At 34.3% G+C, this 144,179-nt stretch overlaps 8 protein-coding genes, 1 non-coding gene and 2 pseudogenes across 10 annotated transcripts; 6 read left to right on the top strand and 5 right to left on the bottom strand.

The window, feature by feature from the left end:
- Window positions 1–35,041: 35,041 nt before the first annotated feature.
- LOC148573113 (small nucleolar RNA R71) lies at window positions 35,042–35,149 on the bottom strand. Its single transcript, XR_015905834.1, has one exon. It is a non-coding gene; the product is annotated as a small nucleolar RNA R71 (small nucleolar RNA).
- An 8,603-nt stretch (window positions 35,150–43,752) lies between these two features.
- Window positions 43,753–44,851, bottom strand: LOC107626891 (uncharacterized). Its single transcript, XM_016329785.1, has 2 exons — window positions 44,027–44,851; window positions 43,753–43,776 (listed from the first exon to the last, which is right to left on the bottom strand). The coding sequence occupies exons 1-2, from the start codon at window positions 44,849–44,851 to the stop codon at window positions 43,753–43,755; spliced, it is 849 nt and encodes a 282-aa protein (XP_016185271.1).
- Window positions 44,852–49,403: 4,552 nt separating this feature from the next.
- Window positions 49,404–54,837, bottom strand: LOC110268727 (uncharacterized). Its single transcript, XM_088505677.1, has 11 exons — window positions 54,832–54,837; window positions 54,030–54,362; window positions 52,927–53,022; window positions 52,690–52,811; window positions 52,019–52,081; window positions 51,599–51,765; window positions 51,238–51,306; window positions 50,715–50,797; window positions 50,454–50,521; window positions 50,263–50,344; window positions 49,404–49,853 (listed from the first exon to the last, which is right to left on the bottom strand). The coding sequence occupies exons 1-7, from the start codon at window positions 54,835–54,837 to the stop codon at window positions 51,302–51,304; spliced, it is 792 nt and encodes a 263-aa protein (XP_088361803.1). The 3' UTR covers window positions 49,404–49,853; window positions 50,263–50,344; window positions 50,454–50,521; window positions 50,715–50,797; window positions 51,238–51,301.
- A 23,204-nt stretch (window positions 54,838–78,041) lies between these two features.
- Window positions 78,042–89,947, bottom strand: LOC107628201 (uncharacterized). Its single transcript, XM_016330980.3, has 2 exons — window positions 89,837–89,947; window positions 78,042–79,598 (listed from the first exon to the last, which is right to left on the bottom strand). The coding sequence occupies exon 2, from the start codon at window positions 79,593–79,595 to the stop codon at window positions 78,138–78,140; it is 1,458 nt and encodes a 485-aa protein (XP_016186466.2). The 5' UTR covers window positions 79,596–79,598; window positions 89,837–89,947; the 3' UTR covers window positions 78,042–78,137.
- Window positions 89,948–95,640: 5,693 nt separating this feature from the next.
- Window positions 95,641–97,091, top strand: LOC107626892 (uncharacterized). The gene is made up of 2 exons (XM_021115546.2): window positions 95,641–95,904; window positions 96,456–97,091. The coding sequence occupies exons 1-2, from the start codon at window positions 95,650–95,652 to the stop codon at window positions 97,089–97,091; spliced, it is 891 nt and encodes a 296-aa protein (XP_020971205.1). The 5' UTR covers window positions 95,641–95,649.
- Window positions 97,092–108,095: 11,004 nt separating this feature from the next.
- Window positions 108,096–109,579, bottom strand: LOC148573112 (UPF0481 protein At3g47200-like; annotated as a pseudogene).
- A 16,334-nt stretch (window positions 109,580–125,913) lies between these two features.
- LOC148573111 (uncharacterized) lies at window positions 125,914–126,810 on the top strand (annotated as a pseudogene).
- A 4,287-nt stretch (window positions 126,811–131,097) lies between these two features.
- On the top strand, window positions 131,098–135,833 carry INDH (INDH1(iron-sulfur protein required for NADH dehydrogenase)). 2 transcript variants are annotated; one of them, XM_016327493.3, is made up of 9 exons: window positions 131,098–131,548; window positions 131,708–131,925; window positions 132,018–132,126; window positions 132,455–132,577; window positions 133,181–133,278; window positions 133,491–133,617; window positions 134,041–134,126; window positions 134,741–134,866; window positions 135,291–135,833. In XM_016327493.3, the coding sequence occupies exons 2-9, from the start codon at window positions 131,899–131,901 to the stop codon at window positions 135,447–135,449; spliced, it is 855 nt and encodes a 284-aa protein (XP_016182979.1). In that variant the 5' UTR covers window positions 131,098–131,548; window positions 131,708–131,898; the 3' UTR covers window positions 135,450–135,833. The 2 variants fall into 2 exon arrangements, with proteins under 2 accessions (XP_016182979.1, XP_016182978.1); XM_016327492.3 differs by having other exon boundaries at window positions 131,121–131,544.
- Window positions 135,834–137,703: 1,870 nt separating this feature from the next.
- LOC148573110 (uncharacterized) lies at window positions 137,704–138,741 on the top strand. Its single transcript, XM_088504624.1, has one exon. The coding sequence runs from the start codon at window positions 137,704–137,706 to the stop codon at window positions 138,739–138,741; it is 1,038 nt and encodes a 345-aa protein (XP_088360750.1).
- A 154-nt stretch (window positions 138,742–138,895) lies between these two features.
- Window positions 138,896–140,444, top strand: LOC148573109 (uncharacterized). The gene is made up of 3 exons (XM_088505676.1): window positions 138,896–139,355; window positions 139,575–139,684; window positions 140,118–140,444. The coding sequence occupies exons 1-3, from the start codon at window positions 138,896–138,898 to the stop codon at window positions 140,442–140,444; spliced, it is 897 nt and encodes a 298-aa protein (XP_088361802.1).
- LOC148573108 (uncharacterized) lies at window positions 140,443–141,432 on the top strand (the record flags this gene model as incomplete). The annotated part of the gene is made up of 3 exons (XM_088505675.1): window positions 140,443–141,018; window positions 141,117–141,314; window positions 141,397–141,432. Coding segments are annotated over 3 exons (810 nt in total), but the record flags the coding sequence as incomplete, so codon positions are not given.
- Window positions 141,433–144,179: the final 2,747 nt, after the last annotated feature.

Genomic DNA, 144,179 nt, shown 5'->3' with positions numbered 1-144,179 from the left:
CCACGCGTATGCGTGGGTCACGCGTACACGTGGATGTACGTTTTTTCAAAAATGGCAGATTGTCCAGAAAGCTGCTAAACCAGACTTTGAGTGACTTGTAAACATACTTTTCACGCCAAACTTCCGTCATCCATAACTTTCTCTACAAAAATTTTTTTTTTTCACAAACTTTATATCAATCTCAAGCTTATTAAACACTCTTTAATTTAAAACAAACCTCATTTGCATTCAAAATTTGAGGAGCAAGTTATGGATCTCCAAAGTTCATCAAAAACCACTTTTACCAAATTACACCCAAACCTCATTTTTGCCAAACCCACATTTTCCTTTTATACCTCATCCCCACTCAACTTAGCATCCCACAACCATCAATATAATCAGCCCTTAACCATAGCATAACAATTCTAGCAACCTTAGCTCAATAACATTATATTCTACCCAATTTTACAAGGTTAGCCACAAACTACATATTACTATACATATTCATGTTACCATCTTCATGAAATTCTTCAATCCTCATTACAACATTAATCATCAAATCAATACCAACAAGTCCAAATAATACCATTCACTATCTCAACCATACTATTACTTTGCCACAATCATCAACCCTTCATTCATCACCATCATACAAGCATATATACATACATACATTTAACTTCCATTATCAATTACTCAACACAATACGACATCAATTTATTCATCAACATCACAAACACTCATCATTTAACATATTTATCCATTTTAACTTATCCTATAGTGCTCTAGCCTAAGTTTTCACAAAACCTTATATGTTAAACGCGCGAAACCTAAATCATACCTTGGGTGATCACTATATTTAGTCCAAGGCAGCCACCCAAGTCACAAAATAGCCCTTCAAGCTCAAAGAAATCAGCCACAATCTTAGCCTCAATCACCACCAAGCATCCAAATACTTACTTTTCAATTCCAATGCTTACATATAAACTTAATTCACACCTAATTCACATACATATTCCAAATTTATATTTTACATAGTGAAATCAAAATTGGATTAGGGTTTGAGTAATCCTTACCGTACCCACACGCGTAGCAACTCAAGCCCAATAAGCTCCGTAAGCTAAATCGAACCTAGATCACCAAAATTGAACAATTTTTCAACATAATTGTTCATGAATTTTCGAAATTGGGAGAAGCTGACTGAGAAGAAAATAGTGAGTTACCTACCAAATTATTTCATGGGTTTCGTAGAGCTCGTCATGCTGAACGCGTAATCGCAAACGGATCATTAATCGGAGCTCCGGATCAAAAGTTATTGAGAAATGAAAATTCAATGAGGGTTTGGAAGCTTTGGTGTTCTTCCTCCCAACAATGGCAGTGTGGATGCAGAAATAAAGGGAAAGGTTGCTGTGTTCTTTTTAAATGATGGGTCCGGTTGAACCCACAGGCCCAATTTGGGCATGGTTTAACCGGTTCGGTCCGTCCGGTCTAATTTTGGGCCAAATTTTTCGAAATTGGTATCAAAATTCTCGTTTTAAAGAGCTCTACCCCATTTTGATATTAGTTTTGCATTTTTAATTTTCCTAATTAAAATTCAATTTATTGACAAATTATTCGCTAATTTTACGGGGTTTACACTTGGACTCCAAAGACACATTTCTCAGGATTTAATCTCATGTTGTATTTTCGGATTTGTGCGAAAATCTCCATAAGGTTGTTCAGGTGAGAATTGCCAACTTTGGTTTTTGTAACCATGTCATCAACATAAACTTCGATGTTTTGACCAATTTGCTTGGCGAACATTTTGTCCATAAGTCTCTGATAAGTAGCCTCTGTATTCTTAAGGCCAAAAGGCATAACTTTATAGCAAAAATTACTATATTCAGTTATGAAAGTAGTTTTATCTTGGTCTAATGGATGCATAGGATCTGGTTATAACCAGAATATGCATCCATAAAACTTAAACTTCCAAAGTCAGATGAGTTATCAACTAAAGCATCAATAGATGGTAAAGGATATGCATCTTTAGGACAAGCTTTGTTTAAATCAGTGAAGTCGACGCACATGCGTCATTTACCATTATGTTTCTTTACCATGACAACATTGGCTAACCATATTGTGAACCTGATTTCTCGAATGAAATTGACATTGATGAGCTTTTTAGTCTCCTCCAAGGATGCTTGTTTCTTTTCTAAGCCGAGGTTACGCTTTTTCTGTGCTATAAGTCGGATTGATGAGTTAATTGCCAGCTTATGAGATATTACAGAAAGATCGATGCCGGGTATGTCAGCAGGAATCCAAGCAAAGAGGTCAGCATTTTGTTGAAGAAATCAGATGAGCTTCTCTTTCTCGTCTTCTTGCATTGTTGGTCCTACAAAAGTGAACTTGTTAGGATCGTTAGTTAAAGGGAATTTTTGTAACTCCTCTATTGGGGTATTAGGGTAGGTCGATCTTGAAACTCGGCGCGTGGGTCTAATTCAGCTAAAGAAGGAAGCTTGAGTCAGTTGTGGATGACATTTATTTGTGCATCTATAGCTTGGTGAGATATAGGCATTTTGAGACTGATGTTATAGCAGTGTCGAGCTTCACGGTGGTCACTATAAATTGTTGCAACCAGGTTGTCCTGCACATAAAACTTAACACAGAGATGAATTGTAGAGACAACTGTACCGAACTTATTCAAAAAGGTCGGCCAAGGATTAGGTTATAAGGACTAAAACAATAAACCACAAGGTATTGAAGATCTAGAGTTTTGGTTAGAGGGCTCTCACCAAGTGTGGTTTGTAACCACACTAATCCTAATACAAGTACTCGTTCACCTGAAAATCTGACTAGGTCTCCAGTGGATGGTTGCAATATGTTATTACTCAACTTCATTTTCTGAAATGTGGAATAGAATAAAACATCGGCATTGTTGCTTGGGTCCAACAAGACTTGGCGAACTACTAGGTCTCCCAGTGGAATGGAGATGACAACGGGGTCATCTTAGTTGGTTCAGTTGAATTAAAATCGGACTGTTGGAATGTCATTTTAGGCAAGTTGGGCAAAGTCTGATGATTGTTGATGGCGCTCTCTATAGCGAACATAGCTCGGTAAGTGCATTTGCGAGTGGAGCTTGATGCTCCACCACCAGCGAAGCCCCCAATTATGAAATTAATCACACATCGGGGTTGATTGGGCTGAGCTGTATGTACTTTGTCCTTGTCCCGAGAAGATTGACCTGCAGAAAATAAGTCAAATGGAAGTGTGTTCCGCTTTTGGATATGGCCACCGATGTATTTGTCTAGATGTTCTTGACGAGCTATGCGCTCGAGCAAGTCTTTGGCTACAACACACTCATCAATAGTGTGGTCGTGTTTCTGATGAAAAGCACGTACTTTGTCTTGTCTACATTCTTCATATCTTGGTAGGTTCCAACTTTCTGAGGAGGTTTGATTAGCTTCAAATTTAGTATTTTCTTGATAATTTCCTCCCTTTTAGTGTTGAACTGGGTGTGAAAATCGTAATGCGGTGTCAACCGAAAAGGTTTCTTCTCATCCCGAGCTTTATCGTCCTCTTTATTGGTTTGATTCTTCTAGGATTTTCGAGCTTGGCGTAGCTCTTCAATCTCCATTTGACCCTTGGATTTCTCTCGAAACTCGGCCAAGGTTTTGGGTTTGGCCACTGTGATGGCTTGTTGGAACTTCTCAGGGCGGAGTCTGCTTTTTATAGCATACAGGTGTACTTCAGGGTGAAGGTTTGGGATGCTCATCACTACTTTTGTGAAGTGGGTGACATACTCCTTTAAACTTTTGTGATGTCCTTGCTTGATAGTGTTCAGATAGTCGGAATCATGTAGATAGATGGAAGATGCAGCGAACTGATCTTTGATTTGCTTAGCGAGCTCCTGAAAGCATGAAATTGAACCTGCGGGCAAAGATGAAAACCAATCAAGTGCAGGACTGTCTAAAAAGGTAGGAAAACAATGACATAAAATAGGATCAGAAGCATCGTTTGCTATCATCATAGATCAGAATTTCTTGACGTGTTTTTTCGGATCTCCCATGCTATCGTAGGGAGTCAAAGTGATTGGTAATGCGAAGTTCCTAGGCAGTTTGAAATTCACGACGTCGGCCGTAAATGTTCCAACAGCTTTGTCCAATCCGTCATCATCATCGTTTTGTTGGTCTCTCTTCGGTTGTTGAGTTTCAGAGATGTGTGTTGGATAAGAACTTTCTTCATCGTCCTCTGGTTGCTCATTGTGATTATCATTATTTTCAATCCGAGCATTAGTTAACTCTGCTATTTGATTTGACATTCGTTGATTTTCTTCTGCTATATGCTAATTAGCTTGTTGTAGCTCTGTTACCATCTGAAGAAGCTCGGATGGTGTGGGAGGAGGCTGGTCAACCATGAACAGTATGGGAGTTTTGGGACCTAAACGAAAGAAGGGTTTTTGTTTCTAGGTCCCACAGTGGGCGCCAATTGTTCTTGTGGAGGTTGGTCGCTGTATAGATTGTTTGTTGATGAGTATCTGTAAGCTTTCCGTCAGCATAAATTATACATCAGCAATGAGAGAACAAAGGGGTGGGTACCTGCAAAAGACACTCTGATACTTAAGTCAGTAAGTGAATAATAGGCTTTGCAAATTGCAATAATCTGAACAATCTTCTTACCATTTCCTTTATATCTGAAATGAAGAGTAACGGTTTTGTCTCTGAGTAATGATGCTTTAAACGGAGAGTAATAACTTATCTGAGTGTTTTGGTGCTTATTTGAATGACTGTTATCGATAGCCGATCTATAACATTTATAGCCGAGTTATAGCGTATAACCGATGTATAACGATCATATCACTTTCTATTAATTTTTATTTCACTTTCATATTTATTTAAAGTTCATTTATCTTTTGTATGTCCATTCATTATAATTATTTACACTATTTGTTAGTGTAATTTTATTAATATTTCATATATTTTTTATACAAGTGATTTTTTAATACACACTAAGTAAATTCTGAGTCGAGTTTCTTCTTTTAAGAGAGGTCTTATCTACTCCTCAAATTGAGATAATGATATAAGTTTGATAGACACCCTGTTGAGATTAACAAAAATCAAGCAAAACACATTCACTTGCTGATTCTTGGCTTCTCAGAGACTAGGGAGTGTCCGAAGCTACGCAAGGCACCTTCACATTCACGGAGTCCAAGATACCATAGTCGTCGCCTCTGATAAAGGCGGTGTCAGAAAGTCTACTACGGCTGGTATAAGCCACAAACCTTGACAATCCCCTTTTCTGCTTTCTATTTACGACAAGTACCCCATTGTTTGTTGACCAAAAAATTCTATTGACAAATTACTCTCTTAAGATTTGAATATACATTATAAAGGCCATTATTTCTATGCGGAGGAACTAGTGTTCCGCATGGTGGCAGTGACAGTGTGTTAAAACTGTCCTTTTTAACTAATAAACCCAATTAGATAGTAGGAGCATGAGGGGTTATGATATGAGTAAACACTAGGAATAGTGCAACAACAGATTTCTTTTGAATATCATGAGCCATCTAGAGATTTTGGATGCTAGTTTAGTCACTCCAAGTTTAAATAGAAATCACTATAGTGCTTCAACCTGTATTTGGATGTTATTTTAGTCTTTAAATAGATAATTATTGTGTTCTACTTACGGCTGACTAGTACCCTGAGAGCATGCTTAAGGATAAAATGAGTAAACTTTCAAATTTTTTCTTTGTCCAATGCATTGAAAACTTAAATGTTTCACATCGCCAAGACAATCCTTTTTTATTTTCTTCTAATTCTTAACTTAGGCAAACCCTTATTTTATATTATGAAGGATACTGTTGATGTAAAAAATCCCAGAATGACTAATTTAATGAGGGTGTATGTTTTGGGACTAATTTGAATATTTATTCAATGTAATATTCTCATAAGAGCTCTCTGGAATTAAAACTTGTGAGCTGAGTCCTTGTTCCAATGAGTCGGGATCATTTATTATAATGTGTTTTGTCGATTTTTAGCAAATCAAAGGTGGTTCGATATCTAATGGTCTGGGAACGAAACCTACTCCTCTTTGTGAGTACTAATTTTCTTAAAGTGCATCAAATGACCTTTCGATTTGAACAAAACTTAAGAAAATATGAAAATAGACAAAAGACTTTGAAAATAAAATGACTAAATTTGAAATTAATTGCATTTAATTAAAATAAAATAGTAAAATGCCTTTGATCAGATCAAAGGACTTTTAAAATTAAAAATAAAGTACTTGGAATGTAAAATTGAACAAAGAAGTTAAATGTTGCTTGAAAAATAAAATGGCAAGAACAGTAAAGTATGCAGAAAATGTAAATGAAAATGTAAAAACAGTGGAAGGAACCCTACAGAAAAGTAACTCGAATGCAGACTCAGTAAGTCGCTAGGATATGAGCGTGCTTGAGTATTTTCTAAAGCAAAGTTTCGACCCCTGTTCCTTCGATCCTTCTCCTATTTAGATTGAAATATAACCTCTATGTCCATTAATCCATCAGTAACCGTTCCCGCTCCTTTTGCTTGAAAAAAGTAACCACTAAGAATAATCTTCAAAACTTGGATCTTTCGACTTCACATTTCGAACAATTTGTTGACCAAACGTGGCAGTTCTAACTCTTGCCCCATTTTCCCTGCTATAAACTTCCTCGATGCAGACCTTTCCTTTTAGGACACACGCTTGTTAAATCTCGAATCCAACCTTTCTTCAAAATTAATTATTTTTGACTAACAAATTTTTCCTAGGATTAATGTGCTTTCTCGATATCATCCCAAAATAAAAACACTTAATCCTAACTATTCTTACTTTGCCGTCATCATAAATTAATTAATCATAAATAAAATTTATTACCTTTCATTTATTCGCGCCTTTTCCTACATGTTCCCCCACTACTCTCAATTTCTCTTTCCACCACTTCACCTTCTCAAAGAAGTTACCCAATTTCAAATTTTGAACTCCAACATATGAAACAGCAGAACACTTCCTTCTTTTCGCTAAATTAAATTTCTATTATTATTCTCTACTTACTTTCTATCTTCCAATCTTCATCTTCCTTTTCAAAAATCAAATTTTTACCTTTCCTCTCTGAACTTTCTACACGACTTCACTTTCTGCAATCAACTCAACTGTCAACGAACCTCCATCAATGGCTTCTTCTTCTGTTCAGAAAACCCTCACTGCCCAAGATAAGGACAAAGGACCTACAACTCAAGCCTATGAACAACCAAATTTGCAGGTAGTGAACCAATTTAATGACGAGATTGTTGAGGATCCTCAACATTTGTCCACTGGTAAGAGGATCCTTATCCCCTTCCTGTTGACGATGAGATATGCTGCTTTATTGGTCCCATTCGGACCCTTGAGCATGCCAAGAAGAAATCTGATTTCTTTCCTAGCACCGAGGGGGAAGATTTACTCATCAAGAAAGACCTTTTCATTGCCCCCTTTATTGACCCCAAAAAACCCTTCAGGAATAATCCTAAAGTCACCCCATGAGGAGCTGATTTTCGAGCTTGGTATCAACGTCTTGAAACAGCAAAGAGAGACGCCTGGAAGGCACAAGGCATTCACGATCTTCTTCGTCTCTCTCATTTCACCCCTACCACATACCACTGGATGATTGGGGCAGCTATATGTTTTTGGAACAAAACAACTAATAATTTTCACCTTCCCTGTGGAATGGTAGGGCCCACATTATTCGATGTGGCTGCCATCACTGGCCTTCCAGTAAACCTTCTCGAACTCAAATTCGATGCATAGCCAAAAATCAAACTTATAAGATAGCCTCAAAGAACTCTTATAATGATTTCATTAATCACCATATGGGACATGGCGAGGACCCTGTGACTGATGAAGAGAGTGTTGCCTTCTTCTACTACTGGTTGAATGCTATTGTTTTCTGTTCGAGGAGTGTTCAGATGCAAAAACTATTTGACAAACAGGATTTTTGCTAGTAAAGAATTTCATAAAAACAGTCGCGTTGTAGATATAGTCTCTAAACCGACAGAAATCCCTTCGTACAAACGTTTTGGTTGTCACAAGTAACAAACCCTTAAAAATTGTTAACCGAGTATTCAAACCTCGGGTTGTCTTCTCAAGGAACTGCAGGGAAGTATGTTCTTATTATTGGTTATGGAAATTGTAAAATCGGGGTTGAGAGTGAAGAATAGATATGACAAATAATTTAAATGGCAATTAAAACAAATAAATACTGTAAAGCAACTTTTGGCAAGGTAAGAGAAATTAGAAGTCCAACTTAGTTATTCCTCTCAACAATAGTGAAAGTTGAATCTTAATTCCACTTAGTTAACCCTTACTAAAGCAAAGGAAAGTCAAGGGACTAATTAGTTTGACCTTCCAATCCTATTTATTTCCTAAGAAAAAGTTGGGATTATTGAAGTTCAGTTCAATTAGCAAGATAACGATTATCAATTATGCTGAGTTTAATAACTGTTGAGTTACTGATTTCTTAACCAAGACCAAGAGGGAAAAAGTAAATCTACTGGAATAAAAATGCCTTCAGATGGGAAGCAATAATCATGTAAATAAAAGAAAGCAATAATAACTGAAATACCTCAAATAATATTAATTCAAAGAAAATCATAACATGAATGTAACATAAGCCAAATAGGCAACATAACTAATATAAGCATTAAAGTATCTGAAAGTAAGAGATAAATATAAAGTAAAAGAACATTGAACCTGGGATTGAGAGTCACTCCTAAAACTAAGAGAAGTCCTAAATCCTAATCCTAAGAGAGAGGAGAGAACCTCTCTCTCTAAAAACTACATCTACTCCTAAAATTGTGAATATGAAAGCTTCCCTATGAATGAATGGATTCCCCACTTTATAGCCTCTAATCTGTATTTTTTGGGCCGCAAACTGGGTCGAAAACAGCCCAGAAATCGCTGGAGAAGAATTCAAACACGCTGATTCCCGTCACTGCGACGCGGCCGCATGGGTCACGCGATCGCGTCGCCTAGCGTCAGGGAAACTATAGCATATTATATATCAAATCGAAGCCCCAGACGTTAGCTTTCCAACGCAACTGAAACCGCGTCGTTTGGACCTCTGTAGCTAAAGTTATAGCCGTTTGAGTGCGAAGAGGTCAGGCTGGACAGCTTAGCATTTCTCCAACTTCTTGTATTCCTTCCACTTTTGCATGCTTCCTTTCCATCCTCTGAGCCATTCCTGCCCTATAATCTCTGAAAACACTTAACACACATATCAAGGCATCTAATGGTGATAAGAGAGGATTTAATATTAGCAATTATAAGTCCAAAGAAGCATGTTTTCAATCAAAGTACATAATTAGGAAGGTAAATATGAAACCATGCAAATAGTATGAATAAGTGGGTAAAGAGTTGATAAAAACCACTCAATTGAGCACAAGATAAATCATGAAATAGTGATTTATCACTATTCCTTTCGTTAGCTACTCTATTACATGAGGGTCATAGATTCAACTTGGCCAAACTGATTCTTGGGTGTTTGTATGAAGAATTGGGACATTTAGTGGACTGTCTCCGAAATAATTCAACAATCAGTGTGGGTGCCCTCTTTGGCTTTTACAACTCTGGTTGAATGCTGTTTTTGAGAAGCACATGAAGCAAGATGGGGGCAATGCTTCAGAAAAACAATACCTTGAAGGCTTTTGATTGGCCCCTTTTCAACCAAATTTCAAAAACACCAATACAACTGAAGACCTTATTTGGGCCGTCTTCTTACTCTTCCACTCCTGTAAGAGTTTTCACAATGATACTTTATCATTTACTCCTTTTCTGCATCGAAATTGTGGACCAGCATGGTTCGAACGTCTCATCTTTCCTTCTGATGGTGAAAAGAATGAAATGGCCAACACAAAATGGGATAACTTCCTTGCTGTTCAAGTATTTCCGATTGGATTACCTCAATATAAGAAAGAACAGTTCAAGGTAACCCTTTATGCCCCCCATTATGTTGCTAAGCAAATGGGCTTTTCTCAAGCCATTCCTTCACCTGTTCCTCGAAATGATCATGCTCTTTGTCATGTTGAATTCAATTCGAAAAGAAGCATCGAGAACTACCTCGCCATCAATCAATAACATCGAGACAAATACTCCCATCCTCTTTACATACGTAGCTCATTCGTTACTAAATCTTTTGTTGAATGGTGGACTAAGTATTACTCTCAATGCAGCTACACCTTAGATGAGATTAAGAATTCTTCCATAAAAATTCTTCCAGTTGCTGAAGGTTCACCTAAGGAGGTCCTAAAAAGAAAAATCGAAGCCACAGAACAACACAAGCGACCACAAAAGAAAATTTGAAAGGTTTCAACCAAGGCTTCTAAAAAAGTAAGCTCCTAATCTAATTCTTTTTCTGAACTTTCGTTATCACATTTATTTGAACATACCTTGTACTAACCTTTTCGACCTACAATTAGATACAATCATTAAGTGAAAGCTCCTCTGATGAAAGTGAACAATCACCTCAAACAGACATTTTTGTTTCAACTAATGAATCAGATTCGGAGGGTTCATCAGAAACCGCTTCATTCCCACACCTTATTCGCAAGAAACCTACTTAGGTACAATTTTATCGATCTAACATTTTCTCCATTAAACTTGAATTATTCCACCTGCAATCATTTCTTTAATATCTCAGGCTGAGAAGGTTACTCAATCCATTCCTTCTTCTTCTACTACATTCGAACCAAACAAACAAGGAAACCAGTCTGGACCAGAACAACAAGAGTCCCATTCCTCTGCTCAATCTGCTATTTCAGTGGAACCCATTCAAGTCATCCTTCCATCAACTGCTGAAACACAAAACTTAGTTGATCTGACTCAAGAGCAACCACCATCACCCCAAGGGGTAAACATATCTAATCCTCCTTCTCCTATCAATACCGATTCACTTCTCAAGTCTCCTATTGCACAATCCCTCAATTCTCCTGTTCGAGAGGCTAGAGAAATCACACCTCCTCATCAAAAGATGCCAAGTCCAATGAAGACAATTGACCCTTCTTCTTCACAAGGACCTAAGCTCACGAAAGAAACTCCTTTTATAGCCCTTGACCCTCAAGATGTCGAGTTGGCTAAATTGGTGGCCATTTTAGCAAAAATCACTCGAGAAGAAGAGATTCCTGAGATTCCTACCCCTGGGCCAGTTACTGAAGATTTGCCCAAATTGAACCTTCCTTCAAGCCTCAACCCCAATACTCTTAAGCAATTAACTTCTCTCTTAGAGTTATTAACCTATAATGCTGATGACTAGTTTGCACAATCTGACTTAAACAGCCTTTTGTCCAAATTTTTGAGTTCTTCCCTTGAATTCCAGGTTCCCCCTCAATTCTCTTCCATAGTTAAGAGGTTTTCAAGGCTTTCGAACAACTGTGCTATTTCTCAAGATAAGTGAAAAGAAGCTCAAGAGAGAGTAGCCAAAATCAAAACAAAATCACAAGCAGTTGGTGCTGTCCTTCAGTCAATACAAACATCATACAAAGAATATGAACTGAGAATTGCTCAAGCTGCAAGCAAGGATTCGAGCATGAAGAAATGAGTTAGCAGAGCCCTATACTGTAGCGAAACAAAAGATACAAGAGCTCTTCAAAGAACTCTGCAAAGTGGAAACTAAGCAAGGAGATATTGGAAGGAGATATGCCAGAGCTCAATATGAAGACCATGAAGAATCTAAAGCATATTCTGCTCTCAATGATGAAAGGGCACAACTCCAAATGGAACTTGAAGAGCTTTTAACACCTTTCTTTCGGAAGATTTAATTCTGATAAACTCTTAATGCCCGTACCCCCTTTTTTTTTTATAGATATTTAGACTTGATTTTCTATGCATCAATATTGTTTTAGGTACTTTCCATTTATCGATTTAATCACACTTCTCGAATTGATATCTTTTATTCGATATGCATTTTCAGAATACAAGCCAATTACTTGAAAATGGCCTTCCCAATTATGGGACCATTTACCAAGAAATTTCGATTTTCTTTCTGTTGGCAATATAACTTTTAACACTAACTCTCCTATACTGAAACACTTCTCTTTGATTCGACGATTATAACTTCGGGCGATACTATTTTTCTGATGGATCATATGTTCGAGGGTAATGATGCATTCTTGACTTAGATCATTCAATTCGTCATACATTGCATTCCAATAATATTCAATTGGCAGATCATCTTGCCTCATTACTCTTCACGTATTAAGATTAATTTCCAATGGCAACATTGCGTCATGACCATACACCAATTTATAAGGAGAAGTACTCATCGAACCTCTGGGTGAATTTCAATAAGCGCATAATACTTGGCTTAAAGTCTCATGCCAAGTTCAAGGTTTACGACCAATTTGGTTTTTAATCAAATTGATCAATTTTTTATTTGCTGCCTCAACTTGACCATTCGCTTGAGCATAATATGGAGTTGAAGTTACCATAGTAATACTTCTCGAAGCTGCAAAATTTTTAAAGCGTTGACCAATAAACATAGTTCCCTGATTAGTGCTTAAAGTTTGAGGAATCCCAAATCGATGAATTATATATTCCTCAATGAAGTCTATAATTTCATTTTGCCCTGCCTCAATTAGAGGAACGGCTTCAACCCATTTTGTGAAATAATCAATTGCCACCAGAATAAACTTATGATTTTTCGACGAAGGTGGGTGTATTATTCCGATCAAATCCAAAGCCCAACCTCGAAAAGGCCATGGCTTAATAATCGAATGTAATTTGGAAGCTGGGATCTGTTGTATTACTCCATGCTGTTGACATTCCTGATATGCTCTTGCATAATCGATACAATCTTTAATCATGGAAGGCTAATAAACAAGATCTAGTCGAAGAACCCACTTTATTTTTATTCCAGCCTGATGGACACCACATATACCCCTATGAACTTCTCCTAAAGCAAAATCTTTATCTGACTGACTCAAACACTTGGAAGGACTTCCATTAAGATCTTTTCTATACAACTCATCAGCCATCAAGACAAAATTCATTACTTTTAACTTTATTTTTTGATCAACCTGAATATTAGAATTTTTTAAATATTCAGCAATTGATTTTCTCCAATCATCATCATCCCATTCATCTAAGGCCAAATCCTCTCTTTCTTCAATGGGTACAAGAATCTGACAAACTCTTGCTAATTTCTCTAATGTTTCAGGGAATACTTTATATCTCGATGCGATTTAGGCTAACTCGTTGGCAATCTCATTTCGAATCTTTGGAATATGAACCAATGAAATTTTTCGAAATGATACTAGTAATTCTCATGCTATCGATTGATATTTTTGTAACTTCTCATTATTACATTTGAATTCTTTAGATAACTGTTTCAAAACCAATTGGGAATCTCCGAAGATCTTAATATTCAACGCTCCTTTATCAACCAAAATTTTGAGACCTAATATCAAAGCCTCATACTCGGCCACATTATTCGAACAAGGATATTTTAATTCGAAAAGAAATTCCGATGGGACACCTTCTGGAGAAATAATTAAAATTCTAACTCTGGCATCATCCTTGTGTTTTGAACCATCAAACTATAACTTTCAACAATTGGACACTACATCTATTACGTTTGCCACCTGGTCATTGAGATTATTCGAATGGTCCACTAGAAAATCTGCAATGACCTAACCTTTTATAGCCTTAGCCGGTATGTATTGCAAATCGAATTCTATTAACGCAAGCATCCATTTTCCTAATCGACCTCTTAGCATAGGATAGGATAACATGTATTTGACTAAATCAGTCTGTGCAATGACCTTCACAGTTTTTGCAACCATGTAACACTTCAACTTCGTGCAAGCATAATAGAGAGATAGACATAATTTTTTGATGGGAGAATACCTCATCTCGATTTTAGTTAGCACCCTACTGAGATAATAAATAGCCCGTTCGTGTCCTTCTTCATCATCTTGAGCCAACATACATCCAATAGTATTCATAGATGCTGCGATATACAATTTTAAAGGCTCACGAGGACGAATAGTTGCCATTATTAGGGCTTTATTCAAGTAAGCCTTGATTGATTCAAATGCCTTTTGATGCTCTCTTGTCTACTCATACTGTGTTTCATTTTTTAGTTTTAAAAAAGGTGTGAATATTCAAGTTTGACCTGAAAGGTTTGATATGAACCTTCTAAGATAATTGACCTTTCTAAGAAAAGATTGCACTTCTTTTTTTGATTTAAGAGGAGGCAACTCCAAGATTTCATTAGCTTTATTTTTGTCAATAGCAATTCCCTTTTTATGAACCACAAATTCTAAGAAGTTTCCTGCAGACACACCAAACGCACACTTCAAGGGATTCATCTTTAACCCTTTTCGTCGCATTGTTTCAAATGCCTGCCTCAAATTATCGAGATGTTGATTCACTGAATTTGACTTAACCATAACATCATCGATATAAACTTCCATAAATCTTCCAATAAACTCATGGAAAATAGTATTCATGGCACGTTGATACGTTGCACCAGCATTTTTTAAATCGAATGGCATCACCACCCATTTGTATGTTCCCAATGCCCCAGGGCATTGAAAAGCGATTTTTGACACATCATCTTCTACAATAAAAATATGGTTGTATCCTGAATAACCGTCCATAAAACTCAAAATTTTATTTCCTGCTGCAGAATCAGTTAACATATCTGCTATGGGCATAAAATATTCATTTTTTGGAGTAGCATTGTTTAAATCTCGAAAATCAATACATACTCGCAACTTTCCATTCTTTTTCATTATGGGAACAATGTTCGAAACCCATTCCACATAACATGCAGTTCAAATGAATTTAGCTTTAATCAAACGTTCAATTTCTTCTTTAATCTTTTGATTAATCTCAGGAGCAAAACATCGAGGCGTTTGCTTCACTGGTCGAGCAAATGGTTTTATTGCTAATCGATGTTCCACTAGAGAACGATCGAGACCAGGCATCTCATGATAATCCCAAGCGAAATAATCTTTGAATTCATGTAAAAGACCGATTAATTTTGTTTGAAAGGGTTCCACAAGGTTGTTACATACATAAGTAATTCAAACATCATTAACAGATCCCAAATTAACTCCTTTTAATGGATCTTATGACTTGAACCCTTTCATAACTTCATCGTCTTTTACTGAATATTTCTCAAAACCCAAAGGCTCTAAATCATAGATGAAATCAAAAGATAAATCAACAGATTCATTGGAATTGAAACATACTTTATTACCAACCAAGTCAACAACTGAGTTGCTTTCAATACAATGGACTTCTGCTATATTAATAGCAGTTTGATTGATAACATCATTAAACCATGACTAAATTTGATTGAAGAAATTGAATCTGTATTGCAAACTGGAAAAGCTGAAACTAAATTCCTAGATTATTTGACTTCATCAGAAGAATCACTTTTATTCAACAGAAGAAAAACTACTTAAATAATCATTTAAAATTACCAGGTAGTTCGAAACATCTTGTTCATCATCCATGGGAGACGTCTTCAAATCGCCTTTTATATTGAACAATCCCAACCAGTTGGGGGAGCAGAAAGCTAAGGATGACAAAGCTTCACATTCAAACCCTCGAAAGTCAAGAAACAACCTTCACAATTGAAGGAAGTGAGCACCCTGTCGACATTCAAAGGCTTCAGCTTGGAATTATATACCCTGAAGTCAACATGCAGATGTTTTACATACAAATTCGAATCAGCCTTAACCACTTTAGGTTTTCCTTCATTCGTCCATAAAAGGACACTCTAATGCACGGTAGATGGTACAGCTCCAACACCATAGATCCAATCACACCCCAACAATGCGTTATAACTGGCCTTTGATGATACAACCACAAAAACAGTATTTTGATTAGAGGATCCAACTTGCACTCCAAGGGTTACCAATTCTTTTGCAGGAGTAGAAACTCCACTATAGTCAGTTACAGATATATTAGTGGGAATTAAATCATCAGAATACTTTTCTACCTTCATTAACATCCTTTTTGGCAATAGACTAATTGCTGCTCCTCCATCGATCAAAACCTTATTCACTTTGATCCCACTCATCACAGCTGTGATATGCAAGGGGTGAAGATGAGACTTTTGCTTTTCAGAAGGCCTTTGAAAGTAGTCTGGTTCATCCTCATATCAAATAAATGAGAAAACCTCTTCGTCGTCCACATCATAATTTTCACCTAGGTTACTGTTCATACCCTAGGTCGAGCTAGGCGATCCGGTTTGAGCGAAGACAAAAACGACCTACCTCTTATAAAGGTTGGTCGACACCGACCTCTTCTCAAAGAGCTCGGGCAAATTGCTATAAGGGCAAATAGGCCTAAAAGTAGAAGATAATAGCCCACCTAAAGGCGGCTGGCCAAAGATAAGGGGACTCACCCACAAAAGATAAGATAAGATAACCAACTTATCTCAAGGGAAGTCACTCCACACTACTATAAATAAACTGGAGCACCCAGGTATAACTCACATTCTGATTCTACACAAAAACCTGCCTAAAGCACATGCTAACTTAAGCATCAGATTCTCTTGCAGGTACCACCACCCTCCGGTGATCAAGGATCGGTAGCACTACCAGACCAGCAAGTCGGACACGACAGCTCTGGCCACAACAGCAGATCTCATCCGAGATCGACCTTCAGTTTCAGGCAACCCTCAGAACATTAGCGCCATTGCCGGGGACCCCTTCCCCAAAGTTTTACTTGACAAATTTTGGGCGGCCATCGCTTTCTTGGCTTTCCGAAAAGACTTCATAGAATCCGAAGATTTCACCATCTCTGAAAAGAAGCCAGAAAAACAATTACACAGTAGAAAAAAAGGACAAATACCATGAATAGCAAGAGCAAACCACTTCTGCAAAGAAAAAAGTCGGACACCACTTAGCTCAGCACGGAGGAGAGAAGGATCTCCTAGAAATCTCTTTGTGTCCAGATGAGGAGGTTCCCCCCATTGCTCCTCTAGAACACCCACAAAGGCTTGTTCTACTTCATCTAAACTCTTCCAAGAGTACTTGGGAGCTACTATATCTTTTTGCCACCATAAAGGAAAGGTTGGCTCGTCATTCTCATCTAAAAAGAAAGGGCAGACATCCTCGACAGCTCGGACCTGAAAGTAATAGTTCTTAAAATCCCGAAAGGACTCATTAAACATAGAAAACACCTTTTTCCCTTGGGTAGCTCAAAAAGATATCCAAGAATCCTTTTTCTTGGCTACTCTAGGCTTGGTTAACACAAACAGGTAAAGGAAGAGAGATATGGTAGGTCGAATACCCAGCTCCTGGCACAACAGCTGAAAAATCTTAATGAAGGCCCAAGAGTTCGGATGAAGCTGGGAAGGGGCCACATTACAAGTCCACAAGAGGTCGGTCTCAAAAGCAGTAAAAGGGATGGTGATATTCAGCTGGCTAAAGAAATAGTCATAAGCATAGAAGAATGGGCGTTCTCCCTGAGTTAAGGGAGGGAAACTAACCCTCTCCTCAGGGTCGGGCGACAACAATTCGTAATTCTTTTCACCATCCCTATTGCTACAGATCCTATAGAACCTCCTAAGCCTCTCACAGTACTCCGAATTGGCCACAATAACACACATCAGGACTATAAAGTCTAGCCAGTCGGCCATGCCAGCAGGAATTTTGGTGGACATCTTGACAATATTCTTATGGGAAAACATATAGCAACTACACCTACAGTAAGAAGAAAGAAAAGGGGTCACTACCGAACAACTCGGACAGAAATAGAAAGAGAAAAAACAACCAACAAATAAGAGGTATGCAACAAAAGGGCACCCCAGGATCTACAAAAACAAGAGATTATCAGCAAAAATCCAAGGGCACCCTTTGGAGGCAACAACAGAGCAGAACGCAGAAAAAAGAAACGACGCAAAAGTCAGAGCCCTAACCCTCTCAAACAAAAGAAAATACAAGGAGACAAACAGAAACCTAGATACCAACATTTTTCACATAGACAGCAAGGTAAAAAAAAAGATCGCAACTTTGAAGGAAAATAAAGACATGCAGAAAGCTTCGATCTTTTCAAAAGAAAGTCCAGCAAAGATAAAAGCCTTTTCCAAAAAGATAGCATGCAGCAGTTATTAAAAAGCATAAAAAGAAAAGGTATGAAGTAAAATACCAACCTGAAAGGAGGAACAAGAAGATAACAACGGATGCGCAGCAAAGAACACGAATGATCCAAACAGACTCTTTGGAACTCCAAAGAAAGAAGAAAGCTGGGGCAAACCGAAAGCAAAGAAGAAGGAGCCAGACGAACAAAAGTCTCTCGCAAACAAGAAAGCAGAAGGAAGAAAGAAAACTTCTCTAAATTCAAAATTGAAGGGAGGGAAGGAAACGACAAAAGAAAAAATTAAAAACCCTATTAATAGGCTTTTAAAGCGCTCACACATTCCAAGGAAGCTAAACGCATCTCAAAAAGCACGCTGCAATTAAAGGACTAGAAATGCTTCGTATTAAAGCAGAAGCAAACGCTAGATTTGCCCAAAGAAGAGCTACTCACGACCAACTAAAGCAATGCTCGAGCATGACTTCCTCAAAGGGGTCGAAGTCTAAATATACGACCTCAAGGGGAAGATCGAGCTCAAGCAGGGGCACTGTTCATACCCTAGGTCGAGCTAGGTGATCCGGTTTGAGCGAAGACAAAAACGACCGACCTCTTATAAAGGTTGGTCGACACCAACCTCTTCTCAAAGAGCTCGGAAAATTGCTATAAAGGCCCAAATAGGCCCAAAAGCAGAAGATAACAGCCCACCTAAAGGCGGCTGGCCAAAGATAAGGGGGACTCACCCACAAAAGATAAGATAAGATAACCAACTTATCTCAAGGGAGGTCACTCCATACTACTATAAATACACTGCAGCATCCAGGTATAACTCACATTCTGATTCTACACAAAAACCTGCCTAAAGCACGTGCAGGTACCACCACCCTCCGGTGATCAAGGATCGGCAGCACTACCAGACCCAGCAAGTCGGACACGACAGCTCCGGCCACAACAGCAGATCTCATCCGAGATCGACCTTCAGTTTCAGTAGAATTCCTCTGAGGGCCTCCAGAACTTTGCCCCTCTCCCCATTGAGTTGGGTGCTTTTGTCAAGCTTGCTCTTCCTTATGAGCCAATTCCTTTTTCATTCTCTCCTTTTCAAAAATTGCTGCAGCTTTAGCATCGAAAAATGCATCATATCGAGGATATAGAGATACATCTCGATCTTTCAACTTTTGTTGCATCAAAAATTCCAACAGCCCGTCTCCTACTCTAGGATAGACTGATCGAACAGTAGACTCGAAATCTCCCAAAGCAGTATCGAAATCATAAGAAAATCCAACCATATTTACGCCGAAATATGGTTCAGCGAAGCTGGCCCCAGCATTGAAAGGGTCAGAATCAACCTTCATCTCTTTTTTTCCATCATCAAATTTCAATCACCCTTCCATGATTGCTTCTTGTATCAAATCCTTGAAACGGACACAATTATTAGTCGAATGGCTAGTTGTTTGATGAAACTTACAATAAGGTTTCCCTTTTAAATCTTTTATCGAAAGTAAAGTTTTGCCTTCATGTAAAACTAACTATTTATCTTTAAGCAACACATCGAATATTTGATCTGATTTCAAAATATCAAAACTATATTTCTTCCCACTCTTATGTTTTAAATCACTCAATTTATCACTACTCGAGATCTTCCTAAGTAAAGAACAAACATAAGGTGATCCTTTTTTTAGCTCAGCCAAATCGACTGCTTCTTCCTCTAAATCAGATTCCTCACTTGAGGATTCCATTGCCACATATGACACTTTTTCTTTCCGAGAAAAGATTTACTTTTCAACTTTCTTTCATCACTCTTATATTTTTCTTTTTCTTTCCAAAGAATTTCAACCTGACGTACCCTTTCAGCTAAATGAGTCAAATCAGGTATATGAACATTAAGCAACTTTCGATGCATGTAAAAACCCAGCCCCATAGTTGCTATTTTCACTACTTCACTTTCAGAAAAAGACACATAGCATCGACTTCTAGAGTTTTTGAAATGGAACATATAATCATCAATGGTTTCATCATCCTCACGTTTCAAAGCCATCAAGTCAGTAATTGCTACATTCAATTCTCCCCGATAAAACTGAGCATGAAAAGCATTTTCTAACTGTGCCCAAGTTATTATCGAATTTGGTCTAAGATTCGAAAACCAAGTAAATGCATTCTTCGTTAACGAAGAAGGAAAAATCTTCATTTTCAAATTTTCATCATTAGCCAGATTTCCAATCTCAACCAAATATCGAGCAACATGTTCAGTGGTTGATTCCCCAACTTCTCCAGCAAACTTTGTGACTATCTTAAGATTTTTTATTCCCCTTGGCACTTCTGTCATTTGAATAACAGGAGGAAAAGCTGACACAAAATGGGGTTGATTCATGAAACCTACATTGAATCCAACCCTATTGATGAGCGGATAATTTATACGCTTTTTGGCATTGTTTTTAGATAGTTTTTATTATATTTTTATTAATTTTTATGTAAAAATCACATTTCTGGACTTTACTATGAGTTTGTGTATTTTTCTGTAATTTTAGGTATTTTCTGGTTGAAATTGAGGGACCTGAGCAAAAGTCTGATTCAGAGGCTGAGAAAGGACTGCAGATGCTGTTGGATTCTGACCCTCCTGCACTCGAAGTAGATTTTCTGGAGCTACAGAAGCCCAATTAGGGCACTCTCAATTGTGTTGGAAAGTAGACATCTTGGGCTTTCCAGAAATATATAATAGTCCATACTTTTTTCGAGATTTGATGGCCCAAACTGGCGTTCAACGCCAGCCAGAGACCCTTTTCTAGCGTAAAACGCTGGAACTGGCACCAGAACTGGAGTTAAACACCCAAACTGGCATCCAAACTGGCGTTTAACTCCAGAAAAGGCCTATGCATGTATAAAGCTCAATGCTCAGCCCAAGCACACACCAAGTGGGCCCCGGAAGTGGATTTCTGCACTATCTGTACTTAGTTACTCTATTTCTGTAATCTTTAGTAACTAGTTTAGTATAAATACTAGTCTTTCCTACTATATTGGGATCTTTTTGGACTTAAGGCTTATGCCATTTTTCACATTTGGAGGCTGGCCACACGGCCATGCCTAGGCTATTTTCTCTTATGTATTTTCCAACGGTGGAGTTTCTACACCTCATAGATTAAGGTGCGGAGCTCTGCTATTCTTCATGAATTAATGCAAGTACGATTGTTTTTCTTTCAATTCACACTTACTTCTTCTCCAAGATATACTCTCATACTTAATTCAGTTAAGTCAGAATGAAGGGGTGACCCGTGACAATCACCCACTATCTTCGTTACTCGCTTAGCTAAGATCCGCGTGCCTGACAACCACAAGCGGTCTATATGATGTTTGATAAACCACTATTTTATGGTTTATCTTGTGCTCAATTGAGTGGTTTTTATCAAGTCTTTGCACACTTATTCATACTAATTGCATGATTTTACATTTTCCTTCCTAATCTTGTGCTATGATTGAAAACATGTTTCCTGTGCCTTTAAATTGCTAATTTTAATCCTCTCTTATTACCATTCGATGCCTTGATATGTGTGTTAAGTGATTTCATGATTTATAAGGCAGGAATGGTTTAGAAGATGGAAAGGAAGCATGCAAAAGTGGAAGGAATATAAGAAGTTGAAGAAATTGCTAAGCTGTCCAGCCTGACCTCTTCGCATTCAATCGATCATAACTTGCGCTACAAATGTCCAAATAAGGCGGTTTCAGTTGCGTTGGAAAGCTAACATTCGGGGCTTCGAAATGATAGGTAATTTGCCATATTGGCCGTACAGATAGGCGATGCACATGCGTGCTTCACGCGCACGCGTCGTATGTACGAAAATTCAGCGTGGCAGATTTTGTCCCCAGCGATTTCTGGGCTATTTCTGACCCAGTTCTCGACCCAGAAAACACGAATTAGAGGCTATAAAGTGGGGAAATCCATTCATTCATTAACAAAACTTTTATATACATAATTTTAGGTTTTTAGATGTAGCTTTTAGAGAGAGAGGCTCTCTCCTCTCTCTTAGGATTTAGGATTAGGAATTCTATTAATTTTAGGATTTCTTCTTCTTCTCAATTGCAGGTTCAATATTCTTTTAATTTAGTTCTCTTCTATTTTTATTTATTCTATTACTTTAGAATTAATGCAAAAGATACTTTTCTATTTAATTTCTTTATCCGTTGGTTATTCTCACTTCCATTCCAATTAATTTGATTATCATGTCTTCTTCCTACTTCCTTTATATATATGCGAAATTGGCATCCATGTCAATGGAGTAGGCTTCCAACTTGATTTTGGAGTTGATTAATATTTGGAGACCCTTGAGTTGGAAGACTCATGAGTTAATTTTTAATTGGTTCTCTGGCCACACATGCTAATCCTTCCCAAGGGAGAGGATTAGGATTTGTGAATAGAAGTTAGCTCCCTATTTAACTTTCCTTTATTCCGTAAAGGATAACCAAGTAGAAACAACAATCCATTACTATTAATCTTGAGAAATCGAACAAGGATAGTGGTGCACGAAATTGTGATTCACACTTTTCACAACTCTGCACAACTAACCAGCAAATGTACTGGGTCGTCCAAGTAATACCTTACGTGAGTAAGGGTCGATCCCACAGAGATTGTCGGCTTGAAGCAGCTATGGTTATTTTGTAAATCTTAGTCAGGAGATTAATGATAAGAGTGGTTATATTTATGAAAAATAAATAATATAAGTTAAACAATACTTGTGATGCAGTAATGAGAAACAGGTTAAGGTTTTGGAGATGCTCTGTCTTCTGGATCTCTGCTTTCCTACTGTCTTCTTCTTCACGCGCACAAGGCTCTTTCCATGGCAAGCTGTATGTTGGTGGATCACCGTTGTCAATGGCTACCATCCGTTCTCTCAGTGAAAATGGTCCAAATGCGCTGTCACCGCACGGCTAATCATCTGTTGGTTCTCACTCATGTTGGAATATGATCCATTGATCCTTTTGCGTCTGTCACTACGCCCAACACTCGTGAGTTTGAAGCTCGTCACAGTCATCCCATCCCAGATCCTACTCGGAATACCACAGACAAGGTTTAGACTTTCCGGATCTCCAGAATGCTGCCAATTGATTCTAGCTTATACCACGAAGACTCTGGTCTCACAGATTTGAATGCTCTATTGTCAGGAGAGGCGATCAAACCCATGGACCAGGAACCAAAGAGATACACACTCAATCTAAGATAGAACGGAAGTGGTTTTCAGGCACGCGTTCATAGGTTGAGAATGGTGATGAGTGTCACGGATCATCACATTCACCATGTTTAAGTACGAGTGAATATCTTGGAACAGAAATAAGCGTGATTGAATAGAAAACAGTAGTAATTACATTAATCCATTGAAACACAGCAGAGCTCCTCACCCCCAACCATGGGGTTTAGAGACTCATGCCGTCAGAAATACAATATGAAAGGTGAAAAATGTCATGAGGTGCAAAATAAATCTCTAAAAGTAGTTTTTATACTAAGCTAGTGACCTAGGTTTACAGAAAATGAGTAAACTAAGATAGATAGTGCAGAAATCCACTTTCGGAGCCCACTTGGTGTGTGCTTGGACTGGGCATTGAAGCTTCCATGTGTAGAGACTTTTCTTGGAGTTAAACGCCAGCTTTGGTGCCAGTTTGGGCATTTAACTCCAGCTTGTAACTCAGTTCTGGCGTTTAACCCCAAGACAAACAGAGAGTTGTGCGCGCGCAAGGATGCCTTCGCGCGAGTAGCACAAACACGGTCACGCGTACGCGTGACCGATGCCCACGCGTCACCTTCCAATTTTTGCGACCCACGCGTACGCGTGGAGTACGCATGCGCGTCACTAGCGCAACACCACCAGATCCATGCACCGCCACTTTTCTTATCTTTTCTTTTCTAATCCTTATTTCTTTCTTCTTTATTATCCATTCTTTTTCTCCTTCTTCTTCCTTTACTTTTTCTTCATCTTCCCCCTTCCATCATATCTTCTTCACCTCATATTCTCCATTATCTCTCTTTGTCACCTTCTTCGCAAAGTTTTTTTTCTTTCTATTTTCTTTCTTCTCTTCTTATTATTTATTTATTTTTGCATTATTTTACTTAGTGTTAGAAATCTAATTGGGTGATTGTTTTTTTCTATAATTGCTTGTGGATTATTAAGGAGTTGTTTGACAATTATCACTAATTATTTTTGGATTGTTTGCATGTTCAAATTTAATACTTTCCTTAACATATTTTACATGCATACCAAGTGTTTGTGAAAAGCCCGTATAGCATTATGAATTCTTAATTATTCTATCATTTCGCTCTAATGCCTTTTTTCACAAAATTCTTCCAAAATTTTATTAATTAAATATAATTGTCAATACAAATGTTATTGTTAGTTTGTTACGACTAATAATACATTTTGGCTTTTAATGCTTGATCTATGCTACTCATGCCTTTGCCAGCATGCCAATAAACATCTTGCATTTAATTGCCTCAATTTATCATGCTATATTTCCATTGATGTCCTAATTGCATGGAGTCGCGACCATGTGTTAATGACATTCTTCTTTACCTTGGCATGATTATCACTTATACTGTCCTCTTCCTTACTCTATCCCTTTGAACTCATGTCCCTTTCTCTTCTCCCTTTTCAGGATGACCACCAGGAAGGGTACAGAGAGAGCCTCTAACAAGTCACCGGCAAGGAAAAGAACAAAAAGCACAAGCACCTTCAACAAATCAGCTACTCCTACAGATACTTCAGAGGTTGGACCGGCTTGACCGGCAGGCAAGGCGAATAGAGCGCCGTAACAAGCGCCAATTTACATATCTCAAGGAGCTAATTGTTGGAAACCACCCACCTGAAGAAGAACCAGACACTCTGGACTCTACCTCACCTACCAGCACCGGGAGCCATGACAATCCCGACTGTGGAGATGCTGCTACCAGCCCCCCTTTATTCCTGACAGATGGCACCGAGGACGGTGCCAAGCTTTAAGTGTGGGGAGGTTGGTCAGTACCTGACTTCCAGAGATAATCTCTTTTTCTTAACACCAATATTTTAGTTTTTCTTTTGTTAAATAGAATAGATTGCATGATAATACTTGTTTGCATGTATGTTTGCTTGGTTAAAGAAATAAAATTCGTTTCAAGACTCTATTTTATAATATTTCACTAATTTAAATTAAAACCTTTTAAATAAGCTTGTTTGAAGATTGTAATTTGGAACATGGTTTAAAGCTAGAACACACAACCTGTGAGATTTGAGCTTAATTACATGGTTACATTATTTAACCATAATATTTTATTCTTGTGTGTTTTCTTCTCTATGATTGCAATCTTTACTTTGTTCCATTCTATATGTCCATTGTTTAGTGTATTTACATGCTTGCATATGATTGAGGCCATTACTTATTTTTGCTCACTTATCCCAAATAGCCTACCCTTCCATTTACCTTTGTTAGCTACTTTGAGCCTTTTAATCCCCATTTGTTCTATATTTTACCACATCACTAGCCTTAAGCGAAAAAATAAGTAATCACCCCAATTGAATCTTTGGTTAGCTTAAGATAGAGATTGTGTATCAACTAAGTGTGAGAAAATTGTGGGAACATGGGTTAACAAGGGAATGTGTTATGTTTTTACAATTGATAAAATATTGGAAATTTGGGTGCCTACTCATGTGAAACAGAAAAATTAAAAATCCATATGCATTGATAAGTTATGTTTGCTTTTATATTTAAAAAAAAAAAACAAAAAATATTCAATAAATAAATAAATAAATAAGGGGACAAAATTACCCCAATGCAAATTTAAGTTAATAAAAAAATCAATGCATATGTAATAAAATTAAAAGAAAAATTGATGCATGAGTATGAAATGAAAAGTGAGAATTATGGGTAGCTAGGCATGAATTTAGAGTTACATAGAGTGTGTGTATGTTAGGTGATAGCTTAGGTTACTCAAAGATTCATATTATAGCTCACTTAGCCATACATATATCCTCACCCTTACCTTAGCCCCATTACAACCCTGAAAAGACCTCATGATATTTGCATTGGTATACTAAATGTTTGTTGATTGGTTAGATGAAGAACAAAGTTTAGAAAGCATGATTAGAGAAGAGTATAGTGGAATAGACCCTAGACACTTGAGAGAGTTAGAGTGATATACACTACCAGTGAGGGTTCAATGCTTGATTCTATGTTCCCTGCTTTTATGAGCTATCTTCTTACAAGTTTTCTTGTCTTCTATTGTATGATTTAAATTAGTGGAATCTGATTTATGTTTATCTTGAAGAGCTTATTTACTTTTAACCAAGTAGATAGAAACATTTTTGCATATAGTTGCATTCATATATAGGTTGCATTTCATAAGTTTTACCATTCCTCTTCAGTCCTTTATAGCTTCTGTTGAGCTTAGCATGAGGACATGCTAATGTTTAAGTGTGGGGAGGTTGATAAACCACTATTTTATGGTTTATCTTGTGCTCAATTGAGTGGTTTTTATCAAGTCTTTGCACACTTATTCATACTAATTGCATGGTTTTACATTTTTCTTCCTAATCTTGTGCTATGATTGAAAACATGTTTCCTGGGCCTTTAAATTACTAATTTTAATCCTCTCTTATTACCATTCGATGCCTTTATATGTGTGTTAAGTGATTTCAGGATTTATAAGGGAGGAATGGCTTAGAGTATGGAAAGGAAGCATGCAAAAGTGGAAGGAATACAAGAAGTTGAAGAAATTGCTAAGCTGTCCAGCCTGACCTCTTCACATTCAATTGATAATAACTTGAGCTACAGAGGTCCAAATGAGGCGGTTCCAGTTGCGTTGGAAAGCTAACATCCGGGGCTTCGAAATGATATATAATTTCCATAGTGTCCATACATATAGGCGACGCGCACGCATCGCATGTATGAAAATTCAGCGTGGCAGATTTCGTCCCCAGCGATTTCTAGGTTGTTTCTGACCCAGTTTTCGGCCCAGAAAACACAGATTAGAGGCTATAAAGTGGGAAAATCCATTCATTCTTTAACACAACTTTTATATACATAATTTTAGGTTTTTAGATGTAGCTTTTAGAGAGAGAGGCTCTCTACTCTCTCTTAGGATTTAGGATTAGGATTTCTATTAATTTTAGGATTTCTTCTTCTTCTCAATTCCAGGTTCAATGTTCCTTTAATTTAGTTCTCTTCTATTTTTATTTATTCTATTAATTTAGAATTAATGCAAAAAGATACTTTTCTATTTAATTTCTTTATCCGTTGGTTATCCTTACTTCCATTCCAATTAATTTGATTATCATGTCTTCTTCCTACTTCCTTTACATGTATGCAAAATTGGCATCCATGTCAATGGAGTAGGCTTCCAACTTGATTTTGGAGTTGATTAATATTTGGAGACCCTTGAGTTGGAAGACTCATGAGTTAATTTGTAATTGGTTCTCTGGCTACACACGCTAATCCTTTCCAAGGGAGAGGATTAGGATTTGTGAATAGAAGTTGGCTCCCTACTTAACTTTCCTTTATTCCATAAAGGATAACCAAGTAGAAACAACAACCCATTACTATTAATCTTGAGAAATCCAACAAGGATAGAACTTCCAATTAATCTTCTCTGGGTCAAGGCTTTTATTTTATTTACATAAAACCTCTTTTTAATTTTCATTACTTTAAATTATAATTATTTATTTTCCCATTCCCCAACTCTAAAAATTCTCAGAAAACCCAAAACCAATAAGAAGAACACCTCCCTATAATTCCTTTAGAGATGACCCGAGGTTTAAATACTTCGGTTATAAATTTTATTGGGTTTTGTTACTTGTAACAACCAAACTTTTGTACGAAAGGATTCCTTGCTGGTTTAGAAACTATACTAGCAACGAGAGTTTATTTGTGAAAATCTTTACTAGCAGAAATCCGTTCGTCAATGTTCAACGTAGTCATTGGACAACAGCCGGAGTATAGTCTCTTGGGTCTCTGATCCACGGATTTAGCTTGCCTCTCTTGACAACAGAGCATTCCAATCCGTGAGATTAGAACCTTCATGGTAGAGGCTAGAACCAATTGGCAGCATTCCTGAGATCCGAAAAGTCTAAACCTTGTCTGTGGTATTCCGAGTAGGATCTGGGATGGGATGACTGTGACGAGCTTCAAACTCACGAATGTTGGGCACAGTGACAGTGTGCAAAAGGATAGAGAGATCCTATTCCGACACAAGTGAGAACCGACAGATGATTAGCTGTGCGGTAACTGTGCCTAGTATTTTTCATCCGAGACAAAAAATCCAACAGTTGATTAGCCGTACAGAAACCGTACCTGGACCATTTTCACTGAGAGGACGGATGGTAGCCATTGACAACGGTGATCCACCAACATACAGCTTGCCATGGAAGGGAGCACGCATGATTGGATGAAGACAATAGGAAAGCAGAGGTTCAGAAGCAACAAAGCATCTCCAAACACTTATCTGAAATTCCTACCAATGAATTACATAAGTATCTTTATTTTAATTTACGTTTTATTTATCTTTCAATTATCAAAACTTATAACCAATTGAATTTTCCTGACTAAGATCTACAGGATGACCATAGCTTGCTTCAAGCCGGCAATCTCCGTGGGATCGACCCTTACTCGCGTAAGGTTTATTACTTGGACGACCTAGTGCACTTGTTGGTTAGTTGTGCGGAGTTGCAAAGGTGTGATTGCAATTCCGTGCACCAAGTTTTTGGCGCCGTTGCCGGGGATTGTTCGAGTTTGAACAACTGACGGTTCATCTTGTTGCTTAGATTGGGTAATTTTATTTTATGTTTAAGTTTTTTTTTTCAAAAAAAAATTTAATAAAATCATAAAACCAAAAAAATTTCGTGTTTCTTGTTTGAGTCTAGTGTCAAATTTTAAGTTTGGTGTCAACTGCATGTTTTTTATTTTTTAGATTTTCGGAAATTCATGCATTGTGTTCTTCTTTGATCTTCAAGTTGTTCTTGATGATTTTCCTTGTTTGATCTTTAATTTTTCTTGTTTCGTGTCTTTTCTTGTTTTTCATATGTATTTTTGAATTATTAGTGTCTAAAGTTTAAAAATTTTTAAGTTTGGTGTCTTGCATGTCTTTCTTTTCTTAAAAATTTTCAAAAATATGTTCTTGATGTTCATCTTGATCTTCAAAGTGTTCTTGGCATTACAAGAAAATGGAACATTTGTAACAAAAAATTTGTATCAAATTTAAAATTGTTACAAATTATAGTTTTTTTGTAACAATAATTAGTTATTGTTACAAAATAAGAATATTTTGTAACAATAAAAAAATTTGTTACAAAACATTTCAATATTTTGTAACAACTTGATTTATTTTGTTACAAATTATGTTAGCTTTCGTATCGAATTGTTGTTTTGTTATAAAATGTTATAATATTTTGTAACAAAAGATTATATTGTTGCAAAAATTCAAAATATTTTGTAACAAAATATCTATTTATTTCAAAAGTTCTAAATATTTTGTAACAAAATATCTATTTGTCACAAAATACAATATTTTTGTAACAAGTTATTTATTTGTCACAAAATTTAAAGATTCTTTGTAACTAATAAAAAATTTTGTTTCAACATACTAAATGTAAGACTTTGTGTAAGATCTAGAAATTTTAGAAGATCTTATTAAGAGCTAATTTAGATTTATTTATCATTAAGTATTTTAATGCCTGAAATTATTTTATTAAAGATAATTAAATCAAATTTTGATTAATTGAGTTTAAAATAATTTAAAGTTTTATCTGATTTTATAATTTTTGAATTATTTTCTATATTTAAATTATAAAATTTAGCAAATGTAAAATAATAAGCAGAATTTTATACGATTCGGTTTAAATAATTGAGATTTCAAAATTTAATACTAATATTTTTATAAATAAAAATAATTAATTATATTATCTTATAATTTTAATTAGTATATTTGATTTCAAATCAATTAATAGTTTGATACAATAAATAATATTTTAGAATAATTTTAGAAATTTAATTAGTTCTCAGATAAATCCAAAAACTAATTTACCGAAAATTCCTAATTTCACTTTTTGTCCCAAATAAAACTCTAATTCCTAAATTAAATTCAAACCTTAAATTTAACTAAATTAAACTCTAACCCCACTCATTTAACCCTAGCTCTCGTTACTCACTCACCCACTGCCAGCCCCTCTCCCCCATATACACACAAGACACAACACAGCCTTAGCAAACCAAAAAGGAAAGAAAAGAAAACGGGGATTAAGGGAGACGAGAGAAAGAAGGTTGCGATTGGAGAGGAGAGAGTGCTGCGAGCTAGGGACGATGCGAGGAAGGAGAGGAGCCATCGCGCTCGGCCGCTGCCAGCTCCGTCGCATCCTGCGCCGCGCCATCGCCGCCCAGACCGCGTTCATTCTGTTCAGCCACCGCCGCTGCTATCGTGTGGGTGAGAGAAAGAAGCTAAGAAAGGCTCAGCCGCAAGAACCAGAGGCGCGTGAGAGAGGGAAGACGCGATCGACAAAGGGAAGGAAAAAGGGTTTCACCGCTGCGGTGTCCTGCCACCACTGCTGCCTCCGATCGGAGCCCTAGCCACCGGAGCCCCTACCGTCACCATTGCATGTGGAAGGAGGAGATGACGTTGCCGATTCTGATTCTGCCCAAGTCCCTCATCGTCATTGGAATCACGAACCAGAGGCAGAAGGAGGCGTTCCTCCATCGCCAGCCAGCCACCAAGCTATGACCAAATTGGAGACGTTGTTTCTATTACCTTCCGTTTTGGTAAGCTTATGAAGAAATTGCTCTGTTTCTGCCCTGTATTACCTTGCTCTACAATTGTTTCTGATTCATTTAGTTTTTCAGAGTCATTATTGTCATTGTTCGGTGTTGCCGCCCTTGTCTAGAGCTATTGAATGTTTCTGCTGCGAGAATATTACTAGAATCGTTGTTGCTGCCACGAATTGGGAATATAGAGATTCCTGCGTCAAATCCTGCTATTGCGACATCGAGGTAGGGGTTCGTTTGTAAAATGAAAGCTTTTAAATTAAGAATGCCCAAAGATTTTATTGAGTAATGCAAATAACTATAAATGTTATGTATGGCTAATTGATGAAAGTCAGAATTGTTGGTAATAGCAAATATGATTGATTGTGATAAGATTGATTTGTTGCTGTGTTTGAGGATGGTTTTTATTGGTTATGTGATTTGATGATGATAAGGATATGCTTGAAAACTTGGTTGGTAGCTGATGAACTATTATGAACATGTGATTGATTTCTTAAATGTTTGAGAATGCTGGAAAATTCTGTGTTTAGCTAGTTGTGATAAAGGGGATGTCACTGCCGTTGTTGTCGGTAGCACTGTTCCCGTTCTGGTTCTAATTCCTTCGTTTATGAGACCTGTAACATTTTCTTCCTTGCTTTGTTACCATTTTGTTTCTTTGTCATATTTCCGCCTTAATTATGTTAGCATATTTTATTCTAGTGTTGCTAATTTATCTCCTAAACAATTATGGTTGGTGCTGAGATCATTGTTGGTGCTGCTCCAAGAGAAAAGTTGTTGCTACTAGGAATTAAAAACAAACGAATGGTTTGTTGCGTTTAATTACCGAGTTTTGGCTCATTGAGGTAGGAGATTTTATTTTGAAATTAACTGTTTTAATTTATGAATGCCATGGAAGTTTAGGATTTAATTTATTAGAAATTCTGATTAGGAATATTGTTTTTGATTATCAGAACTTGTGAATATTAGAGCTGTTGTTTATTGTTCTGTGTAGTTTTTTTCTGATTTGTTACTTTTTTTTACTTGTTCTGATTAGTAATTTAGTATTATTGGAACTTCAAATTATTACTTGTAATTTAGTAATTTAGCATTAATGGATATGAAACTTCAATGGAAACTGGTGTTTGCTTCTTTTGATGAATTACAATAGCTTAACTTTTTTAGATTTATCTTTTGGTGGGAGTACATTTGATTACTTTTGTTGAAGATTCTTTGTATCTCTCATGAATTGAAAACATTGGGAGAAAAGTGTTAGTTCTGTTATATATTGAAGTTTTATATGAGAGAAAAATTAAAAAGAAAAGGAAGAAGGATTAGTTGATGCAATGAATAATGATCATGTAGTGTGAACAGGAATCAAAGTGTTTTAATTATAATTGATATGAATCAATTCTATTTTTATGAAATTGGGTGCTTCTTCCAAGCTTGATTCAGAAATTCCTTTTGAATATGCAGAATGTTCCTTACTTGGGATGCAGTGCCTTGTATACTTGTAAGTTCATTGACTGTTAGTCATTATATTATATTGAGCTACTTTTTTTTATTGCATTTCAAATCATGATTGTATTGAATTCTGTGGTGGTTGCAGCCTAGTAGTTATTGGATGGATTTTAGTTTCATGTACCTTCATACTTTGTGCTGGATTTCTATTTCTTCATGCATGCAGTTCGGTTTCAATACTTGACACTATATCTAAACTCATATTTGCAATACAATGTATTGGTTCCCTTTCTGAATACTAAGTTCTTAATTACTTCTTAGAGTGAGTCTGCATTATTTAAGATTTTCCTGTTCTTGTATGGCACTTCAATTTATTTAAGATTTTCTTAGACAATTTATATTATTATTTTTTTATTTAAGATTTTCAGGTGTGTGGCACTTATCAGAACTTCTCCATGAGAAATGAGAAAGGAGCTATATGAACATAATGAAATTTGTAATTTGTAGTTTATATTTTGGAGATTTATAATTCCTTATTTTTCTTGTCCTATGTATCTATCTAGTTCATTAGGGTTCTTTAATGTGTCTTGTTAGTTTGTACTTTAAAGTTTATATGTTGAAGATTTATAAAACAATCTTAGTTAATGAAAGATATTTGAACTATCTATGTTATTATATATTATATAAATGTTGACTTGTTGAGTAAATTAGTTAATATATTTTTAATTAAAAAATAATATAATCTGATAAATTATGTGTGTAATTTGTATTAAAAAAATTATTACAAAATAAATACTGTTTTGTAACTAAAGAAAAAAAATGTTACAAAATCAAGTTACATTTTGTAACAAAATTTTTTGATAGGAAAAAATAGATTGTCACGAAAAATACCTTGAAGATCAAAATTTGTTACCACTTTTATAACGGCTTCTGGTTTTTTGTATCAGAAAAAATTGTTACAAAACATCATATTGAATTGTAACAGTTCTATTTTTCATTACAAAAATTTTTTGTAACGGGACTTACTGCAATGGCCCTTTTTTTGTTACAAAAAAATTTTGTTTCAAAATTTCGACGTTTTGTAACAATTTTTTTTGTTACAAATACGCCTTTTTCTTGTAGTGTGGTGTTCATCTCGACATTCAAAGTGTTCTTGCATGTTTTCTTTTGTTTGATCTTAAATTTTTATGTATTGTGTCATTTTGTTGTTTTTCTCTTTATTTATTAATCCAAAAAAAATAAAAAAATATTTTTTCCTTATTTTTCTCATAATTTTCGAAATTTTGAGTTGACTTGGTCAAAAATTTTTAAAATTTAGTTGTTTCTTGTTAGTCAAGTCAAAATTTCAATTTAAAAAATTTTTTATCTTTTCAAATCTTTTTCAAAAATCAAATCTTTTTCATTTTTTTTCTTAATATTTTTGAATTTCTTAAATAAATTTTCAAAATCGTTTTCTTATTTTTATTTCATATTTTTGAAAACTTTACTAACAATTAATGTTTTGATTCAAAAATTTCAAGTTTGTTACTTTCTTGTTAAGAAAGGTTCAATCTTTAAATTCTAGAATCATATCTTTTAGTTTTTTGTTAGTCAAGTCATCAACTTTAATTTTAAAAATCAAATCTTTTTAATTTCTTTTTCAATTCTTTTTCAAAATAAATTTCAATCTTATCTTTTTAAAATTTTAATTTCAAAATCTTTTTCTAACTTCTTATCTTTTCAAAATTTATTTTCAAATCTTTTTCAACTAACTACTTGCCTTGCTTGTTTTAATTTTAAAAAAAAGTTTACTATTTTTTATCTTTTTCAAAACCACCTAACTACTTTTCTCTCTCATTAATTTCGAAAACTAACTAACAAATTTTTCAAAAAACTTTTTAATTAATTAATTTATTTAATTTTCAATTTGCTTTTATTTCTTTTCTTAAATTTCGAATTCTAACTTATAATTAAAATAAAAACAAAAACATTTTTCTTTTCTTTTAATTAATATTCGAATACTCGCTCTCTCTCATCTCTTTCTATTTATTTTATTTATTTACTAACACTTCTCTTCTACTCATCTTATAATTCGAATACTCTTTCTCTCTCTCTCTCTCTCTCTCTCTCTATTTCTCTCTCTCTCTCTTTCTCTCTCTGTGTGTGTGTGTGTTCGAATTTCTTCTTCTTCCTTCTTTATTCTATTCTTCTTTTCTTCTGACACATAAAGAAATCTCTATACTGTGACATAGAGGATTCCTCTTCTTTTCTATTCTCTTCTTTTTCATATGAGCAAGAACAGGGATAAAGACATTCTTGTTGAAGCTGATACTAAACCTAAAAAGACTCTGAAGAGGAAGCTAAGAGAAGCTAAAGCACAACACTCTGGAGAGGATCTAACAGAGAATTTTGAAAAAGAAGCAGACATGGCAGCCGAACCCAACAACAATGTTAGAGATGCAAGGAAGATGCTTAGTGACTTTACTGCACCAACTTCCAACTTCTATAGAAGAAGCATCTCAATTTCTGCCATTGGAGCAAACAACTTTGAGCTTAAGCCTCAATTAGTTTCTCTAATGCAGCAGAATTGCAAGTTTCATGGACTTCCATTGGAAGATCCTCATCAGTTCTTAGCTGAATTCTTACAAATCTGTGACACTGTTAAGACCAATGGGGTTGATCCCGAGGTCTACAGACTTATGATTTTTCCCTTTGATGTAAGAGACAGAGCTAGGATATGGTTAGACTCACGACCTAGAGAAAGCCTGAACTCTTAGAAAAAGTTAGTCAATACTTTCTTGGCCAAATTTTTTCACCTCAGAAGATGAGTAAGCTTAGAGTGGAAGTCCAAACCTTCAGACAGAAGGAAGATGAATCCCTCTATGAAGCTTGGGAAAGATACAAGCAATTAATCAGAAAGTGTCCTTCTGACATGCTTTCAGAATGGAGCATCTTATGTATATTCTATGATGGTCTGTTTGAATTGTCCAAGATGTCATTGGACCACTCTGCTGGTGGATCTCTTCATCTGAAGAAAACCCCTGCAGAAGCCCAGGAACTCATTGAGATGGTTATAAATAACCAGTTCATGTATACTTCTGAAAGAAATCCTGTGAATAATGGGATGACTCAGAAGAAAGGAGTTCTTAAGATTGACACTCTGAATGCCATATTGGCTCAGAACAAAATATTGACTCAGAAAGTCAATATGATTTCTCAGAACCTGACTGGATTACAAGCTGCATCCGGTAGTACTAAAGAAGCCTCCTCTGAAGGAGAAGCTTATGACCCTGAGAATCCTGCAATAGAAGAAGTGAATTACATGGGAGAATCCTATGGAAACACTTACAATCCTTCATGGAGGAATCATCCTAATTTCTCATGGAAGGATCAGCAGAAGCCTAATCAAGGCTTCAATAATAATAATGGTGGGAGAAATAGGTTTGGCAATAGCAAGCCTTTTCCATCATCTTCTCAGCAACAGACAGAGAATTCTAAGTAGAGCCTCTCTAACTTAGCAACCATAGTCTCTGATCTATCAAAGACCACTCTCAGTTTTATGACTAAAATAAGGTCCTCCATCAGAAATTTGGAGGCACAAGTGGGTCAGCTGAGTAAATGAGTTATTGAAACTCCTCCTAGTACTCTCCCAAGCAATACAGAAGAGAATCCAAAGAGAGAGTGTAAGGCCATCAATATATCCAAAGTGGCCGAACCTATAGAGGAGGAGGAGGCAGTGATTTCTAGTGAGGAAGACCTCAATGGACGTCCACTGACCACTAAGGAGTTCCCTAATGAGGAACCAAAGGAATCTGAGACTCATACAGAGACCATAGAGATTCCACTGAACTTACTGTTGCCATTCATGAGCTCTGATGAGTATTCTTCCTCTGAAGAGGATGAAGATATTATTGAAGAGCAAGTTGCTCGGTATCTAGGAACAATCATGAAACTGAATGCCTTGGTTCAGCAGAAATTACCTCAGAAGAAACCGGATCCCAGAAGGTTCTTAATACCTTGTACCATAGGTACCATGACCTTTGAGAAGGCTTTGTGTGACCTGGGGTCAGGTATAAACTTCATGCCACTCTCTGTAATGGAATAACTGGGGATCTTTGAGGCACAAGCTGTAAGAATCTCACTAGAGATGCCAGACAAATCAATAAAACAGGCTTATAGACTTGTAGAGGATGTCTTAGTGAAGGTTGAAGGCCTTTACATCCCTGCTGACTTCATAATCCTAGACACTGGGATGGATGAGGATGAATGCATCATCCTTGGAAGGCCCTTCCTAGCCACAGCAAGAGCTGTGATTGATGTGGACAGAGGAGAGTTAGTCCTGCAACTGAATGAGGACTACCTTGTGTTTAAGGCTCAAGGATCTTCCTCTGTAACCATGGAGAGGAAGCATGAAAAGCTTCTCTCAATACAGAGTCTAGCAGAGCTCTCACATTCAAACTCTAAGTTTGGTGTTGGGAGGCCACCATTAAGCTCTGAGTCTCTGTGAAGCTCACTAAGAGCTCGCTGTCAAGCTATTGACATTAAAGAAGCGCTTATTGGGAGGCAAACCAATGTTATTTAATTATATTTATTTTTTTATAGACATTTATTTTCCATTGCCATGTTATGTTTTCTTTAGGTTGATGATCATATGGAGTCATAAAAATAGCTACAGAATTAAAGCGGAATCAAAAATAGCATCAAAAACAGCACACCCTGTAAGACCGTAAGGATAGCAGAATGGGCGTTTAACGCCAGAAATGGCAGCATTCTGGGCGTTCAGAAAAACGCCCAGTAAAGAAGAATTCCTAGCATTTAACGCCAGCCATGGTATCTGGCTGGGCGTTAAATGCCCAAAGAGGCAGTCAAGTGGGCGTTAAACGCCAGAATGGATAGCATTTTGGGCGTTTAACACCATGATGACACAAGGGAGGTAATTTTGTTTCCAATTCGATTTTTTTTTCAATTTTTCATGTTTTAATTCATAATTTTTTGCATTAAACATATTTTAAACGTTCATCTTTCAATTTCTATTTTCAAATATTAATAATCTTTCCAATTCTTTTTTCAATTATTTTCAATTCCTTCCAAAACATTTTCAAAACGTACATATCTTTTCAAATTCTTTTCAACTCTTTTTAATTTTTCTTGTATACAGTAATAAGTTTTCAAAATTAATTGCATCATTTTTCTTCTACTCCCTTCTATCTTAGTTTGCTCGAGGACAAGCAAAACCTTTTAAGTTTGGTATGAAAAAAAGCTTTGCTTTTTGTTTTTCCATAACCATTAATGGCACCTAAGACTGGAGAAACCTCTAGAAAGAGGAAAGAGAAGGCAGTTGCTTCCACCTCCGAGTCATGGGAGATGGAGAGATTCATCTCAAAAGCCCATCACTAGAAAGAGGATGGAGCAAATAAGAGAGCCCACTCATGGACCTCAACAAGAGTATGAGGAAGTCCCTCATCAAGAAATTCCTGAGATGCCTCAAGGGATGCATTTCCCTCCACACAACTATTGGGAGCAACTCAACACCTCTTTAGGAGAATTGAGTTCCAACATGGAGCAACTAAGAGTGGAGCACCAAGAGCACTCCATCATCCTCCATGAAATCAGAGAGGAGCAACAAAGGCAAGGAAGATACATAGAGGAGCTCAAGAACTCCATTGGTTCTTCAAGAGGAAGAAGAAGCCACCATCACTAAGGTGGACCCGTTCTTTAATCTCCTTGTTTATTTTCTTTTCTGTTTTTGGTTTTTATGCTTTATGTTTTGACTATGTTTGTGTCTTCATTACATGATCATTAGTGTTTAATGTCTATGTCTTAAAGCTATGAATGTTCCATGAATCTTTCACCTTTCTTAAATAAAAAAATATTTTCTGAAAAAGAAAAAAGAAGTACATGAATTTCGAATTCTATCTTGAAAATAGTTTAATTATTTTGATGTGGTGGCAATACTTTTTGTTTTCTGAATGAATGCTTGAACAATGCATATTTTTTATAGTGAAGTTTATGAATGTTAAAATTGTTGGCTCTTGAAAGAATAATGAAAAAAGAGAAATGTTATTGATAATCTGAAAAATCATAAAATTGATTCTTGAAGCAAGAAAAAGCAGTGAAAAACACAAAGCTTGCGGAAAAAAAATGGCGAAAAATAAAGAAAAAGAAAGAAAAAGAAAAAGCAAGCAGAAAAAGCCAATAGCTCTTTAAACCAAAAGGCAAGAGCAAAAAGCTAATAACCCTTTAAACTAAAAGGCAAGGGTAAAAAGGATCCAAGGCTTTGAGCATTAATGGATAGGAGGGCCCAAAAGGAATAAAATCCTGGCCTAAGTGGCTAAATCAAGTTGTCCCTAACCATGTGCTTGTGTCATGAAGGTCCAAGTGAAAAGCTTGAGACTAAGTGGTTAAAGTCGTGATCTAAAGCAAAAAGAGTGTGTTTAAGAACTCTGGGCACCTCTAACTGGGGACTCTAGCAAAGCTGAGTCACAATCTGAAAAGGTTCACCCAGTTATGTGTCCGTGGCATTTATGTATCCGGTGGTAATACTGGAAAACAAAATGCTTAGGGTCACGGCCAAGACTCATAAAGTAGCTGTGTTCAAGAATCAACATACTAAACTAGGAGAATCAATAACACTATCTGAATTTTGAGTTCCTATGGATGCCAATCATTCTGAACTTCAAAGGATAAAGTGAGATGCCAAAACTGTTCAGAAGCAAAAAGCTACTAGTCCCGCTCATCTAATTAGAACTAAGCTTCATTGATATTTTGAAATTTATTGTATTTTCTCTTCTTTTTATCCTATTTTGTTTTTAGTTGCTTGGGGACAAGCAATAATTTAAGTTTGGCATTGTGATGAGCGGATAATTTATATGCTTTTTGGCATTGTTTTTAGATAGTTTTTAGCATGTTTTAGTTACTTTTTATTATATTTTTATTAGTTTTTATGCAAAAATCACATTTCTGGACTTTACTATGAGTTTGTGTATTTTTCTATAATTTCAGGTATTTTCTGACTGAAATTGAGGGACTTGAGCAAAAGTCTGATTCAGAGGCTGAGAAAGGACTCCAGATGCTGTTGGATTCTGACCCTCCTGCACTCAAAGTAAATTTTCTGGAGCTACAGAAGCCCAATTGATGCGATCTCAATTGCGTTGGAAAGTAGACATCTTGGGCTTTCCAGCAATATATAATAGTCCATACTTTTCACGAGATTTAATGGCCTAAACTGGCGTTCAACGCCAGTCAGAGAACCTTTTCTGGCGTAAAACGCTGGAACTAGCACCAGAACTGGAGTTAAACGCCCAAACTGGCATCCAAGCTGGCATTTAACTCCAGAAAAGGCCTATGTACGTGTAAAGCTCAATACTCAGCCCAAGCACACACCAAGTGGGCCCCAGAAGTGGATTTCTGCACTATCTGCACTTTAGTTACTCAATTTTTGTAATCCTTAGTAACTAGTTTAGTATAAATACTAGTCTTTCCTACTATATTGGGATCTTTTTGGACTTAAAGCTTATGCCATTTTCACATTTGGAGGCTGGCCACACGGCCATGCCTAGGCTATTTTCTCTTATGTATTTTCCAACGGTGGAGTTTCTACACCTCATAGATTAAGGTACGGAGCTCTGCTGTTCTTCATGAATTAATGCAAGTACTATTGTTTCTCTTTCAATTCACGCTTACTTCTTCTCCAAGATATACTCTCGTACTTAATTCAGTTAAGTCAGAATGAAGGGGTGACCCGTGACAATCACCCACTATCTTCGTTACTCGCTTAGCCAAGATTCGCATGCCTGACAACTACAAGCGGTTTACATGATGTTCAACGTAGTCATTGGACGACAGCCGGAGTATAGTCTCTTGGGTCTCTGATCCACGGATTTGACTTGCCTCTCCTGACAACAGAGCATTCTAATCCGTGAGATTAGAACCTTCATGGTAGAGGCTAGAACCAATTGGCAGCATTCCTGAGATCTGGAAAGTCTAAACCTTGTCTGTGGTATTCTGAGTAGGATCTGGGACGGGATGACTGTGACGAGCTTCAAACTCATGAATGTTGGGTGCAGTGACAGTGTGCAAAAGGATAGAGAGATCCTATTCCGACACAAGTGAGAACTGACAGATGATTAGCCGTGCGGTAGCTGTGCCTGGTATTTTTCATCCGAGACGAGAAATTCGACAGTTGATTAGCCGTACAGAAACCGTACCTGGACCATTTTTACTGAGAGGACGGATGGTAGCCATTGACAACGGTGATCCACCAACATACAGCTTGCCATGGAAGGGAGCACGCATGATTGGATGAAGACAATAGGAAAGCAGAGGTTCAGAAGCAACAAAGCATCTCCAAACGCTTATCTGATATTCCCACCAATGAATTACATAAGTATCTTTATTTTAATTTACGTTTTATTTATCTTTCAATTATCAAAACTTATAACCAATTGAATCCGCCTAACTAAGATTTACAGAATGACCATAGCTTGCTTCAAGCCGGCAATCTCCGTGGGATCGACCCTTACTCGCGTAAGGTTTATTACTTGAACGACCCAGTGCACTTGCTGGTTAGTTGTACGGAGTTGCAAAGGTGTGATTGCAATTTCGTGCACCACCTATTAAGTACATCCTCCACAATTTTCGTAACCTGATAACGCTCACCAACTTGATTAGCACGTAATCGAGCCAATGAGTCATCAGCATTTCGGCCACGATGAATTATTTGAGGATTCTCCCTGGCCCTAAGAGCATCATTTTCATTTTGAAACAAAATTTCAATATCCTCCTGGTTTCCTCTCATATCTTACCGTTCACCTTCATCATAGTCAACAATTCGAACAATCCGCTCTACTTGCCTTGCGAGATGTTCAAACTTCGTCTCGTGATCTGCCATCATAGGATTCAGGATTGTGGTCATTTGTTGGGTTAACAAATTAACCAAATCATGATGACTTTCTTCTACATGTTGTCGAAATACTGCCATTGAATTGAAAGCATTCGATGTAGAACCCACATTATAATCTCGAGAATACTCGGGATATTACTGTGGCATTTGAACACTATTCATCCCAACTGTGCCTCCAAATCTAATCAGAGAGGAAAAACCACTTACTGGTGGTGTATAACCTGGAGGAAGGCCGTAAGAAGGCCAACCAGCGGTTACTTGGGGTTGTGTCGGTATTATGTTACCACGTGGGTGTGTATTATACCCACTATTCCCAGTCTGGACACTGGTAACCACCACACTTTCACTTACAATAATCCCCTCCGAACGTGAAGTAACGTTCGAGGGTTGTGCAACTACTGGTGCATTATCATTTATAGATGAACCACCATTAATATTAGAAACCTCATCCGCCATATGTAGAATCCTTTCACTTAATTGCATACACTATGGCCACATAAAATCATTTGACACACTTAACTTCTCAAATTGTCCCATTGGGATCCGTGACAATTTGTTTTGTCAATTTTTAGCAAATCGAATGTGGTTCGATATCTAATGGTCTGGAAGCAAAACCTACTCCTCTTTGTGAGTACCAGTTTTCTTAAAGTACATCAAAGGACTTTTCGATTTGAACAAAACTTAAGAAAATCTAAAGATGGACAAAAGACTTTGAAAATAAATTGACTAAATTTGAAATGAATTGCATTGAATTAAAATAAAACAGTAAAATGCCTTTGATCAGATCAAAGGACTTTTAAAATTAAAAATAAAGTACTTGAAATGTAAAATTGAACAAAGAAATTAAATGTTGCTTGAAAAATAAAATGGCAAGAACAGTAAAATTTGCATAAAATGTAAATAAAAATGTAAAAACAGTGGAAGGAACCCTACAAAAAAGTAACTCGAACGCAGACTCAATAAGTCGCTAGGATATAAGCGTGCTTGAGTATTTTCTGAAACAAAGTTCCAACCCCTGTTCCTTTGAGTCTTCTCCTATTTATAAAAATCTTCCACCAATTAGATTGAAATGTAACCTCTATGTTCATTAATCCATCAGTAACCATTCCCGCTCCTTTTGCTTGACAAAAGTAACCATTAAGAACAACCTTTGAAACTTGGATCTTTCGACTTCACATTTTGAACATCTTGCTGACCAAACGTGGGAGTTCTAACTCTTGCTCCATATTTCCTACTATAAACTTCCTCGATGCAGACCTTTCCTTTTAGGAGACATGCTTGCTAAATCTCAAATCCAACCCCTCTTCGAAATTAATTATTTTCGACTAACACAATGGGATGTCATCTTAACAACTAATGTGACTCTATAGTCTATACCATGTTCAATAAGAATTTGTTTTAAAATGTCCGGATCCTTCTTTGCCATATGCATTCTAAAATTTTAAATTAGAGCCATTTCATTGAATTTAAAAGAACTAAAACTTTTAAATTATATTTAATTTAAACATAGTTTATCAATGTAAAATAAATTTTTATTTTTTTTAAAAGAAAATTTTGTTTAGTTATTCATTTCTTTGAATTTAATTATTTTTGTTTTTTTCAAAATCAAATAAATTAAATTGATAAATTAAAATCAAGACCTTTTGGATTTTAAATTTGAGAAAAGTTTAATAAGATTTGTGAATATTTAAAAAGAAAAGTTATTAGACAAATTTAACCTAATTATTTAAATAATTTGGTCGAATCAATAGCACCGTAACATTACAACACATCATGCAAAACAAAAAGACAAAAAAAAGGGAAAAAAAAACCTTACATAACATTTTTTTTCTTTTTCTACCACAATTCGTTGCAAACCATAATAACTTATTGTGGTGAGGATGTCACACTTTATATTTTGACCTTAATACTTAGTACTGACCTACATACTTGATGAGACTAATATGAATTTCAATTCTTAGGATGTATAGTGTACAATGTTTGGAGAAAAGTAAGAACCAACGCAGACAGAGCAGCAAAAAAGGTAACGTAAGACCATGGGGTGAAGTAAGTGCTGCGTAATTGAGCCAACCAAGACTTCCCTTTGTTTCTGTAATGCTCATCGATTTGACGCCTGACTATATCATATTTATTGTTATAGCTATAGTCGTTGAGATGTTTGTGTGGCAATACATGGCCTAGTTCATTGAAGAGTTTGGCCATGTCTTCATCGCTTCCAAGCAAATTTTGGAGGACACCAGCTGCTCTGAGATCTTTCACATCCTCGGCGTCATCAATCAAGGAATCCATCAAAGAAAAGTAGGAGCAAAATTCGAAGTCGTGATAAAAGTCCGAGAAAAGGACAAATAGGTCCCTGACTTTTTGTTTTGTGAACATTTTTGTCTCTGACCATTGAAAAATACTTTTAAGTCCCTGACCTTCACAAAATTTGGACGGATCAGTCTCTCCGTCCATATGCCTCCGTCAGAGACTGATCCGTCCAAATTTTGTAAAAGTCAGGGACTTAAAAGTATTTTTCAATAGTCAGGGACGAAAATGTCCGCGGGACAAAAGGTCAGGGACCTATTTGTCCTTTTCTCTAAAAGTCCGGACACATTTCATATGCAATCAAGTTGTGATAGAGATAAGGTGTGAGGTCATTAATCCCTGGAAGCATCAAATGTCTGCTAAACAAGTTGGAGGTGAAAGAAATGTTAAGCCATTTCCATTGATCATTTTGGCTTACTTTCACTTGAATACCCGCTTTTTTAAGATCCCTATGTTCTTATATCTATGCCAATAATCTGCTTCTGGAAAGAGAGATCGAAATGCCTTCTTTATATTAAAGAATGGTCGAAATACCGTTTCTATTGATGAAATAATGATAGTAGGGAGCATACGTACGCAAATTCGAGGACACCACGGGAAATGTACCTCTTTTTGGGATCGACTACCTTCATAAGTGTAATATGAGAGAATATAGTCCGTGTAATATGAGAGAATATAGTCCAGTAGATGAGTTGGTACGTTATCCTCGTCATATCTTTGAGAAAAGGTGACTAAATCTTGTTTCTTCTTTGGTAGGCACATGGATAGAAAACGGAACAGTATCCTGTTCAACTGAAATCGGGAACCACCGGTAAGTAAGTTCAACAATTTTGCTGGAAGTTGGTTTTCCAACAAGATAATCTCTCTCCATATACACCACAACTGATCAAACTTGAGCATCAACGGTCTTGAATCTCGATCATCAATTTTGCACATAAAATAGAGCAAAGCACATCCATCCACAACCAACATCTGTACTAGCTCCTCATTGTTGTACCCTTCAGTCACGTCCTTACTGAACAGATTCCTCAATTCTTGAAGGTGTTGTGTTACAGTTCCATACAGAAACACTTTTGCATCTTCAGTGTCTTTTCTACCTGATGTACGGGCGAATTGCTCAATATAACGGAAAGCCCAAAGGTATTTGAATTGTTGTCCCAGCTGGAGATCACCATTTTGCTCACGGTGATGGATGGGACCAAGTGAGATCATTCTGGGTGAACAGTACCTAGAAAAGTTGGATTTTTCACGCAAAAAAGCAGGAACCTTTTGGATCTTGGACCTGTGACTTGGACGTTGAATCTTTATTTCCAATGTTGGCAGCTGAACCCCTAACAGTCGGGTAGCCTGTGACATCTCTTCCAATATTCCCTTTGGTTCCACTACGGAAATCTCGATACCATTCTCAACATTTCTGCCATCTGCATCCATTATTCAATGGTTATTAGCTTCTTCTGAGTGCGACAGACCAAAATTGATCAATCTACAATATCGATTCCTGCAGAGGCAATGGCCAATTTAATCATTAAAATTTATTTGACCAGTTAATTTGGTCCTTGACTTCTTTAAAAGAATCTACTAATAATTAAATTTCTAACTTCTAAAAGCATTACTCTTATTAGTCTATGCTTAATGCTTAGCTTCTATATTACAATCATTAGTGTAATGCTGATGTCATTTGTTAAATGTCACTTGTAATAATTAATTGACATGAACATTTTTTATTATGATCAATAAAATATTCAAAATTAGTTCATTTGACTTAATTAATCTCTATCAATTTTTATTTAATTAAATATAATTTATTATTTTTTAAAATTATATTTATTAGAGATATAACTATTCATATTATTTTTTTATCTTTAGTAAATCTAAAAAATAAAAAAAATTAACATAAAGTAAAAAAAAAGACTTATACAAAAATCAAATAAATAAAAAATAAGTTCTTATTAACTAGTTATAATTTAATAATTATATTAAGTGTACACTAAAATTCACTATGAGTAAAGTATCGTTTTTGTCCTCAACGTTTGGGGTAAGTTCTATTGTGTCCCTAACGTTTAAATCGTCCTATTTGTATCTTTAACGTTTATAAAAGTGATTCAATATTATCCTACTATTAATTATACTAACAAATCAGATTATATTTTTCAATTATTCTCACTTGGATGTATTCATTCTTAATTAGGTCTCACTTGGATGTGTTCGATTTTAATATTATACCCACTATTTGTATTTAGATTCAATTATGTCCCTAGAAAAGTAAATTATATAAATGTTGTAGGAATTAGTTTCAACATTTGATGAGCTATTTTTCGGAGTAGATCATCGATTCTATCCCAGACATTTGTATTCTAACTTCAAGAAGAGATTTTTAAAACTCAAACTAAAACGCTCATGATGTGTAATTGACGGCAAGATAACATTGAATCATTTTTACAAACGTTAGGGATACAAATAGAACGATTTAAACGTTAGGAACACAAATAGAATTTACCCCAAACGTTGGGGATAAAAATGATACTTTACTCATTCACTATTAAAATTAATTATTAGTATAAAATATATTGTTAAATTAGAATTAATTTTAATAAGATAATATGATGATAAATATTATTATTGGGTTAAAGGCCCAAAAGTGTGCTGATCGGTTTAAGAGTATTGTAGACCCAATACATTAATCTTAACACACATAATGGAGAATAAAAAAGATACTTCACAAGTCTCAAAGCTAAATCTTAGCCCAATGAAAAATAATGACCAAAAATCCGATTCACCATGCCAAGAGAGAAGGTTCTGAAAGTTAATGGTTTGAACAACGAAGAAAAAAAAAACAACGAAGAAAAAAGCAAATGGGACATTTGACAATATTATAGAGAGTAACAAGGATACAAGGACAACAACATTGCACTAAGGGTATCAAAAGATCAAATTTCAGAAGTTGATAGAGTAAAAACAAAATGTATGAACAACAAAAGTTAGTGGAGTAGCTACAAAGACGGTAAAAGTGGTGAAATAAAATAAAAAAGTAATGCATGCCCAAAAAAAAAAAATAGCTACAACGGACAGAATTAGCAAGAAAAATAAAAAGATTGTGAACCAATTTAATGAAGCAAGCTTCTTACTATATAGCGGACTCTTAACAATATTTGAAGATAAAGAAAATAAAGTAAAAAATTCAGAGCATTATCTCATACATGTAGAATTATTATTTTTTTATCTTTGTGCTTCATTTTAGATTTTATTGTTATGGCTATCTGATATTTATCATTCTATAATTGAGAAAAAGATAAATTATGGTGAGGTAAAAAATGAAAAAGACATGAGAAAAAAGAGGCAAGAGAGATACATTAAAAAGCTAAAAATTTTGTGTATTTAGTTATTGTTAAACTAGGATTAGTTCTTCTTGTCAAGTTGGGATAGCACTTGGTAATCATTGAACCAGTTGGGTTTCTCTTGTCAAGTTAGGATAGCACTTTGTGGTTACTAGTCTTAGGTTAAAAACTTAGTGATTGATACTAGATGAATTAGGTTATAATTCATTAGTATTGGTGTATGTAATCAATTTGATAATAGTAAAAATTTTACCATGATTGTGGTAGAGATTGAATGTAAATTTTATTGCACAAGAGAAAAACCAAATCAGAATACATGCTTGTCTGATTCTTTCCTTTCCTACTCTATTCTGTTCTGATTTTAGAGATAAAACGAAAAAAATCTCCTGTTGTTGATCGGAAAAATACTTTCGATGAAGGTGAATTGTTCGAATTGATAAAGCGGACGAAAGCATAAGCAGTTTTCGAAAAGACACACGTGTAAGCATTAGATGAAGGATTTTTAACACGATTCGACTTTAAGGCCTTTCAATAAGTCGAGCAAGTCAAATCGAATAAGGTATTCGAGTCAGGTAATCGAGATAAGTTATTCGAATAAGTGATTCGAATAATTATGGAAGTGGAGAAGTTAGTGGCTTCTATCACACGAGAAGATCATGGAAAATGTTTAGGCGGGAACGGTTACCAAGGAGAAAGTATTTCAAAGTTGTAAATTTGTAATTAATTGTAATTAATTGTCGGTTACCAAAAGTAGATTATAAATACTAGGAAGTCTTAGGGAATTGGGGTTGGAACTTTTACTCAGAAAACATTCAAGCACACTCACATCCTAGGGACTTACTGAGTCTGCAATCAAGTAACTTTTCTATAGGGTTCCTTCCATCTTTTCATTCTTTTAATTTATCTTTCTGTAAACTTTACATTTCAAGTAAATTTATCCTTCAAGCATCTCTTTAATTTTCTTTACTCAATTTACATTTCTGCACTTTTAATTTTCAAGTCAAAAGTCCTTTGACCCAGTCGAAGGCATCTTTATTGCTTTCTTTTATTTTTCAATGCAAACTTTTTTATTTTCATTTTTCTTTCGAAAAACTTTATTTCTCTTATTTCTTTTCAATTTATAAAGTTAAATTTATTCTAATTTATAAACCCACTCTAATCAAAGACACTTTGATGCACTTCTAGAAAACTAGTACCTGCAAAGAGGAGTAGGTTTCGCTCCCAGACCATTAGATATCGATCACCATCGATTTGCTAAAAATCGACAAAACAAATTGGCACGCCCAGTGGAAAAGTTTTTAAAAATCGACGTGTGTCAAATAAGTATTTTGTGGTGTTATCCAGTGTATGCGATTACGAAGTGAAAAGATCATTCACATGGCTGATGAAATGTCAAATGTGAATGGTGGTTCGTCCACCAATGATAGCATACCAGTGTCTATGCAGCAAGCAGATATGAATTCACGCTCGGAAGCTGCAATCGGGATTGAAAGTATAGCAGTCACGACTGTTTAAACTGGAAACATGGGACGTAATACTCATCCACGTGCCACCTTGCCACCATATCAGCCTCCACTAACCGCTGGTTGGCCTCCGTATGGTCTTCCTCCTGGTTATACCCCTCCAATAGGTGGTTTTGTTCCGCCTATTCGTTTTGGGAATACAAGTGGAGTGAATAACACTCAAAATCCACAACAACATTCTGAGTATTCTCGTGATTATAATGTGGGTTCTACTTCAAATGCTGCTAATTTAATGGCAGTATATCGACAGCAAGTGGAGGAAAGTCATCATGATTTAGTCAATTTATTGACTCAACAAATGACCACAATTCTGAACCCTATAATGGCTGATCACGAATCGAAATTCGAACGTCTTGTCAGACAAGTCGAACGGATTGCTTGAATTGTAGATTATGATGAAGGTGAAGGGCATAATGTCAGAGGAAACAATGAAGGATTCGGAAATGAATTTCAAAATGAAAATAATGTAAAGATATCCAATAATATCATGACACATGTAAGCATCTTAAAAAATATATTTTTAATGCCTTTATCGAAGTGGTCTCCAAAATCTTAACGAGTATAATTTTACAACATTACTTAACAACCACTACTAGAAAATGGATTAATACAGACAGATTTACAGACAGATTTAGTCTTTATTACAGACGGATTTTTTGTTACCGACGGATTTTGTCCCTCTGTAAAAGCCCCGTCGGAAATTATTTACCGACGGATTTTTTTCCATCGGAAAATTACCGACGAATTTTTACCAATTACCGACGGATTTTCCCTCTGTAAATTCTGCATCCATTTTCCGAAGGCGACGAACTTTCCGACGGATTTTCCGTCTGTAATTACAGACGAATTTTCAGACAGATTTTTCGTCTGTAATTACAGATGGATTTTCAGACGGATTTTCTGTCTGTAATTACAGACGGATTTTCCGACAGATTTTCCGTCTGTAATTTGAACTTTAGAAAATTATCTTGCATTCTGATTACAGACAGAAAATCTGTCTGTAAATCCGTCAGTAAGATAAAATAGAATTTTTTTTTCTAATTACAAAATAAACTTATTTTCATACAAAATAAATATAAATTTAATACAAATTTTTATCTAATTTGTATTCGAATATTTATAATATTTCAAAAAATAAACAAATTCATCGTATTATCAAACTAAAAGAAAAGTACTATAAACAAGCAAGTCAATATAATTCAAAACATAAACAAAATGTATTGATCATCAATTATAATTCCTAGTATATTGTTCAACCATACTAAAACTATCAGCTATAGTCTTCAGTGTCATCTTCATCCTCATCATCATCATAGTCCTCATCCAAAGACATTGAGGGTGGCGGCGGTAGCGGTGGTAGTGGAACTGCACTAGAACTACTTGACGCTTTAACCTTCTCATAATAGCTAACATAAGCCTCATTTCATCTCTTCTATTTAAGCTTTTCCTTCTTGGCCTTTTCAATTACCCATTCCAACTTTTATAACTTCTTGGGAAAGATTGTTTGGGTGCAGATGGTGTTTTGCATGTGAGCTTTGGCTGCTTTGTATCCTTTGATTTTCTCATCAATCAATTCTATTATGCATGAAAAAGTTGTTTAATTATTTCTAGGAATATATTCTAGCAGATTTTGCCAAAAAGAACTGCATAATATAGAAAGCTGAATAAAGAAACAACTCTTGTAACATTTATATTTATTTCTGCTTGGAAATAAGATGTGATATAGCAAAGTAGATATTAAATTAAATCAGAAACAGTAAAGAGTTGTGTTTTCTTGTCCTTCCTGTTGTGAAGAATAAATCAGAGGCTGGTTCCATCACCTAATTGGTAGAGTCCACCATTTTAAAACTTCTGTCCAACTTTCTAATCAGAAAGCTATTATTCAATTGCATAAATCATATATATTATATTATATTGTGGCTATATATATTTCCAAGAATCCTAATTGAGACTACAGAACACATAAATTCAAATGCCTGATTACCTCCAAATCCTGGAATGATTCCAAGTGTCAGCTCTGGCAGTCCCAGTTGACTTCCTGGAGCAGCAATGCGGGAGTGGCATCCCTACAACATATCAAGATGTCACACTTCACACAATAATTAAGACGCATCGACAATAATGCCTATCTAAATGCAAACAGCATGCTTCTCATTCTCAAGTCCAATGACTAACCAGGCCAAGCTCTCAGCCACCTCCAAGAGCGAGCCCTTGTACTGCCGCAACAACAGGCTTCTTCGAATCTACGGTGATCAAGAACGCTAATTAATAATATTGCAATGATCACACTTGCATAAAATAAAAATTGAAGCAGTTTCTACTTTCAGGTAGGCATAAAGATAAGTTACAACCTTCAATTAAGTTGACCAACAGTTCCACAGAGACATAAGGAAGAATTGAAGCATCACCTATTAATAAAGAAAGAAGAAAACTCACCAGTTCCACAGAAGACATAATAAAGAATTGAACCTTCTGCATAACACTGATGTTAAACCCACCAGAAAATCTTCCACCTTTGCCTGATCATAACATGAACAAAAAATCAAAACACTTTGCAAATGTCTTAGTTATTACAATCAAATGATCACACTGCTGTATGAAGCAAAGCAACTACCAAGAACAAATCTCTAATAATAAATTAAAAAAAATAGAATCAGTCAAAACTACAGCTTTGATATCATTCCTTTTAGCTACCTCCTGAAATCTCTCTTTCAACCCCATAATGACTGATTGAAACAGAACATAAACAAAATGCCTATATATGAACACATTTACACTTTTTTGCCGTTGAGCAAGATGAAGACCATCATAATATGTTCCTTATTATCACAATGTGCATATATAATATACAAGTAACTTCCCTAGTATTAACGTGTAGGAAATAATGGTTAGATTCAAACATGACCATTGATGGCATATTCGTAGTTAATCAAGCATTAAATCACTACAATGACAATACCTGTTCAGTTGCTCTTTCCTGCAGATATCAAAATCATGTTAAGGGCTGACTATGATGCTCAACACTAACCTGAAAATCGGAAACTAAAAGGCCTTTATCACAGGTTGAAGCTTATCAAATCCATTTATGTTTTCCTTCACCAAATTTCAAAAAAATGAACCAACAAAAAGTAGAATAAAAATTTGAACGGTGATAAAATGAACCAATAAAAAGTAGAATAAAAAAATGAACCAATAAAAAGTAATTGCTGTCCATGACTTAATTGGAATGCTGCCACACTTCTGCACCTCAATGAAAAATTCTTTAGTATTTTATGACATTCCATAATCATAAGAAAATAAAAAGAAACAAGATTTATTACCACATATAATTTTGGCGCGAAGTTTAGCATCCAATAAGATGTTGCTGGCTTTTATATCTCTTTGAATTATCCTAGTTTTTGAATTCTCATGCAGGTAAACCAATCCTTCAGCTGTCCCAATGATAATGTCATATCTCTTCTCCCAGTTTAGTTCTCTTCCCTTGACTCTATCTAAAACAAGAGATTGGGTAATATTAGCCTTTCATCAGGTACAAAATAAGTTTCTCACAACATTAGAAGAGTAACACCAATTCATCATGATATGCAATAATTGAGACAGATGGTTCAAGAAATGAGCATTGTGAGAGGCTTTTGAGGGAACAGATGGTTCAAGAAAGAGCAGTGGAGGTTGCAAGGGGCAATTTAGAGCAATACTATAGGATGATTAACCAAAACTATGGGGACTTTATGAAGCGTTACCTGCAGTAACACAGGATACTGATTTTAACCAATTCATCCATTGCTGGGACTTTCATCAAGCAGCTGCAAGGCAAGAAGACTATTGAATTAGAATATGTTACAGCTATATTGCTTATGATTGAATTCATTATAATTTTTACTATTTATTAATTAATCAAATAAAAGCAAGTTTGAATCAATTAACAGTGCATTGAACATGTATGGTATTAAAGTGATCATACACTAAAATGGGAAGGGATGGGTCCCAACCTAACCAATGTGTGTGAGATAGATTCCAAAACATTTAATCTTTTTAGTTGAAAACTATAAGCTAGTTTCACACTTGAACTACTGCTATGATTGACAATTAATGAGATAAGAATAATGAAATAGAATCAAATGGAATATTTGGGATAAATAATCAGCATCACAATAAGGTTGTGGAAACCATCTCTCTTAGATAGATCTTGTTAAAAGTGCAACTAATTTCCCACCATTCAATTAGTTCTTGTTAAAATCTAAGTATAACAATAAACTATTCATAGAAATAAATGATCATAAAACTTCTTTTCTTCTCCAATAGGAGTGAATCACAGAAATTCTCTTAAAACTGAAACTGAAGGGATCCAGTAAAAACAAGGACTTCAAGTAGATAACCTCTAAGAAATGTTTGTGTTAATGAATTAAAATACCTCCAAATTCTGGCTAGAACACGCAAAACTATGAAAAGGAACAATCCTGTCCACACTCCGGGAAGTCCAAGGACCGGAGAAGCGACCAATATAAAAACTGATGAAATCAGTGCAACTAGAACCTACAAATCAAAGCCAAATAAAGGGCCAAGAGTGTCAGAAAAATGGAAACAAAGTAAGATAGAGTGATTATGTGAAATGTTTAACTATTTTTTGATCATTGAACTAGATAATTACCATAGAGTATGCAGCAAATCCAAAGTCTGATACTCCGTAATAAAGTCCATCAACAACAAATGCCAAAGCATTCACTGGTTGAGATCCAGCAACAAACTGCATGTGTGTCAGTGTGTACATTTCAGATTTATCAAAGTTACTAATCATGCATGCTAGAAGGTTACAATTGCAAGAACACTTCAGCTTGATATGAAAGTTACAATTGCAATAAAGTTACTAATCAAAATGTATACTTCATCTTGAAGCTATGAAAGTAAACTCAGACATGTATTCGGGTTGGACGCAGAATCTGTTACTTTCACAATTTTTTTTTTTACTTCTATTTTGAATCTTTATATGCGTGTAACTGAAAATGCCATTATAATTAAACACAAGTGCATTTTCTTGTGTTTTCAATGCAATGATATCTACTAATTTTAAATCATAATTTTTCTCTATCACTTTTAGAAATCGTCATCTCTTCTTGGCCGCATTATTTCACATCTTTGTATTGTGTTGTATATTCAAGTTTCATTAACCATGAGACAGGAACACTATAGGATTATTGTCAGGGGAAAATGCCACAATTACACTTCCAGTAACAAAATAAATCGAAAGCAGCAATGTTAAGAAGCTCCTTGCCTATACATTCATCATCACCAAGTAAACTTAATTAATTGTGGTTTTTTACCAGTAGACCAGTAAACAAATATTTGCAATCTTGTTGTTCTGCCATGCTGATATCTTTGCATTAACCTCCTCCTTTTTCACCCTTTGCACTGAAACCTCTTCAACTACTTGATGATGATGATGTTGATGTTGATGATGACCACTACTAGAAGCTGCACCACCACTACTAGAATATAAACTCATGAACCTGCACCAATGCTGTTAGGCTCTGATTCCACCTTCTATGGGTTAATTCTAGTTCATATTTTGGTAGGGTTTTTATGATTTAGGAAAATTCGAAGTGGTTTATGAGTTGGAATAAGAAACGATTATGTCAACAAAAAAAAAAAAGAAAAGGAAATCCATAGATCAGATCAAGCTATCACAGATCGGAAAACCTAGTTAGGAATATATGTCACAGAAAACATGGATATAATAGTTGTTGAAAAGATAACCTGTGTGGCGGAGAGAGCACTGCGACGATGGCGATGAAGGGAGCAGACGCGCGACGAGAGCAGCGGAGAGGGCTCTGCGACGATGGTGACGAAGGGAGCAACGCGATGCGAGCGGCGTCGGAAGGGCTCGTGCGATGCGAGCGGCGCCGGAGGAGCTCGTGCGATGCGAGCGGCGGCGACAGCGGTGGAGACAAGAAGCAGCTCGTTGACGCCTTGACTGAGAGAGGAGAAGCTCGTTTGATAATGTGTGGTGTGAATGGAGTTCGATAAGGTGGGGATATTTAATTCAATATTTTCGAGGGAAAATTTTAAATTATAGACGGATTTTTTCGTCTGTAATAATTTAATAAAAATAGTGTTTTTGTTCATTTAATTACAGATGGAAAATTCGTCTGTAATTATTTTTCACGAAAAATAATTAATTTTTTTGACAAAATTATTGATAGATTTTTTTTTTCGTTTGTAATTTATGCTAATTTATTTTTTTGGTTTTTCGACAAAAAATTCTTCTGAAATTCCGTCTATATTTCCATGGGATAAAATCTATCGGAAATATCCGTCTGTAATAACTAATTTTCTAGTAGTGAACTTAATTTTCCATAATCAAAGGAATAATAAGAAATTTATAATAAATACACAAAATTGGGATGGCAATTCTCTCAATTTTTTTTCTCAAGTAATGATGTAAATATAACTTTTTTATTATATATTTTTTAAATAAAAAATAAAAAATATAAAAATAGATATTATATTTGAGAAAAAAAAAATTGAGAAAATTTTATTTCTATTGATTGCCGCATGCCCGCATATATAGCTGCACAATATTTGCTCTTAATAGACAAACGAGTGATGTGAAAATGTGATATCAATATTTTTTTGTTAAAGCCAAAGACGAAACAAATATTTTTAATTTCTCAATAGTAATGATTAGTAAAAATTTAATTGAAAATTTACCCAATTGAAATTTTGATAAAAATATAAGAACTGAGCATATAAACTATAAAGTAATTAAATCTAATTAAACAATTTAAATAAAGTGTTTACAAGAAAATATTTTTTTTTCAGCTTAAAAATTAAAGGGTTTAGTTCTTTGTCAAAATGATAAAGCATCTTTTCATAATTCAATAATTTTTAATTAGTCTACAATTATTTAAGTAACTACTTTAAATGACTCCTTCTATAACTAGTTGTCAAACACGACATAATTTAGATGCTATGCGAAAAGGGGATTTTTTATTTTAATAAATTAAATAAATGTAATAATTACAAAAATAAATAAATCTAAAAATTATTACCACCGAAATTTGTCGTCTTCTCTTATCTCATTTACACTATAAATAAAATAAGACACGTGGATGTGACACGTGTATATTTCGTTTATACTGTAAACAAGATAAGGTTGGTGGGTGACTATAAATATATGTTGTTGACAGCGTTTGACTCGATCCCATTTTGACATTTTCAACCACTTTCTCCTCTCTTTTACCCTTTTTTGACCATATTATCGACAAATACTGCGATGGCACGCGTAGCGGAAAACGATGGAGTCATTAACAGGCTGAACGAGATTTCACATTACGTCGGGACAGTCGACTTTCAGGTTAGTTATGTTGTGTTGAATTTTGTGCAATCTCATATAGATATATTATTGTATGTAGTCATGGTTAGGGTAGTCACAAAAAAACTAGAATATAGTTTGTAGTGTTAAAAATAGGTTATTGGTAGAAATTTGAAACTCTATTTTATTTCACTTGTGTTAGGTTGTTACTACATAATTATTAGTTTAAAACTCTAATTCATTTCACTTGTATTAGGTTGTTACTACATAATTATTAGTTTGGAACTCTATTTTATTTGTTATAGTTTCGTAAAATCTATAATTAGAGATTTATAATTTTTAATGTAGTTATTATACTACTGATAATCTTATAGTTAGGTTTTTTTAGTATCAAATATATTAAAATTAATACAATAATATTTGTCTAAAAATATGTAATGAAAGATCTAAATATGTTCTTAATTAGAAATATCTTTAATTTAGAAGAAAATATTTATTTAAGTTTAATATTTTTTATACTAAAAAAATCTAATTACAAAACTAAAAAACAACGTAATAATTTAACAAAAAAAAATATAGAAACCTATTTAAAGATTCAGTGATCATACGAGGACCGTTAAACGTCGAAGAACAAATAAAAGTTTTAAAATTATTTCTTGATAATCTTGAATATAATTTTTTTTATCAGAGGCCTCGCCTTCTATGGCCCCGGGGAGTGAGTCATACCCTTCCTCGATCTGACGCCATCGTTCTGTATCTGGTTGAGGCTGGATTCGGTGACACGGTACCCCTCAGGGATTTCACATTCGACAATTTCCTGATTATGGCATTCGTAGAGCGATGGTGTCTGGAGACTCACATGTTTCATCTCCTATGGGGTGAGGCCACTATCACCCTGCAGGATGTGGCATACCACCTAGGACTACGCGCACACGGAGACCCAGTTGGGGTGCCTCCGTGACTTCGGTAGGTGGTACCACACGAAGACGTGGCAATTGGTGGAGTGGCTGCTGGGTGCCAGACCTCCGGTGGCCCCACAGCAGGCGGCGCAGAGGAAGGAGTCGTTCATGCTGAAGCTCGTTTGGCTGCGGGACCGTGTCCGCCAGATGCCCCCTACAGACAACCCAGAGACCCTCCGACAGTATGCCAGGTGCTACATTATGATACTGATCGGAGGCTATCTGATGACAGACAAGTTGAACAACCTGGTCCACCTGCGTTGGCTCCCACTTCTTGTGGACTTTGGGCAGTGCCGAGCATTGTCTTGGGGCTCGGCCGTACTGGCTTGGACGTGCCAGTCACAGTGTTTGGCAGCACACCGAGGCATCACAGACATCGCCAATTGCACTCCGCTGTTGATGTCCTGGATATACCAGAGATTTTTCCAGTGGTGTCCACCAGATAGAGGGATCTACATGTATCCTACGGCTGCGAGGTAACAAATGTTTATTTTTGTATTTAGTTATCAATTTGAAACTCCTTACGACCTGATGCATAATGAACTGTTTTTATTCTTTTGGTTGGTGTCAGGTTAGTTGGACTGCAGCAACAGAGCAGAGATCAGCATGAGAGCAGGGTCCTACGATGGAGAGTATTGATCGACCGGTTACGATTCGATGAGGTTAGCACCACGTTTACAACCATAGCATTTTCATTTTAGTCCTTTATGTTGCTTTCTTTTTGTCATGCTAATTATTAGTTCTATTACCGTTCTCTCAGTTTGTATGAACACCGTACGACGACCCTACTCTGCAGGCTCTGTTCCCTCCTTGGTTCGACAAGGAGGAGGAGTGGGGGACATGGATGTCAGTCGCCCCCTTGTCTACTTCAATATTGTGTAGTTTCACCAGGTTGACCGGGTGAAGCGACAGTTCGATGGAGAGCACTGTCGCCCCAGTCAACCTTGACAAGTACCGTTGATTTCTTATTTATCTTTGCTTACCTGAGTTTAGAGTTTAGTTATTACAATCATCACATGTGTGTCAGTCAACCCCATCAGATTACTTACTTGTCTTTGTTGTTTCTGACAGGTTCCTGACATCCACTGGCCGGGGTGAGAATGTGTGGTGGCCTGATAGACATTCTGATTGGTACGAGGGTTGGCGTAGCATTTTTTATCCTAGTCATAGGATCTCCATTTAGCACACGTTTGACACCATGCCGACCCAGGAGTATTATGATTGGTGGCGTGGGGCTTGCTGTGTTAGGCACCTGTCAGGCGAGGAGGTTTTGGAGGATCTGAGGCTCGCCGAGTTACCCGCTGACGTACAACCAACTGCCAGCCAGCTGAGGGACGATCTCCACCTACCCCGGGGTGTGCCGGATCGGTGTAGGCATGCGAGGAATGTTAGGGCGAATACCCAGCGACCTGCTAGGAGGGATAGGGGTGCTAGAGAGCGCAAACCTGACAAGGGGGTTAGAAGGGAGAGGGTCAGGCCTCGTCGAGCGCGGTTGGACATAGAGTCCGACGAGGAGGCAGAGTTCGACTGTCAGGAAGATTATGGAGACATCCCATCAAACAGAGAGGATTCACCTCTGGTTTTGCCTCCTCCACCTCCCGCAGCCCACGCATTGCATCCTCCATCCGGATCCAGAGGACCTCAGCATCGGGCCATCTGGGACACATCACCGCCAAGTTGGCATGATGCGGGGACATCAGAAGGAGCAGATGGTTAATGAGATATTCTTCAATGATGCCTTCTAGCTTCACATCGCTGACTCGGCCTCAATGCGGCGGATAGCCGAGTCATTCCGGACTGGCAGGGAGCAGGGTGTCGGACAGTATCAGCATCCATCTGCTCCCGGGCAGACCTCGTCCTGGATGCCACCGATATCTCCAACAACTAGATCTTCGTAGGGGCGGGTCTTTGACCGGGTGCCCAGTATGCGAGCCCTCCGTCCTACGACTATGCTATGTTGCTGACCTCATCACGGCCACAGGTGACCCCTCCATCAACTCCACCGTCTCACCCTCAACCTCAATTACATCAGTATGCCACAGTTCCATACCCCGGAAGTGTCAACATCCCATCTCAACCATACCATCCGCAGCAGCCACAGGATCCTGCTATCCAGCCCATGCCTATGGGAGACCCTCGACCAGCCCGACCGCAGCGCCAGACTCACCTTCCACTGTGTGGTACCGGGCACCGGCGCCACTATCAGGATCCTCGCCCCCGGTGATGTGTTATTATTGATGTTAATGTTGTAGGTGTGTCTTTTTTATTTGTTCGAGTAGCTTGTTGCGAACTTATGTATTTTATAATGTAGTTGTTTATTACGGTGTAATTGTTTATCACCCTCATCTTTTTGTTTATGTGTTGTCTCTTTATAATGATGTTGTTTTTATTTTGATACGAGACGGTAGAGGTATTTACTGTGCCAAGCAACTACATCTAAACAATTTTATATGAATAAAATTTTCTTGCTACAAGTATTAAAAAAGTACACAACTATAATAAAAGCAAACAACTAGTTTATATGAATACAACCAGACTAAAACAAAACTACTACAATAAAATGAACTAGCTATAATCAGATTGAACTGCGACAATAAAAGGATGAAATACACCAAGAAGAGTCAACAACTGCCATAATAAAAGTACTCTCAACACTAATCATCGCCTGTGGGTTGATTTAGACAACCCCTTCTAGTATGTCCAACTTGCCTGTAGAGGCTACACCGCTTCTCATGTCACTCGACCTCATCCATGTCATTCCAGAATCTAGTAGACACGGGGCTTCCAGTAGCCTTCCGACGCATGGCCGGGTTAGGACGTAGCATCGTCCCATACCACTCGGGCTATAGGAACTCGTCCGATATCGGTGGAAACTCCATCTCGTACACCTTGAACACTGCTTCCTGTCTGTAAACTAGATGCACATATGGGGCCCACTCAATGCTAGCGGCAGCACAACCGAAAAGCGCATGGCGACACGGGTAGTGGAGAGACTGAAAGAGTGCACAGTCACACGTGCCCACTGATAGCCGAACGGGAAAGAACCGTGCAACCAACCCTCAAACGGCTCCAATTCCTCCACGACAAACACAGAAGCCCGCCTATCAAAATGAGTGACACGCATCTTCGTGATACCTTCTCTATTCTTTTCAATGGTTGCCATTAGCCTATAGGAGAAGCGGTTTCCAACAGCCAGCTGTGATTGCGCCTCCCTGCCCTTAGTTACAAACAACTTCTGCAACCATTTGTACGTAATGCGCACGATGACAGAAATCGGCAAGTATCGTGTACTCTTAAGAACTACATTGATGCACTCCAACAGGTTTGTCGTCATGTGACCAAACCGCCATCCATTGTCGCAATGTTGCAGCCCAATCTCTTTGTTGAAATGACCAGCCAAATCCGCCATCACCGGGAAAACTTCTCTCAAGGCATCCATGTACCACTCATACCGAGCCTTGCTTGGACTGTAAGCAGCATTTATAAGGTATCTCTTGCCCTCGACTGACTTAAAACGAGTCATGAAGTTCGCGGCCATGTGTCTGATACAGTAAGCATAGAACGCTCTTGGGGGATGCCAACCACTATCATCGGCACTGAGGGCGGCCTTGATGGCCTGCGGTCTGTCGGAGATAACCAGCAGGCCGTCTTGTGGGGGTGAGATGGCGTCTCAGATTAGTAAGGAAGAACAACCATGACTCGGTACTCTCGAACTCGACGATGGCAAAAGCAATAGGCAGGATGTTGCTGTTGCCGTCTTGTGCCACCGCAATAAGCAACATTCCACCATATCTACCATACAGATGCGTGCCATCAACGGAAACAAATGGCTTGCAATGCTTAAAAGCCTCTATACAAGATGGGAAAGCCCAAAATACCTTGTCAAACATGCTACAGTCGCGTACCAGAAGGTATCCATCGTAGTACGGTCCGGCCCGTAGCTCACAAATAGTTCTGGAAAAAATAGCTCTACAGTGCCTGAAGCAGTTTCGACATCTTGTTGTATGACTCCTGTGCAATTGCCTTCTGCTTCGCCATCCACACTTTTCTGTAGGAGGGTTTGAAGTGATAGCTCGCTCGGACCGCACCTTAAAGGATCGGGATGCTGACGGAGGGGTTGGACTGTATCAATGGCATTATGACCTTGCAAATGAGACTGCTATCCAACTGTCGATGGTCTTGGAACATGGTGGGTGCTAAACAACTATGCGCTCCACCAACCCTCCGGACCTCCCTAGCACAATAAAACAACATTGGTTCAGCCATATTTCAAAACTACTTAATATATTGCACAAAACTACTCAAAAGTTCAATTAAACTTGAACTCATCAGTATCTGAAGTACTGTCGAAGGACAATACGGAGACTCCATGGACTCCCATTTGGATCTTGACAGCATTGCACATGGTACTTTAATCGGTCCGATTCAATCACCCGATACTCAGCACTCCTGCGAATACTCTAGTTCTTCACACCTTGTAGTACTGCATCTCAGCATTTGAATCTGTGACCGACCCGAAACTCTACCCCACTGTCTAAGTTGTAATCCTCCTCCCTCGTGTTAGAAAATGGATTTCTCTCATGCATGACGTCCAGATCCAATGTATGATTGGTACTACCGATAGCACCGGAATAGGGTGGGGAGAGGCAAGACATGGCGCGCCGCAGTCTCAGCGGGCGTCTCCGGCACAAACTCCTCATCACCCCCTTCAGAAGAATCACTATCGGCACTATCCACCACGTAATCTTCGTCTGACTCTTCGTCACCCTCCTCTACCTCTGCCACTAGAATGGCGACATGAATGGGTGGTGGTGCAAGAGGTTGGTCGTCCTGTACATAGGTCGAGTATTCAGAACCACCACGACCAGCATCTCCAACCTCGGCGGAAAACTCCATCACTTATTCCGCTATGATTCTCCCATAGATGTCGAACATGAGTCGCACATGCTTGTCCCCTAGAAGTCGAAATAGTCAAAACCGGAACACTCCATTACCCATGGGTGCCAGCAACCTATACCCCACCCTTCCGACCTCCCTCATTTCTATGCCACCGAGGTTGCTCAATATCAAACTCTTCAATTCGAACAACGTACTTACATGCTGAGTGCGCAACAGTATCGGATTCTCACACTCAAATATCACTCTGTTGTCGCTATTTTTCATACGACAATTGGAGTAAACACACACAACTATGTATACGGTGTTATTGGTCATTGTTGCCTTGTTTTTTGAGAAAAACAGGACAAAAGAAGTTATAAAATGTGTGTGAAGAATGCCAAGGGTTACACATCCTTTTATAGCTGCTAAAAATTTGTCTCACTGTATCTCGTATACACTGTAAACGAGAAAATTTTGGACGTATCTCGTTTACACTATAAACAAGATACGTATAAAATTATCTCGTTTACAGTGTAAAGGAGATAATAGAAAGTGACGAATTTTGGTAATAATTTTTAAATTTATTTATTTCGATAATATTACATTTATTTAATTTATTAAAATAAAAAATTCTGCAAAAAGGTGAGTTTTAATATATCCTTTCTTAAATAACATGAAATTTATCTTTTATGATATGTCAAATTTTAATTGGTTGATATTTTAATTTAATTATTAATTATACTAAAAATTTGAATTCCCTAAATTTAATCAAAATTTATATTTTAATTATAATAGAATAAATTTATAATTAATTTATTATCTAAAATAAGTCTTTCTATAATTTTTAAAATTTTAATAAACAATTTCCTCCATCCTCAAATCTTCTTCGCCAATCGAAAAAAAAAAAAAAAACAAAGAGAAAACTCCTATAACTACGTTTATAGATGGCAACACTATTCGAATATGCGGGTACCCACCCCGCGCCTACCCCACTTAGGGTGGGTAATTACCCGTCCCGCTCCGGAGCAGATTTTTAGTGGGACAGATTCTTGGGTGAAACGGAATGGGATCGGATTTAGGTAATACCCGTCCTGGTATATATATATATATATATATATATATATATATATATATAATTTTAATATATAATATGTATAATACATGTAAAATAATTAGTAAAATAATTAATAATATTATATTATATTAAAATTTTTACTTTAATTTATGTTATGTATGTGATAATGATTATATAAATTTTAAAATTTAATTTTATTTATTAAATTTTAATAATTATAGATACGGAATAGGTACTCGCAGAAATGGATTAGGATTTAATTTTTTATTATCCTCAAATAAGAGTGAAACAAATTATGTACAAATTATTATAAGACAAAATAGAATTGGATAGAATAAAAAATTGTCCCTACCCGTTCCATTGCCATCTGCATTGCGTTCTTCCTAATAATTCAACTAAGCTTACACTGATGAGATAGCACAATCGGATTTCTTATTTGATTCCATATCAGTATATTTATATTCTACCGACTCTATATCTAATAAAGATAAATCTAAGCCTTGAAATCTTCTCCTTTTCATAGACTAAGCTTGTTTAATTTTCAGACAATTTATTCTAAGTATTCAATTAATGTTCAAACCCGAATCATTAAACTACCTTCAATAGTATATGGACCTAATTCCAAAAGTAATTTTCCAGGATTAAATATCTATTTTTTAAGTTAGAGGAGTTTTCTTTTGTTTCTCTGTTTTTTAATTAAATTTAAGTCACTCAAATTAATAATATAATTAATAATTAGATCAAAATATCAACTACTTAAAAATTAATATATTGTAAAAAATAAATTAAATGTTATTTAAGAAAAAATTTGATAAAATTCACTGTATAAAAATACTTTTCAAAAATAGATACACTTTTCTTTTTCTAATTTTTTCACATTTCTTTTCACTATCCTATCTTTAATGATTGCCGCAAAGATCAACCAAAATTAGGAACGGCAAAATTTTGCAAGATACGGGGATCCCTGCGGGGACGATCTCGAATGGAGATCCCCGTCTCATCTCCGCTAATTTTCAAAATTTATAAATTTATCTAATTGTCTCTAATAGTTTATTTCTCATATATATATATATATATATATATATATATATATATATATATAAAAAGAGAGAGAAACTCAAAATTCCTAATCTTCATTTGCATAACCCTTCTGTAATTTATAGATTCCTAACGTCATTCATACTCCGTCCAATCTATCTACAACCACCCCCTCATCACTCTCCCATCTCATTGCATTGTCACCCATCACCGTTCCATCAGTCTCACCGCGTCGTTCTCTATATTTGTGGCGTTCTTTTCCATATCTCTGTCGTCGTGTTCATTTTTGTCTTTGTTGCCACGTCCCTCACCTCATCTATTGCTCTTATTCTGACTTGCCATGGTGTTTCTTTTTGAAAGTCATCATCTTATCGTTTAAATTTTTTGAATAAAATTTTATTATTTTTATATAGGATGAATACTTTAAGCTCTATTCCTATGAAAATTAATAATAAGTGAGAATGATAAGAGAAATAGAAAATAGGATCATGTGAAAAATGAAGATGAGAAACAACATTTTTTTATGGCAAAAAATAAAGATAGAAACGAAAAGTAAATCTGGGAGTGGAGATAAAGAGCAGAGAGACATTCTCTGCTTCGGCACTGTTCCCTAACCAGGATAAGACAAGCATTGAGTTCTAACTATTTCTTATTATTTTCTATCTTCTATGTATAATAATTAATAACGTTTCAATGAATAGAGAATCTTCTGTTTTAGCATTTCTCGTTTCTGAATTTTATCCCTGATTAGCATAACCAGAAAAGATATTAATGGCTAGCTGCTACTCACGACAACTTTTACGCATCATTCTATAAAAATGAATGAAATCTTAACCATTATTCCCATCTCTCTCTCCCTTACTATATACATCCCTGCATTTAATAATGGTGCTAATTTACTTTATCTTTTACAAATTGATTTAAATTATGTAAGTGAGGTGAAAAGGAAGTGTAGAAATATGTATAGGCATATCGCGGCCTCGATCATCGATCAACTGATAATGACCTCTAGTCAGCTTTAGTTTATCCATTCAAAATTGGATATTATATCAAACAATATCTAAATTGGATATTAAAAATATTATATTATTATATCTCATTCCAAATGGTTGGTTATTATATTACAATATCTAATATGAATATTATGTCTATAAGAATGATTGATAATAGGTAACATGTAAATTTTCTTTTTGGCACGTTATTGGTGACAACATTTTTAACTTAGAATCTGACACATATTGTTACTCAAATTTCTCACCAGTAAAATTCTAATACAAATACATACTATGATAGTATTATGAGTATTTAACATACACAACACACTGCTGTTAATAACAAAAATAAACTTAATAATTGTCACTTTATAAAGTAACGACACAGGTTAATTTCATTTTTTTAAGTTATTTTGTCAATGGAAAAAGCTTTCAGATATCAATACTATAGCAAAAGTAATTAAAATAGCACATCTAGAAGCAGCTGATGTATGACTGTATGATTACCGAGCTCACCTTAATTACTGTGACACTGCACCACCAGGGATAGGTAGTAAATCCCTTTGTGACAATATATGGATGCAAATTAATAAACCAACAACCTGAAACAAAGGAACATAATAATGCTAACTCAATTAACAAGAAAGAAAGGTACTATGATCCTAAAGCGACCAATATAACAGGCAGTGAACGATGAATATGGATGTCATCAATATTATTCTATTCCATTTTTATTTTGAAAAAGTCTAGGAGGCCAGCAACTTTATTAAATTCTGGCCAACATGTAACCAGCAAAAGAAAAAATAAATAATCCCTAGTCATTGGATGAAATCTCACACCATTAAAATCATCATTGATGGCTACTTGATGGTAGGGGTGTGCATGGGCCGGGTGAAACCGGGTTTGATGTGACCCAGACCTGACCCGAAATATATACCGGGCCTATTTGTTAGACCCGAACCCGACCCTAGACCCGATGAAACATATACACTTTCGGGCCACGATTATACCGGGTAAAAACCGGGTGAAAACCAGGCCGTTAACATTATATTACCTTGATACCTTCTTGTAAGTTAGCATGTAAAAATATCCAAATTTCCAAGACTCCAATCATTATTTGACATGGTAAAATTTACTTAGAAAAATATAATAAGAACCAACTCTTCTCTAAAATTAAAGCATAACCATAATCAATACTAATATTGTCTAATAACACCAAATATTTAAATCAATACAAATAATACAAGATTATGCATTAGTCTAAAGTCTTATGCATTTTAAACATAAAATATTAACTTATAGTCTTATATATAATGACTAATAACACAATATTAAAGTTTACAACACTTAAATTTCACATAATAATAGCCATCATCCATCACTAATAACACAAAATATTAATTATGTATGATGACCGGGCCGATTTCGGGTGACCCGAGCTATGGCCCGGACCCGACCTGAAATAATGACCGGGTCTATTTTTGAGACCCATACCCGACCCTAGACCCAATGAAATCACACCAAATTAGTCCTTAAAGTGTTCGGAACCGGACCGGGTCTTCGAGCCGGGCCGGGCCATGCACACCCCTACTTGATGGCTACAAATCACAAAAGTTACTAACCCCTAACACTCCTCTTTCATTTTTCATAACAGAAAAATATCCCTTCTCATTCCTGTTTCTTGCAGAGAAATATAATTTCACGGATTTTCTCTAAGATTATTCATTTTAATAAACATATCTAAATTATAGTATAATTAAGATAAAAATAAATTTAATATTTTTAATTATATCATATCTAAACTATATATAGGACAATTCTTATCTCAATGTTCAAAAATATTTATTGTAAAAGATTTTAACTACTACACTTCTGATTAAGCTTACAAATTCTTATTACGATTCATATAGATGAGTAACTTACCAGTTAGCAAACGGAATACGAGCGGAGGAGGGTTGGAGAACTTTGTAGTTTGTAATTTGTATGCATCTTCTAACGGGAACCCCTACAAATTTATACTTGATTTCGCAGTACACTACTCATCAACTTCCTTTGCTTAAAATAAGTTGACTCCATCGTTACACACTTACAAGTCTTATAGCTATCTATACAATATACAAAAGGTGGTCTTTAGTGTATATAACTATTTTACGTTTAAAATAAATTATTGACTACTTTTTTTTAAAGGTAGTAGGATATATTTTAGTAATTATTAAAAATAAAATATAAAGATGTCTACAAATAAGATAGTATAATAAAAGATGAGAATTTTTTAAAATAATATATTAAAGGTATTTATTCAATGGAAGATGGTCGAAAAACGAAAAAAAAAATTATAAAAAAAATAATAAATCAAATTGACTCGTTACACTTAAGTTTTATAAGTTAGCTATCCAATATATAAAAGAGTCGTCTTTTTTTAGTGTTAACTATTTCACGTTTAAAGAGAAGAGTAATGATGGGGAGTTTAAATTTATTTTTAGATCTCTTTGGTCGGTTTTCAAAAATATTGGAAAATATTAAACGGCATACTCAACAATGACAAAAATATGTAGTTAAAGAAGCATAGAAGTTGACACTGTCTTTATAAATTTACACATTTCGCATTCCACTATTCATTATTCAATTGCCACTGCCCTTGCTTAAAATAAGTTGACTCGGTCTTTATAAATTTACACATAGTTTATGTTTAGATGCCATTAAATGAAAAAAAAAAATTTAAAATTTTAGTATTTTTGATAAGTTTTTTAAGTAAAACTAAAAATACAAAAAAAAATCTTTTTAGAAGTCAAAATTTTTATCTTTTTAAAAAATATATGTTTTTTTTTAAATTAATATAATCAATCAATAAATAAGTTTATATTATTGTATCTAAATATAATAATTAAAAAATATTTTTATAAATATATTCATTAAAATATATTCATATTTTTTTAGATTTTAAATGAATCACACGTCCAAATTATAATACTAATAAAATAGTTTGTTGAACGAGCGGAGCCGAATTCAAATTTAAAATAATTTATTTATAGGATGTGATATTATCACATGATAGATTAATTTTGTCATTTTATTTTTGTATAATTTTTTAATTGTATTTTATCTTTATTATTTTATATAATAAAAGCACCTATTAAAAGCACTAAAAATTAAATAACAATAATATCTTTATGTATTTAATATATTAAAAATATATTAAAATTATAAAAAAATGTTAATTTTCAATAAGTTTTTATTTCTTTCAAAAGTGTCTTTTAGGATATTAAGACACTTGTTAATAAAATTTTATTTTATTTTCATGGTAATAGAAAAAAGGTTTTATAAAGATCATTTAAAAATAATATTATCAATACATAATGGCTATATCTATTTTCTTCATTTATTATATATTATTTATTTTTTCTTGTGTGAACATTAAAAGCTTTAATAATTAATCCTTATAGAAATAAATTAAATTTATAGAATAAAACATTAGAAATAAATTAAGTTAAAATCTCTACTCTCTTTCTTTCCTTTTTTCTTTTTTCTCTCTTTAATCCCCCACTACTGGTTTTGTTCTGAATATTCATATCAGCTGGCAGCACACATTGGTTGGTGTTCTTTATGGTTAATGAATAATGATACATTGGAGACTTTGGAGTCTTACAGAAAAAAAATAAAATATTGAAAGTAGTGTGAAAGTGGTGAACAATTCATAATACAAAGTAGTGTGAAGGGCGGACCAATTTTCATTTATTTTTTATTTTTTATTTTTTATTTTTTATTTCTTTCTTTTGGAGAGGCAATTTTCAGTTTTTTACAACTTTATGTTCATTATTATGTTCCCAGCTTACTTTTGAGTGTGGTTCCAATAAGGGCATTAAAATAGTAGGATTTATAATATGATTAAAGTTAGGATTTATAATATAATTAAATAAAGATTTGTAAATTGTCTAGAGAAAAAAAAAAGTTGAATTTATGACTTTTTTTTTATTTTTTTTTTCTGACTAGAATAAGAATTTAGTTGTTGTTTAGTCTGTCAAGTAAAAATTTAAGAGACAATATACATTCAAGAACAGAATAACTCTTTGTTTTTGGATAGATGTAACTTTTGAAAAATAGATAAAGTATGAGACATTTTTATTTTGTCTCTTATCACAGAAAATCAAAAGAGCATAGAAAAGAAAAAATCACACAGTTATGTATCATACTTCAGCCATCATGTGTAATGTGACTTACATTCAGTCTTCTCTTTAATAATGGTAAAATTTTCACTATCTTTAATAGGATTACAAATACCAATTTTTCTAGGATTTAACCAAATCCTATTTAGGACAAACCCAGCTTCTACCCAAGCTATATTTGGTTAGGTTCACTTCTTAGACTTCCAATCACTAAGTGGTCACTCAACTTAGCAAGAGAATACTCACAGGATTATATGTACAAAACAGAAAAACATACAAAAAAATTTTGACATAATTTTCTGGCTTTTATCTAATAACTCTCTTTACCTTTTTTTCTCAATGAATTTTTTTGATTCCTCACTTAATGCCTTTTTCTATTGGAAAAAAAAAAAGAAAAATGAACGCTAAATAACAGAAAATTTAATATAAACTCATGAATGAGAAGAAAGGATAGCTAGAAAGTTATAAGAACCTAAATTGTATGCTCACTCCTTAATCTAATTTCTGGCCGTTTACCCCCTTTAATAAAGGAGTAAAGCATCTAAAGCTTGAAACTTAGCTTGAACAGTTGATTTGTTCTTTTCCAAAATCAGCAACAGCAAAGGCGCAGAAGAGTAGCAGCAGTGATTGAACCATACATGCATCTATACCTACCATCTTTTCTATCATCCTTTTTCAAATTTCTTTAAGGATCTGAGACATTCGTTTGTACTTTGACTCCAAGTTTCTTTCTTGACCTTTGATTTGTAGCAGAGTTCCATAGCTTCAAATTACTTCAAAATTTTAAATCGGTGCTTGTGGGAAGAGAGCATTTTCGACAAGTTATCAATGAAGCATAAAAATGAAAAAGAATTTTTTGATTCACCTCTTGATTTGATCTTAGCTTCTGAACCCTAACTTTTGACTTGCTTGATTTTGGTAATTTACTTTTTCTTCTTTAATTTCAATCCTAATCAGACTTCTCTTTTCTTGCTTTTCTTTTGCTTCACATAGGTGAGAGAAGAAAGAAGAAGAGAAGAGAGAGAATTGATTCGGTTACTTTGTGTTTTGGTTGAGATGGAAGCAAGGTTGCGAGAACCAGATCAATCAATGAACCGATAAAGTAACTGGTTCACTTGTTTAATAGTTCGACCGGAGGTTCAATCGGTTTAAATAAATTTTAAATAAAATTATTAAAAATTTAATATATAATTTTAAATATTTAAATTCAATCATTTTTAACTTAATAAAATTTAAAATTTCACAATTTCATATAATAAATTGTTCATAATTTATCAATAAAAATTTATAAATAACTTAAAACATCAAAATTTGTAACTAAATAGATCAAAACACAAATATATAATGTTCTACCAAAAAAAATTGACTAACAATTCTTAATTAAACAAAACTCTAATCATCAAAAATCATAATCATCATCATTAAGTGTTAGTTTCAAGATTTTCATCATGGATAGGTTTCGAAAGCACAGCCACAAAAAAAAGTTCCATTCCCGTACTACTTACTTGATGGCATCTCATATCATAATAATCTTGCTTTCTTACTTACCATTACTACATGATTTATATTTCAGGGACATGAACATCATAGATATTATGCAATCGCAATTCACAACAAAATGCAAACACATGCTTGAAAAGTAGAAGGGGGAATTAAGAAACGTATATTGTTTAACCAGTGATTTGAATGGGTTTAACACTAGGTTTCTTAACTTTTGCCTTGAAAATAGTGACAGTAAGAACACCATTCTCCATGGATGTCTTCACCCGATCCATCTTGGCATTCTCAGGGAGTCTGAATGTAACAACCTCGATTTTCGAGTACACGAGATCTTTTCTGAAGGTACGGATCTCTCTGGAAGATCAGTAAAGAGAACACCTCTGCTATATCATCAAGCATCTCAATCTTCAATGTCATTATGTTATGTTTAACTCAGGACCTTAGTTGAGACAAGCCCGACAACGCAATCGCGAAGAACCTAGTTTTTGAACCGTATCGATTAGGAGTTTTGATTCTGATTTCCGTAAATAGTCTCATTTTGACGAACCGGACCCGATTCATGAGATAAGAGAGATAATAGTATAATATTATTATTATATTAGTATTAGAAACTGCTTGAATTATATTATAAGGTTACCTGGTCTGTTTTAGTTGAAAACAGAAAATCGGTTTAACCGGGTTCACAGTTTACTGGTGCAGCTTAGCACCAGCACTCTCTGATGACTTTAGCAATGTTAAGGCCTCATCATAAATATTCTATTCTCATAATAAATATGTTACTAGTGTCATTTATGCTAGTAGCTCAGAAAATAATTTTTAGAGATGTTTTTACAAGTGTTCCGATACATCTAGTTTTAGTAGTTATACACTTGAGATATTTTAATATTATTTTAATCCACCTCCAAGAAAACCAATCACAACTCACCCTACACCCCCAAAACCCCCAAGACTGGTTCATTTTCACCTTGTGGCCGAAATTTCCAAGAGAGAAAAGTTCTTAGTTCCAAATCTTCAAAGCTTGATTTCTGCTGAACTAAAACTCAAATCAAAATTCTAATCTGACTAAGAAACATGCTTATCAAGGCTGGAATCAAGGTGAGTTGGCCGCACCATCTCCCTTTTGCTTCAGTTTCAAGGAAACATGCTTAAACATGTGTTTTCTTGATGTTCTTCCTTAGAAATCATGCTTAACTTGACTTGAGGGCCAAGAAACGTTAATTTCTAGCAAGTCTAAGGTGAGAAATCCCTTTCTAACATGTTGAGTGAGATTCGGTTAGTTGGGGGTTTGTGGATTTAAAGTTGTTCTTGATGTGATTTAGGAGAAAAAAAGTACTTAAGGACTACCTGAGAGTATAACCGAATTTGGAGTAGCAAAACCAGGTAGGGTTTGATGAAATTAATCTTGATTGATTGTGTTTGAGTTGTGTGATTATGATATGGTTTGGCTGTACTTGAAATTGATGATTTATATGAGTGATTCTTGTTGAAAATTTGATGAAATTCAAGCTATAAATTTGTGTTCTTGAGTGCAGCTGGAAACCGAAACCCTAGTCCTTAAATTGGGGTTCAATTTGTATTAAAATCATGTAAAAAAGATGGGGTTTTAGTAGCTGAAAATTTATTATGAATTTTGGTAAAAATCGGTTACTGAAAAGATTGAAAAACGGGTTAAAACAGAGAAAGAATCTAAAGAATTTACGAAGAACACTTTGAGTATGGTGAAGAACATTGAAGAACACCTTTTGATCTTAAAAAGGGCAAGGTTGCAATTATTTTGGTGTTTGAGGGGTTATTTTGTAATTACCAAAAGTTAGGGTGGTTAAAGTAGAAATATTAAAAGTTACGGGTGGTAAAAAGTGAATTTTAAAGGTTAAAAGTTAAAAAGGGGTAATTTTTGAAAATTTAATAATAAAATAATAAATAATAATAAAATAATGCGGAAAAGGCAGTTTTTCGTAAAAGTTTTAGAAAGACAACTTGATGCACAGAATCTCATAATTACCTTCTTAAAACACTTAGGGCATGGTAATAACATGTTAGTGAGGCAAAGATAAAGGAAAAATAAAAAGTTAAAGAAGAGATAAAAATCAAAGAAAAAGTCTGTAAATTTTTAATGACAAAAAAAAACAGACAGAGACTAGCGAACGAACTAGGGCAACATAGTTAGTCCTTGAGTTGCGGCTAGGGTTAGGTATTATATGAAAAGTTAAACTGTTTCAGTATAGACTTAATGAACCTATACTTGGGACAGGCTAACTATTCATAACAAACTTACATAAGCTTTAAATACATATATTAAACAGAGAAATCAGAGCAAAGTAAAGAGACAAAGAGAAAAGAGTAGTATGATAAAAAGCAGAGGACCTGTTGAAAGGTCATTTGTTGCTTGAGGCAACCCAAGAGATATTTGTTTATTCATTTGTTGCATTAAGGCAACTCCAGAGTTATTTGTATGTTTATCTGCTGCATTGAGGCAGTCAGATAGATAGTGGTACCACCATAGAACGTTTTCCAGTGCCACATAGCTATTGAGGGCTGTATCTGCAACTGATAACCTGGGATCACTTGCAGAGGAAATTATTTCATACACGGCTGGATTGCCGCCACCTATAAAGCAGAGTCTACTTACAAAGGATATGATGGCATACGTCGATTAATGAGAAATGTACTTATGCTTATTGGAATAACTATACCTGTTTCAGCTGCTTCGGGTTACGTCGGGAGCGGGTAGAAACCGATAAATGAACTCATTACCTGCACTAAGGCTAGACATGCATCATACTTGGTTGTGCATTTCCTCTGTTATGATTGTTGTATGAATGTATGTCTTCTTTGTTTGTATTCTATTCTCTGTGTTTGTGTTTTATTTTCTTGTATTCTTTTGTTTGTGTTCTACTTTCTGTTTACTCTATTTTCTCTATCTACCTTTATCTTCTGATTACTGCTTAGCTGTATTCTATTATTCGTCTACTAATCGACACCGAATAAATGAATGTAACTAATAACCCCGACCTACTAAGAACTCCCCAGTTCTTATCCCCTTCTCTCTCTTCCCTCTTCAGATGGAAACGAGCGTGATATTCTATGAAGTCGAAGGCCTATACATTTACGAGGATCCAGTGTACTATGGTTACTACATTTTGAGTGCAGAGACTCGTATGAGACGTTACGCATTATGAAAGCGTCCCTTCCAACATCCTCTGTCTAGTCCGCTTTTTGACCCCAATGCTCCTTACGACTTTCCCTTATCCTGGCTACACCTTAACGCACCTGGACATCCTTTTTCCGATGGTTCCGGACACCTTATACCAGCTCAACCCTTGAATGTGGTGGCGCCTGAGCCTATCATTCCTGATGAGCCCGAGTTAGCTGGTGACTACGTACCTGCGATTCCACCGAAGTGGGACATTTCCCCTAAGCCGATTCCTGATTTTCAACAGCATGATGAGCCGGCACTACCGGATGATGGGGTAGCTCCTATATACGCGAACGGACCTATGCTCGCGAATGGTTTTGTACATAGTGACAACAGTGCTTCTGGTGGTTCTGAGGGTATAGCTATAGCTGCGGGCGACGAGGAGGAGGAGGATCCTAGGATAGAGATAGAGTAGGATGAGGAGATGGACGAGCCTCATGACGATCTTCCGAACGGCCGCATGTAGATATAGTCTGACAGCAGTAGGGGCATTCTTTTGATGATACTCTAGTCTAACATTATCTGTTAGTTAGTCTCTCATTTGTGTTAGTACACCCGAGAGCTAGGAGCAGTAGAGTGGTTAGGCTAGCCTGGGCACCAGCTTAGCGGCTTTTTGTATGGGACAGGCCCTGGGAGTGTCGTGTATATATATTAGCTATGTAGGTTGACGAGGATGTAAACTGACTTGATCTTGCGTAAACGCTACATGTTTTGTTATAGTGTACATGATGTATATTATCAGCTGTGTTTCTATGTTTTTTTATGCTTTCTTTATATTTCTGCCTATGTATGCTTATTCATATTACTTCACCGCTCGCGACGATATAGATTAAACAAAAAAAAAAGTTACTCGTAAAATTGGCAACGTTTTAACAAGGAACAGGCTCATATATTAAATAATAGTTAATAATTAGGAAGAACAAGTTAGTAACACTTAGCTTGTTGTATGATCATGACATATCGGAAGTTGGGTCGTTACACTGAACCTCCGTATGAACTTGCCACTCAGAACATCGACATACCCACATCAGAAAATCAGAAAACCAGCAACAATATTATTCCAGAAAATTAGCAACAACATCATTTTAAAAAATCAACAACTCAACAACTCAGGATAATAAAAAATGATCAAAATCAGTAATTCAATACTATTAACTCAGCGAATCAAGATCACTAAAATAATAAAACCAGCAACTCAATCAGCATTATTAACAAATGTACAAAAACGAACAAACAAAAATAATTCAAGCAGCAGTGTTTACCGGAGGAAGGGTCGTTGAGCTCGACGGCAACACAGAGAGATCGAGAGCTCAACGGCGACATGGAAAGAGAGCTCGACGGCGATAGAGAGAGAGAGAGCTCTAGGGGTGATCACGGGTATCGGGTACCTGATTACCCATCCAAACCCGAACCGAACTAATTAAATTAGTTTTGAAACCAACGGGTAATCAGGTCCAACCCGAACTAAACCAATGACTCTCTCTAGTAATTAGTTCGGGTAACGGTTCTGGAGGAGTGGAATCCGAACCAACTTGTGGACCCGACCATGTGTTAATTAAATAAAAAAATAAAAATTTAAAATATATATGCCTTTTAATATGTTTGGATTTTAATGTGTTTGGTGTTTAACATGTTTGGATTATTTTTATTGATTTTACATGTTTATTGTATTTACAGAATTTTTAAGATAAAAATTTCATTTTTTTTACTTTTTTTATGAATTTTTGTTTCATCGAGTACCCAATTATCTGAACCGAACCAATCCGTTCTTAATTGGTTTGGTTTGGTTCGGGTACATACACAAAAAAACGTAAATCTGAACCAAATCAAACCAATTATAATTCAATTGGTTCGGTTCTAATTTCACCCCAAACTCGAACCAAGTCGACCCGTTATCACCCCTAAAGCACTCGACGACGACAGAGAGAGACGACGGTGAAGGGAAGAGAAACGATGACAGGCGATGAGCATACCTTCACCTTCCACAAGTGACGGCATAGTTGTCAGAACCGAACCGGTGATCGAACTGGTCAGGCTACTGGGTCACTGGATCACTGGTTCAACCTGTGGGTCACAAATTGAACCGGTTGATCGGTCCTATGTAAATAAAAAATAAAAAAATAGTAAAAAAATTTAAAATTAAAATAAAATACATTTTTCACTAACATTTTAAGAATATTTAGCTATTCTAAAACAATATGGAACAGGAACAATAAGTATTTTGTTATTTTTACTCTATCATAAATATTTTTATTTTGTTTTTATACTAAAATAACTATTATTTTCAAATTTTAATAATTTATTAATTAGTTTATATCTATTATACAATTATATACTACAAGTATTTATTAAAAAATAATATTAATAGATATTATATAATTATGAAAAGAAAAAATAAGTGTGTTTATAATTATTATTAAATAAAAATATAATTAATTTAAGAATGAGTGAGTTTATAATTAAAATTAAAATAAATTAAATAGAAGTAAACTATTTGATGAAAGATGTCTATATGTATTATAATTTGTATACATATTAACAAGAAGCATGACAGCTTGGTGGTTGTGAATGACATCTCTCTCATTGAGGAGAGGGGTTTGAATCCCTCCTCAAGCATTTTGAGAAAATTTTAAATTTCAAACGGTTCAGTCGGATCGGCCTTCACCGAGTTTGACCAATTTTCACCAGTTCATGCCGGTTCTTTGCGTTACACGGTTCAAACATCAGACTGGACCGGTATAAGGTTCAGTTCACCTGTTTTCAGGTTGAATCGGTTAGTCTGGTCCGGTTTTAATAATTATAGGCGACGATTCTTGATGCCACCCGGTGGCGATAACACCTCCACCGGTTCGTCGATGAGACCTAGCGATGCGAGGAGATGGGATCCAGGAGAAGAGGATCGGCTATGACGAGGCTGGACGCTGGCTGAGGAGACGAGTTCGTCGGCGACGACGACGCTGGCTAAGGTTTCGTGAAGTGCAGAGAGAAAAGGGCTGGGTTCCGTGGAATTGGTTTCGTGAAGTGTAGAGAGAGAAGGGCTAGGTTCCGTGGTCTTGTGCGTGAGTGAGAGAGAGAGAGAAAATGAGAAAGGGTTTATATATTTTTTTATTTTTTAAAATTGAAAACTGAAAAAAATCGTTCAATTCAAACGGTTCACCAGTTAATCGTCGATTCGACCGATTTTTTATCAGACGGTTTTACACTTCAACCGAACCAATTATGTGACCGGTTAATTCGGTTAAATTAGTCAGTCTGGTTCGATTTTTAGAACAATGGATAAAAGTAAATCTTCCTTCACTTGATGGCAACCATTTTCATGGAGCATGAATGAGTGATATGAACATGGACTTGGATCATCAATTGGACCTTATGCGTGTTTTTTATTCTTATGAGAAGTGTTGGTTTGATCAAGCATTTTCTTGAACAGGAGAAGGTGTTTATGGCATAAAACTTGTTATTGGACCAATTTTGATTCTTATAAAATTCTTTACAATTAACAAACTAATACATAATTAAATTTTTAACTCAATAATATTTGATAATCATCAATTAATTGTTATTAGTTCTTTAAACTCAATTTTAATGGTTATTATTTCGACTAAAAAATTTTAATATAGATTTAATATGTGCCAAATTAAAAATATTATTATTTTTTGTGATTTTTTAAAATTATAAAAATTATTTTAAAAAGAGAAATCAAAGGATGCGATTTGACAAAATCATCATTTAATAATTTTCAACCGTGAAATTCACATATTTGATACATCCCCAACACAACAACATTTTACTCTGACTAAATACTCACACGAGCCTTATTTACTGTCTTTTACGACACAATCTAGCAGCCTACCACTCTCTAAAAGCTCGAGCTTGGATGACTCATGGTCCATCCGGCGAGACCTGGCCTTCTCCAGCCTTTCATTTTATTGGTTTCTCCAGAATATTTTCGAATTTCGAGTGAACAAAGCAAGCATTCTATTAATTAGATTATGGATAGCATAATATACTTGATTTTCATTTATAAAATTTAGTAACTATTAATTGAGTATGTTTAAAATTCTAGAAGCAAAATGATTATAAGGTGAAAATTTAGAGACCAGATTAAGCTCCAGAGGGATGCTCCCACAAAAACGCGTAAAACGTCCTTTTGTAAAGATGTATTGTATTATTATTGGACGTATTAATGAATTAGTTATTTTTGCATGTCTTAACAAATTAGAATAAAATCGATTTTTTTTATAACAATAACAATAAATCTAATTTTTTTTAGGAATTTAATTATATTTTTAAATTTTTTAGGATTTAAATATCCGCAAAACAAAAAATTAGAAATATATTTGTCTTTTTATCAAAAAATTTAAAGATATTCGATTTAGATTGTGCAATTAGATCGGATCAAATCGAATCTAATAATTATAATGCAGACAATTGGGTTTATTATTGTTGCTATAATAAACCGATTTTGTTTTTAATTTATTAAAAAATAAATTATTAACTGATTTAATAAAGATGTTCAATAACAACATAACACATGTCTTAAAAAAAAAAGATATTTTTAGTGACTTTATTAAAGTAGTCTCCTAAACGTTATCCATCATAGCATTACACCTCTCATGCAAAATCATAAAAGAAAGGGAGGGAGGGAGGGGTTTACATCACAACATAACAAGATTTCTTATTCTTTTTCTACTACAGGTAGGTGCAAATTAAACCTTATTTTGTGAGTTTGTTATCAGTTTATAACTGAACTTATTTAGGAAATACAGCGTACCATGTCTGGACAGAAGTGAGAAACAATGCCAAGACAGCTGCAAGAAAGGCAATGATAGACCACGGGTTATTGAAGTAAGTGGTGTGTAATTGAGCCCGCCATGTCTTCCATTTATTTCTATAATGCTTATCAATCTGATGCTTGATTTTAATATATTTATCGTTATAGGCCAGGGTACCTGTTTTTGTGGTGCAATTGAACATTTTAGCGGGCAATAAACCCCCTAACTGATTGAAGAGTTTGGCCACTTCTTCATCACTTCCGAGGAAATTCTGAAGGACACCAGCTAATCTGAGCTCCTTCACATCCTCGGCATCATCAATCAGGGAATCCATTAGAAAGAAGTAGGAGCAGCACTGGAAGCTGTTCTGAGAATCAGGAAGCATCTCATATGCAATCATGTTGTAATAGAGATAAGGTGCGACATCGTCAACTACAATCCCTGGAAGCATCAGTTGTCCGCTAAACAAGTTGGAGGTAAAAGATATGTTACCCCATTTCCATTCAGAAGTATTTGCTTTCACCTGAATTCCTACATTTCTAAGATCCCGTATGTTCTTATATATATGCCAAGGATCTTCTTGTCTGAGAGGTAGAGTTTCCACTTTTTCCAATAATCTAGTACGGAAGCTAATAGAGACATCAAGCAGAGAAAGCTTTACCTCAAGTGGTGATGACGTGTAAAACAAGCGAATATAGTCCAGAAGATGAGCTGGTTTACGTTCATCTGACCAAGTGAATAATGAATCTTCTCGATTTCTCCTTGGTAATCCCATGAATAGAAAATTGTAAAATGAGTTGTGCAACTGACTCTCTTGGTCCTTATAGCTTAGAAGCTCCAGTAACTGAATTGGAAGTTGGTTTTCCAACAAAATGGCATCTCTCCATATATACGTCAACTGGTCAAGCTTCACTAGGCCCACCTTTTCTGGATGTCGTTCATCAACAGCATCCATGAAAAACAACAAAGCACATCCATCCACAAACAACATATCAGCCAGCTGCCCATCATTCTTATTATATCGTTGAATAATGTCGTTACTAAACAAATTCTTCAATTCCGGAATCTTTGTTGTTATAGTTTCGTACAGAGACACTATTCGATCATTTGCATTTTCAGATTGTTCTTGATTTTTTTCCCTTAATTTGTCAACATACCGGCGTGCCCAAGTAGTTTTGAGTTGTTGTCCTAGACTGGAAAGAAGCTCATGATAATGAATGGGACCAAACGATATCATCTGTGGTGAACGATACTTATTCAAATTTTTATTAACCAGAAAACCAGGAATTTCTTGAATCCTGGGTTGTGGAGGATGATGTGGCTCTGGCTGTAACTTAAGCAACCTATCAAGCCGGGCATTCAATTCCGTCTTCTTAGGCTGAGGCTGAGGCAGTTCCATTATATTCTCTGCGTTCGAATCCGATGCCTGCTCCATTGTCTAATGCAAATAAATATATGTTAGTATAATAAATACATAATTTAATAAAAAATTGATACGTGAAATATATTCCACATGCATAGATATCTATGAAACACATACATCTCGCTGAATTATCGTATTCGCGTGTCGAACATATTTCGTACAGCATACTCCCCAACACTCGTCCAACACTCGTCCGATATGCGTGTCTGTTATGTCCAACTGTGTCTTAATAAAAAATAAAAAATTCTTCTATGGACACGCTTGAACACACCTAAATATCATGACGTGTCAGCATGTCCAGTCTTATTCTTAACATATATTCTTGAAATAAATTTAGATACAATATATATTATTATTTATTAAAACAAAAAATATTTTAAATACTTGATATAATTAAAATAAGACATTAAAAATAATTAAAAAATTAAAAAATATATTTTAATATCAATAAATATCAAAATATCATTATGATTTATCTAGAAAATACTTTATATTTTATATGTATGCGTGTCCCCGTATCTTATAAGATTTTAAAATTCGTGTGTCGGCATGTCACATGTCGTGTCGTGTCGTGTCTCGTGTCCGTGTCAGTGTCCGTGCATCATAGATAGATATTATATATTTTTTTGAATTAATTATATAAATATTAGGTTATCTTTTTAATTAAGTTTTTGAAACAGAGAATTGAATACATTTTTTAATATTCTAGAAAAATATTTTAGTATGAATATTAAAAAATTAAAATGCTCTTTTATGCTTAAAGTTATTTAATTATATTACAACTTAAAAGTTGAATTTTATTTTAAAATACTAAAATATCCACATAGTTTATTTTAAAAATTCTCTTTTAGCATTAATTTCAAAAAATTAAATATCCTTTAAGCAATAATATTAAAATCACTAAAATAACTTTATAGAATTAATTAAAATACAAAAATTTTTAACAATTAAAAATTCTAATTTAATATTAAAAAGACTAAAATATCCTCTACTTAATTTTTAAAATATCAAAATAATTTTTAGGGTTAATCTTAAAAACACTAAAGTGACCTTTTAGAATAAAATTTATTTAATTGTATTAGAAATATAAATTTAAACTTTTAAAACAACTAAAATACTCTTATAACTAATTTTTAAAAGAACAAAACAAACTCTTAAAGTTAATTTAAAAAAAAAGACTAAAATATCATTATAGAACTAATTCAATGTTTGATTGTATTATAAATTTCATAGTCAAATTTAATTTAAAAGACTAAAATACTTTTTTAGTTTATTTTAAATGATTAATAAAATACCCTTTTAAAAACTCAAATAAAAATAACATTTTATGAAGAATTTAGAAGTATCCATTTCATCATTTGGAACTATTTCCCATCTCTCTCTCCTTTACTATACATCCCTGCATAGAATTTAATAATGGTGCTAATTTACTTTATCTTTTACAATTGATTTAAATGATAGATGTAAGTGAGGTGAAAAAGAAGTGTAGAATATTTTTTTATATATAGGCATATAGAGGCTTCGATCCACTGCTAATGACTTCCTAGTCCGCTTTAGTTTATCCATTCAGAATTGGATATTATATCACAATATCTAATATGGGTACTATATTATTACCCTTTAAAAATATTATATCTCATTCCAAATTGTTGGTTATTAGATTACAATATCTAATATGAATATTATGTCTATAAAAAGGATTGATAATAGGTAACATGTAAATTTTCTTTTTGGCACATTATTGGTGACAATATTTTTAACTTAGAATCTGACTCATATTGTTACTCAAATTTCTCACCAGTAAAATTCTAATACAAATACATACTATGATAGTGTTAATAACAAAAATAAACTTAATAATTGTTACTTTAAAAAGTAACGACACAGGTTAATTTCATTTTTTTTAAGTTATTTTGTCAATGGAAAAATCTTTCAGATATCAATAGTATAGCAAAAGTAATTAAAAATAGCACAAATAGCAAAAGTTATTTTTAACACTGCACCACGCGAGGGATAGTTTGTAAATCCCTCTGTGACAATATATGGATGCAAAATAATAAACCAACAACCTGAAAGAAAGGAATATAATAATGCAACTCAATTAACAAGAAAGAAAGGTATTATGATCCTAAAGTGACCAATATAACAGGCACTGAACGATGAATATGGATGTCATCAATATTATTCTATTCCATTTTCATTTTTCATAACAAAAAAATATCTCTTCTCATTGCTGTTTCTTGCAGAGAAATATAATTTCACAATTTTGTTCTGAGATTATTCATTTTAACAAATGGTATAGTAAAAATGGTGTTTCCAAATAAAAATAAGAAAAAAACTTTAAAATTCAAAGTTTGTTGGGATTACGGCGAAGTTGTTCACGCACAAAAAAAATTAAACTCGGAGAATTAAACTCTCATTAATTTTTTTGGAAAATAATAATTTTTTTAATTTATAATAGAAAAAATGCCCACTACTAAAATGTCATTTTAATTAACCATAAAAGAAATAAAATATCCTTTCTAAAAATGTTGTGAAAAGACTAATGTATCTTTTTTAATATTTTGACAAAAATTAACCTTTAAGGTTAATTTTAAAAATAAAATATTTACATAATTCATTGTAGAAAAAACTAAAGTAACATTTAGTATAATTTGAAAAAGACTAAAATATTTTTGTGTTACATTTTTAACGGTCTAAAAATAGCTAGAAAAATACCAGTTTAACGTTAATTTTAAAATTACTAAAATAACTTTATCTAATTAATAAAGATTACTCAATTATGTTAGGAAATATAAATTTTAATTTTATATTAAAATAACGAAAATATTGTTATAGTTCATTTTTAAAAGAAGACAACAACCTTTTTAAGGTTAATTTTTAAAAGAATAAAATAACCTTATAGCATTAATTAATATTGTTTGATTTCGTGAGAAATTAGACATTATTTGAATTTTATTTTAAAAAAGACTCAAATACACAAAGATCATTTTAGAGACTAAAATATTCTTTTTAGAATTATGTTTTGAAAGTTAAAATATCCTTATAATTTTTTTTAAAAAGACTAAAATAACATTTTAAGGTTAATTTGTAAAACTAAAATATCCTTATATATATTATTAATAAAGGTTATTTGATTGTATTAGAAAATAGAAATCAGAATAAGATTTTAAAAGGACTGAAATACCTTTTAGGGTTAAAGTTGTTTAATTGTATTAAAAACTTGAATTTAATTTTAGAAAGGCTAAAATAAAATAACCTTAGCTTATAGTGAATTTTTAAAAGATTGAATTACCATTTTAAAATTTAGATTGTTTAATTAATTGTACTATAGTTTGAAATATAAATTTTATTTACAAACACTAAAATACTCTCTTAATCATATTAAAAAAAAAAAAACAAATGCCCTTTTAGGATTAATTGTAAGAAATTAAAATACCAATTTTGTATTAAAGTTGTTTAGTTGTATTATAATTTCAGAAGTATGAATTTGACTTAGTAAAACTAAACTACTCCTGTAGTTATTAATTTTAAGAGATTAAATTTAGGATAAGTTAAAAAAAAAAAAAAAAAAACTAAAATTCCCTTTAGTGTTTAGTTGTATTAGAAATTTGACTTTTTATTTTAAAAAAAGGAAAAAACAATATAACCTTTTTGTGAATTTAAAAATATGAAAATAACCTTTATTTCATACAAACACACAAATATTAGCATCACAACGACCTACCAAAGTACTTTAATATCATAATTATTATTGACTTCAGATTATAAATTAAATTTAAATTTAAATTTTTTTCCTGCAATATTTCGTTATACAAAAGAAAATTAATAATGTGCACATCTTTCATTTTAATTAATCTTCCTACTACTCTACTACTTTATTGGTGAGGATGGCAGCTAATAATATTAATAAGTTAGTTTCAACATTTTGTTGCAATTTTATGCACACATCTTAAATATGAGTTTGTATAGGAACAATATATGCTTGCATAGAAACATTTTAATTTCGGGTGTTATTTTTTTTATTATCGTCGGTTAATGAGTTGGTGCATGTATAAGGTGAAATTCGAACTTTTAACACAGTAACACTTACTTAAACAGACTAATAAATTAACTATTAGACCAACTCAACTTGATTAATTTCGGATGTTCGTTATTATATAGAAAAATGATCACGTATTCGTGTCATCCTGTGTACGATTGCAGAACTTCATGTTCTTGTGTACTATCAAGTTTCCAACAATATTTTTGTCTTCTAGTGAGTTTTGGAATTACCATATTAATCCTTGAAGTAGATATGAAATTATACAATTGGCCAACATTCCCATTTCAAATATTTGTGGCTTAATTAGTGGCCTAATTTTGACTTATTCAAAGTATATAAGAGTAGGTGATAGAAAGGCTCAACATTCCCATTTGTAATATAGAGTATTTGAAAATATTTTGATTGTTATGTAAATTTAAAAACAATTATTTTACATATTAATATTATTATAGAGCAGTAATTGAATATGTTAAGAAACTAATACCGATAAAATTAAACAATTTGTTAATAGGAAAGAAATTATGTAAATCCCGTTAAATTAGTGAATAATTAATTAATAACTTAGTTTTTAATAAAAAAAATTAGAAATACGAATATTATATTAAATTAGGATAGAGCTCATCGAAACAAAAATTTTGACACTAATTTTAAAAAAATGGTCTAAAATTAAATCGAACAGACCAAATCGATTGAACTGGATCTAAACCGGACTCGTAAGCCCAACCGACCCAGCTCATTTAAGTGAGCACGGTTACCTTTCTTCTTCAATTCAGCAAAACGCTGAAAGTCACCAAACAGGGAGAAGAAGGAAGAAACCCCCAACGTTTACGGTAAACTTCAACTTGCCGTAACTCCTCCGTCCGAGCTCCGATCGCCGCATCGTTTGTGGCCATGCGACCACCGCGTTGAGCTCTACATTTTTACTAGAACAATTTCATAGGTAACCTGCTATTTTACCTCAGCCTCTTCTTCCCCAATTTTTGGAAAATTAAGTGGAGATATTGAATTTCTTTACTCTTTGATGTTTTAGGATCCAATTAGCTTGAAAAAAATATTTACTCTTACTTATGTGAAGCTTAGGTAAGGTGAGGATATAATAATTTTATCTAAATATTCTGAATTGATGTTTTTGGGAATTAAATTGGGTATATATGTGTTATGAATGTGTATTAGGTTGTGAATAAATAATTGAAACTGAAAATTGTGAATACCGGAACTTGGAGGAAGCTGTTTAGTTGAGGTTTTGGGGCTATGATTGGTTTTAATAAATTGCCTTGGTCATTACGAGGAAAATCGGCTAAGGTATGGTTTAGGTTTCTTGCATTTAATATATAATGTTCTGTGAAAATTTAGGCTAGATGACCGTAGGATAGGTTGGAAAGCATGTGTATATATATATTGTTAGTATCTTGTGAAAAAACATGTTTGGCTTGGTCTTGGTTGATTAATTGATGGTTTGGAAAAATATTGATTTGAGGTATATTTGTTGTGGTGGTTGTTGTGATGATAAGGAAGGCCATATTGTATTATAAGCCTAGGTTTTGTAAACTATGGTTCTTGGTTGGTTTTGGTTGATGGATTTGAATACTGTAAGTGTATTTTTGTCAATTTGAGGTAGGTTTATTGTGTTGATTATTAAAAGAATGAGAGAGGGGTATATTGTATTGAAGAATGCAGGTTTAGAGGTGAAAGGAATGGAATTATTGAATGAAAATGAAGTTTGGAATTGTTTGCAAAACTTTGGTTTTGGACTGAACTTCGGCAGGCTATAACTTGGCTTCCGGAACTCCAAATTGATTTCAACTTGTCTTAAATGAAAATTTGGTTCATGAAGTTTATGTCGTTCGAAAAATGGAAGAAAAATTATTTAAAATGACTGAATTATGTCCGTCAGAAATTTTGGTGTGGATTATGTAATGTTGCTGGTGAGATTTCCATGATTGTGCATCACTCTGGTTAATCCTTTTTTTTAAAAGAACGTCCGTCCACGCGTACGCGTGGCATGGATTTCTGGCGATGCGTACGCGACTGGTCCCATGCATAAGCATAAGGAGCTAACAAGTATGTCCTCGCGTACGCGTAACATGAAGTTTTCACCTATGCGTACACATGACAAGGGACGCGCACGCGAGCTGCACCTCTACACACCCACGCGTACGCGTGCGCCACGCGTACGCATGCCCCCTATTTCAGCAAACAAAGTTTTCAGAATCTTAAACCCTATTTCAAACTTCTAAACCCCTATCTTCATTTCTTTAATCATAAATGGTAGTATTAAACCTGATAATCAGATGAAGCTAGAAAATGGGAATAACTTGGAGGTGAAGTAAAGCTGAAAAGTGATGAATTGATTATGGTATGTTATAGATGATCATGTATGATACTTGGCTTGATAATCAAATGAATGATCATTTATGATACTTGGCTTGAATGATTAAATGATCTGAGATACGAGATTTTCTGGGTAAAGTACCGTGGCTTGCAACCATGTATACCAGGTTGAAACTCGATACTCTATTGACCCTACGACGTAAGGGTGACCAGGCACTTATAAATTCTCGGGAATGTTAACCCCATTGAGCAATATTGATTATTTGAGAAAAAAAAAGCTATGCATAGACTCTTGGAGATGCACGTCGAAGGACAGTCTAAGGTTTTCGGACTTGTCGGGTTAGCTGGATAACTGACAGATGAACCTCATCAGCCATAGGTCAGGCATGCATCATATGCATACTACTTGAATTACTTGTTTGTACATTAACTGGGTGTGCCTAAGTGTACTTGCCATGTTAAATGTATATTTGTTACCTGCAATATTTGTAACCTTTTTGTGCTTGCCTTTATCTGTTTATTTGTCATGAAATGCTGACGAAGATGGAGGTATGGAGGAATAGCAGTATGGGACTTAGATTTATGATTAAGTTAAGTTACGCTTAGATACTCTTAGAAAACCACCTTTTATGGCTTCTGTTTAATACTTTAAGCTCTATAAATTTGAGTGTCGGCATTCTAGGATTGCCTCTGACATTCCCAGGACCTTATATATTATGTGTGTGGCACCTTTACCATACTGAGAACCTTTGGTTCTCACCCCATACTATGTTGTTGTTTTTCAGATGCAGGTCGAGAGGCATCTCGTTAGGCGTCTGGACTCCTGAAGCGAAGTAGTTACTGGGTTATTTTGTAGTGCAGTGATGTATATATATATGTACTTAGCTTTCTCTCCGCATAACTCGTTCTTTTGAGCCTCTTAGAGGTTTATGGAGAGACAGAATTTTTGTTTATGTACATTTTGGGTTTTGGATATGTGTGTGTATGTGTTCTCCGGCTAGTCTTGGCTTCGCGGGCGGAGTTAGGAGCTTGTTACTTTGTATCTTTGACCCTCTGTTCCTATTTTTGGTTACTTTATACTTAACAAGCTATAGCTTTCTTAGTATGCAAGATAACTCGTTTCTTGGGCATTGCGCTTTTATTTCGCTATTTTTATTTCCTCTATTCTTCAAGGCTCCTAGTATATTATAATCTTTCTGCTATTATATGTATACATTTTATTCGATAGGTCATAATATCACACACCACCTCTATTTTACAGCTTAAGGGTAAAACTCAGTGTGGTAAGGTGTTACAAATTAAGAATAATTAGAGTAGATATTTATATAATATACAAAAACATTCTATTCAATCTGTATTTATAAAATATTTTAAATTTATTTTATTAATTTATTTAATTTGTATTAATTTTATTTTATTGCAAAAATATTCTTGAATAATTATTGGAGATAGAAGATAAAAAAATATAATTATAAAAAAAGTGTTAAATTTAAATATGACTATATATATATATATATATATATATATATATATATATATATATATATATATATATATGAGTAAATAGTCAAATTAGTCCTTAAAAGATCATTCGTTCTTTAAATTAGTCACCGAAAGATTTTTTTAATCAAATTCGTCTTTTAAAGATTTTAAATTAGTCATATTAGTCTCTTGGTCACTTCCATTCCTAACGACGTCAACTTTTGTTGATGTTATATGTTAAGTAACATCAAAACATACATCTAATAGTTCTAATTGACTATTAACATAATTAGTTTATGAAATTAAATCAAATCAACCTCAAATTGAAGGATTTCAATGGCTCAAATTTTCTCCTCAATTAGATTTTTATATGATATAATTTCATAAACGTATTATATTAATAGTCAACTAAGATTTATAGGTAGGTGTGTGTTAGGGTGTCATTTAACGTGTCACATTAGCACATTTTGATATCATCAATTAAAAAATTAACGGAAGGACTAACATGACTAATTTAATATCTTTAAAGGACGAATTTGATTAAAAAAATTTTCTGAGAACTAATTTAAAGAATGAGTAATCTTTTAGGGACTAATTTGACCTTTTATATATATATTGTTCTCAAAATTATTTTTCTTTGTACTTTATTTTCTTTATTTGTCTTGTTAGTTTATTATTATTTTATTGTTTTAAATTATAATTTGAAATTAAGTGCTATTTTTTTTAAAGTAATATATTTAAATTATATTCTCTTATTACGTTGTTTTAGTTATTTTGTATTTTTAAATTTGTTAAATTTTCTTTATATATTTCTTCTTAATATATCCATATATGTGAGAAATTTTAGGGGTCAATAATTATTAGTACCTTTTGTCATTATTTAACTAGTATAATTACTAAATTATTTTTAACAAATAAATTTTATTAATTTATGTGTACAAATTTTAAAAAATATAAGTGCAAACGATATTAATTCATGTGTACTAAATTCTAATAAATAAGAGAATATTCCAATTTTAGTTATTTTATTTGCAATTATGTTATTGTATATTGTAACATGTTGATTTTATTAATTATATATAAATTTTAAGTAATAACACCACTTTCTCTTAATTATACTTTTTTTATTTTATCTTCTTTCAAATTTATTCCCGATAAATTATTCAAGAATATTTATATAATAAAATAAAAGTAATACAAATTAAATAAATTAATAAATAATAAAATTAAAAAATTTTAAAAATATGAATTGAATAGATTTTTGTTGTATAGCATGAATATCTATCTTAATTATACTTAATTTTGTTTTTATTAAAAATTTATTTAACTTTATCAGTATGAATTTCTTAATATATTCAATTATTTTCCTGTAATAATATTAAAATATAAAATAATTGTTTCGAAATTTACGTGAAAATGAAAATATTTTTAAAAACTTTATATTATAATAGAAATGTTGAGCTGTTTCATCATTTATCTGTGTAGTTAATATTTTTTTACCAAAATTTTTTATTTCATGGCATTACACAAAAGTTGGAGCCCATTTAAGTGAAAGCAACAAAAATGTAATTAAAAGGCTCAATACTAAATCAGCTAAAGCAACTTTAGTATACAAAACAGTTATTTTCCAATTGGTTTGGGCAAGCAACAGAAATTTGAATCATTATAAACTGACCAGAGTATGAATCGATTGCATGCTCAGCGTGAGTTCTTGCAGGTGCTATCCACATCAAGAATTTTTTATTAATCTAAGTCATTTACATTTTTTAAAATATATCTGAAAAGTTCTAAATAGTAAAATCAAATGTTCTGATCAAGTACAATGCAACACTTGAATATTTTTCTATTATATATCTTACTTAGCACAAGAGAGTATTAAAACACTCAGGCTGAATTTGGTTTTCGAAACTAGTGAGATTAAACCAGAGATAGGAACTTCAAAGAGTGAAAATATAAAGATTTGAAATTCTTAAATAAAAATTGAAATTTTAATAATATCTTTTTAAAAAATATTTTTATTTAATTTTTTAATTTTAAATTTATCATTTAATTTTTATATTTATCTTAAAAAAAAAATAATACTAAAACATAACTCAATTTAGTACATTTTACGCTATACATATAATACAAAAATTTAATTTGGTCTATGTTTCTCGGTTTTAAGTTTTCTTTTAAATACAGTCTTAATTCATAATAGGTATTTTTTGGTGACTTAAAAGAAACATTAAATAACAAGTATTTATACATATATATATGGTCTTTTTGCAATTAAGCAACATTAAATAAATATATATTTCTAAGTTTTAATATAATTAACCACCCTTAATCCTAAAAGTATGTAATTAAAGTAGCATATAAGGATTAGTTGAAGTTGATGAATGGGTGGCTAGCTGACCTTAATTACCACGAGAGAGGGTGAAGTCCTTAGCTTCGTAATGCAAACCAACCTGCCCAAAAACAAAGAAACAAGAAACTAAAGGGATTCTGATTAGCAGTAGGAGAATAGTGAATAAAGTTTGTATACATCTGCTTCTAACGAAACCTGTCAAATTTATTCTCATTTCGCATTCCACTATTTATTACTAACCTCTAAACATTTATCATTTATTTTTACTATGTGATATTCAACTACCACTGTCCTTGCGGTTTTTAATTTTTTATTATTTAATTATTTACTCAAATAAATAAATTTATAGAATTTTATGTTTTTAAATATTTAGGTACAATTTTACTAGTACAAAAAGCGAAAAAAATTACGATATTTGCGTTGAATTATTTCTGTATTTTTATTGTTGATGCAAGCGAAAATAAAATAATTTTTTTTCTAAGTTTACGTTGTCAATGCCAGCAAAAAATGAAAAAAAAAAAAGAAAAAAAGAAATTATTGTCAATTACTCTCACATTTATAATTTTACTTAAAATAAAAAAAGTGCTCTCCTTGCTTAAAATAAGTTGACTCGCTAGTCAACTAAATAAAAAAAAAACAAGTCCACTATTCGCTCCATATAAATTTACACGTTGTTCATGCTTAGACTTAGATTAGATGCCACCAAAATGGAATAATTTCCAATAAAAAAATTTTAGTATTTTTTGTAATTTTTAAATAAAAATAAAAATATAAAAATTTATTTTTCAAAAGTGATATTTTTACTTTTTTTTTAAAAAAGTATTTTAACATAATAAATAAATAAATGAATATTTTATATTTTTGTATTTAAATATAATTATTAAATAAAAATATTTTTATGAATACTATCAAATAAAAAATTCTCTCTTTTTTGGTTTTAAAGTTGACTGACAGACTCAAGTTACAGTATTATAATAAGGTAATTATTTAAATAAAGATGACAAAAATATCTTTTTATAAAAATATTTTGTTTAAAAGTGTGATTTGTTCATTTAGTTATATTTTAAATAAAGACAATACTTTTATAAATATCAAAATTTAATTATACAATTCATCATCCAAAGATCAAAAGAATATATTTTTATAGAAAGACAATTATAAAATCTTCATTATAGTATTTACTTTATAATAATTCAAAAATACTATTTGTACACTAAAATTAGCCACTAAAATTAACTACCAATATATATATATATATATATATATATATATATATAATTTAATTTATTTTCAATGTATATTTATATTCTAGCATATATTTTATACTGATGGTTAACTTTAGTGACTAATTTTAGTATACACGTAGTATAACTCTTAATAATTTGTCTAGCATAGTCTAATCTGAATTCATTTATTATTTGTACAATGTTATATTCAATTATTCAACCACCACCCATTTACTTGTAGAATGTTATATTCAACGACCAATGTCCTTGCCCAAAACAAGTTAACTCGCTCTCTTTATAAATTTTCACATAGTTTATGGTTTAGATGCCATTAAATGAGAATAGTCTTTTAAATTTTTAGTATTTTGATAATTTTTATCCCTTTAAAAGAATATTTTAATATCATAAATAAGTACTTTAATATTTTTGTATTTAAATATAATTTTTAAATAAAAATATTTTATGAATACGTGCGATAAAATATACGATCTTTTTTGTTCTAAAATTGACTGATTCAAGTTGCAGTACTATAATAAGTAAATAACTTGTCCAGGGTAATCCAATCCAAATTTTTAATAATTTATTTCGAATAATATAATATGATTAACAAAATTTATTATTTTTTTATTACTATTTAGTCAATACTAAACTTTAAATAATAAAATTTAAACTCTAAATTTTAAATTTTAAATCATCATAATATAAAAATAAAATATTAACTCTAAAAATATTGACTAATATTCATAAAAAAAATTGTCCTAATATTTCTCATTTATTTGTACAGTGTAATATTCAACTACGACTGTCCTTATTTGAAACAAGTTAACTCGCTCTTTATAAATTTTCACGTAGTTTATGGTTAGATGCCACTAAATGGGAATAATTTTTTAATAGAAAATCTTTTTAAAACTTTAGTACTTTTGATAAATTTTTTTAAGTTAAATTAAAAATACAAAAAAATTCTTTTTTTTTAAATTATCATTTTTATTTTTGAAAAAGAGATCTTTGAAAAATATTTTAACATAATAAAAAATAAATGACTATTTTTATATTATTCTATCTAAATATAATTGTTAAATAAAAAGTATTTTTTTTTTTATAAAACATAATGATTGAAAGTCCCAATTAAATCACATATGCAAGTATCTAAGTCGCAGTACTAAATACTAATAATTTGCCAAGCACAACCCAATACAAATCTTATAGAAATAAATTAAGATACAGAGCTAATATATGTCCTAAATACCAATGTTCTAAAAACCGAACTGGACCGGCCGGTTTGATCGGATTAACCGGGAATCGGTTATCTGACCGGTCCAATTGATGTTTAAAACCGTACAGTAAAAAATCGATAAAAAACCGATCAAATCGGCGATTAACCGATAAACCGGTTGAACCGGACAGGTTTTTAAAATAACTAGTTCTCTAATCAACATTAAAATGGCGCCGTTTTGGTCCTAACCCACCCCCCCCAAAAAAAAAAAAAAAACAATGCTCAGCCCAAAATGAGAACACCCCTCCCCCTTCAATCTTCCACAAACGCACAAAGCCTCAAATTGATATGACCAACCCTAACCCTATCAGAGCAAAATCATTAAAGCTTTTCAGCCACCATCAGCCCCCACCACTCTCGGCGGTGACAACCAGTGATTGCCATCCTTGCTTCTCGAAGGTATTCTTTCCTCCTCGCGTCGTCAAGCCCAAGGGTGCCATCAAGCCCGAACCTATCCTCCTCCTCGTTGCCAGAAGTTCGTCAAGCCCAAATCTGTCATCGTCGTCGTCGAGCCCGAGGGTGCCGCCATTGCCACCGAACGTTTCTGTTGCTCGATGTTGCGAATGTCTACTCAGCTCTGTTCTCCTCGCCGTCGCAAACGTGCCTGTTCTCCTCACCGTCGTTCCAGTGCCTCCAGAAGCTTCCTTCCTCCAACAACAAGTTCACCTACAACTGCGACAACCCCACCTTCAGCTTCCTCGTCAATAATGGCTTCAGTCCGTTCCTCTCTTTTTCTCTCTTGATCTATTTTTTTCTGATTTAATCTTGTGTATATATGTATGCATTTTTGCTTAGATGATTGTTAGGGTGAAATTCTCATTGTGTTTGAGTGATTTGAAATGCTGCATTGTTGTTTTTCAGCTTACTGTGTTGTTGCGGATGAATTTGCTGGAAGTCAGGTTCTTACGTTTCTGGAGCGAGTGAAGGATAATTTTATTTCAAATATTGCGTTTCTGTTTTGTCCCTTTGTTGCTCGTTGAAGGTATGCTATATTGCAAGTTGTAACTGCAACTGAAACATGAAGTTGGGTTTTAGACTTTTCTTCTTTGAGGTTGTACCAATTTTTTAGGAGAACTGTTTGGATGGGTTGAATGTTAAAATAGAAGTTGGTCAATTATTGGTAAATCTCTTTTCTTTTAGGATTTTCATGGGGCAGGGGATGGTTTATTTTTCACATCTTGAAAAAATATTGCTGCTGAGATTGGTTCATAGCTATTTTTAATTAGTAATTTGATATTAATTGAGCGAATTTTGTTTAATTAAATAATTATTGACATTGTTGGTGATTGTTGATTGAATGTGGATAACTGGATATAGTATTTTATGCCATAATTTTATTTTGTTCTAAATTTTTATGTTTGAATTTGAATGTAAAATTTTAATAATGAGATGAGATATAGTTTAATTAGTGGGTGGGTTATGAAAATTTAAATCTTATTATTATATGAATGATTGAATTTAAATTTTAAAAGATTTATATTATATTTTTAATAATTTTATTTTATATAACGAAATCGGTTCGACTACGGTTCGACCACGGTTGAACCATTTAACCAGTTATTCGACCAGTTTGATGACCGGTTCAGTTATCGCAACCTTACTAAATACATAAGACATAAGTTGAAGTTATTTTTTAAGAAAGTTTTTATAGAAAACAAAATATAAAAATTGAGTTTTTCATGCATTTGTACGTTGTGTATTTATTAAAACAAAAAAATTTTAAAATTTTTATTAATAATAATCTTAACATATATTTTTAAAATACATTATAACTAAACTCATATATTAAAATTATAGAATAAAAAATTTTAAATAAATTAAGTTAAGATCTCTACTTTCTAATGAGATATTCATGAGTGAGGTAAAGTTAAATTTATTTTGTCCCAAATCAAATCAAAAATATTGATTGGGTCTAATTTTTTAGATTTTTATTTAAATTCTTGACCCAATAAAATCTCGTTACTTTTGGATTACAATAAAATCGGGTGGATCTAAATAAGATTAAAAAAAAGTTTAGATGAAGTTTAAACTTAAAACAAAAATAACTTGATACCAATAAAATTTAAAATACAAAATAAAAAATTAACACAAATTTATTTTATACACAAATTTCAACTTATCGATTTGCAAGAATATATCCATATACCAAGAATCAGATTTATTCTCTACTACTAGAATTGAACTACAAATCAAGTATAAGCTCATCACTCGGCTAAAATTAAATTAGTTAATGTCGCTAAGGAATTTTTATTTGCTTCCATGGTAAAAAACAGTCATATAACATCATCATCGAATAAGTTTGAATTTTGAAATAATATGGTAATCCATAAACTCTGAGAAGGGCGGATGAATTTGATGCCAAAATTAAAGAAATTGAACAAATAAATAAATGCTAACTTTTTAGAGAGGGCAATTGTCAAGCATACAACAATCCAAATCCAACAGAGTCATATTGAAGAAAATAAAGAAATGAAGCTAATCAAGCTATAACCCCTGATTGATAACTCTTTTAAATCTTTAGTGGCCATAAAATTTAAAATGTTTATATTAAGTTAAGGTATTTGTTATGGTACTTAAAAAAATTTGGTGTTTAATTGATCTAGGTTAAATAGCTAATATTATCTCATTTAAAAATATATAAATTAATTAATTTTAAATATATAAAATTTGTTATGAAAAATAAATTCGACAAAAACCTGACATCATCAAGTGATAGACATAAAAAAATTGGCCTTAACTTAACAATAGAGGAGCTTTAATTTGTATCTAAAAAAGGGCCAAGTCTTTGGTGAGAAAAGATTATTGTGGACCTCGAAGCATCTGTAGGCGATGTTACATTTAGAGAAAAGGACAAATAAGTCCCTGATCTTTTACCCCGAACATTTTTGTCCCTGACCATTGGAAAATACATTTAAATTCCTGACCTCCTTGAAAATAGGACGAATCAGTCCTTCCGTCAAAAAGCCACCGTCAGACACAACGAAAAAGTCTGACGTGGCTTCCCTTCGTCTTACCTGACATGACGGATGCCAACGTGGCACGTTAGTGAGATGGAGCATTTGGAAAGTGGACAAATAAGTTCCTGGAGCCCATAACTACGTCGTTCATCCACTGTGCCTCACCACTGCCATCATCATCATCAACAACAACAACCATGCCTGTTGGAGGTTTTTCTCTTTATAGATTTTGATTAGATAGGCACAACACTTAAGGTAGGGGACAGTTTTTGTGGGTGAAGAAGAAGGAAGAAAAGGTAAGGTTGGTGGTGGTGCATGTGGGCGTGGAGCTGGATGGTGGTGGTTGAAGGAGGTGTTGGTGGCAGAGGAACCATCTTCAAAGGTTAGGGATTGACGAGAGCATCAATGTTTCCTACTATTACCTACAATCCGCCTGAAGATTCTCTAAGCCAAGATGTGATTGCAACTGTGGAGAAGAGCATGAAAAAATATGCTGACAACCTCATGCGATTTCTTGAGGGAATTAGTTCAAGGTTATCCCAATTGAAATTATATTGCTACAATCTTGACAAATCTATTGGAGAAATGAGATCTTATTTAAATCGTGACCATGGGGAGCAAGATTTAAAGCTCAAGGCCCTTGAAAAACATCTTCAAGAGGTATGCTGCTTTCATATATATTCTTAGGTTTAACTTCATTTTATATATTACCTAGTACCTATACAGCACTATCCCACATCTGATGGAAGAATACTTTGGATCTTGTGTTAATGAAATCCTGAAGTAGTTATACATCAACTGAAGCAATTTTTTCCCCTTCCAATTCAATTGCAGACATTCTTTCTCAATTGGGAAATCCAACCATATTCCTTTCTTGATTTGCAAACCTGTTCAACATAACAAGATAGCTATACTTTGTTTATCTGGTCAATGAAGCACCATTCATCAATCACAAACCGGACATTAATCTCTATTGCTAGATTAACAATTTGTTATTGCTCGAATATTCTGTGTTTTCTTGATACTGTTCCAATATACGCAAAAAATAACTTTCAGCTATGAGCAGTGCAGAGTAAATGAAGCATTTAACTCACAATGTTCTGTATTAGCATGCTTTCATATATCTGTTCACTTTATTAATTGATTATATAGACTTTGAGAAACAAAGATTGTTATTGCATGTATTCATTTTCCTTACGTTGGTTATGTAGGTTCATAGATCTGTACAAATTTTAAGAGACAAGCAAGAGCTAGCTGACACTCAGAAAGAATTAGCCAAGCTTCAACTTGCTCAGAAGGAATCATCTTCCTCAAGCCACTTAGAGGAGAGATCATCGCCTTCTACAACAGATCCTAAAAAGATTGATAGTGCATCTGATGCACACAACCAGCAGTTAGCTCTTGCACTTTCTCATCAAATTCCCCCACAGCAGCAGCAGCCGCAACCGGCTGCACCCCATGCTCAAGCTCCAGTAGCAAATGCGTCCCAAGCCACCCAACAACCTACTTATTACATGCAGCAACCCCCCACTCCATTGCCAAACCCTCCAGCTGCTCCCCAGCTCTTTCAGAATCAGTATTTACCATTGACAAATCAACAATACCAAACACCCCAACTTCAACAAGACATGTCGCGGGTGACTCCACAACCAACACCATCTCAGGTAACCCCATCCCCAGCTGTGCAACAGTTCCCTCAGTATCAGCAGCCACAGCAACAACAGCAGCAGCCGCAGCAGCCGCAGCCACCCCAGCAGCAGTGGGCTCAGCAGGTGCCATCTTCACAGCCTCCCTCAATGCCACCCCAGATAAGATGCTCATCGAGCCAAACAAAAAATTTGCAATGACCTTCCTTTCCCTGTCAAAATTCCCAATGATCAGATACTATTTGCAACCATCTAACATCTCGGTGCGACGGCGACGTTTCCATCTCCAGCCTGAAGCGCATATGGAACTGAGCTTGAACCAGACTTCTCTTCTCTAAATCCACTTACGCTTCTTCTTGAGGTTGATGATGCCCCCTGCGTTGCCATTGTTAACATACGCAGAACTCTTCTCCTCACCACCAGCCACCAGCCTGAACGAAGAAGCCAAACGAATTTTAAGATTAGGGCACCTATCTAAACGACGTAGTTATGGGCTCCAAGGACTTATTTGTTCACTTTCCAAATGCTCCATCTCACTAACGTGCCACGTTGGCATCCGTCATGCCAGGTAAGACGAAGGGAAGCTACGTCAGACTTTTCCGTTGTGTCTGACGGTGGCTTTTTGACAGAGGGACTGATTCGTCCTATTTTCAAGGAGGTCAGAGATTTAAATGTATTTTTCAATGGTCAGGGACAAAAATGTCCGCGGGGTAAAAAGTCAGGGACTTATTTGTCCTTTTCTCTTATATTTAAAAATTTGAATTTTTTAAATTTTAAATTTTTATTTGAGAGGATAAAGTGTGATTTTTTTATTTTTGAATAGTTTCTTTTAGAGTAATTCTCCACATACAAGTGATTTTCAATACAAGCCATATAAGTCATTTATATTCACGCCGTTTCACGTTTTTTTTTGTGCCTCTTCTTCTTCTTCTTCTTCTTCTTCTTCTTCTTCTTCTTCTTTCTCCGTGTCTCTTTTTCTTCTTTTTCGTAATTTTTCTCTCTCGTTATCATCGTCATCAACACCACATATTTCTCCTTCTTTTTTTATTGAAATTTCTTCTCCTTTTTTCGTTTTCTCTTTCTCCTTCATCGAAATCACAGAAAAAACGAAGAAACATTATTTAAGGTACTGTTTTACTGTTCTTCTAGATTTTTTTCTAGATTGTCTCTGTCATGTGCCTCATCCTTAACCAGCAAAACATTAAAAGATTTCAAGAAGAAATATACTGTCTCCCCCTATATTGGGTGTATTTCTTAAATCTTTTGGGTGTATTTCTGTAATTCTTTAGGTGTATTTCTGTAATCGTTTGGTTTATTTCTGTAACTGTTTGGGTGTATTTCTATAATCCTTTGGATGTATTTCTGTAATCGTTTGGGTGTATTTTTGTAATCGTTCGGATGTATTTCTGAAGTTCTATCATCTTCAAAACAATTTCAAAACTTGATTTCAGAAACCATGAAAATCGAAAAAAACAGAAGGAGATCGAAGGCAAAGAGAGAACGCTTTTCCATACAAATCATACAAGTCATTTATATTCACGCCGTTTTCACGTTTTTTTTTGTGCCTCTTTTTCTTCTTCTTCTTTCTCCATGCTTCCTCTTCCTCTTCTTCTTCTTCTTCTTTTTCTGTGTCTCTTCTTCTTTTTCGTAAAAAAGAAAACGAAGATGAAACACGTGAAGATGGTTCAGTTACGCGCGTGTTAGGCCCAACTTGTAAGACTTGTAAACAAAAATGACTTGTATGTGTAGCACTCCTCTTTTTTTTAATATTTTTTTTAGTTCCATCTATAAAATAAATGATGAAAGATCACATTTTATTCTCTAAAATAAAATATAAAATTTAAAAAATCAAAATTCGTTGCATTAAATACATGTTAAAAAAAACGTCGTTTTAAGGCAAAACAATGTTGTTTAACTTAGACAGTAATCACAGTTAGCTTGACAACAACAATAAAATCAGTTAAAGACGATAGTTCTGTAGGATTTAGTGCCCTCGAGGGTTGGATATTCTTCATTGTCATCTCCTATATACATATATAACAAGATGTGGTCTGTTAAAGTTAGCTCCGATTCGCATCACTGAACCCAATCGATCTTAATCCATTTGGCAGAAAGTTTGTCAATCGAACTCGCAAAATCATCAGCTATTTTTTCAGTATGTAGATCTACTATGGAACATGAATGCGAGGTGAATGGAGGAGGCTAAGTAGCCGTCTGTTGTGCGTTGTGTCCAGGTGCTAAACATATTTCCTATCGAGGGCCTCACCTCAAACTCCATGCGCGGTGAAGTAGGACATGTTTTTATTTGTCCCAATTCTATGGGATTGGTGCATGATGATGCTTATATATTCATTTTGGGAAAGTGTATTAAGTGGTACACATGTTTTGTAGCGAAGACATAGATTGTGCAGAGGAGATAGTATCATCGAATCTGCGAGCAAATTCACTAGGAAGGGTAAATATGGTGTGTTTTTTTCAGATGAAGTAATTTTAACCTTAAAGGTTTTTTCAATTTGTCCCACAATATATAAACTCTACATAGTTGCAATCGTATTTGGCATAGGGTGTGGAAGTGAATCCCGAGAGTGATACAGAGTTGATTTCCACAGAGCTTGTTAAAAGAAAAGAGAACGAGGGGTTTGTTGACATGTCGATGGTGATCATTGATGGCAAGAATTGAGTTTACTAGTTTGCTAGCTTGCTATTCCAAAAGATTAAATTGATATTTTTTTTAGGAATTAATTTGTCTAAAGTAAAAATTTTCAAGGACCTCATTATTATTTTACTCTTATTTTTATTTGTTTTGGTCAAGTACTTTACTCTTATTTTTTTCCTCAAGTATTTTGCTTTTTAATTTTTATTTCACTTTTATGTTTATTTAAAGTTCATTTATTTTTTGTACGTTCATTCATTATAATTAGGATTTTGTTAGGTAAACAATGATTTTTGTGAATAATAGACTTTAGAATTGACCTAATAAAATAAAAAAAAAAACATTCAACTCCCAAGTTACCTCCTAAACTCTAATATTAAGATAACCATCCGCACACTTAGTAAATCCTATACTTTTCTTTATAATTATCTACACTATTGTTAATGTAATTTCATTAATATTTCATATATTTTTTATATAAATAACTTTTTCAACACACTAAGTAAGTTCTGAGTCGAGTTTCTTTTTTTTAAGAGAAGTCCTATCTACTCCCTAAACTAAGATATTGATACAAGTTTGATTCGACATCCTGTCGAGATTAACAAAAATCAAGCGAAACATACCTACTCACTCACTAATTCTTGGCTTCTCAGAGTCTAGGGAGTGTCCGAAGCTACCCAAGGCACCTTCACGTTCACGGAGTCAAAGATACCATAGCTGTCGCCTCCGATAAAGGCGGTGTCGGAAAGTCTACTACGGCTGGTATAACCCACAAACCTTGACAATCCCCTTTTCTGCTTTCTATTTATGACAAGTACCCCATTATTTGTTGACCGAAAAATTCTGTTGACAAATTACTCTCTTAAGATTTGAATCTACGTTATAAAGGCCATTATTTCTATGCGGAGGAACTAGTGTTCCGCATGGTGGCAGTGACAGTGTGTTGAAACTGTCCTTATTGACTAATAATCCCAATTTGATAGTAGCAGCATGAGGGGTTAGGATATGAGTAAAACACTAGAAATAGTGCAACAACAGATTTCTTTTAAATATCATGAGCCATCTAGAGATTTTGGATGCTAGTTTAGTCACTCCAAGTTTAAATGGAAATCACTGTAGTGCTTCAACCTGTATTATTTGGATGTTATTTTAGTCTTTAAATAGATGACCATTGTGTTCTACTTATGGCTGACCGGTACCCTGAGAGCATGGTTAAGGATAAAATGAGAGAACTTTCAAATTTTTTCTTTGTCCAATGCATTGAAAACTTAAATGTTTCACATCTCCAAGACAATCCTTTTTATTTTCTTCTAATTCTTACCTTAGCCAAACCCTTATTTTATATGAAAAAGTCTAGGGGTCAGTAACTTTGTTAAATTTTGGTTAACATGTAACTAGTAAAAAAAAGTGAGTCATTGGATAAAATTTTATACCAATCTCACACCATTAAAATTATCATTGATGGCTATTTAATGACTATATATCACAAAAATTGTTGACTTCTAGCATTCCTCATAAAAAATACTGTTGATGTAAAAAATCCCCGAATAACTAATTTAATGAGGGTGTATGTTTTAGGAGCCAATTTAAATATTTACTCAATGTAATATTCTCTCACAAGTGCTCTCTGGAATTAAAACTTGTGAGCTGAATCCTTGTTCCAATGAGTCGGGATTATTTATTACAATAAGATGTCATTTTAACAACTAATGTGACTCTATAGTATAGTCTATACCATGTTCAATAAGAATTTGTTTTAAAATGTCCAGATCCTTCTGTACTATATGCATTCTAAAATTTTAAATTAGAGCCATTTCATTGAATTTAAAAGAATTAAAATTTTAAAATTATATTTAATTTAAAGATAAAGTATATTTTTTATCTTTAAAATTTATCAAAAATTTTAAAAATACTCTTAAATTTTAATTTGTTTTAATTTTATCCTTAATATTTTAAATATGTATCAATTATATCTTTTTATCAAATTTTTTTGAAAACACAACTTTTTTAAAAAGAAAAGTTATTAGACAAATTTAACCTTATTATTTAAAGGAAAAGTCTAGGAGGCTAGCAACTTTATTAAATTCTGGCCAGCATGTAACCAGCAAAAGAAAAATAAGTAATCCCACGTCATTGGATGAAATCTCAAACCATTAAAAACATGGGTGATGCTAGGTAGCCAAAAAATAATTATCATATAGGAATATTACATAAAATTTTCCATTCTCTTGATAAGCAAGTGACATATACTTCCTTATCACTTATCCTCCTTATCACCTACTATTTTGCTGCATGTTTGGAGTCATTAATGTTCTTTCCAAAATTAATTTCAATTTCTTCCAAATCAAATCCCTAACATCTCTCAATCATATTATTATCCATTAAAATGCAATAATTCTCTGCAAAAAAATATGAAAATTAAATTAAAAAATTTTAACAACTTCTACTATACAACTTATATTTTACATATAGACTATTAAAATATCAAAAATAAAATATAAAATATAAACAAAAAATTAAAAAATAATTTTTTAAAAATAATTATTAACTCGTCATATTAAAATCAATAAATAAGCATACATATGAATATTAAATAAAAATATTAAAATAATAAAAATCATGACCTATTAGTGCACATATAAGATAATTTGAAAAATACAATAAGACGTATAGTTTAAAATTTGATAATATTAATCATCAAAATTTATTAATTATAAACATTATAGTAATGAAATTATAAATATTATGAATACAAATTATGGATGTTATTAACATGAAATTATGGATGTTATGTGTATGAATTTATAGATGTTATTTGTAAATTTATCAATTAAATAAATTAATTTAAGAATTTGATATTTTTTAAATTCAATTATGATAAAATTTAAAAAACATCTGTGTTAACTTTATATATTTACATATGCAATAACTAAAAAATGATATGTGTATGGATGTAATATCTAATAAACATGAATTTAATTTTTAGATGTTAGTTGTATGTAATTATGGATGTTATGTATATGTACGTATGAATGTTATGTGTATGAACTTAGTTAGTATACAATATAATTATAAATGCACATAAAAGCGCAAAAAAAAAATAGTTTATTACCATACCTCATCAAAATTAGTGTGATTTTTCATATTATCGAGAATTGGTTGACTGACAACAACCCCGTCGGGTGAGTTCATCTGTTCAAATTCTTCATCAGCACCTTCTACCATTGGTACCGTATTAAGGTCGAATTCAAATGTCATACTATTTGCAACGATAAACGCGACTTCTTGTAAAATTTCTTGACTTATACACTATTGTGCTTGCAATGGTATTAGAGTCACGATATTTGAATAATCATAATTAAATTAATGGAAGGTATATATTACAAAGAATCAAGTGCAAGTAAATGTCTTAACGAAAACAAAGAATTAATGATTTTTTCGTATTTCCATTGATTGATATTAAATGCCTTAAGCGAAATAAAGAATCAAGTGTAATTAACTCAATTAATGTATATTATCATTACCCTCCATTCTTATTATTATTATTAATATTTAATGTATTATTAAATATAAAAATTAAATTATAAAAGGAATATTAAGTATTGATTACAAGAATGCCTAATAGTAAAGAATATGATATTATAATTAATATTATTAATAAGTAGAATTGATAAGAATATGATAAGTAAAATGATAAGAGAGTGAGATAAAAAATAAAATTGTTATTAATAAGTGATATAAATGAAGTAAATTATAGAAACTTTTGGCTAATTATGGCTGAAAATTTTTTGTTACCAAACTTTTTCCTAAAAACATCATTGATGATTACTTAATTACTACAAATCACAAAAATTAGTGGCCCTAACACTCCTCTTATTTAAATGGAGGCTACTCAGATAAACACGCCTAAAACGTCTTTTTTTAAAGATGTCTTTATATTGTGTTTTAATTGGTTTTGGTATAATTTATTCGGTGTTCCTCATTACATATTATTAAATTCCTCAAAAGATTTTCTTTCCAAAAACAATAAAAAACATTTAATTTGGACTAAAACAAAAAAGGTAATAGATTAACTATTAGATTTTTTTTTAAAAGATTATTTACATAAAAAAATATATCACATTCATCAAAATATATATATATATATATAAAACAAGATCAAGCGTTTAAAAATTTTTATAAATAAAAAAAATAATTAATTTATATTCGTATAATATATAAAATAATTACTATATTATTATTATATTATAGATTAAGATTCACTAATTTAATTTTTTTTATTTTTAATATAAGTATTAGAAATAAATAAAATTTTTATAATTAAATGTAGTGTAACAAAATATATATAATATTAATTAGTTCTTAAAAATTTTAAAAAAATAGTTTCTCATTTTAGTAAAATAACTATTTATTAAAGTAGACAAATTAATTATTTTTTTCTCATATACGGTTTTTTTAAGACATAAAAGCAATTAATTAGGACATTGGTTAAGATAATTAAAGTCACTATTTCATTAAATTTTTAATTTAAAGAAAAATCCTAGTTAATTTTGGTATAGAAATTTCGAATTTAAAAACATTGATAAAAATTATGTTGAATTTTGATTTATTTGATTTTCATTTAAATTAATCACTACATAAGTTAAAGTTCTGTTTTGAAGTTATATTCGAGCTTTAATCTGATTTTTAAAGTTTCAATTTACTTAGTTTGATTTTTTAACTTAGGTATCCGTGACTCATATTAGGGTTTTAAGTGTTTAGTTGAAAATAAAAAATAAGGTAAAAAAATTTCAATTGTCACATCAAATAGTCGCTAGAATGTATAATGTAGCAGTCGTTAGTCCATTTCAGCATGTCGTTAACGATTTTGTGAGACAGTGACAAAAATAAGAATAGGAACCAATGTGAGTCATAACTATTAAGTTGGGAGACATAATTGTTAGAACTGATTAGGAACCAATTGGGAGACATAATTTGTTGTTACTTGATTAGGAACCAATTGTGAGTCATAACTATTAAATTGAGTAAATCGAAATTTTTGAAATTAGATTGAAATATAGTTGTTAGAACTGAACCAGTGATCGAACCGATCAAGTTACTGGTTCACTGGTTTATTGGTTCAACTGATAAATCACTGGTTGAACCGATAAAACTGGTCTCACGTAAATATAAAATATAAAATAGTTAAAAACTTAAAATTAAAATTTGAAATGCATATCTTCACTAACATTTTATGAAGAATCAAGTCTCAACTTCTAAAAATAACTAATATAAAAAAAACCATAAAATTTTAATACTACAATAGTATCTTATTTTGACACAATAAAAAAATAATTAATTCACAAAGCCTATCATCTAACTATAATATCAGTAGATTTTAACACTAACATCAAAACAAATAACCTTAATCACAATACTAGCAATAAAATAGATCAAGTAAATTAATAAATTTTTAGTGAAATTTATATTTATATTAATAATGGTATATAATTAAAATATAATTAATTTTAAAAATAGAAAAAATAAAAATTAAATTAAATTAGATATTTATGTATACTATATAATTAGTATTTGTCAAATATAGTACTTAGAAGTGCAATGGCTAAGTGGCAAGTAGAGGTTACTTTTGCTCCAAGGTTCTTGGTTCGAGACTTTGTGGAGACATTTTAAAAATTTTTTCAAGCAGACCAGTTTGATTAGACCAGTTTGCACCGGTTCTTACCAGTTCACACCGATTTTATTCCTTAAACGGTCCAAAAAGTAATGGACTATAATCCAGTTCTAATTCGGTTCACTAGTTTTTTGGTCGAACCAATCGATCCAGTTCGGTTTTTACAACTATGGATATAATAATGGTAATTAAGTTGACCATTCAGTTGTTTTAATGGTAATTAAAATCTAATAATAGTTTATAATAAAAGAAACATTCTTTTGCAACAATGAACCTATAGTAATAGTTAGGGGTGTTCATAGATTAGATCATATCCATATAAATCCACAGTATTTATCCGTATCTGATCTGTAATTTGAGAATATGATCTGATCTGTAAGATGATCGGATTGGATCGAATCGGATCCACACTCTAATCAGATAGAATTAAATATGTTTAAAAAAGTAAACAAAAAAAATTATTGACTTTTTTTTATAAAAATAAAATTTTTTTTATATTTTTTATTTTATGGATATATTTGATATCTGATCCAAACATAAAAAGTGCGAATATCGAATTTGATCTAATGAGTTTAGTGCGGATTGGATCGAAATTTCAGCCATATCCCATCTGTAAACACCCCTAGCAATAATAACTAAAAAATTATAATGATTATATTTTTAACTAAGAGGAAGTGCAAAAAAAAGTACTAAATACAAGAACATTTAATCAAATATTAAAAAAAATTTTACTTTAAAACATACAGTTGGACTTTTTTTGCTCATATATATATATATATATATATATATATATATATATATATATATATATATAATAATAATAATAATAATAATAATAATAATAATAATAATAATAATAATAATAATAATAATAATAATAATATGATAATTGCTTTGTATATCACACAAATATAAACATTTTTTTTTCTATGATGTTAAGAAAGGTTTTGTAAGTCTCTAACTTTGTTGTCGATTTTTGTAGTGTTAGCTCTCATATTATCAATTTGATTCATATATAATTCGGATGATAAATTATTTGGTGACGTGCTTTCTTTTTTACTGTGATATACTTGTTTTATTATTATTATTATTATTATTATTATTATTATTATTATTATTATTATTATTATTATGTACATTAAAAAATAACAGGCTAAATTATTGCCATAACATAATAGAAGTATGGAAGTTTATCATTCTTCTCTAATGGAGGAAACAAAATTCTTTTCAATAATTTATTTAACGTTTAGTAGAATAAAAATAAATTTTATTAGAATAAATTTTAGTATGAGTTTAATATTTTTATTCATCATAAAATATTTATAGAATTACTCGTAGATAAATTTTGGAAAAAAGAAAAAAAACCATGATTTTTAATTTTATTTTTAAATAAAATTTATTTTTAATTTTAAAATAAATCTTATTTTTATTTTTTAATAATATTAATTTTTTACCGTATATAATTATTCAATTATTTTTTAATCATATATAAATAAATTACTCTTAATAAGACTTTTTTGTGTTATTCAATTATCTTTTTTTAAAAAATAATTAATTATTAAAATAATTAAATTTTTCACAACAAAAATAATAAAAAATTATGAATGAAAAAAATTAACCATCCTATACTTTTTTGTATTTTTATTCATATTTTAATTATAAACATAAATATAATTTAATTATATTATTTATGAAATGTGACTATAGATGTAGATAAAATTTAATTATATTACTTATATATAGTTTTATTATATTGTATTGCTTATAAAGTTAGATTATAATTATGACAATAGAATTGTTCTTGTATTTTTATATGTGTGACTAATTGGTGGTGTTAAAACATTACTCTTAATTATAAATAAGGTTTATAATTTAAAAAATCAAAGACTCAATTAAAAAGATACGAAAAAATGATGTTAAAATATTCTAACTCTTTAAAATAAAAATATTCGAAATTTAATTAAAAATTATTTAAAATTTAAACTCAATAAAAATTTATATTCAATGTATTTTGTATTAAATATATTTAATAACCTATTATATCATATTATATCATATTAGTTGAAATTAGTTTTTATAATGTTAATTTTTTAATAACACTTTATTAGAAAAAACCAGCTTTTCAGAATTTTTTAAAAACTAATTAATATTATATATATTTTATTACAATATATCTTGTTATAAAAAAATTATTTATTTTTAATGCTTATATTAAAAATAAAAACAAAATTTAAATTAGTAAATTTTAATCTATAATATAATAATAATATAGTAATTATTTTATATATTATACGAATAAAAATTAATTATTTTTTTATTTATAAATTTTTTAAGAGCTTTTATATATATATATATATATATATATATATATATATATATATATATATATATATATTGATGAATGTGATATATTTTTTTATGTAAATAATCTTTTAAAAAAAATTTAATAGTTAATTTATTACCTTTTTTGTTTTAGTCTAAATTAAATGTTTTTTATTATTTTTGGAAAGAAAATCTTTTGAGAAATTTAATAATATGTGATGAGAAACACCCAATAAATTATACCAAAACCAATTAAAACACAACATAAAGACATCTTTAAAAAAAGACGTTTTAGGCGTATTTATCTGAGTGGCCTCCTATTTAAATAACTTGGTCGAATCAATAGCACCGTAACATTATTACATTACAACATACCACGCAAAACAAAAAAGACAAAAAGAAAGGGAAAGAAAACCTTACATGACAACATTTTTTTGTTCTTTTTCTACCACAATTCGTTGCAAACCATAATTACTTATTGTGGTGAGGATGTCACACTTTTTATTTTGACCTTAATACTTAGTACTGACCTACATACTTGATGAGACTAATATGAATTTCAATTCCTAGGATGTATAGTATACAATGTTTGGAGAAAAGTAAGAACCAACACAGACACAGCAGCGAAAAAGGTAATGTAAGACCATGGGGTATTGAAGTAAGTGCTGCGTAATTGAGCCAAGCAAGTCTTCCCTTTGTTTCTGCAATGTTTATCAATTTGACACCTGACTTTATAATATTTATTGTCATAGCTATAGTCGTTGAGATGTTGGTGTGGCAATACATGGCCTAGTTCATTGAAGAGTTTGGCCACGTCTTCATCGCTTCCAAGCAAATTTTGGAGGACACCAGCTGCTCTGAGATCTTTCACATCCTCGGCGTCATCAATCAAGGAATCCATCAAAGAAAAGTAGGAGCAAAATTCGAAGTCGTGATAAAAGTCCGGACACATCTCATATGCAATCAAGTTGTGATAGAGATAAGGTCTGAGGTCATTAATCACAGTCCCTGGAAGCATCAAATGTCCTCTAAACAAGTTGGAGGTGAAAGAAATGTTAAGCCATTTCCATTGATCAGTCTGGCTTACTTTCACTTGAATACCCGCTTTTTTAAGATCCCCTATGTTCTTATATCTATGCCAATAATCTGCTTCTGGAAAGAGAGATCGAAATGCCTTCTTTATATTAAAGAATGGTCGAAATACCGTTTCTATTGATGAAATAATGATAGTAGGGAGCATACGTATGCAAATTCGAGGACACCACGGGAAATGTACCTCTTTTTGGGATCGACTACCTTCGTAAGAGTAATATGAGAGAATATAGTCCAGTAGATGAGTTGGTACGTTATCCTCGTCATATCTTTGGGAAAAGGTGGCTAAATCTTGTTTCTTCTTTGGTAGGCCCATGGATAGAAAACGGAACAGTATCCTGTTCAACTGAAATCGGGAACCACCGGTAAGTAAGTTCAACAATTTTGCCATATACACCACAACTGGTCAAACTTGAGCATCAACGGTCTTGAATCTCGATCATCAATTTTGCACATAAAATAGAGCAAAGCACATCCATCCACAACCAACATCTGTACTAGCTCCTCATTGTTGTACCCTTCAGTCACGTCCTTACTTAACAGATTCCTCAATTCTTGAAGGTGTTGTGTTACAGTTCCATACAGAAACACTTTTGCATCTTCAGTGTTTTTTCTACCTGATGTACGGGCGAATTGCTCAATATAACGGAACGCCCAAAGGTATTTGAATTGTTGTCCCAGCTGGAGATCACCATTCTGCTCACGGTGATGGATGGGACCAAATGAGATCATTCTGGGTGAACAGTACCTAGAAAAGTTGGATTTTTCACGCAAAAAAGCAGGAACCTTTTGGATCTTGGACCTGTGACTTGGACGTTGAATCTTTATTTCCAATGTTGGCAGCTGAACTCCTAACAGTCGGGTAGCCTGTGACATCTCTTCCAATATTCCCTTTGGTTCCACTACGGAAATCTCGATACCATTCTCAACATTTCTGCCATCTGCATCCATTATTCAATGGTTATTAGCTTCTTCTGAGTGCGACAGACCAAAATTGATCAATCTACAATATCGATTCCTGCAGAGGCAATGGCCAATTTAATCGTTAAAATTTATTTGAACAGTTAATTTGGTCCTTGACTTCTTTAAAAGAATCTACTAATAATTAAATTTCTAACTTCTAAAAGCATTACTCTTATTAGTCTATGCTTAATGCTTAGCTTCTATATTACAATCATTAGTGTAATGCTGATGTCATTTGTTAAATGTCACTTGTAATAATTAATTGACATGAACATTTTTTATTATGATCAATAAAATATTCAAAATTAGTTCATTTGACTTAATTAATCTCTATCAATTTTTATTTGATTAAATATAATTTATTATTTTTTAAAATTATATTTATTAAAGATATAACTATTCATATTATTTTTTTATCTTTAGTAAATCTAAAAAATAAAAAAAAATTAACATAAAGTAAAAAAAAAAGACTTATACAAAAATCAAATAAATAAAAAATAAGTTCTTATTAACTAGTTATAATTTAATAATTATATTAAATGTACACTAAAATTCACTATTAAAATTAATTATTAGTATAAAATATATTGTTGAATTAGAATTAATTTTGATAAGATAATATGATGATGAATATTATTATTGGGTTAAAGGCCCAAAAGTGTGCTGATCGGGTTAAGAGTATTGCAGACCCAATACATTAATCTTAACACACATAATGGAGAATAAAAGAGATACTTCATAAGTCTCAAAGCTAAATCTTAGCCCAATGAAAAATAATGACCAAAAATCCGATTCACCATGCCAAGAGAGAAGGTTCTGAAAGTTAATGGTTTGAACAACGAAGAAAAAGGCAAATGGGACATTTGACAATATTATAGAGAGCAACAAGGATACAAGGACAACAACATTGCACTAAGGGTATCAAAAGATCAAATTTCAGAAGTTGATAGAGTAAAAACAAAATATATGAACAACAAAAGTTAGTGGAGTAGCTACAAAGACGGTAAAAGTGGCGAAGCAAAATAAAAAAGTAATGCATGCCCAAAAAAAAAAATTAGCTACAACGGACAGAATTAGCAAGAAAAATAAAAAGATTGTGAACTAATTTGATGAAGCAAGCTTCTCACTCACTGTATAGCGGATTCTTAACAATATTTGAAGATAAAGAAAATAGAGTGAAAAATTCAGAACATTATCTCATACATGTAGAATTATTATTTTTTATTTTTGTGCTTCATTTTAGATTTTATTGTTATGGCTATTTGATATTTATCATTTTATAATTGAGAAAAAGACAAATCATGGTGAGGTAAAAAATGAAAAAGATATGAGAGAAAAGAGGCAAGAGAGATACATTAAAAAAGCTAAAAAATTTTGTGTATTTAGTTTTGTTAAACTAGGATTAATTCTTCTTGTCAAGTTGGGATAGCACTTGGTAATCATTGAACCAGTTGAGTTTCTCTTGTCAAGTTAGGATAGCACTTTGTGGTTACTAGTCTTGGGTTAAAAACTTAGTGGTTGATACTAGATGAATTAGGTTATAATTCATTAGTATTAGTGTATATAATCAATTTGATTATAGTAAAAATTTTACCATGATTGTGGTAGAGATTGAATGTAAATTTTATTGCACAAGAGAAAAACTAAACCAGAATACATGCTTGTCTGATTCTTTCCTTTCCTACTCTATTCTGTTCTGATTTTAGAGATAAAACGAAAAAAATCTCCTGTTGTTGATCGGAAAAATACTTTCGATGAAGGTGAATTGTTCGAATTGATAAAGCGGTCGAAAGCATAAGCAGTTTTCGAAAAGACACACGCGTAAGCATTAGATGATGGATTTTTAACACGATTCGATTTCAATGCCTTTCGATAAGTCGAGCAAGTCAAATCGAATAAGGTATTCGAGTCAGGTAATCGAGATAAGTTATTCGAATAAGTGATTCGAATAATTATGGAAGTGGAGAAGTTAGTGGCTTCTATCACACGAGAAGATCATGGAAAATGTTTAGGCGGGAACGGTTACCAAGGAGAAAGTATTTCAAAGTTGTAAATTTGTAATTAATTGTAATTAATTGTCGGTTACCAAAAGTAGATTATAAATACTAGGAAGTCTTAGAGAATTGGGGTTGAAACTTTTACTCAAAAAATATTCAAGCACACTCACATCCTAGGGACTTACTGAGTCTGCAATCGAGTAACTTTTTTGTAGGGTTCCTTCCATCTTTTCATTCTTTTAATTTATCTTTCTGTAAACTTTACATTTCAAGTAAATTTATCCTTCAAGCATCTCTTTAATTTTCTTTACTCAATTTACATTTCTGCATTTTTAATTTTCAAGTCAAAAGTCCTTTGACCCAGTCGAAAGCATCTTTATTGCTTTCTTTTATTTTTCAATGCAAACTTTTTTTATTTTCATTTTTCTTTCGAAAAACTTTATTTCTCTTATTTCTTTTCAATTCATAAAGTTAAATTTATTCTAATTTATAAACCCACTCTAATCAAAGACACTTTGATGTACTTTTAGAAATCTGTCCCAGACCATTAGATATCGACCACCATCGATTTGCTAAAAATCGACAAAACAAATTGGCACGTCCAGTGGGAAAGTTTTTAAAAATCGACGTGTGTCAAATAATTATTTTGTGGTGTTATCCAGTGTATGCGATTACGAAGTGAAAAGATCATTCACATGGCTGATGAAATGTCAAATGTGAATGGTGGTTCGTCCACCAATGATAGCATACCAGTGTCTATGCAGCAAGCAGATATGAATTCACGCTCGGAAGCTGCAATCGGGATTGAAAGTATAGCAGTCACGACTGTTTAAACTGGAAACATGGGACGTAATACTCATCCACGTGGCACCTTGCCACCATATCAGCCTCCACTAACCGCTGGTTGGCCTCCGTATGGTCTTCCTCCTGGTTATACCCCTCCAATAGGTGGTTTTGTTCAGCCTATTCGTTTTGGGAATACAAGTGGAGTGAATAACACTCAAAACCCACAACAACATTCTGAATATTCTTGTGATTATAATGTGGGCTCTACTTCGAATGCTGCTAATTCAATGGCAGTATATCGACAGCAAGTGGAGGAAAGTCATCATGATTTAGTTAATTTATTGACTCAACAAATGACCACAATTTTGAACCCTATAATGGCTGATCACGAATCAAAATTCGAACGTCTTGCCAAACAAGTCGAATAGATTGCTCGAATTGTAGATTATGATGAAGGTGAAGGGCATAATGTCAGAGGAAACAATGAAGGATTTGGAAATGAATTTCAAAATAAAAATAATGTAAAGATATCCAATAATATCATGACACATGTAAGCATCTTAAAAAAAAATATTTTTAATATATTTATCGAAGTGGTCTCCAAAATCTTAACGAGTATAATTTTACAACATTAATTAACAACTTAATTTTCCATAATCAAAGGAATAATAAGAAATTTATAGTAAATACACAAAATTGGGATGGCAATTCTCTCAATTTTTTTCTCAAGTAATGATGTAAATATAATTTTTTATTATATATTTTTTAAATAAAAAATAAAAAAATATAAAAATAGATATTATATTTGAGAAAAAAATTGAGAAAATTTTATTTCTATTGATTGCCGCATGCCGCATATATAGCTGCACAATATTTGCTCTTAATAGACAAACAAGTGATGTGAAAATGTGATATCAATATTTTTTTGTTAAACCCAAAGACGAAACAAACATTTTTAATTTCTCAATAGTAATGATTAGTAAAAATTTAATTGAAAATTTACCCAATTGAAATTTTGATAAAAATATAAGAACTGAGCATATAAACTATAAAGTAATTAAATCTAATTAAACAATTTAAATAAAGTGTTTACAAGAAAATATTTTTTTTTCAGCTTAAAAATTAAAGGGTTTAGTTCTTTGTAAAAATGATAAAGCATCTTTTCATAATTCAATAATTTTTAATTAGTCTACAATTATTTAAATAACTACTTTAAATGACTCCTTCTATAACTAGTTGTCAAACACGACATAATTTAGATGCTATGCGAAAAGGGGATTTTTTTTTTAATAAATTAAATAAATGTAATAATTACAAAAATAAATAAATCTAAAAATTATTACCACCGAAATTTGTCGTCTTCTCTTATCTCATTTACATTATAAATAAAATAAGATACGTGGATGTGATATGTGTATATTTTATTTATACTGTAAATAAGATAAGGTCGACTATAAATATATGTCGTTGACAGCGTTTGACTCGATCCCATTTTGACATTTTCAACCACTTTCTCCTCTCTTTTACCCTTTTTTTACCATGTTATCGACAAATACTGCGATGGCACGCGTAGCGAAAAACGATGGAGTTATTAACAGGCTGAACGAGATTTCACATTACGTCAGGGCAGTCGACTTTCAGGTTAGTTCTGTTGTGTTGAATTTTGTGCAATCTCATATAGATATATTATTGTATGTAGTCATGGTTAGGGTAGTCACAAAAAACTAGAATATAGTTTGTAGTGTTAAAAATAGGTTATTGGTAGAAATTTGGAACTCTATTTTATTTCACTTGTGTTAGGTTGTTACTACATAATTATTAGTTTAGAACTCTAATTCATTTCACTTGTATTAGGTTGTTACTATATAATTATTAGTTTGGAACTCTATTTTATTTGTTATAGTTTCGTAAAATCTATAATTAGAGATTTATAATTTTTAATGTAGTTATTATACTACTTATAATCTTATAGTTAGATTTTTTTAGTATCAAATATATTAAAATTAATAGAATAATATTTGTCTCAAAAATATGTAATCAAAGATCTAAATATGTTCTTAATTAGAAATATCTTTAATTTAGAAGAAAATATTTATTTAAGTTTAATATTTTTTATACTAAAAAAATCTAATTACAAAACTAAAAAACAACGTAAGAATTTAACAAAAAAAAAATATAGAAACCTATTTAAAGATTCAGTGATCATACGAGGACCGTTAAACGTCGAAGAACAAATAAAAGTTTTAAAATTATTTCTTGATAATCTTGAATATAATTTTTTTTATCAGAGGCCTCGCCTTCTATGGTCCCGGGGAGTGAGTCATACCCTTCCTCGATCCGACGCCATCGTTCTGTATCTGGTTGAGGCTGGATTCGGTGACACGGTGCCCTTCAGGGATTTCACATTCGACAATTCCCTGATTATGGCATTCGTAGAGCGATGGCGTCTGGAGACCCACATGTTTCATCTCCTATGGGGTGAGGCCACTATCACCCTGCAGGACGTGGCATACCACCTAGGACTACGCGCACACGGAGACCCAGTTGGGGTGCCTCCGTGACTTCGGTAGGTCGTACCACACGAAGACGTGGCAATTGGTGGAGTGGCTGCTGGGTGCCAGACCTCCGGTGGTCCCACAGCAGGCGGCGCAGAGGAAGGAGTCGTCCATGCTGAAGCTCGTTTGGCTGCGGGACCGTGTCTGTCAGATGCCCCCTACAAACAATCCAGAGACCCTCCGACAGTATGCCAGGTGCTACATTATGATACTGATCGGAGACTATCTGATGACAGACAAGTTGAACAACCTGGTCCACCTGCGTTGGCTCCCACTTCTTGAGGACTTTGGGCAGTGCCGAGCATTGTCTTGGGGCTCGACCGTGCTGGCTTGGACGTGCCAGTCACAGTGTTTGGCAGCACACCGAGGCATCACAGACATCGCCGGTTGCACTCCGCTGTTGATGTCCTGGATATACCAGAGATTTTTCTAGTGGTGTCCACCAGATAGAGGGATCTACATGTATCCTACGGCTGCAAGGTAACAAATGTTTATTTTTGTATTTAGTTATCAATTTGTAACTCCTTACGACCTGATTAGGCATAGCATGTGGAGAGCTCATATTCGCGGCTTGTTACCGTTTCCGACACTGGTTACTAGCTTAGCTGAGCTAGCTGATGTCCCGTGGGAGGACAATGACGTGACACCACCACCTCCAGATGACGACGACAAGGAAGTTACTATTCCCTGGGGTGTGTGGGTGCACGAGAGGCCCCCGACTAGCCGCCGTTCTCGAGCTAGAGCGTCAGTCGAGGCAGCTATACCATCTTCTTTGACAGCAGCCCCACCTCCTTCAGCACCCGAGCCCACTTACCTACTGGTTCAGCGTCTGTTTCAGTTCTTGGAGCGCGAGAGGCTCCATGTCAGACGCCGACTGGATCGGATGGATCAGGCACTCATCTCCCTTGGCGCTGAGTTACCTCCGCTTCCAGACTCTCCGACCTCCGATGAGCAGGATCATCAGGAGGAGGATGCGGATGAGCCACTTCAGCGGGATGCACCTCCAGCTGCTCCTAACACTACAGAGATCCCACAGACCCATGAGGAGCCGGTTCCACAGCCTCAGACTGATTCAGCAGCTACCGTTGTACCTTCCGCTGATCCTCCGGTTTAGCATCGAGGACGATGCTTGGTCTTAAGTGTGGGGAGGTCACCGGTAGCATCATTAGAGGACCGATGAACATTTTGGCTACCTTCTGAGTTACCTTACTTTGCATAGCTCTTGTATATATTTGATGCATCTAGAGTTTATTTTGGATACTCTTGCCATTTTGGATACCTTTACTGCTTTTTTGGATTTTAGATATTTTGATGCTTTTGGATATCTTTAGATATTTTAGATGATAGATTCCATATTTTAGTTGGATTTTTCTTTATACATTTTTGCATATCTTCTTTGGTATATCTTTCGTTTTAGTTTGTGGTTGTGATTAGAAATAATGTTTTAAGTGAAAACTTAGTCACCCTTCTTACATAAGAAATCGGTTTAAGTGAAAATGAAAAGGGTAAACTAAGGAAAATAATTTTTGAATTCTTCAATCACAACAATGCCTAGTCAAATATTGAGATTTTCCAAGAATTTTAATTATAGAACATAGGACACCAACCCAATTGATTGAAGAAAATTTTTGGTGAAACTTGCTTGAATTCATACTTTGTGAAGCATGTATTGAATTAAGAACACAAGCTTGTGAGACTTGAGCCTTATGGTGTGGTTACATTTTTATAACCACTTATTTTCCATTCTTGTGTGCAATTGTTCTCTTTCTATGATTGTGATCCTTGATTTGCTTGATTCTATATATCCAATTATTTCTTGTATTCATGCATTTGTATGATTGAGGCCATTATTTCATTAGCCCACTTACCCAAATAGCCTACCTTTTACTCTCCATTGTTAGCCAATTTTGAGCCTATGCTTAACCGACTTACTCTCATTTTAGCACATTACAAGCCCAAGGCGGAAAACCAATGAAAAGTCCTTGTTTGGATCTTTGATTAAGCCTAGGCTAGTGAGAATGTTTATTATTCAAGTTGGTGAGGGTTGGGAACATTGGATGGGATAAAATGGGTAGTACACTTTCATGTTTAGGAATTGGGTACATATTCATGTATTGATTAAATGTATAGACCTTATGCATTGATGTTCTTGTACATAGTTTAAAAAAAAAAAAAAAAAAAAAAAAGAGAGAAAAGAAAAAAAATTGTATACAGAAAAAAAGAAAAAATAGTAAAAGGGGACAAAATGCCCCAAAGTGAAGCTCAATAAGAGCCAATGCATAAGTGTAGTGAGATAAAAAGGAAATGCATGCATATGTAAGAAAAAGTGAAGAATGGGTAGTTAGAGTAGTTTGAACTTGCATAGGCCATTATATAGTTAGGTGGAAAAGTCTATGCTAATCAAAGATTCAAATCCTAGTCCACTTAACCATAAATGATCCTACCTTGACCCCAACCCCATTACAACCTAAATGAAAGACCTCATGATGAATGTATGCATGCATTGAATAAGTGTTGATTGTTAGAAGAAAATCAAATTTTGGAAAACATGATTAGAAGAGAATTGAGTGAATTAACCCTTAAACACTTGAGTGAATAGAACGGATACACATCCGGTGAGGGTTCAAAAGTTCAATCATATGTGTTCACCTATATTACCTATATTCTTGCAAGTTTGAACTCTTTTTGATAATTCAATGCAATTGTGGTTTGGACTTAATCCCTATTGTCTAGCTCTTGTGCTTACACATGCTCTCTTGGGAATTGATTTGTTTGAACTAAGCACTTCCAATTGCTTTAGGTAGTTGCCTTTAGATAGGATTCATGTAGTTTAGTTGCATTCAATGTCATAACCCTTAGTACCTTCTTATTTTAGCATGAGGGCATGCTAAGGCTTAAGTGTGGGGAGGTTGACAAACCCCAATTTGACGGTTTGTTTTGTATTGAATTTAGAGCATCTTGATAACCTTTTGTCACATTTAGCCTAGGAATTAGCATGATTTTGTTATCTCTCCCGTATTTGTGATTAAGTGTAAAAACATGCTTTTTAAGCCTTATTTTGATGAATTCTATTTCCTCTTTGATTCCATAAGATGCCTTGATGTGTTTGTTAGTAATCTCAGGATGAAATAGGCTAGGCATGGATCAAAGGAAGCAAGGAAGGAAGCATACAAGTGGAGAGAAGCATTAAAAGTCAAAGAAGCAAAATCAGAGCCATGCACGCGCACGCGCACAAGGCGCTCGCGCGCACATTGCGAAACAGGCCAAGGACGCGCACGCGTACCATGCGCGCACGCGCCGATGATGGCACATGACCTCATTAATGCAACACGTGCCTGGCGATTTGAGAGGTTTTCTGAACCCATTTTTGGCGCCAAATTGCTAAGGAAAAGAAATAAAAGGATGAAGGATTAAGGGGAAGGGGGATCATCATCACTTTCAACCAATAATCACTTTTAGTTTAGAGTTTTAGAGAGAGAAGCTCTCACTTCTCTCTAGAATTAGGATTAGGATAATGTTTAGTTCTTAGATCTAGATTTAGATTCATGTTCTTCTACTTCTACATCTCAATTTCTTGTAGTTACATTGATTCTTCTTCCATTCTTTTATTGCAATTTCCTTTATGTTGTTCTTGTATTTTGTTATAGATCTAGTATTGTTCCTTTTACTCTCTCTCAATTCAATAAAGGTAATTCATAATAAATGTGTTCCCTTTGATTGTTGTTGTTAACTCCTTCCAATAATCGTTGTTAGACTTCATTCTTGTTGTTGATTTACTATGTTTTTTTTCTTTTATGCTTACCAAGTGTTTGATAAAATGCTTGTTTGGATTCTAGTGTAGGTTTTGTCCCTCTTGGCTTTGGTAGAGTAATTAGTGACTCTTGAGTTATCTAATTCCTTTGATTGATTGATAATTAGAAGTTGCTAATTGATTCGAATGCCTCTAAAGCTAGCCATTTCTTTAGGAGTTGATTAGGACTTGAGGAATCAAATTGATTCATCCACTTGACTTTCCTCCATGGTTAGAGGTTGACTAAGTGGGAGCAATGAACAATTTTCATCACAATTGAGAAGGATAACTAGGATAGGACTTCTAGTTCTCACATCTTGCCAAGAGCCTTGTTAGTTGTTAGTTTATTTTCATTACCATTTACTTTTCATGCCTTTTATCCAAAACCCCAAAATAACTCACAACCAATAACGAGACACTTTATTGTAATTCCTAGGGAGAACGACCCGAGGTCCAATACTTCGGTTTATAAATTTTAGGGGTTTGTACTAGTGACAAACAACTTTTTGTATGAAAGGATTATTGCTTGGTTTAGGAACTATACTTTACAACGAGATTTTATTAGTGAATTTCTAAACCGTCAAAAATCCAATCGTCACTCCTCATTCTTGAAACCCCAATTTATAATCTCCATAGCCAATAATAAGAACATACTTCCCTGCAGTTCCTTGAGAAGACGACCCGAGGTTTGAATACTCGGTTATCAATTTCAAAGGGGTTTGTTACTTGTGACAACCAAAACGTTGTATGAAAGGACTTTTGAAGGTTTAGAAACTATACTTACAACGAGTATTTATCCGCAATTTTCTAGACCACGCAAAAGTTCTCTCATCAGTTACCTAACCCTATATGAATATGATGAACCAACCAGGTAAAATTTCTTGAATATCCATAAGTGATGCTTCTCCAATCAGAACTTTTTTTCTCACTTAATGAACTTAATTTTTTAGTTCTTATACATACAGTTGTGTAACTACGAAGCTGCAAGATGAACATCTTTATAGTCTATTTTTTTAGGATAAAGAATGATATAATTCTTTGATAGGGGCCCACAAGTTAGGAATAAGGAGCAACACAAACTAGGGTGGTTAGAAATTGAATCATTCTTTAATTTTTAGGTGTGCAAATATGTGCCTATCAGACGGAGATTTGGTGCTAGTCTCTCTCTCGCGTTCTTTCTTACTTTAGTTAGAGGTGGAGATTGAAAACTACCTTACACCTCCACATTAATCATATTTTTTGCTGTATTCAACATGATACTCTCTCTCATTTTGTTAATATATATTGTTATATGGTGATATTTGTTGCAGAGAAACATTTTTATATAGATAAAATGGCAAAAGAAAGGGACAACACTTGAATAAAAAAAACTAATTGGCTAAATCACATAAAATCACTTCTAAAAGATCATCTATCGAGTACAACGAGATCCACAATTCCAATTTAACATTGATTGATCCCTTCTTGAATTCTAATAATCAACTCACTATCCACATAACGTTCGTAATGATCATGTTTGAATAAATTGTATAAACTTCCACATTATTTACTTCATAAATTACTTTTTTAAGAAGAAAAATAGTATAATTATTAATAAAATAGTAAAAACCCCAATTTTGGCTTCAATCATTCATAAAGTTAATCTTTTTATGAATACCCCATGTACCTATATTGGTGATCTTTGCTCAATGTAATTATTTTCGGCAAAAAAATTAAACACAGCAACTAAACACAAAAGAAACAAACAGGGAAATTTGTTGGAACTCACCAAATTGGGACCAGGTTGTGCGAAAGAAGCCGAGGAGTTGCTGAAGGCAAAGAGGAAGTCGGGGACCTGCTGCTTCTGTCTCCGGCGTTGACGGGCGCAACGACGGCGCGAGACTGATTGCGAGGCGGTGACAAGACACGGAGCGGCGACGACGTCCAGTTCTAGAAGCTGCTGCTACTGCCGTCAATGACGACGAAGGCAGGGAAGGCACGCAAGATCGGAGACCGCAGGAGACCGACGACGAGCTTGTCGGAGACAGTGAGGGAGACCGATGCCGATTGAGGGAGAAAACTTGGGTTCCCGTCAATAAGGCGTGAGAGATGAGAGAGCTTCTGTAACAGTGATGTTGAGGAAGGAGAAGGGATTGTGAAACGACGTAGTGTTGTAGATTTAAGGAAAAAAAAATCCGAACTGGTTTATTTAAATCAGCCGAATCGAACCAAATTTAAAGCATTTGGTTTAGAAACTGATTTTATAACCGGTTTTTAGTAAACAACCAATCATATAGTAACACATCAACAACTTTAAAAAAGGTTGTTTTGGTTATCTTTATGTGAGTCTCCCCGTTACATAAAACATAAAAGTGTAATTTTTTCTACTACAAGTTGAATAGGAAAATATGAAACTTTTTTATTTAAACTACAAAACTATGAGTACACACCATGCAAAAGAAAAGAGAAAAGAGAGAGAGAATTACATCACTGCTCACAACAATTTACTTCTTTGCAAAAGAAGTAGGAACCGAACTCGTAGTTGTTGGGGAAATCCGGAAGCATTTCGTATGCAATCATATTGTGATAAAAATAAGGAGCGACATCATCAACTACGATCCCTGGGAGCATTAAACAATTTGGAGGTGAAAGATATGTTACTCCATTTCCATTCAGAAGTTTTGTTTGCTTCCACTCGAATTCCTACATTTCTAAGAGGTAAAGTTTCCTCTTTTTTGAATAATCTAGAAATGATAGTGTACATGAAACGAATACCACGATCAAGTAAAGAAGGCTTTACCGGAGGAGAAAGCGATGACCCAAATGTATGAAACAATTGTTAGGCTCATGAACAGAAAATTGAAAAATGAATTGTTCAACTCACTCGCACGCTCACGCTTAGAAGCTCTAGTAACTCCATTGGAAGTTGGTTTTCTAACAAAATGATATCTCTCCATGTATACGTCAATTGGTCAAGCTTTATTTAGGGTCAACTCTTCTGGATTTTGTTCATCAACATTGTCCATGAAATACAACAAAGCACATGCATCCACAAACAAGATGTCAGCCAGTTCCCTATCATTGTAATCTTCAATCACGTCTTCACTGAACAGATTCCTCATTGTTGGAATATTCCTCAACGGTTGTGCCTCCTCTGGTTGAGGTTGTAGCTGAAGCAGTTTAGCAATCTGGGGATCCAATTCCTGAATAATCTCGGGATCATGTGAACCATTGTTTAATACTTAGCTTTTGTTTGGCTTATCAGTCAAAATAAATCCCTGAAATAAACAACTTTTGTCTTCTTAGACCGAAAGTTTGAATAAAATAACCTTTTTGTTCTTGTAATTACTCCCATCAAGTTAAAGTAAAGTTGACTGTTTAAAATTCTTTGATTATTTAATATGTTTAACTATCATCTAACACTTCTCTAACAATATCTTTATATAAAGATAAATTTATTTGAATATATATTCAACTCTTTTTAATATGTATAACAAACTATGAATGAACTAGTTAAACTTCAAATTTTTTAACCAATAATTTGAACTATTGGGTCTTTTGGTTTTATTTTTAAAACATTGGAAAATATTGAACGTCATCATCAACAATGTGGCAAAAGCATGCAATTAAAGAAGCAGCATAGAAGGAGTTGAAGTTGATGTATGTATGGATGGCTAGCTCACCTTAATTACCAAGAGGGAGAGTGAAGTCCTTCGTGCCCTGAAACAAATTAAAGGAAAAAGAAAGAAAGTATAGGGATTCTCAGGAAACCAAAAACAAACTATAGGGATTCTGGTTATCAGTTTGAGAATAGTGAATAAAGTTTGTATCCATATGCTTTTAAAAAAGTATACAAAAGATAAAAAAAAATTACGAAATATAATTTTTCCAAATTTTATATTTCATTCACCTGTTCATTATTCAAGTGCTACTGTCCTTGTAAGTTGACTCGCTGTTCATAAATCTGCACATAGAGGAATGGACGTGGGAAACTGGGAAAAAATATAGGAATCCAATAATATATTTGTTTCCTTTCTTTTGGATCTTCGGATTTTGTTTAAAGTAAATGGTCATCTATGTTTTGTTAATTAATGTCGTCTACTATAGCTATTTACAAAGATATTTAAAGAATACAAGTACAAAACTAGCAATTGATTATGAATATGTTCATTAAAATAAAATGAGAAAAAATATGGGAAACAATGATAAATATGAACAATGTGAACAATCAATTAAAAATTAAATTTTTTAAAAACCAGATTTTAGAAAAATTAAAAAAGGCCCATAACCCATTATATAAAAAACATTTTCTCTCATTGATAATCTTAATAATCCCTTTTCTTCAAACTCTAATTCCTCTCTTCAAACCCCCAATGTCATGCAATGCACGGTTTTTTTGTGCCGCCACAACGCTGCCGCGGCATCGATTGGTCTTCTGTCGCCTTCGTCATCGTTGCAAATCGCCACAGCCACCGCCACCGCCAATGACGTAGGAACCCGTGTGAAGGACAGCAACACACTGTCACGCGGCCGCACCCGACGGATCTAGAAAATTTTGATAGTGCGACAAAATATATAATATAATAATAATTTTTATAAAAAAATATTATGTGTAAATAAAAATCAGTTATCAAATTATTTATTAATCATTATATATTTGTATATAAATATGTGTATTGTTTAATTTATATTTAAGGGTAAAAAACCCAAATAAGCTAAGGGTGTCTCATATTTATCCAAATCCGCCAAATGAAAATCTGAGACATTAATCCACCAGAACAGAATATTATGTAATTCGAATCAATAGAATTCGAATTAGGTTTACACATAATTCGAATTGACTCAATTTGAAATACTCCCTAGAACAATTTGCACCTAATTCGAATCAATAAGCATCGAATTATGCATGCAAAAATCGCACGTAATTCGAAACAAGTTGTTTCGAACTATATAAGGCAAATTCGAATTATATCAATTCGAATTACATGGAGATGGGTAGACGTATAGAGTTCGAATAATATTGATTCGAATTACGTGTTTCTGGATTCAATAGGTAATTCGAATCAAGTCGATTCAAATTACAAGGGTTTCACCTATATAAGGAGTTCGAACAAAGTTCATTTGAATCACTTTTTCATTCTCATACTCCACCAAATCCCAGAGAAAACGACCAACAATTGGGCTGACAAAGACCGGGGTGCAAAATTCAGGCGATGGGGGACGATCCGGGGAGGCTTTATCATTTGGATGGAGTTGCTCATATCGCCGGGGCGATCAACGACGAGGTTAGTTGTTTCTGATATTGCGCTGTTTGTAGTGTTTTTTGTTAGTGGTAAAAGGCAGTGGTTGATGATAACGGTTTATGATAGTGGTATTTGTTAGTGGTTTATGATAGTGGTTTTTGGCAGTTGATTAGGATAGTGGTTTAGCCTAGCGGTTTTTGTTAATGATTTTTTATAGTGGTTTATGTTATTGTTAATGGTTTAGGATAGTGGTTTAGAATAGTGGTTTAGGCTAGTGGTTTTTGTTAATGGTTTTTGATAGTGGTTTATGTTAGGATAGTGGTTTAGGATAGTGGTTTAGGCTAGTGGTTTTTGTTAATGGTTTTTGATAGTGGTTTATGTTAGTGTTAGTGGTTTAGGGTAGCGGTTTATGCATTCAATTTTGGTCGCTGGTTTAATATATCTACTATTGCATGTTTACTGTGTTGGTTCCTTATGGCGTGAATTGTATATGTTAGTGTTATTTTAATTTTTTCTAATTATGCGGTTCATCTAATGCCCAGCCCCGGCGTTGCATATCGAGCATGCAGCGGCAGCAGGGGATGCGTCTTGATGATAGATACGTTTCGTACTTGCAGATAGCCGGATTATACCATCTTGCGAGACTGAACGACAGATGGTTCCGAATAGATCAGACGAGCCCCTACTGAGTGCATTCGTCGAGAGGTGGCAGCCTGAGACGCACACCTTCCACATGCCGTTCGGAGAGTGCACCATCACACTTCAGGATGTCGCGTACCAGCTAGGGTTGCCAGTGGACGGACATTACGTCAGCGGTTGCCTGACAGACTTCCACCTATACATTGAGGGTGGCCGGCCAGCTTGGCAGTGGTTCCATGAGTTGCTCGGTGTTTTACCTCCTGAAAACCAAATTCAAAAGTTCGCAGTGAACTGCACCTGGTTCCAGGAGACTTTTGGAGAGTACCCAGACGGGGCCGATGAGGAGACAGTTAGGCGCTTTGCCCGTGCCTACATCATGATGTTGTTGGGCACCCAGCTGTTTGCCGACAAGTCTGGCAACCGTATTCACATCAGATGGTTACCGTTTGTGGCTCGGCTTGAGGAGATGGGAGGCTATAGCTGGGGGTCGGCGGCACTAGCATGGTTGTACCGGTGCAAGTGCCGAGTGGCCAACCTACATGTTGTGAAGTTAGCTGGGCCGTTACAGTTACTTCAGTCTTGGATCTTTTGGCGATTTCCTGGTTTTAGGCCTGCTGGGTATGATGCGTTTAGCTGGCCCCTTGCCTCGAGGTACCACTATCTTATTGTACTATTTATCCTTATGTCTTGTATTTTCATTTTCGCATGCAATTTTATGGCTTTTAGAGAAACTCATGAATGCAATACTATGTTTAATTTCCTATGCAGGTGGTCAGGATATAATCCTGGGATTAGCGAGAAGGGACCTCGGGTGCAGACGGCTCGACTGAGGATCGACTTGTTACAGGCTCGGGACGTAAGTACGCTAAGCTCATATGTGTAGTTACTACTTCTTTCAGTGTATATATTTTAACGAATTTGTCAAACGGACTTGATTTGCTTTTTTCAGTTTATATGGATGCCCTACAGCACACCCGACGTCCTGCAGGTTGTCCACCCGGAGGTCTTGGAGCCTCGACATACGATGTTATGGCGGTGTGTGACGTCCCTTATATATTTTGCGGTGGTTGAGTGGCATCAGATTGATAGAGTGTTACCGCAGTTCGACGGCGTTCAGCCTCCCCCACGTCCCGCCCTGAACATCGACTTCTTGATGTCGAAGGATGGGAGAGGTGGTGACCGTTGGTTTCCGTCCCATTTACAGCATTGGCATCTTCACTGGGAGTCACGTGCAGATCACGTGTTACGGTTCGATATTGTTGCTGACCCGGGACCCTCACATGAGTTCTTGAGCTGGTGGCATCAGCATGGGAAGAGGTTCTTGTCACCTAAGATGTACTTGGGGGATCCGAGAGGTATTCCTATTTCGGTTGAGGCGTCGCAGAGGGGTGCAGGCCGAGTTCCAGATATGGACATAATTGACGACGTTCCTGACAGGCGTCGGGTTGACAGGAGAGCTCGAGTTGGGACACGTCGTAGCCAGCGTGACTGGAGATGGCTGGACCAGGCTATGCAGGAGGGTGATGAGGCCGGTAGGGGCGGTGGTCGACGACGAGGGCGTGGAGGCAGGAGGAGGCGGGCTGCTCCTAGGCAGGATAGCCCTGATCGTGGTGATCATGCGGCTGGAGGAGGAGCTCCAGTGGGGGATGTTAGGCTCGCTCACGGTGGACATGGTGGAGAGTGGTATGGGTCCGGTATGGGAGATTCATCCAGTCATCCTGACACTGGGCTTGGCGTGGGGTCGCTCGGAGATTACTTCGTCGGTGTTCCCACTGACGACCAGACACCTCAGGAGAATACGCCATGGGTGATTCCAGGATCCATGTTTTCAGAGTTTCTTGCCGGTGATGGGATTGACGCGGATTTTGGAGGATCACATTTCCTAGATGAGATCACCACCATCATGTAGGAGGATGAGGCAGCCCGTCGACGGGGACAGACGACGGGGACACAGGCAGCGCTAGATGTCGATCTGAATGAGCCTCCCTCAGTTGGCCCTGTTCAGCCTTTCGCCTTGGGTGGGACCCCAGCATCAGCACGTACTGCTCCATCACATTCAATCGCCGGACCATCCTCCTCCAGACCCCTACATGTCCAGACTAGGGTGCCTGCACAGCCACCCCCGGAGGACGAGGAGGACGAGATCGAGGATGAGGAGCCCCTTATCCGGAGAGGTCATAGGACACGGGTCCCACGTCGTTGTGGCACAGGGTCGCACCTATTTAGATGATTTGTTGGTTGTTATATGTTTCCGTCGTTATGCCTCTATTTTATGTTGTTATCTTTGTTGTATGTTATATACTTTTGTTGTCAGTGTTGTATTTTGTATTCCTATTTTAGTTGATCATGCAGCAGTGTCTTTGGTTTTCCGTTATTCTGTATTAGTGACGGTGATAACATGTGTATTTTCCATATGTAAGTTATTTCCATTATTAGTAACACATTTAACATACATATCTTCTACGAGACGGATTCTTTATCACTGAAAACTAACAACTTAGCAAACATAGTACATCGTTTTCTAGAAAAAAAGTTACACACAAGTTCCTCTGTGGTGTACCAACACTAGAAAACTATCCTCACTAGCCATCTCACCTCTCTGTTGAGAGCAACTCACGTTTACAGCATATATATAGAGCTCTGCTTCACAGTAATTCGAATCAACTTCATTCGCACTATATATATAATTCGAATCAACTAATTTCGAATTAACAAAGCTTAGTAATTCGAATTAATATGATTCGAACTAAATTAACGTCACTCTTTCTTAGTAATTCGAATTGATTTGATTCGAATTTCTCTTTGGTAATTCGAGACAAGTTGTTTCGAACTACTTGCAATTCATGCATGCACGTAATTCGAATTTGCTCAATTCGAACTACATACAATAATAATTCGAAACGTATAGATTCGAATTATATAAATTTTTGCTTTGGTTGAATGGCGTATCAAAATTCATTTTGGCTGATTTGCGTTATATGTTTCCTCCCATGGCTTAATACCGTTTTTTACCCTATAAAATAAGATAAATAATACTCTTTCGAATCGATTTCTAAGAAAAAACACGAATTTCATTTAAATTGAGAATTGATCATTCTAACGACATCTAATATGAAATTCTTAAATTGATTATGAAATACCAAAAATTGAGTAAAAAATTATTGTGGGGTAAAATTCAATAATTTAGTGTGGACAAATAAATATTATTATCATATACTACTCAAAAAAATTTCAAATTGTAGTGGGGCGCTTGCCCCCACAATCACACATGTACATCCGTCCCTGGCCGCACCATCGTTCGTCCACCACTTACCCCTCCTCTATGACGAAATCAGCCACATTTACCGCCGTTCACGAATACTTGCCATTTACTTTTCGCTTGATATTCTTGCATCTAGACCATGACATTATCAAAAGCGCGGTGCAAAATTTCAGTCAACTCCTCAGATTCTGAAGCAAATTCATAGATCTTGCGCGAGTAAAATACCAAATTGTCAAATCTCTTGCTTCTTGGCTTCAATAGAGGCTCGTCTTGGCTGCTCTTGATATGTGTGTGTCTCCTCTTTACGTTCTTACTCCACACGTTCCAATATATATTTCGGTGCCACTTTATCTACTCGCTCAAAACTTAAGGCACTCAGAGAATAATGTCACAAAATACCCCTTGACTCGAACAATAAGCACTGCAATTTTACTTCCCGTGATACCGCATCGTATGTGACAACAAACTTGTTGAATGTTGAGTTAGAAACCTGTTCTACAACTTCATATGTCATAAAACTTAGAGCGGACTGTGTTGATCTTGTGATGCAATTCATCTTTTCTCTAAATTATGCTTGGACTTTCCTGAACTTCTCGTGAGTATACACATGCTAAAATTGAACTTCTATTGGTGATTTTGTTGCACATGGTATGACAGTATGAAAATCTGCAGCATCAGATTTTCTCTCTCTTTGCTCTCTGCTTCCTAGGCAATTATCATATTGCTTTTCAAATTGAATCAAGGAGCTATTGCGTGTGATAAACTTGTTAAAAAAAAGCATGCATGCTCTCGCTCCTTTATGTGCTTCTCATCTCGGCCCAAAAGTGGTGATCAAGATAAATTGAAATCCATAAATGACGATATTCAAATATCTCTGCAAAATGGGACAGAAAACAAAAATGAGACTCCAAATGAACCGAAAGTTATACTCTTTTGAATCGGAAAAACTGACAACATCAATTAATTCAAATGAAATCACGGTTACCTGAAAGCCACTTATTGCCTCCAACACCATACTTCATGAGAAAATCATTCCAATTTCTGTCAAATTCATCTTTTGTAAACGAGTTCCAAACAACATGACTCATCTCTTGTTCAATTTTTTCGTGTCTCTTATAGCCATTTAATTTGTGTGGAATCTTCTTCATAATATGCCAAATACACCACTGTGAATTATTGTTGGCATACAAATCTCAATAGCCCTTTGCATCGATGCGCATTGATCGGTAAGAATCTCATTTGGTGTCTTTCCTCCCATGCAACGAAGCCAGCATTCGAATAACCATTTGAATGACTGAATGTCCTCATTTTTCATCAAAGTGCATCCAAGAAGTGTCAACTAACCATAGTGATTCACACTGACAAAAGAACCGAAAACCAGATTATACTTGCAGTGGACACCAGAAGAAAAATCCGTTATGAACCGAAATTAGTTGCTCGTATGAACCAAAAATGATATCACAAGGAACCAAAACCAGAACAGCAAAAATTACCTGTTTGTGTTGTAAGTCATATAAAATGAAACAACATCTCCGAAATACTCATACGCAGCTCTACTTCTTGCATCAGCCCAAAATGCATTTTTGATAGATTGATCAACTTCAAGATTAAGCTCATAAAAGAAATTTTGATTATTCTCTTTCATTCTTAATAAGTACTTCCGAAATTCTTTGGCAACATCTTATTCAGAAACATTCCTTACTTCCCTTGTGATGTAATTCCTCACGTCTTTTTCAATAAAAATTAGTTCACGATGACCATCCACTACTGCTACAAATGACTGATATGTTTTAGTCGGTCTGATTCCAGCTTCCTCAATAAAACTTAGCTCCTTGTGTTGTTTAAGCATCTCTACTCGATCTGGACAACATGTATGTGAATGATTCAGAACAACTTTAAAAATTATCCAAAGACCAACGCCCTTCAAAATATGTATGTAAATCCTGGCTGGAGAGTTTATTCTTGCTAAGGGATTTGTCTTCTGAGTTAGAGATATCTTGAATTTCTATTTCGTTCCCCTCTCTACTACATGTAAGTAATTGATTCTTAATTTCACCTTCCTTCTGAGTGGTGTTCCTTATTTTCGTAGAAAAACTAGCAAGTTTGGAAAAATCTTTGTAGAATTTTCCGGCTTTTGCGAGTGTTTTGAAAGTCATTCCAATCTTTGGGACAAATTGTTGATCGATAACACACCTGGACTGAAAAGAAAACCGAAATATGAAAATAACCAGACCATTGTGTAATAACAAATGTACCGAAAGTTGTGCATTCTATAAATTCAGAAACTCCTGCATTCTATCTAAATTAAATTCATAAACAACACTGATTTTAGCAAAGAAGAATAAAATTATTCATTATTACTCTATTCAATTGCATTAGATTTTATTCCATTTCATTCAATTCAAAATTGTTGACAAATGAACCGAAATTTGAATATAACGAGACCATTGTGTAATATAAATGAACAAAAAATTGTGCATTCTATAAATTCAGAAATTTCTGCATTCTATCCAAATTCAAATTCATAAACAACACAAATTTTAGAAAAGAAGAATGAAGTTATTCATTATCACTTTGTTCAATTGTATTAGATTCCATTCCATTCCATTTAATTCAAAATTATTGACGAATGAATCGAAATATCAATATAACCAGACCATTGTGTAATAACAAATAAACTGAAAATATCAATATAATCAGACTATTGTTATTCAATTGCATTAGATTCAATTTCATTCCATTCAATTCAAAATTACACTATGGTATAATTCTAACCTCGTCTACTTGATTCGATTCAGATGAATAATCTAAATTATCCTTATTCAGCTGATTTGAACTTGTATCATTTATTATTTTAGAACGATTTTAATTACACTGCTCGATTTAAAAAAAATGCAGATCATTATCTAAAGAACGAAGAACACAAGGAATCAGACAAACAAAACAAAGAAGAACGAAGAAGAAGGAGACGTTTACATTGAAGAAGAACGAAGAACAAAACAAAAATTTAAAGAACGAAGAAGAAAGGAGACATTTACGTTAAAGAAGAACGAAGAAAGGAGATTTATGTTAAGTCTATTATAAGAAGTGTGGCGCATGATCTAAAATGTGAAATTATTTGGCTGCAGAATATTATTCTTTTAGTTATTATTTAATTATTAATGATTACAAATATATGATAAAATATGCTATTAAATTATTAAACTAAAAAAATTGAACTAATAATTAAACGATGAATAAAAATAATAAATTTTAATAGTATTTGATATTTTTCAAATAGAATATTGAAATTAGTGTGAAAAAATCCTAATTTCCCACCCCAAAACCCTCGGCGCCCCCTCCCCTCCCCAACCTCACTCACTCATCACTCATCACTCATCACCGATTCTCTCTCCTCCCTAATTCACTCACGGTGCCGGTCAGCCACCTTCCTTCGCGCCACCAGTCTCCGCTCTCCTTCCTCCGTCTTGGCCCCGCCGAGCCGTGTGCTTCGTCGCCGGCCTCTGCCTCCTCCGTCTGTGTCGCCAGGCGTGCCTCGCCTGCTCTCTGTCGGTCGTGGCTCCCCTGCGTCTGTCTCTGTCGTCCGAAGCTCTGCGTGCGGCCTCCTCTCCTCTACGGGCAACTCTCCTCGCCGGTGGCCTGGCCTCTGCAACCCCAGGTCCGCAACCCGTCCCTGACTCTGCGTCTGCTTCTGCAGTCCGTGTAGGTGAGCTTTCAATTTTTTTCAGTTGTTCTTGATTAATTTTATATACTTGATTTCTTCAGTTTTAATGTAGGTTTAGATAATGATATTACTATTAATTGTATGCTGATTGTATGTAATAGATTCTGTAATTGTATTAGTAATTGCTATTAATTAAACCAGTAACCAGCGATCCAGAAGTTTGACCGGTTCTATTACGGGTTTGGTTCTGATAACTATGGTTTGAGGCTCCATTGACACCTGTGTAGAAAGTAGAAACTCGTTCCTCTTACCATTCTCTAATCAGATTACCAAGATAGTGTGTGTGTGTGTGGAGACCTAGCATTTCTACCAAAGAAGACAAGGGCCCCATCATGAGGGAAGTGTTAGGGCAATTCAGGGTGAGTTTCTATTCACCTAAATTATTATCTGTTCAAAACCGTTCTGCTGCATTTTCACTCACTCACTCACCCACTGATTCTTGGCTTCTCAGAGGCTAGGGGCTGTCCGGAGCTACGCAAAGCACCTTCGCATTCCTGGAATCAAGGATACCATTGCCGTCGCCTCCGGTAAAGGCGGTGTCGGAAAGTCTACTACTGCTGGTATGAGTCCTTGTTCCAATGAGTCGGGATTATTTATTACAATGAGATGTCATTTTAACAACTAATGTGACTCTTTAGTCTATACCATGTTCAATAAGAATTTGTTTTAAAATGTCTGAATCCTTCTTTCTGTATGCATTCTAAATAGAACTGGCGTACTTGATATGGGAATTTATTTGTCCCACAGGCAAAAGTTTTCCATAGCAGTGGTTGGATATACAGAAACATCTGTAATTAGGTTCATTTAGCTGAGCTTGGATGTCTTGCTGCTTTTTTTGGTGTTGTGTACTTGTGTCTTGTGAATGAGTGATGTTTCTTGATTTGGCAGTTAATTTAGCTGTAGCACTTGCAAGTAAATGCCAACTGAAGGTTGGTTTGCTTGATGCTGATGTATATGGACCGAATATCCCCACTATGATGAACATCAACAGAAAACCTGATGTCACTGAAGGTATACTTTTCACTTTGTAGTAAACATTCATCTTGAATGACACATAAACCAAAAAACCACAGCTAGATGTAGGCATAGCTATCATGGTGCATAAAAGGGAAAGCATCAATGTCAAACGTGTTTGTTCTCCACATTCAGATATTGTATGATTCTACTCTCCACACAGAATTATTTTTAAGCAATGGGAATTTGGAAATAAAGTGTTGTAAAAATTTCTTTCAGATATTGTATGATTATAGTATAAAACCCTATGAATGGTACTCTCTAACTTTGATGCATTTTGAGTTTTGTTAAATTTATCTGTACTATATATTTAAATGCATTACAAGTATGAACTATGAATGTGTTGCAAATGGTGCTCAAGAAGATCACCAGAAATCATTAACTTCTGTTGAAATTTTAGGATTGGATGGGAACCAATACAATAATTAGAATATTTGAACTGTTTCTTACTTTGGTCTGTTTTTTTCTTTTGTAATTTTTGTTTACTTTTAGGCTTTATGCAGAAGTTTCTTCCATCTGTTATAGTTCATGCCAATATTTGTTCTTCACTTATTTCAGATAAGATAGTTCATGCCAATATTTGTTCTTCACTTATTTCAGATAAGAAAATGATTCCCATTGAAAATTATGGGATCAAGTGTATGTCAATAGGGTTCCTTGTCGAGAAGTATGCCCCAATTGTATGGAGAGGTCCCATGGTATACCTGTAACTTCTACTTTATTTGGTTCTTATTTCTTTTCACTTTCTCTTACTATTTCTTGCTTTAACTGGTTCATGCAACTTTTGTCATTTGTTGAGATCTACTGTAAAGGAATCCATACTGAATACATCTTGACAACCACATCCATTTTTTTGTTTTCCATTTCAAAAATATAAATAAATAAATTTTTGTTTACTGGATTATCACAGGTAACAAATGCTCTTGAGAAAATGACAAGGGGAGTTGACTGGGGAAACCTTGATGTTTTAGTGATGGATTTGCCTCCTGGGACTGGTGATGTCCAGATAGCTATGTCTCAGAATCTGCAATTATCAGGTAGGTCACGAAAAGCAGTGTATTTCCACTAATGTGACCTTTGGGGTGTGGGTGATGAGGTCTAAAGCAAATGCTTTGACAAAAAGCTTAGACGGCCTACGGATTTTTGCATTTTAGTCTTTGTGATCTCATCTACCTGAAGTATGCACTGAAATTTACAAAAGGAGGTTGTGACTTAGACCTATTTATCATGCTCTGCTAGTTTTCAGCTGAAACATCTTCAGTGTAATATCAGTTCTATAAGCAAAAGGGTACATGGGTTGAAAGTTTAATAAAATCAGTCAAGGGTAAAATTTAAGAAAGCATCATTATATTTCAAGTTTTTATGTTTAATGCAATTACTAGTTATCCTTCGGTCTTCAGATGGGCCTTTTTTTTTATCTTTTTGTGTCTTTGTTCTTTTAATGACCGAATATATGGTAGGTGCACTGATTGTTTCAACTCCTCAAGATGTTGCATTAATGGATGCCAGGAGGGGTGTAAAAATGTTCAATAAAGTTGATGTTCCGGTATGATAATTACTGGTGTTCCTTAATTTTTCCTAAATGATTAGTTACTTTGGGTCAGCATATACATGTGTCTCTTCCAACTTTTTGTTAACATGAGAATAATCATCTATTGTTTAGTTAGAAAATTGCATCATCGGGAATTGTCTCAATTATTCTAGAGGAAAATCTTTACATTTTTGCTTAATGAATGCATTATTTACGTTGTTTTTGTGCTTTCTATGGACATCCTTCATTAATTTCTAATTATGTCGAATCACTATGTTGTTGCATTAGGTTGGAATTAGTTTAGTTATGAAATCAAGTGTCTTGCTTTTGTAAATCCTAATGGCTTATTTCTGTGAATTATTTTGATTAAGGATGAGAAGAATATCTTATATTCAAATGTGTACTTGAAACAAATTCATTTGTGCTTATATGGTCTGTTTTTATGTGTGCTTTTGTATTTGATTCATAATACAATTCGAGTGATGACAGCTGAATAATTCTTAAAGGCTATTAGCATTGATATATAGATTGTTCCTTACTCAGATATGATGTTTACATATTTTCTAAAAACCCTGAATGCATACTACCTTTTCGGTCCTTTCATATGAGATCTTTAACCGTTCTTTCAGATTTTGGGAATTGTAGAGAACATGAGCTGCTTTAAGTGTCCACATTGTGGTGAACCATCGTATATATTTGGTAAAGGAGGGGCTCCTAAGGCAGCCAGTGAAATGGGGTTAGAATTTTTAGGCGAGGTATGCCTATTATCTCTATCTAGATTGTACAGTTGAGAGTATAATTTTGCAGATCATATAGTGGAAGCTTTATTATGTGATAACTGATAACTTATCACTTCTTTAGTTTTTGGTTGATTTAGCTATATCTTTGTGAAAATGCAAACCCAAGTTTTTTGAAATTTTAAATAGCATAGAAAATGTTAACTTACATAACTAGAACCATAGTTTATTAATTTGTTCATTCTCTCTTTTCATAAAAGGATTTATGATGCGTCCATGTTTAACTAAAATTTTCAAGCCAAAATTAAATGAGGAAGACATAGAGAAAGTGAAGTTAATAATCGCTTGGGTAAAAGCCCACCTTCTTCTCAATCTTCTTAAGTGACTTCTGCAAAATTTATGTGTTTGGTTTTAGTGACAAGTTTCAATTTAACGATTCTAGATACCACTCGAAATGGAGATCAGAGAGGCGTGTGATCAAGGGCACCCCATAGTTTTGGCTGCCCCTGATTCTGTGGTTTCCAGAGCATATGGCGATTTAGCTGAAAAAGTTGTTCAGAAACTTAAGGAACAGCAGTTCAAACCAGAGATTATATTATGAAATGCTGTCCTTCACCACAATATCTCTGTCAACCTGTGAGCGACATTATCTGGCACGCCCACATTTTCATTCAAGAAAGGAGCCCCTAGCCGTTCGCCATGACAGCTAAAAAATGTGGCATTTGACAAATCTTACAATGTGTTAAAAGTTTAAAGTTTGGATGAGATACAGGTTAGGCTTATGATTTATATTTTGTAGGTTCCAGCATCTCCATAAATATTGTGAAATTAGATGTGAATGTTTCTTTGACCTCACATAACACAGGTGCTGTTTAAGTTGTCATTTTTATGTAATTTTTCTGTAGAAGAAAAATAAGCAGTTTTATCACACTGTAATGATGAGGCTACAGAGTTTTGTTTATTCACGAGTCTCTCTTGATAAGCCTTTGCCTATTTTGTCTGTTTTTGGTGATTGATTTTTTATTTGATGCATTGTAGGAGAATTGTCTTTAGCATCATCTTGTAAAGAGAAGGCAATTATGCCATGGATATTCTTGACCTTATAGATATGATTCCTTTTAGTGTAGGTCATCATATTGGGTCTGCTTATGGGGAATATATTCTTATATGGATGGAAGATCATAAAAGTAAATGGATGTGCTTACTAAATGACCAACTTTATGGATATATAAACAGATTTAATCCCATCCCTCCCCCTAACAAAAAAAAAAAAAAACAGATTTTATCATTTGACTAGGATTTTGTTAAATTGCATTGGTCTGTTTGGTTAATTTTATTCAGGTATATTTTGATAAGCTAAATCAATAGTAACATTAGAAAATAATTTCGCATTTGAATGCAACTTTTTTATTAAAAAAATTAATAAAAGTTATTAAATTGCAATTTTTTTTTCTTTTATTTATGGGTTTAATTAGAAACAGGGGGGGTAAAGAATCTTAAACTCTTCATATCAAAGATTAAGTTAGTTGGCATATCTGAGACGTTTAAGTTTAGGTGGTTGTTTCGGTACATACAAAACGTGAACAAATAATAAAATAACATATGGATTATATTTTTTACGTTAGCACTTAATTTTTTTAAAGAAATATATATCATATTAGTACTTTTATTAAAATACTTATAATTTAATAAAAATAATTTTTTTAAATATTATTTTTTATGTTAGACAAAAATTATCTTTTTAAATTAACCAAATTTTAAAATTCAACTAATTTTAATCTTATAATTTTAAATTTTGAATAAGTTAAAAAATAAAACAAAGAGTAAAGTAATAAATAAACTTTTGGAGATTTACACTTTGGACAGATTAGTCTCTAAAAAAAGTACCAATAAAATTCTCTAAAATAAAAAATCTTAATTTGAACTAATTTGTCCACGTTTGTTATTCTGAAAGACTTTATTGGTACTTATTTCTTTAGGACTAATTTGTTCGAAATGTAAATTTTCAGGATTTATTTATCACTTTGCTCTAAATCAAAAACACATTTGATTATTCATCCACAATAAAAAAATTGCTTTAATCTTATTAATGCTTCTCCATGAACTCTAATCTCTCATAGTCATTCGTACCAAAAAAACAAACGAATAATTGACCATTTGTACCCATGATAGTTCAGAACGCTGACAAATGTATCCATCATAGAAGGAAACTGACTTTGTAACCATGAGAGATGGGCTCCGTGTGACAAAAATAGCCTGGCTTGGATTGGCACCTGCTTCGGGTTTGTATAATCCTACATGGCAATCCGAACCTCCCAAAGCTCAATCCACGTGGAATTTAACATTAAAAAATTTAACATTGAAGAGAAATTTGCGGGACGTTGACTATGCCCTAGCAGAGAGCGTCCTTTTGTTTCCTAGCCGGAGAAGACGCCGGGAACACTCCGAAACCATCACCCTGAAGCTACGGCTTTCAACGTTGTCATTCGGAAGTTGGAAAAGGCATTTGGAGCAGTACAGAGCCATCAAAACGAGAACGTGGTAGAGGAACTTGCAAGGAATAGGCAGCGGAGCTCGAACCCTGGGACTTCGTCGCCGACGGTGTAGAGGTCACCCCCTTTGCTCGGCAGAGAGCTGAGGTATGTCATTGCCAGTGTTAATTTATTTCAAATGTCACTGAGACTAGTTGGATAGATTACATTACCATATGAAATCGTGGCTGAGAGTTGCTAAATTAGTTGATTAATTGATTTAGGGTTTCTGTTAGGGTGCTGAAGTAGTTGATTATGGTTTGTGTTAGGTGTAGTAACATGCACTATTATCTTAGAATGTGTTGGTTTATTTCAGTTTCAGGAATGGCCACCATCCATATAACACTGTGTATTAATCATAGAGGACGGTTTGAGAGAGGGCCGTCTGGGAAGCTTACTTATGTTGATGGTGAAGTCACAGAGATAGAGAGGGTTAATGTTGATACCTTGAATGATTTTTTCGTATCTGATTTGGTGAAGGATATAGGATATACATCTGTTTCTAAATTTTTCTGGCTGGAACCTGGGAAAGGGCTTGATGATGGGTTGAGGGACCTCAAGGTTGACATGGATATAGTTAGGATGTATGAGGCAGCTGTGAAGAACAGTAATAGAGTAAATGTATATACAGAGCATCCGGTGGATGAGCCCGTGTTAGTAGAGGAGAACAACATGACTCCATCAAAGAGGAGAGTAAAGCGGTGTGCTAAAAAGGTTCCAACTCCGAAAAACAGTCCCAAAAGAAGGTTGATAGTAGTGGAAGATGAGGATGATGCTGATATTGTAAGTAATCTGCATGTTGGGATGGATGACCGAAAAAGGAGTGAGGCCCAGAGCAGGGAAGAGGCCTATGAAGCACATACACAGGCTGATTTGGATGCCCAAAAAGAGGACAATATCACTATGGAAGAGGAGACAGCAGACCCACAACTCTCAGGATCTGTTGAGGCAGGAAAGGTTTCTCAGCCTCCCCCAACGCCTGGCATACCAGATAAACCACCATCAAGTCAGTCCCAACCTTCCCAGCCACCTATTGAACAAGATCAGCAACCAACACACACTGCTTGTTCAGACTCAGTCCCTGCTTCTGAACCCAATGTCTCTGCACCTCTTGAACCAGAACAACTAACCCAATACACCCCTCATCCATATGGGAATCCACTCTCACAATCAATCCCTCAGACAGTCCCACCCTCTGACACCAATAGGACTCCCCAGAATGATCAGAGCAATCCTTCAGAGGAGGTTCAGGGAAGGCCAAAGGTGAATAAGAGGAGATCAACTAGGAGGCCCCCCTACAGGCCAGTCTTTCATTCCAAACCCCGATCCAGACAAGCCTCCAACCTTCTACGTCCCCGTTGATGATGATGATTTCTCTGATGAAAATCCTGGTCATCATTGCTATGAATCAGAGGAATTGCATAGCATAGCAAGTGACGACGATACCGAACAAACTCCAGTTTTTCCTCAGAGCAATCCCGATGCTCCAGTTAACCAGGTTCAGTTGGAGGTTGGGATGGAGTTTGAAACTCTAAGCCACTTCAGGAAGGCTGTCAGAAAGTTTAATATCAATATTGGAAGGAGCATATTCTTTGCTCGATGTGATTCTACAAGATCGAAGGCTATATGCTATGATGAGGAGTGTCCTTGGCAAATATACTGTGCCAAGAGAACATTTCCAGCAAGTTTTCAGGTAAAGACATTCGTAAATGAACATACATGTAGTAGGGACAATCGATGTAAGTCAGCAGATGGAAAGTGGGTCATAGATGAGTTGGAGGAGAGGATTCGAGTGCAGCCAAACTTGACAGTTAGAGAGGCTGACCAATACTTCAGATCCGAGTATGATATACTAATTAATGAAAGGAAAATTTATAGAGCTATGAAGAAAGCAAAAGAGCGGATTGAAGGTTCTGAGATTGCACAATATGCACGACTTCGTGATTATGGTAACCAGATACTGAAGACTAATCCAGGTTCGACAGTAAGGATCCAAACAAATCCCATGCCTGATTCAAATCCAGTTTTTCTGAGAATCTATGTTTGCTTTGAAGCGTGCAAGAAGGGGTTTGTGGGAGGATGTCGACCTTTTATAGGTTTGGATGGGACCTTCATAAGAGGATACTATGGGGGGCAGTTGCTGACTGCAATAGGATAGGACGCAAATAATCATATCTATCCTATTGCCTACGCAGTTGTCGAATCAGAGAACAAAGAAAGTTGGAAGTGGTTTCTGGAGATACTCCAGGAGGATGTGGGAGATTTTCAAGCTAATGGGTTTAACTTCATGTCAGATATGCAAAAGGTACTTGTGCAGATTTACTTATAAGAATGTATGGCTGATTCATGTGTTTAGTGACTTTGATGTTTTCTCTTAAATATGTATAATAAGGTATGGCTGATTATTTGTTTTGTGTCTGGTTTAGGTATGTATTAGAAATTATATGTTTTCTCATTGCTTAATCATTAGTAGCCTAATGCTGAAAATTGTATCGGAATGAGAACCCTATTGATGTGTTTGGATTGTTGGACTAGCTAAATAGTGAATGAGACATATGAATTATTATTGGAATCTGGTTTAGTTTTACTTATGTATGGTTTGTGCTGAGACATATAAACAACTCTGTTTTGTTTTGAGACTGATATTGGAGTGCTGGGAAATTGTCTAGCTAAATACTTAAATCTGTTTCTGGTTTGTTTGAAATCTGAGCACTGTTTACTTAAATGAATTACTATAGGGACTAATCCCAGCCATACAAGAGATTTACCCAAATGCCAACCACAGATTCTGTGCAATGCATATATGGCAAAACTTTCGCAAGAAATGGAGTGACTTACAGCTGAAAATGTGCATGTGGTCTTGTGCCAAGGCAACCACAATACAAGACTTCAATGCTGCCATGGAGAGACTGAAAAGCATCAATGCTGGGGCTTGGGAGTACCTGCATAAGATTAGTTCTAAACAATGGAGCAGAGCTCATTTCAGTGAATACCCTAAGTTGGACAACTACACCAACAACAACTGCGAGGTGTTTAATGCTAAGGTTAAGAAGATGACGGGGTAAGCCGATCATTACAATGTTGGAGGAAGTCAGGTGCTACGTAATGAAGATTATGGCTAGGAACAAAAAAGCTTTGGTTGGGTACAACGGAAGACTAGCACCAACCCAACAGAGCAGATTAGAGAGGGAAAAGCGAGAGAGCAACAAATGGATGCCTCTGCCTACTGGAGATGACGCAGGGAATGTGTATGAGGTGCATTGTTTGCCAACGAAGGTAAGTGTGGATCTTGGCAAAGGTACATGCAGCTGTCGACTATGGCAAATCACAGGTTTACCATGTAGACATGCCTGTGCTGCACTGGCTTACCAGAACAGGAGGCCAGAAGAATATGCCCACAACTGGCTCACCATGGGTGCATACAACGCAGCCTATCAGATTACTATGCGTCCAGTTCCAAGCCAGGAGTACTGGGAGCACGATGTTGATACCCTCCCCATTCTGCCACCACGGTATAGAAAACCAATTGGTCGACCTACACTCAAGAGAGACAAGAGAAATGATGGCCCTAAGGAGAAGAGTGACCCTCATAGAACATCGAGGAGGATTGGGACTATTATCTGCAAGTATTGCCTCCAGGTATGGTTAACCAATTATAGTTGATATTTTGTCCTGTTCTATAGTTATTGATAAATGTGATAACTAGTTCAAATTATGACTAATACGTTTATCATTAGGCTGGTCACAATAAGAGAAGTTGTAAAAAGCGGAAGGAAGCTGTAGGTGAAGGGAGTTCTGCCCCACAAGCACCAGCAGATGATGAGGATGAGGATTTACTGGCTGAAATGTACTATGATGAGACCTTAGAATCTGCACAGGCTGAACAGGAGGCCACTGAAGAAAGAAACGAATCTGCAAGAACCAACACTCAACAAGTAAGTGCATCGTTTTAGTCATTTAACTAAGCTGCCTAGCAAACCTTGTGTGATAATAACTGACTTGTTCTATGGTTTGCAGCAGCCTCACCCAATGCCTCCCCCACCAACTGCATAACCACAGCCACAGCCAACCAATGCAACAACCAGAAAACAGGTTAAAAGGAGAAGTGTTAAACGCCCGCCTCCGACCGGACAAAGACAGCAGCCAAGTACACCAGCTACCAACCAGCCAGCAACAACTCCCTCCACACACAACTCTCAAACTACACCACATCCACTACAAGGTGCTAGTGCAGGAACAAGCACCCGGTTCATGCAGTTCATACCCACACCTGGAGTTGTGACTCCAACAGCTACAGGTCCAGGCACATCTGATAGAGGGAGAGGTCAAGGTAGAGGTCGAGACAGGATACGGGGATCAAGCGGAGGAAAAAATGGTTTATCAAGCGGGAGCAGTAACTCGACCCCAATATCATAGACTAATACTGCAAAATTTGGAATCTGGCTTTTTGTTGTTTTTAGGTTACACTTGTGAGATACATAACTCTTATGTTTTTCTGATGGATTTTCATCCTATTGCTTAGTTCTGACTTAGTAAGGCTTTTTTTGAGGGTGTAAATTCAGTGGCCAGTACTTGGCTTTTTTTTGTCTAATATCAGAATGTTTGGAACCTCCAGCATCCATATATATATATAATGAACAATTTACTTGTTAAGGCAATTATATACTTGCCATCTTTTGCCTCTTTTTGATATCACTATTGTTATTGTTACAACATTTTCGTCTTCCAATTAGTTCCTTACTCATATATTGAACAGCAAAATTATCAGGTTGCTAATTTCCAACTTACTGTTTGATCCTTAATGTTATCAGAATCATTTTAGATTGCAGCAACAAGTTCAAACATTGTGTATCTACATCAATGTATCACATAAAAAGCAAACCAGTATAGATTAGGAACAATCCATATCATTCAAAAATTTTAACTATGACAGAACAAAGACCTCTCTTTTTACAAGTCTTATGATTTCATAACCAAATACAACTCACAAAACAGACAAAATGCTACCCCCAGTGCAACAGTAATAATCATCACTCTAATTCCCCTAATTTCACCCCTAATTTCAACCCTAAATTTGTCTATCTTCTTAGCCATAATTGAGGATGCTTGCAGATTTCCCCCCTGAATTCAGAGTCAATCCATCATCAGGTGTTGCATAACAATGCTCGAACTTCCTCTTTGCTAAACATCTTGCCACGCCCTCCCATCCTTGTTCGAGTTCATCCACCCAAACAAATTATCTGCAATCTCTTGTCTAAGAGAAAAAAAATCCCAAATTTGTCAACTAAAACTCAGAAATCATTGTCTAACCTCAACAACAACAGCAGCTGTCCCTTACCGCCCATAGAGGACATCTGATGAACCATCTGTTAGGGTTCGTAATCGTTCCAGACTCCATCAACACAACATCTCTCCCACAGAAACATTTGCCGTCGAGCTTCTTCTCCTTCATCTTCTTCGAACTTGAAGAACTGCTGCGAGTTCCAAAATTTCCATCTGAGTTAAATCTGCGTGATGACATCGCTGGGGTTCTGAGATCACTCTGGGTTATGGTTCGAATTGCAACAAAATTTCAGATATGGGGTTATGTTTCGAATTGGGGAAGAGAGCTTGCTAGGGTTTTCATTTCAACCATTACCTACGTATACAACGTTCAGATCCACGTGGATTGGGCTTTGGGAGGTTCGGATTGCCATGTAGGATTATACAAACCCGAAGCAGGTGCCAATCCAAGCCAGGCTATTTTTGTCACACGGAGCCCATCTCTCATGGTTACAAAGTCAGTTTCCTTCTATGATGGGTACATTTGTCAGCGTTCTGAACTATCATGGGTACAAATGGTCAATTATTCAAAAACAAACACATCTGAAAAACTGAAAAATATCAAAGCAGCTCTTCATCTTTCTAGTTTTCTTACCCCACCTTGTCACTCTCAATCTCTCATTCTCAAGTCGCAAACTCAAACTCTCTCATCTTTCTCACTGCCACTAAAGTCTCTCTCGGTCTCACTTGAGTCTCTTCTCCTTCATGTTCGTCCGCGTCTCGTCGCCGGCATTTCAATGTCTCACGACCTTCTATGGGCTCTTCGTCGCCGGCGACAGAAGCAACTCTTCGGATTGTCGTCGCTCATTGTCTTCTGGTTTTGGGTTCTCGCTGTCGTCGAGTTGCCGTGGATCATGGCCATCGTGGGGTCGTCGCTCTTCATCGCTCCACGTCTTCTGGTTTCGGGTCCTCACAGTTGCCGTGGACCGTCGACCGTTGATGAGTTCCTGCATCATCGCTTACATTATTCTGTCTTTTCAGATTCCCCTTCTTTCTATATTTTATAGAATATAAATTTTGTTCTTCTAATTTTATCTATCATGGTGCAGCTAACATAGTGCTTCATTTCTCACTTGATTATTGATTATTTATTATGTAGGTGTACTATAAAATGAAAAATTAGATTTTTACTTGTCAAAGTAGACTTTAGATTTTTCACAATTTTTCTATGTTTATTTACTCATACATGTGCTTTTAATTTATTAATCTTTGTGCATATGTTGACTATGAACAAGATTGTACTATGGTTTATGTTTTTGTGATTCAGATGAAAAAGAATGTTATTGTTTGATTTAAAAATTTTAACTATAAAATCTTATCGAAATTGACACTAATGAATTTGGTTATGAACTAAGACAACATTAATAAAATATAATGCAAGGTTAAAGTCCTAAACCTAGAATGCTTTTAGTTCAAAGAAGTAACTTTTTTTTACTTTTGACTTATGAAAAGTAGTAGTATTAATGTCTGGTGCAATT

Source organism: Arachis ipaensis, chromosome B2 (genome assembly GCF_059453495.1).
Source record: "Arachis ipaensis isolate K30076 ecotype BB chromosome B2, ASM5945349v1, whole genome shotgun sequence".
Lineage (NCBI taxonomy): Eukaryota > Viridiplantae > Streptophyta > Magnoliopsida > Fabales > Fabaceae > Arachis > Arachis ipaensis.
The sequence above is the reverse complement of the archived record's forward strand: the minus strand, read 5'-3'. Positions and strand labels throughout refer to the sequence as shown.

Coding starts and splice junctions, on each gene's coding strand:
- LOC107626891 (XM_016329785.1), bottom strand. CDS start 44,851: ATGGATGCAGATGGCAGAAATGTTGAGAATGGTATCGAGATTTCCGTA. Junction 43,777..44,026: donor GTAGTCGATCCCAAAAAGAG/GTACATTTCCCG, acceptor CTTGTTTAGCAG/ACATTTGATGCTTCCAGGGA.
- LOC110268727 (XM_088505677.1), bottom strand. Junction 52,812..52,926: donor GATTTGCTGCATACTCTATG/GTAATTATCTAG, acceptor TTTGATTTGTAG/GTTCTAGTTGCACTGATTTC. Junction 51,766..52,018: donor AGTATCCTGTGTTACTGCAG/GTAACGCTTCAT, acceptor TGTTTTAGATAG/AGTCAAGGGAAGAGAACTAA.
- LOC107628201 (XM_016330980.3), bottom strand. CDS start 79,595: ATGGAGCAGGCATCGGATTCGAACGCAGAGAATATAATGGAACTGCCT.
- LOC107626892 (XM_021115546.2), top strand. CDS start 95,650: ATGTTTCCTACTATTACCTACAATCCGCCTGAAGATTCTCTAAGCCAA. Junction 95,905..96,455: donor TTGAAAAACATCTTCAAGAG/GTATGCTGCTTT, acceptor TTGGTTATGTAG/GTTCATAGATCTGTACAAAT.
- INDH (XM_016327493.3), top strand. CDS start 131,899: ATGAGGGAAGTGTTAGGGCAATTCAGG. Junction 134,127..134,740: donor TCAATAAAGTTGATGTTCCG/GTATGATAATTA, acceptor CCGTTCTTTCAG/ATTTTGGGAATTGTAGAGAA. Junction 134,867..135,290: donor GGTTAGAATTTTTAGGCGAG/GTATGCCTATTA, acceptor TAACGATTCTAG/ATACCACTCGAAATGGAGAT.
- LOC148573110 (XM_088504624.1), top strand. CDS start 137,704: ATGGCCACCATCCATATAACACTGTGTATTAATCATAGAGGACGGTTT.
- LOC148573109 (XM_088505676.1), top strand. CDS start 138,896: ATGGAGTTTGAAACTCTAAGCCACTTCAGGAAGGCTGTCAGAAAGTTT. Junction 139,356..139,574: donor GATACTGAAGACTAATCCAG/GTTCGACAGTAA, acceptor TTGCCTACGCAG/TTGTCGAATCAGAGAACAAA. Junction 139,685..140,117: donor TCATGTCAGATATGCAAAAG/GTACTTGTGCAG, acceptor GAATTACTATAG/GGACTAATCCCAGCCATACA.